At 33.3% G+C, this 121896-nt stretch overlaps 2 protein-coding genes and 1 long non-coding RNA gene across 10 annotated transcripts; 1 reads left to right on the forward strand and 2 right to left on the reverse strand.

Annotated features, from left to right (window-relative positions):
* The first annotated feature begins 11855 nt into the window (after positions 1 to 11855).
* Positions 11856 to 45947, forward strand: LOC127705242 (uncharacterized). Its single transcript, XM_052209581.1, has 2 exons — positions 11856 to 12024; positions 44612 to 45947. Exons 1-2 carry the CDS (start codon positions 11913 to 11915, stop codon positions 45706 to 45708), a joined length of 1209 nt encoding a protein of 402 aa, XP_052065541.1. The 5' UTR covers positions 11856 to 11912; the 3' UTR covers positions 45709 to 45947.
* A 21521-nt stretch (positions 45948 to 67468) lies between these two features.
* Positions 67469 to 94353, reverse strand: LOC127705253 (uncharacterized). 7 transcript variants are annotated; one of them, XR_007983770.1, is made up of 9 exons: positions 93914 to 94117; positions 92173 to 92344; positions 89821 to 90033; positions 84913 to 85022; positions 75736 to 78394; positions 75227 to 75342; positions 70923 to 71029; positions 69397 to 69522; positions 67469 to 68142 (listed from the first exon to the last, which is right to left on the reverse strand). It is a non-coding gene; the product is annotated as an uncharacterized LOC127705253 (long non-coding RNA). The 7 variants fall into 7 exon arrangements; XR_007983766.1 differs by having other exon boundaries at positions 75227 to 75388; XR_007983767.1 differs by lacking the exon at positions 93914 to 94117 and adding an exon at positions 94189 to 94353 and having other exon boundaries at positions 75227 to 78394.
* Positions 94354 to 98942: 4589 nt separating this feature from the next.
* LOC127705247 (low-density lipoprotein receptor-related protein 5-like) lies at positions 98943 to 121387 on the reverse strand. Of its 2 annotated transcripts, XR_007983758.1 has the most exons (7): positions 121322 to 121387; positions 117603 to 117771; positions 112296 to 112511; positions 108739 to 108848; positions 105345 to 105605; positions 102105 to 102267; positions 98943 to 99307 (listed from the first exon to the last, which is right to left on the reverse strand). XR_007983758.1 is itself a non-coding variant. In XM_052209591.1 (6 exons), the coding sequence occupies exons 1-6, from the start codon at positions 121380 to 121382 to the stop codon at positions 102254 to 102256; spliced, it is 831 nt and encodes a 276-aa protein (XP_052065551.1). In that variant the 5' UTR covers positions 121383 to 121387; the 3' UTR covers positions 99929 to 102253. The 2 variants fall into 2 exon arrangements, 1 of the variants encoding a protein (XP_052065551.1); XM_052209591.1 differs by lacking the exon at positions 98943 to 99307 and having other exon boundaries at positions 99929 to 102267.
* Between the last annotated feature and the right edge of the window lie 509 nt (positions 121388 to 121896).

A 121896-nucleotide genomic window follows, 5' to 3' on the forward strand; every position in this document is an offset into this window, starting at 1 on the left:
ATTTGCACCGACGTTGCTCTATGACAAAATCACCTTTTTTGTAAAATTACAAGAACTCATATCTTTATTTTAGTTTGTGTTTGTTTGTTTGTTTTTTTTTGCGAAAATCTAACGACAAAGTTTTCAAAGTCAGTAAATGAGAAGGCTCACTAACAATAATATTCACACGCACGAACAAATCTTTGCAAAAATCCTAAAACAATAGATAATATTTTATTTGTCAAAATCTGTCCTATTTTTTGTAAGTTGTATCAATGTAGTTTCCTTTGAACTATACAGTGAGATACCTGGTGAGTCGAGAACAAAAGAAAATTAACTCTTCTCGCCAACTAGAAAACAATAGATAATATCGAATTATATTTAATGAGCTGAAGGACTTAACGCTACATCGAGGATGTGGATATCCACAGTATATGATTGTACTGAATACGGGTTGTCTGGATCATTTTTCCAATTCGAATGTTATTTTGAATATATTTTAACAGTTTTTTGTATAAAGTTTGTTCGGAAAGGGAATATCAAGTAATAAGAAATAAAAGTACACTATATGCAATCTCTAAATTTAACCTTGCGCCTGGTAGCCATCTTATCTGTCAAACTTGCTCGATTTTAAGTCTACGAAGCTAAAATTGCTAGAAAGAACACGCTGTTTACGTATGAATCAAGTTTTGTATAGAAGGAATATGAAAAAGACGCCCATTTGTCAAATGTGTTCATGTTAACTTCAGGAGTCCGTGGAACACTTCGTTTACGAATGTTCTGAATATACCTCAATACGGAACGCATAATTTGCAAACATCAATGAGTACTTTTAGTATTAACTTTCCCGACCTTTGCTTTACCGAGTTTTCGTCTTACAAAAAATGAACATTTTGCTAGGTGATTAATTGTATAATGTTGATCCACATATTAGCAAACATGGACAGTCTAATAGTTAAACGCTGTTGAGTAAAATGTACTCTTACAGGTCTTCGATCTTAGAAATTAAGCTTATATTATGCGATTTGCGTGTGCATGCAATAAGATTTATGTAAACTTTTATTCTTTAGTTTTTATCTTATGTCATGCTGTTATGTATTTCATGAAAGATGACTTATTTTAAATAGTAACAACTTTTAACTCTGATATTGTTTAAATATGTATTTAACTTGTTTGTATGTACATTATTCCTTGGCTGTATACTAGTATGCTATAAGACTTTTTTGTGGGTAACCTGGATAAACCTGCCTGCATGTGAAGCTTGCTACACGGATATTGTTAAGGGTGCGCATGTGAAGCTTGTCACACGGATATTGTAAAGGGTGGGCATGTGAAGCTTGTTACACGAATATTGTAAAGGGTGAGCATGTGAAGCTTGTTACACGGATATTGTAAAGGGTGGGCATGTGAAGCTTGTCACACGGATATTGTAAAGGGTGGGCATGTGAAGCTTGTTACACGATATTGTAAAAGGTGCGCATGTGAAGCTTGTTACACAGATATTGTTAAGGGTGCGCATGTGAAGCTTGTTACACAGATATTGTAAAGGGTGGGCATGTGAAGCTTGTCACACTGATATTGTAAAGGGTGGGCATGTGAAGCTTGTTACCCGGATATTGTAAAGGGTGGGCATGTGAAGCTTGTTACCCAGATATTGTAAAGGGTGGGCATGTGAAACTTATTACACAGATATTGTAAACGGTGGGCATGTGAAGCTTGTTACACAGATATTGTAAAGGGTGTGCATTTGAAGCTTGTTACACGGATATTGTAAAGGGTGGGCATGTGAAGCTTGTTACACGGACATTGTAAAGGGTGTGCGTGTGAAGCTTGTTACACAGATATTGTAAAGGGTGTGCATGTGAAGCTTGTTACACAGATATTGTAAAGGGTGGGCATGTGAAGCTTGTTACACAGATATTGTAAATGGTGGGCATGTGAAGCTTGTTACACAGATATTGTAAAGGGTGGGCATGTGAAGCTTGTTACACGGATATTGTAAAGGGTGGGCATGTGAAGCTTGTTACAAAATTATTGTAAAGGGTGGGCATGTGAAGCTTGTTACACAGATATTGTAAAGGGTAGGCATGTGAAGCTTGTTACACGGATATTGTAAAGGGTGGGCATGTGAAGCTTGTTACACGGATATTGTAGAGGGTGGGCATGTGAAGTTTGTTACACGGATATTGTATAGGGTGGGCATGTGAAGCTTGTTACACAGATATTGTAAACGGTGGGCATGTGAAGCTTGTTACACAGATATTGTAAAGGGTGGGCATGTGAAGCTTGTTACACGGATATTGTAAAGGGTGGGCATGTGAAGCTTGTTACACGGATATTGTAAAGGGTGGGCATGTGAAGCTTGTTACACAGATATTGTAAAGGGTGGGCATGTGAAGCTTGTTACACAGATATTGTAAAAAATTTTGTAAAGGGTGCGCATGTGAAGCTTGTTACACGGATATTGTAAAGGGTGGGCATGTGAAGCTTGTTACACGGATATTGTAAAGGGTGTGCATGTGAAGCTTGTTACACAGATATTGTAAAGGGTGGGCATGTGAAGCTTGTTACACGGATATTGTAAAGGGTGCGCATGTGAAGCTTGTTACACGGATATTGTAAAGGGTGTGCATGTGAAGCTTGTTACACGGATTTTGTAAAGGGTGGGCATGTGAAGCTTGTTACACGGACATTGTAAAGGGTGCGCATGTGAAGCTTGTTACACGGATATTGTAAAGGGTGTGCATGTGAAGCTTGTTACACGGATATTGCAAAGGGTGGGCATGTGAAGCTTGTTACACGGATATTGTAAACGGTGGGCATGTGAAGCTTGTTACACGGATATTGTAAAGGGTGTGCATGTGAAACTTGTCACACGGATATTGTAAAGGGTGCGCATGTGAAGCTTGTCACACGGACATTGTAAAGGGTGTGCGTGTGAAGCTTGTTACACAGATATTGTAAAGGGTGTGCATGCAGATATTGTAAACGGTGGGCATGTGAAGCTTGTTACACAGATATTGTAAAGGGTGGGCATGTGAAGCTTGTTACACGGATATTGTAAAGGGTGGGCATGTGAAGCTTGTTACACGGATATTGTAAAGGGTGGGCATGTGAAGCTTGTTACACGGATATTGTAAAGGGTGTGCATGTGAAGCTTGTTACACAGATATTGTAAAGGGTGGGCATGTGAAGCTTGTTACACAGATATTGTAAATGGTGGGCATGTGAAGCTTGTTACACAGATATTGTAAAGGGTGGGCATGTGAAGCTTGTTACACGGATATTGTAAAGGGTGGGCATGTGAAGCTTGTTACAAAATTATTGTAAAGGGTGGGCATGTGAAGCTTGTTACACAGATATTGTAAAGGGTAGGCATGTGAAGCTTGTTACACGGATATTGTAAAGGGTGGGCATGTGAAGCTTGTTACACGGATATTGTAGAGGGTGGGCATGTGAAGTTTGTTACACGGATATTGTATAGGGTGGGCATGTGAAGCTTGTTACACAGATATTGTAAACGGTGGGCATGTGAAGCTTGTTACACAGATATTGTAAAGGGTGGGCATGTGAAGCTTGTTACACGGATATTGTAAAGGGTGGGCATGTGAAGCTTGTTACACGGATATTGTAAAGGGTGGGCATGTGAAGCTTGTTACACAGATATTGTAAAGGGTGGGCATGTGAAGCTTGTTACACAGATATTGTAAAAAATTTTGTAAAGGGTGCGCATGTGAAGCTTGTTACACGGATATTGTAAAGGGTGGGCATGTGAAGCTTGTTACACGGATATTGTAAAGGGTGTGCATGTGAAGCTTGTTACACAGATATTGTAAAGGGTGGGCATGTGAAGCTTGTTACACGGATATTGTAAAGGGTGCGCATGTGAAGCTTGTTACACGGATATTGTAAAGGGTGTGCATGTGAAGCTTGTTACACGGATTTTGTAAAGGGTGGGCATGTGAAGCTTGTTACACGGACATTGTAAAGGGTGCGCATGTGAAGCTTGTTACACGGATATTGTAAAGGGTGTGCATGTGAAGCTTGTTACACGGATATTGCAAAGGGTGGGCATGTGAAGCTTGTTACACGGATATTGTAAACGGTGGGCATGTGAAGCTTGTTACACGGATATTGTAAAGGGTGTGCATGTGAAACTTGTCACACGGATATTGTAAAGGGTGCGCATGTGAAGCTTGTCACACGGACATTGTAAAGGGTGTGCGTGTGAAGCTTGTTACACAGATATTGTAAAGGGTGTGCATGCAGATATTGTAAACGGTGGGCATGTGAAGCTTGTTACACAGATATTGTAAAGGGTGGGCATGTGAAGCTTGTTACACGGATATTGTAAAGGGTGGGCATGTGAAGCTTGTTACACGGATATTGTAAAGGGTGGGCATGTGAAGCTTGTTACACGGATATTGTAAAGGGTGTGCATGTGAAGCTTGTTACACAGATATTGTAAAGGGTGGGCATGTGAAGCTCGTTACACGGATATTGTAAAGGGTGCTAATGTGAAGCTTGTTACACGAATATTGTAAAGGGTGCATGCGCATGCATGACAATACCACATTTCTTTACGACGATTTTTAGATTGTTCACAAAATACACAATAACGATACATTTTCAAGGCCGGCAATTTCTTCCAATATTCTCTAAAGAAGTTTTAAATATAAGAATAAGGAGATGTAATATGATTTTTCATCATATGACTATCCTTCATAGTTCTATGATTGTTCCTCAGATGACTATCCTTCATAGTTCTATGATTGTTCATCAGATGACTATCCTCTATAGTTCTATGATTGTTTATCAGATGACTATCCTCCATAGTTCTATGATTGTTCATCAGATGACTATCCTTCATAGTTCTATGATTGTTCATCAGATGACTATCCTTCATAGTTCTATAGTTCTATGATTGTTCATCAGATGACTATTCTTCATAGTTCTATGATTGTTCATCAGATGACTATCCTTCATAGTTCTATGATTGTTCATCAGATGACTATCCTTCATAGTTCTATGATTGTTCATCAGATGACTATCCTTCATAGTTCTATGATTGTTCATCAGATGACTATCCTTCATAGTTCTATGATTGTTCATCAGATGACTATCCTCCATAGTTCTATGATTGTTCATCAGATGACTATCCTCCATAGTTCTATGATTGTTCTTCAGATGACTATCCTTCAAAGTTCTTACATGTGTAACATGGATGTAAGCTATAAAAGTCCTGACATGACAACAAGTGAATCAATTCAAACGAGCAAACCAATATTTAGGACAAAACAATAAGCAATAATCACTTTTTATATAACATAATAATTTAATTTTGGATGTAACACGTCTTCTGACTGGCTGAAAGTGTTTTGTCTATCAGCTCATAGACATAATTTTGTCATGTGACCGTGACGTCATCGACGTTTTTATCATGATTTACTCCTTTTTTAGAAATAAATTATAAAGAATGACTGTAATATTTGTTCTGTCTATTCGAAATAACATAAAAAATGTGGTGCACACTTTTAAATAACCCACTACGCGGGTTATTAGGTGTGCACCACATTTTTGATGTTATTTCTTCATAGACAGAAAAAACATTACAGTCATTCCTTTATTAATTATTGTCTGTAAACATAACGATTATTTTTTTATTCTAGTTAAAAATGAAATAAGAATATATGTGTATTTAAAAAAACGTTTATACGCTGAGAACGTAAGAACGCTGAAGAGTTCTAATTGCCAGTGAGATAATTTTTCGTCACCAGTTTTCCCACTGCATTACATTAAATATTTTTTAAGAGTCGTGTGTATCTTTTGAAACACATAAAACGTTTGTCAAATAAATCTTCATTTGTGCCATATTGAGACAGAAGACCCAGCTTACACAGTAAATTCATCATAGTACCAGGATTAAAATTTTACACGCCAGACGCTCGTTACGTCTACAAAAGACTCATCAGTGACGCTCGAATCAAAAAATTTAATAGGCCAAGTAAAGTACGAAGTTATAATAGATTTGTATAGCATGTGTAATTTGAACTAATTTCACTAAATGTACTGTTACTGGCTCGTCTGATATGGATCTCTGTTCATTGATGAATACTAGGCGTTGGTTAATTGGTATTAAATATTTAAGCAATACGTGTTTTTTTTATGGGAAGCATTAACCATTAACTATTACCAGGTATCGATTGAAAACAAATTAATAAGAGAGCATCACACAAACATAGACGTTTTGTCAAACAATATTAACAGACTGAGGTAAAGCCAATTTGCATTCAATGTATTCATATCAGAGCCATTTTTAAAAAATCTTTCAATTTTTACTAAATTTATACTATCCGAATTATTATTAAGGCTTCTGTTCAAACATAGGACAGACTTATAAATGCCTAATATATATACAGAGGTTAAAACTGGAGTTTTGATATGTTGTACATTGGCAAATTTTAAATGTTTATGAAAAAATGTATAAGAAGGACCCTCGTAATTAAAAACCTAAATTAAATTGACATTTTAGCTTTAAATGTCTTTCAAATACACATTGTTTAGTTTTGGTTAAAGATGTCCATCTATTCTACAAAAAAAAAAAATCCCAACCATATGGAATGAGCAATATTGTATCAAAATAGTCCTCGTAAAGATGAATAATATTTTGATTTATTGGAAATATATAAAATTGATGAAATATACTTAAATTATATCATAAAGACTCTATTATATTCAAATTTAAGTCGTTTTGAATAACCTTATGATTTTTACTTAGTGAGTGAACACACATAGAAATATTGGCCTTCCTTTTAAAACTATTTTGTTATTAGATATATCTTTAAATCATCGTTCACCGTCTTTCCTAATCATACTACAAAAATATTTTACATCGTTAAATTATAACCATTTACGGTGAAACTCGTACCAACCAATTTGCTTATTGGAAAGATATTTTTAAAGACTAATCGTGGTTACATGTACGTTTAAGATATTAATAATAACAAGGCTTTTAAACGATCCTCTAAAAACTGTTGAAAGAAACAACAATTTCCGCTTCCGCTATTATGGTTAATTTGAGCGATAACGCTAAGCGTTAATTAAAGGGTAATTACAACAATTTTAAAGTCGCATGTTTTGTTTGAAATGAGGTAACTAAATAATAACACTTAATAATAACAACCTTGTTCAGGATAATTAAAACTTTTAAAACTTTTGAAGGGTTCTAAAGGAGGAAGTTTAGCTTATTTGTCTTTACGTATAAAAACTCATTAGCGTGAACAAAATGACGAAACAAATCGTTATTATTACATTAAAGACATTTTCTTGAGTAATCATTGGATATTTTAATCAACCCACCATTTTATGTGAATATCATAATCAAAATAGAATTAGACGTGGGTTATATATTAGTGTTACAGCAATCACACAACATCTAGCTGTCAACATGCGGGATTAAATGATATTCAAATGCCAATCCCATACGTCATGCTGTACGGCACCATTTGTGTTAACAAGTTATGCGTCATGCTGTACGTCATCCCGTGTTAACAAGTTATACGTCATACTGTACGTCCCCCTTGTGTTAACAAGTTATACGTCATGTTGTACGTCACCCCATGTGTTAACAAGTTATACGTCATATTCTACGTCCCCCTTGTGTTTACGAGCAATACGTCATGCTGTACGTCCCCCCTTGTGTTAACAAGTTATACGTCATGCTGTAAGTCACCCAGTGTTAACAAGTTATACGTCATGTTGTACGTTACCCCTAGTGATAACAAGTTATACGTCATGTTGTACGTCATCCCGTGTGTTAACAAGTTATACGTCATGCTGTACGTCACCCCGTGTGTTAACAAGTTATAAATCATGCTCTACGTCCCTCTTGTGTTAACAAGTTATACGTCATGCTGTACGTCCCCCTTGTGTTAACAAGATATACGTCATGTTGTACGTCATCTCGTGTGTTAACAAGTTATACGTCATGCTGTACGTCCCACTTGTGTTAACAAGTGATACGTCATGCTGAACGTCCCCCACGTGTTAACAAGTTATACGTCATGTTGTACGTCACCCCATGTGTTAACAAGTTATACGTCATGCTGTACGTCACCCCTTGTGTTAACAAGTAATACGTCATGATGTACGTCCCCCTTGTGTTAACAAGTTATACGGCATGCTGTACGTCCCACTTGTGTTAACAAGTGATACGTCATGCTGTACGTCCCCCGTGTTAACAAGTTATACGTCATGTTGTACGTCACCCCATGTGTTAACAAGTTATACGTCATGCTGTACGTCACCCTATGTGTTAACAAGTTATACGTCATGTTGTATGTCACCCCGTGTGTTAAGAAGTTATATGTCATGCTGTACGTCATCCCGTGTGTTAACAAGTTATACGTCATGCTGTACGTCACCCCGTGTGTTAACAAGTTAAGAATTAATCTTTAAGAATACTACAAAAGATCTTTCATCAACGGCTATACGATGATAGGAAATTAATGAAATACAGAAAATCTTTCAAAATGATAAGTAATCCAATCATTTTAGTCCGATCTTTATGCCCCTCCTCCGAATACAAAAACAGTATACTAGTATTCGAAACAGTAAGGTTTTTCAACTCCGTGCATGGATTGCCTTGGACAGATCTTGCAAAAACTTTTTGGATTATTTTATTTTAAATGTTCTTCAACTTCCTAATGGAGTTGGCAAACCAACGGGTTTGATTAGAGCTCCACTGATGAATCTTGTGAAGAAAAAACGTGCGTCTTGCATACACAATTAAACGCCTGGTATTTGATATGAGTTTTACAAGACACACTGATATATAACATATAAGTATTGTTGTTATGCTTTGATACAACGTATGAATACAGTGTACAGTATGAAATTCTCTAACATATGTTGTGTGGTTAAACTCAGTCTGATACACCGTATAAATACAGTGTACAGTATGAAATTCTCTAACATATGTTGTGTGGTTAAACTCAGTCTGATACACCGTATAAATACAGTGTACAGGATAAAATGCTCTAACATATGTTGTGTGGTTAAACTCAGTCTGATACACCGTATAAATACAGTGTACAGGATAAAATGCTCTAACATATGTTGTGTGGATAATAAACTCAGTCTAATACACCGTATAAATACAGCTTATAAGATAAAATGCTCTAACATATGTTCTGTTGTTATACTTTGTAACATCGTATAAATACAGCGTACAGGACACAATGCTCTAACACATGTTACACATGATACACCGTACAAATACACTGTATAAGATAAAATGCTATAACATCTGTGCTGTGGTTATACTCTGATATACCGTAGAAATACAGTGTACAGGACCCAATGATCTTACATATGTAGTGAAGTAATATTTTGATACACCATGCAAATATAGTTTACAACTGCATTTGTTTGCACCTGTCCTAAGTCAGGAATCTGATGTTCAGTAGTTGACGATTGTTGATGTGGTTCTTAAGTGTTTCTCGTTTCTCGTTTTTTATATAGATTAGACCGTTGGTTTTCCCGTTTGAATGGTTTTACACTAGTAATTTTTTGGGGCCCTTTATAGCTTACTGTTCGGTGTGAGCCAAGGCTCCGTGTTGAAGACCGTACTGTGACCTATAATGGTTTACTTTTATAAATTTTGACTTGGATGGAGAGTTGTCTCATTGGCACTCATACCACATCTTCTTATGTCTATATAAGACACAATTCTGTAACATAACAAGTATAGTATAATCAGACATACTGTATACATAAAGCGTAAACACTCAATTGTCTTGATATATAGTGTAGTTATAATCTTGTTAGAACAAGACACAAGACGTCAATATTAGAAGTGTAATTATAACCTTGTAAGTAAAAGACACAATACGCTAATATTTGATGTGACAGTGTAGTTATAATCTTGTAAGTACAAGACACAATACGCTAATATTTGATGTGACAGTGTAGTTATAATCTTGTAAGTACAAGACACAATACGCTTATATTTGATGTGTAGTTATAATCTTGTAAGAATAAAACATAATATGTTAACATTTGAAGAGTAGATATAAATCGATACACTCCATACATGAAGTGTAAAACACTTAATGAGCTAACATATACATGTAGTGGAGTTGTAACCGTTTACGTACAAACACTGTGTATACACAAGACACACTCATCTAACATTTGCAGTGCAGGTATATGCATAAGAGTACAAATACAGTGAACAAAACACAATCTTATACTATATGTAATGTTGCTAAAATCTGATACACCATAAAAGTAATAGTGTCGAGCCACAATCATCTAATAAGTGTTGTGTTGCTATAATTTGATACACTGCTTCATACAATGAACAAGGCACAATGATCGTACATATATAGTGTTCTTATAATCTGATACACCGTATAAATACAGTGTAAGAGACACAATGATATTACATATGTAATGTAGTTGTACTCTGATATATCGTATAAATACAGTGTATAAGGCACAATAATCGATCTAAGATATCAAGTATAGTTTCAGTTTGATAAACATTAGACATAATACTACTGAGTCAATGAGAAAAGTGTTAAACACCAAGAACGCTTATAACAATAAATGTGGTATGATTGCCAATGAAAAAACTTTCCACTGGAGACCAACATTTGATATATAATATGAGACATGTACTACCCGGTGAAATCTCAAAGGAAAAGCATTGTTGTCGCGCTTTTGCGTTATACATAATATCTCAGAGTAAAAAGGAATTATCTTTTATTTTGCCTTATACATAATATCTCAGAGTAAAAAGGAATTATCTTTTATTTTGCCTTATACATAATATCTCAGAGTAAAAAGGAATTATCTTTTATTTTTTCCCCGAAAAGAACATAGATGGTAGAAGAGTCGATTCGGAAGCATACCGCTACGATACTGATCAAACTTCGGAAGCATACCGCTACGATACTGATCAAACTTCTGACATTCAATTTATAACCTTCAACAATGGATTGAATTGCTTTTTGTTTTGTTGAATTGAATTTTTATATGATGTATCGTTATTTTTTTTTTGGTGAAAGTGGGATCAAAACATATGCAATAGTACGGTATGTGACGTTAACGTTGTCTAAGATGGGTTCGACGTTTTCATCCACATCTATGTATACGACCATTCCTTATGTACAATGCATTATTCTAGAAAACAGATAAACAACTGTGGCTGGTTATTCAACTTGTTAAGTCTACCGCTGTCGTTAAAATATGATAACGCATCGTAAAAAAATAACGCACGGTTAAACCTGTTGCTCATCTCACAATTTTTGCCTTTTGAATTATTGCTAAATATTTTTGTTCCTTAAAGGAACATAAAAAAATCAATATCCAAGTTATAGATCAGTATATACGGTATATTTGCAATGGAAATATATTCATTTGAATACTTTTATTCTAGTTAACAGGCATTCATCAAAGTTTTCAAACAACTATAAAGCCAACAAAGAGTCAATATAATTGATAAATACATATTAAAAATCGTATACAATGTTTATAATTAAGTAATATGAGTATGTGGCATATTGGGAAAATATCTAAAGGTTCGTGTTAATGTTATTATAGCTTCTAAGAATTGGTGGCGTTCAAAAGGTTGATATTAGTTTGTATAAATGTTTGAAAGTTGAGACTTTACATAAACACTCGTTAAGACTCATTATTGTATCAATCCCACAAGGTCTGTGATATTAATTAAACGTTTTTCTAACCCTGAGTTAGATCGGTTTCATGCTGTCTTCCAATTAAATCAATCAATACAGAACTACATATTCCCAATAACGTTAATTCTGATTGGTTAATTCTGCAATCCTAGATGACTGGTCCTCCTACTTTCAGTGATAAAATGTTAGAGAGGTATTTTAACTTTAGAAACAACACCGGACTGACCAAGCATGCATTTCTTTCTTTTACGTGACAAATTTGATCTAATATCATGGACACTTCTTATTTGGTTTTTTAATTTAGGACTTTCTAACAGTGTGGACTTAAACGACAAGTCACAAGGTAAGTACATACAGAGACATTTACAGCTAGTCTCCTTCGGTGTTTACTCAGTAAATAACATTTAAGTTAGCTTAATATAGGTATATGCAATACGTTTTATAAGATTTTTGGTACCACTTCAACATGTCAGACCAACTTAACATTTGTCAAAAGTTATAAACAGGTCTCATCATTGCCAAATTTTAGCTTTGAAAGTATACATATGACTGGACTATTTTAATAGTTTATAATTGTATTTAAAGGACACATTTTGGAAAAATAATAACACAAAGCATCATGCAAATGTGTAACTAAAGCTGAACAAGACAGACATAAGGAAATAAATAAAGTATCGAGATGTTTTAAAACGAACTTACCTGTAACAATTACATCCGGGCATCACTAGTATAGCAAGAACGCTTGTCCTTTGTTTTACACCCGGTTCTGGTAAGGTTCGTAATGCTCAATCATCAGTTTTACACCCGGTTCTGGTAAGGTTCATTATGCTCAATCGTCAGTTTTACACCCGGTTCTGGTAAGGTTCGTTATGCTCAATCGTCAGTTTTACACCCGGTTCTGGTAAGGTTCGTTATGTTCAATCGTCAGTTTTCTCTGCACTTTTTGAGAACTCATTTTGAAGTTCAGTTTCTATTTTCTGTCTGTATTATGGAAATTGTTTTGAATGATCTGTTACATCTAATAATTTGACTGAATATAGTTTCATTCACTTTTTGTAGATTACAATTTCGTTTATGTCAATGTTTCAATGTTTTACAATACACTGTATTTCATCATTAATCCAAATCATGTTTTTATTTGACTTTTAAGAGCATTTTGTATAGTAAAAATTATTGGATGTAAAAAATAACTTACGAAGTTTGTAAGAAAAAAAACTAATTAAATGTCAAACTTAAATGCAAATTTCTTGTGTATAGTATTTATTTATTTATATAAAAAAATCTTGATCATGCATGTCACTAGGTAACTTTTACAAGAACAATATGTATATAGTATGATCATAATCAGAAAATTATCCGTAAGGATTTGGTATTTATTTTCAATTGAACTAACGACTAAAGAAAGTTTCATCATTGACTTTTATACTGGAATACATTTTGTGACTAAATTAATACATTCATAACTATTTTTATGGTTTTAATTTGTTTCATCAAGGAGGTTGTACATCAAATATTCAAGCTAGACTGTGAAAAAATTAAAAGCGGTTAGCTTTGCATAATCAGGAATATATATCTTTTGGTGTCCGATTTTCTAGGATGTTTCGTGCAAAAAGTTTGCATATAAACGTGATATAAAATTGAGAATGGAAATGGGGAATATGTCAAAGAGACAACAACCCGACCAAAGACCAGACAACAGCCGAAGGCCACCAATGGGTCTACAACGCAGAGAGAAAATCCCGCACCCGGAGGTGGTCCTCAGCTGGCCCCTAAGTAAAATTGTGTACTAGTTCAGTGAAAATGGACGTCACACTAAACTCCAAAACATATAAATGAACTAAAATCTATATCTATTACTATGACGCACAGGAATTAGTTCCAGTAACTCATAATGCTACCTTACGTAAAATACAACCAGTTAACTTTATCTATTAACATATGTTTTTAAAAGTGCTTAACAAACTTTCTTTATTTCCTTTTTTGAAAATTTTGTCGCTAGATTTCTAGTACGAAGTTGGGAAATTGGCTTCGAGATTTGCAGTGAACATTTGCACGATCATTAATGCAAGAAATACCCGGATGTTATTTATTTTACAACTACCATTTTGGTTACTGTAAACCAACTAATTTTCGCGAACGATTTATTTTCGCGACTTTCGCGAGTAGAAAAATAACGCGAATATAAATCGTAGCGAATATGAAAAACTTGGATCTTCCCTGATTAAAATACATCAAGTTATTTTGAAAATAGCGAAATTAAATCGCCGCGAAGTGGTCTAGAAAGGGGTAAACGCGAAAATAAGTTGGTTTACAGTATCTGAGCTTAACCCTGACAAATCAAACGGCTTAAATAATCTGCCTAGGGCTTTAACTTTAAATGCACTAAATCCTTTTCTAGATTGAAAATTTCTTGTATATATTTCTTTTCTGGGTTGATCTCGTTGAATTTCTTTCACATTTTCTTAAACGTTTACATGACATTTAATTTGATCAATATTGCAAATATTCCAATCTTAACTTGAAAGTAAGATCTGGAAATGGAATTAGAAACTCTGGGTGGGCACAGAGATGTACAGAGATGTCTTTTTCCCGTATTCGTTTGAAGCTGTTTACGGTATTCCCTATTTCAAAGCATTTATTAAGGGTATTCAAATTCTGTTAACCTTTTCTTATGGACAAACAGTTTGACCTGATGGTCTTTTTCAATGAACGCCGAAAAAAAGCTCAGATCGCATATTGACTAAGGGACTTTTGGCTGAGGGTACTTAGTTTAAACAATATTTTATTTTTCAAAAGTGCAAAAATTACTATTATACAATAAAAATACAGGGGTTTGATTGGAAACAAGTAGAACTTATATAAATCCACCCCCCGCTGAGGTACTTGTAGTTAATACGTTTCATTCTGTATGTGGAAGGTTATTTGAAATCTCCATCAGTCATCCTTACAATTAAGGCCAAGAACTAAATGATGTTTGTTTACAGATCTCCATCACCCAACATTACAACTAAGGCCAAGAACTAAATTATGTTTGTTTACAGAACTCCATCACCCAACATTACAACTAAGGCCAAGAACTAAATTATGTTTGTTTACAGATCTCCATCACCCAACATTACAACTAAGGCCAAGAACTAAATTATTTTTGTTTACAGAACTCCATCACCCAACATTACAACTAAGGCCAAGAACTAAATTATGTTTGTTTACAGAACTCCATCACCCAACATTACAACTAAGGCCAAGAACTAAATTATGTTTGTTTACAGAACTCCATCACCCAACATTTCAACTAAGGCCAAGAACTAAATTATGTTTGTTTACAGAACTCCATCACCCAACATTACAACTAAGGCCAAGAACTAAATTATGTTTGTTTACAGATCTCCATCACCCAACATTACAACTAAGGCCAAGAACTAAATTATGTTTGTTTACAGAACTCCATCACCCAACATTACAACTAAGGCCAAGAACTAAATTATGTTTGTTTACAGAACTCCATCACCCAACATTACAACTAAGGCCAAGAACTAAATTATGTTTGTTTACAGATCTCCATCACCCAACATTACAACTAAGGCCAAGAACTAAATTATGTTTGTTTACAGATCTCCATCACCCAACATTACAACTAAGGCCAAGAACTAAATTATGTTTGTTTACAGAACTCCATCACCCAACATTACAACTAAGGCCAAGAACTAAATTATGTTTGTTTACAGAACTCCATCACCCAACATTACAACTAAGGCCAAGAACTAAATTATGTTTGTTTACAGAACTCCATCACCCAACATTACAACTAAGGCCAAGAACTAAATTATGTTTGTTTACAGAACTCCATCACCCAACATTACAACTAAGGCCAAGAACTAAATTATGTTTGTTTACAGATCTCCATCACCCAACATTACAACTAAGGCCAAGAACTAAATTATGTTTGTTTACAGTTTACCTACCTACCTATATAAATATCGATGTTTTGGAACAAAAAATGTTAATGTCTATTTTGTTTTTAATCTAACCCGTTATTTTATTTCATTTGTTTTGTTTATGAATTTCTATCGAATGAAATTGAATTCCTACATACTAAATGAAAGGTTGTTAATAATACAGTTACACATTTAACCCCGCCCCATTCTATATACACATTTAACCCCGCCTCATTCTATAGACACATTTAACCCCGCCCCATTCTATATACACATTTAACCCCGCCCCATTCTATATACACATTTAACCCCGCCTCATTCTATATATGCCTGTGCCAAGTTAGAAACATGTAATTCAGTACTAGTACTTGTCTGTCATAGTTGTGTTCCGTTTGTTGTTTTTATCATGCTGTTGGTTTTCCCCGTTCGAATTATTTAACATTTTGGCATGTCAGGGCCTTTTATACTTTTCTATACAATATGAGTTTTGTTTGTTGAAGGCCATACATTGACCTGTAGTCGCTTACTTCCACTTCATTAGTTGTTTCATTGAGAAACCAAAGCATATAACAAGTATTTAATAGTGAATAGGTACAATTTTTTGAAGCTCATGATAACTTTCATGAATCGAAAGCCTTTTACACTTATATCATTATTTATCTTAAAACCATTTAAGTAATTCACACTTTATTACCTCTTTCAACTGTCACTGTAATATTTTTTGCAAAGTGATGCTCAATTCAATTTTAATAATAATTCAAAAGTTGCTATTCATAACATAACTTACAAAATAATTCAAATTATCGAAATCGATGCCGTATCAATTGTAGCACGCTAAATGTCACCGGATTCAAGGCAATCTTTACCATTGAAACGTTATATAGCTAATCAAATCATTGTTTAAATATCAAAGTTTGGGTGTATCTTCATATTTATGGCTGACATAGGAAGGGCCAAAGAAAGACGGTAATGTGTTTTTCAAGTATCTATTAGCACGTAATTTTGTCATTCCATTAATAAGCCAAAGAATGAGAGAATTAGGAAATGGAACACTATCCCAGATATGTAATTAGATATGCAATGGCTAACTTGATGAGGAAAAAGCCACGAGCAAGATCATCATTTAATACCGACAGCTAAGTTTGTCATTTAACATGTTTTGTTTCATTAATTGTGGTGTTTTTTATACTTTACTTAAGAGATTAACTCTAAACTTTCTATGATTTGCTTGTTAAACGACATTTTATCTGTTATTGTATTTTAACGGTCTACTAGGTATTTTCTGCCTTTATAAAGATTTGAAGTGGTCTAAGATAAGGAAAATGAAAATGTTAATCGAGAAAATAGTAAATAGATATAAGAAGATGTGGCATGATTGCCAAAGAGACAACTCTCCATCCAAGTCAAAATTTATAAAAGTAAACCATTATAGGTCAAAGTACGGTCTTCAACACGGAGCCTTGGCTCACACCGAACAGCAAGCTATAAAGGGCCCCAAAAATTACTAATGTAAAACCATTCAAACGGGAAAACCAACGGTCTAATCTATATAAAAAACGAGAAACGAGAAACGAGAAACACTTATGAACCACATCAACAAACAACTACTGAACATCAGATTCCTGACTTAGGACAGGTGCAAACATTGCAGCGGATTTACACGTTTTAATGGTACCAAACCTTCACCCTTTTTCTGAAACAATAGTGTAAAATCAAAACATAGAAAGACACACTATAAAATATCAACTGAAATGGCTTAACTCAATCAAAGGACATATTAACACCAGTGAACATACACTGAACAGATAAATTTGATCTATGATACAATGTAAATACAAGATAAATAAACTAAGGGAAGAATAATAAAAGTAACATGTTATACCGCTATGAAATGTTAAATAATTTAAGAAAAACATGAGTGTCTTTTTTAATAAATTACTACTGATATAGTATACACCAATCAACCGTTTTACTACTGATATAAAAAAACACCAATCAACCGTTTTACTACTGCTGTATAAAACATCAACCAACCTTTTTACTACTGCTATATTAAACACCAATCAACCGTTCTACTACGGCCGTTTAAAACACCAATAAACCGTTTTACTACTGTTATATAAAACACCAATCAACCGTTTTACTACTGTTATAGAAAAATACCAATCAACCGTTTTACTACTGCTGTATAAAACACCAATCAACCATTTTACTACTGCTATATAAAACATCAATCAACCGTTTTACTACTGTTATAGAAAAACACCAATCAACCGTTTTACTACTGCCGTTTAAAACACCAATCAACCGTTTACTTCTGCTATATAAAACACCAACCATCCGTTTTACTACTGTTATATAAAACACCAATAAACAGTTTTATTACTGATATAGAAAACACCATGCATCAACCGTTTTGCTACTGCTGTATAAAACACCAATCAACCGTTTAATTCCTTTTATATAAAACTTCAATCAATCGTTTTACTACTGTTATAGGAAACACCATTTTTCGATTAACACATTGGCAACTGTTAACATCATTACTAACATCAACCACCAAATGTCATTTGTCAACATTTTGTTTCTCGTTCTTGTTAATTTAAGATCATGACAAAGCAGATTTAATGACAAGTAATGGTGTACACTGTTACCTTGTCGGGGCGTTAATAATCCATCAAAGTGTTTTAGTCTAGTGCTGAGCAGTGTGTTAACATTCTATTTATCAAACATTTATTTCTTCTTTTTCAAATGTATATCAATATCTAACAGCTATCTTGGAACATTGTTATACTGAATCTGACCAGAGAACTTCCCTAACCTTACATTTCGTTTTGTCCCATTACACTTTTATAAGCAGCATTTATTCTTTTTCTTCTATGATTCTGTATGGACTGTTCATTAACACCTAAATGACTTATCCTATATGACTGCTCAAGTTGGAATCCCATTGGAACTATTCACTATTGTATTTGGTGTTGATAGATAGTGAAGACATGTCTGTTACATCTCAATACCTATTGCAATGATATTCATTTAATGTATTATTTATCTAGCACAAAAATATACAAAATGTGTGATATATGGTTGGAAAGCCTAAAATCAATTTTATTGAATAGTTTTTTTTTCTACAGTGCACACAATGAATTCGGCTTTAATTTGCACTCATGGGTATTGATATATTTAAAAAAAAATAATGTGCTGTGCACATTCCGTAAAGGGAGTTTACTCCATGATCTGCAGTGCATTTCTTTATAAGTGTCGATCAAGTAGTATCAGAAGAACCATTACCATTTGATGATGTGCTCTCAACAGTCTAATAAATCATAATTAGATATTTGTAGGCTTCATTCATGTGAATAGACATTTGATTCGACAATGATATTAAGACTGATATTTAAATATGAAATCAAGAAAAAAAAAAACTCAATTAATTCCTTTATTGATGCAATTTTTACACCAGCTAGGAATAAATTAGGATAATGTTAGGACCGACTTACGACATGTCTCAGCATGCACATCGAAGCTATCTTAGGACTGTCTTATAGCTAGGATGTCGTAACCGCTGTCCTAAGTGTTAGAGTAAAGAAAAATAGGAATTCAAAAATTTTAATTAATGTTTAAGAATGCATTTAATTTTAGCAGTAGTAAATAATTACAAGATTAAAAATTAGATATATTATTATTATTATCATAAAGAAAAAAAATATTTATCTAATGATGGTACATTCAAACTTTATGAAACAAAAACAAAAACACAAAAATGCACGGGGGGTTTCAACATGGGATTTTGGGTACAGTTGTGCAGCTGGGATTTAAAAAACACCCCCCATTCATATATTGAATAATTGTGAAATCCCTACCTATACATATATTTCACCGCGAAATCATAACCCATTCATATATTTATCAGCTCAAATAGTACGTAAATATATCACAATTGGTCAATTACTACCTATTGATATATTTCCTCGGTAAAATTGCACCCCATTGATATATTTGACGTATCAAAAAAGGGACCCATTCCAGCGGCACATATGTGTATACCTTCATATAGGAAGAGACCCCCCCCCCCCCCCCCCCCCCCCCCCCCCATGTGCAAAAATGTAACAACGTTTTATATATATAATTGATAAAACTATTTGTAAACAATAGTGAAGACAATCGGTAACAATCATTATATATTTTTGAGTGATTTTAATTCGAAGTGTCACGATTTTATACGTTACAGAGTTCAAATGCAAATCTCGTGCATCTTTCATAAAAATACGGAATGCATAAATTATTTCATTACGGATCACATGCGCTGGGGTAATGAACCCCATTTTTCTTAACTTTTTTAAAATAAATATTCTTTAATATTTTAACATATAGAATATGTGGTATGAGTCCCATGTCCATTTATTTTATACGATGCCCCTCTATTATCATTTTCCACGTTGAAAATATGAATAGAGGGGTGTCATATATATATATACTACTGTTTTTGTAATATCTTTTGGATGAGAGAACAAATTAAATAAATAAAAATAGAAAAATATTTAGAAAAAAGAGGATCCATATATAGATGGCTGTGGTATTTGTTTACAAATAAACCATCATAAAATATATCCTAAAGTTAGGACCATCCTAAGACCATCTTAACTTGAGACACCTACTTAAGTGTCCTAAAGTTAGGACGATTCCTGTGACTTTTTCCAAATTACGACATGTTTGAATAACGCACTTATGTTGTATACATAATTTTCGTTATTAAATAAGGGTTGCTAGTTCACAGTCTGGTATCAGTATCATTCCGGAATCGGAATGGGTTATTCCGTATCCGGCATGATATTAACGCTCTCTCTCTCTTTTCTTGTCAATGCGGGTAGCAGACCTTATTTTTATTGAGTGCAAAATATTAGAACAAAAACTATCTTATTCGTTATTATATGTGTCCTTAACATACAAAAGTCCCCCAAGGATACAGAACTTAGGACAAAGATACGTCCTATAAAGATGATCTTAGGACACGTCCTAGTCCTAAGAGCGCTTCGATGAACAGGCCCCAGGTGCTGATTGGTCAGTGTTGCTGAGTATCAAAATGTTTAGGTGAAATTTGCCGTATTTAACAAAAGGAATTTTCCGGATTAACAAAAATGAAAGACGGAATAAGCATCATCTCCAATAGTATTACATACTTCACACAATCTTTGATTTCGATGTATTGAGGGAATGGTCATTATTTATCAGCTGAGGGGGTCGGTTCAAATTTTTCACATTAAAAGGTTTCATATCCAACTAAGTCAGACATCACGTGACTTTTGTGACGTATACTAGCCGCCATTTTGTATTATATTGCCCCATATAAAATGCATAGGTGCTTCAATAAAGTTTAGTTTTCTCATGAACCTGACCCGTTTTCTAACTTTTGCAAATCAATCCTTGATATTCAAACATATTTCTATCAAACAATGTTGGTCCTAACAGTTTAATTTTTGATTAAATTCTGTCACTGGAGAATCGTAAAAACATGTACTTTTTCTCGTTATTTCTCCGTTGACTCAATGCTAAATGTACCGATACCCATGTCTACTTGTATAACAAATAAAGAAATTCCGTTAATAAAAATTAAACTTTGCAAATCGATTAAGTATATTCAAACATATATCTGGCGAAAAATACTATTTAAAACAGTTTAATTTCTGGGCAATTTCGGTCAAAAATCGATTTAAAAAAGTGAATATTTCGGGATTTTTCAAAATGGCGGATGATGTATATGGAAATGTTGCATCAAATCGAGGATTTGTATAGTAAGACTTTCCTTGATTTAATTTAATTTTCATGTTGAATCTCTGATGTTTCTGTTATTTTCTTTGGTGATATTTCGATATGATTGATTTCAAAATTTATTGATTAAAAAAATATTATTTTAAGTGTGACACGGGAACATTTTATTTTGACAGATATCCAGGATATACTGTTACCAGAAAATAGTTAACAATAAAATTTATAATAAAATTTTTTCTCTTCTTTTTTTAAAAGGTTTTTTTGCTGTTTTCTGTATAATTTATCTTTCTTTAGAAATATATTTATACATTCCTTTTAGAACAAAAAAATATTTACGTCCTAAGAGAGAAAAAAATCCCAACAATTATTATAGATAAATATTCCATACCTTCAAAATCCCATCACTTGACGAACAGGTGAACTCTGACTTTGGATGTAATGTTACATAACAATATATTGTCAGGTAGACGTGCAAACCAAAAGCAACCAGGTGACATTAAACATCCTGTGTATACATGTATTACCAGTGTTTAAATTTTGTGATATACAAAAGTTTTCATAACTGTACAAATAAATATCTTCTCTTCCCCGTGTCAAACCAGAAGAAGTATGTATCATAATAAACTTTAAGAAAATATGAATATTATAAAAAAAAATCTTTAAAAAAAAAATTTTTGCTTTAAAAGATAATCAAACTAATATTTATGTTTCTATAATTATTTTAAAGAAATTTTTTGATTCAAATTTAAATTTAAATGGATTTTGTATTATTTCGTAAAAAATTAAACGAGATTTCATTGAATATGATTTTATTATTTATTTTTTTAATTCAATATTTTAAGCAAAATCCAGGCATTCAATAAATCGATATAAAGTTTAACTTGTGTAAAAAAATTTGTTATTGTATACATTTCAACAGAGACATATAATACAATTGCTCTGATTTCAACAACATTGTATACCCGACAATATTTATCGACAGAGTTATCGGTCCTGAATAGGACTGATATAGTTGGGTATGTTGTTGGCACCCCCCCCCCCATGATTCTTATGAACCACATAATGACCCCCCTGAGAACATAGTTTCAAAAGTTTGACCCCCCCCCCCCCACAGCAAACAAAAATCTCTATTGATTAACAGTTGGGAGAAGATGATGACTGCAAGCTACAATGTAAAAAGTTGCAGGCATTGACTTGAAAAATAGCTATGAGAAGTATGTGGACATTAACACTATCCATAACAGAATATGGCATAAAGGGGTTTTCCTTGATTGCAGTACTCATTTTCTTTGATTTTGAACGGGTCTCTAAAAACACCGCAAAGGACCTCCTTTGTGCACAAAGGGGCACAAAGGAGCACAAAGGACCACAAAGGAGTTTCATAAGAGCACAAAGGACCTGAAATTCATTTCAAAACATAAAAATATTATAATTCATGAAGAAAAATGTAAAAAAAACCAAACAATTTCAATAAAAATTGCGATTTTAATAATGTACGATTTGTAGTTTTCACCGGTATCGGTTTGGAACCGACTTTATATCCGGGTTAAGTGATAGTTCATGTATTTGAGTTTTTAAATAGTTAAAATGTAACATAACTGATAATAACGTCAATTATTATTCTTGGTATCTTATTGTTGTAATTTTTCAAGGGTAAAGCATTCCCAAAACTTCGAAAATTATATAGGATAGCAATGTGTTGTTGTTTTTTTTTTTGTCTCATATATCATCACTTTGTTTTCTTTATACGTATGATAATATTTTTAAGTGAAGTAAGAATACTTGCATTATAACAAAAAAGTCAAAACTTTATATTTCCAATTATGATTTAATAAGATTAAATAAACATGATAAATAAATACATATGATTTAACAATAGCATTTAAAATTTCGGTTTTGTCCTCACTGCAGCTGTCCTTGGCCGGTGACGTTGACCAGGCTTCTTGGCGAGACGTTTAACTTTTGGTATTGCAAAACCATTTGCTGCTCTTAACATATTGTCACTAAACTTTTTGTCACTGGCAAGCTTTCGGTAAAGCACTTCTTTTTCAATTTGGGTAAGACTGTGCCATTTGGAATGTTGTATTCTGTGTTTTTTGAAATTTCCGAAAAGTTCATAATTGCCGTTTCCAACTATACTGCGTCTTAAATCTGTGTGATGAAGTTGTATCACATTGTATATTTTGTCTAAAAGTTCTGGTAATTGATGTGGTTTCCAGTTCAGTGCTACCTTAAACCGGTGGTTCATGGACTCACAGTTATTGTTTGTCCAGAGTCTGTTAGAGTCATATTTGCGATAGGGTTGATTAACATAATTGAACAAGCGGTTTTTAAGTCTTATCTCATAAAAGAAATAAATACCGTATAAAGAATCATCTACGCTAAGTAGCTTGTTAATTAGATTCATCATATATTGAGATGATTGATAAAAAAAAGAAGGAGTTCAGTTTCCTTAAAGCAATGCTGATGAAAATAAAATATTTAATTTAAAAATTATAAATTGCTTTCAAATTAAACATAATTTTAAACAAACTTGAAAAAAGTATACCTGTTGAAGTCTAGATAGACTTGACACGTAGTTGTATTGAGAGTGATTCATGTTGAATTTGTATAGCTTTGAATGTTTCAGTGAAGAACTCTCTTATTTATATTATTTTATTTCTGATAAGATTTTGAGTAAAATGGTTTATATTTCTCATTTTTTTAACTTCAACAGACGACGTCTTTGATCGCCGCTTGTAAGATCTATATTTAGAAAACTTGTATATTTTGCATATGTCTGAAGTCTTTTTTGTGTGTTTTTTTTAATAAATTAATACATATAAATGTTTTTTCAACAATGTTATTGTTTTTAAAGACGGTCTTTGAACACTGATAATTAACTGTAAGAATATATAACGCTTTGTTCATCCCAAGCGCAATCAAGTACTCGTTATACATAACTTATTAATTGTGTGAAATTGAAATCTTTACAAACAGTGTTAGCTTAATTTTTTCTCTCCGGTTTAATGTCCAGTCTTTTTTATATGTTCATGTTTTCTCAATACTTTTCAATATATAATTATAGGTGTACTAACATCTTATCGAAAATGGCCGTACTCTTATACATATCCGTACCGGTTACGGAACACGGTTTCGTAAATCTTCAACTTTATACCGATTTAACTCACGTATTTTAATAAAAAACAATATTTTTTTTCGTGAGAAATGCCTTTTCCCCCATTTAATAAACAATTTCAGGTCTTTTGTGCACTTATCATACTCCTTTGTGGTCCTTTGTGCTCCTTTGTGCTCCTTTGTGCACAAAGGAGGTCCTTTGCGGTGTTTTTAGAGACCGATTTTGAACTGATATTTCATAATACATTCTACACTATAGTTCTGTTATTTTATATAAAATGTATAAGTAGCTTGAACTAATTAATTTGATAAAGATAATTTACTTTGTCTGGTTAGCAGTCATTAGTAAGTGATATTCTGTAAATATTATATTGCCTTGATGTTTCATCATGACCTTCCATATTCTTTATTTTGAAGCTGATGCAACCGATCTTAGAAAACATTTTTCAGTTGTATTCTTCTTTGAGAAAACCCTGAGTATACAATAGAGTTTTTCTTCTTGTTTTTTTCTTTCTTTCGAATATGAATAGCTGACATATGCAAGAAGAAAAATGGACAAAATAAGCATTTAAATGAAAACAAATATATATTGCTTTTTTACTTGAACCTCTATGAACAGAATGAAGTCATACCTTAATACAGATTGTCCCTGATTTTGAAACTGCTAATTCTTAAAAAGTTAAGCTTTTAAAGGCACAATTAGCCAAATTTGTTTATATACATGAGCATGTGCTATTATAAATGAATGGAATGACGTAAAAAGATAAAAACCAGAAAATTCTTTGTTCCAGTTTATTTGAATGCAACCTATAATTCTACAATATTATATATATAACCTTTCAATAATGAATTTCCCTCTGTTATGAATAAATGTTAATTTACTTTCTGACACAGAATTATTTGTGAATGAAAAACCATTAAAAAAAAAAGAGAAAACATGGCTCAATTCTTTTAATGTTTTTATTAAAATTTTGAAGTTTTGTAAATGTTTTTTGGATTTTAATTTTCTCATCATATAGTAATTTTTTTATTTCAATCCCAATGCAACTGAAAATAACACATTACAAATATTACTAATTGTATGGTTCTAGTCCTTCCTGGATCAAATATGTACAAAAATGTACATGATTTATTTGAGATAAAGAAATATATATGTAGGTTAATAACTATATGAACATTCAATATTTTATTTCAATGTGAAAATGTTTTACGAAATCCGATGTGTATTGTTTTGTGTGTGTGTGTGAATGCCATGCTGCCCAACAAGGGCCCTATATTTGAACATTAAAAATTCTTTTTATTATTCGATATCTTTGAAATAATTTCATAAAATAATTATACATATTTACAAATGATTTTAGAACGTACACACCTTTTACAGTCCTACATATATATCTATCCTAAGAAATCGCATCAAAATGATTTGAACACTTCAGAAAGTTGTAATACACATGTTCAGAAACATTTAAAACTCATTGTTTCCTGTGGTCAAAACTAGAGACAAATGTTTTATACAGTTGCTAATCTTGAGATAAGTCGGATTGTAAACTTTCACATCCTACTTGTCCTATGGATAATCATGGAACTATAGTTCCATGGGACAATGAACCATAACAGATGACTGTGATAAGGAGTGATCGGATTCACTATCCTTGAGAAATTAGGCATCCTTCTAGTGCTCACTGTACATGACCAAAGATTTAATAATGACAGAAATTATTTAAAAGATTGAACACTCACTTCAATATCGTCAACAATTTATATGCTTGTCAGACATAAAAACTTTCATTGTGTGACCCCCCCAGTCAAATAAAATTTTTGGTGGCAACCCCCCCAGCTGTATGATATTTTGGGTAGTGACCCCCCCTAAAATGAACCGACCCCCTCAGCTGATAAATAATGACTGTTCCCTGAAAGGTATTTTCGGTTTCAATAATCTTATAGTTACTTAAGCGATTGTACTTTTACATTGAGTTGATAACTGTTTCAAATAACAACACTTCTCAGTTTTCATTTACACGATTGCACTACAAATAGATTAACACGCGGAGAGTAAACATATCACACCATTAATATTGTATAAATAGTTCACACGCGGAGAGTAAACACATCACACCATTAATATTGTATACATCGTTTTGACAAATTACTTAAATCTGTAAATCAGGTTTACTCGTGTTAAGTTTACTGGAATAAACAAATAAAATAACCGATCGCTGTAGTGTTTAGCGCTATTTTTTGTTCAATGAAAGACTTAAAATAAAAATTAAAGTGTATTTCAAACTATATTTCTATAAAAACATAATAATTTCTAAAGTAGTTTGTAATAGCCCAAGTGATGAAATATATCAGAATTTGCAATTATGTTTTTAATACATTTAGTTAGTGAGTTTAACACCCTCGTCGAACGAAACATAATTATTACAGCTAACGGAGAAGATTTGCCGTACAATTGAACGAAACATAATTATTACAGCTAACGGAGAAGATTTGCCGTACAATTGAACGATTCAATTAAATGCTGTAGTAAGATTTTTGTCACAAATTAAATTAGCTTTCTGGAGCAAAAAGGTCTAGTCAGTTATTCGAGCCGTTTGAGTTTTAAGATTATCAATAAAATTACGATACAAAATTTAGGCTATTCCTTTTATACTTCACTTGATAGTGACAAATCTTTGTGGAAGTTTCTTATATATTTTCTTTTAAATTTTTAATCAAGAGTTGCATCTGAGGGTATGGATGGGGTTTAAAGAAAAGAGAATAATAAGGGAAATAGAGAATAAAGGTTAAAAATAAAGAAAGGCAAACAAATCTAGAAAAGAGAATAAGCCCCCCCCCCTAAACAAACAAAAAAACAAACAAACAAAAAACAAATACAAACACAACAAAAAAAAAAACCAAAAAAAAAAAAAATAAAATGTCATACAGAATTAATGAGTTTAGAAACGAAGACCCAACCCTATTCCACACCCTTATATTTTCCATTTCAGGATTATTCGCGACAATGCAGATTTGAGATATTTGAATTAACTGTATAATTTGAAATATTAAATCATTTCGATATCCACTCACACCATTGTAGGTTAATAACGTCACAAATATACCAAGCTGGAAGTTAATTACTTTATTGACATTTTCTGAAATAAATTTTGGATGGATGTAATATTTCGACATACTTTCACGAAAATGTCAAACTAAAGTTATGGACATAGACAACTTTATTTGAATTCGGCATAATATAAAACATCGATGAGCTTTTTGTTAGCTTTTCCGAAGATAAAAAAAGTATACAAAACAAACGAACAAAGCTTCATGTCCATATAAAACATACAGCAATGCAACAACCAAAATAAACAGATTGCTAACAAGCTTATACAAAAATTAAGATGAAACTGTCTGACTATTATAAACAACAACCCTTGTGGCAAGCGCCTCTCTGAGAAGCTGCCTAGGACATCCGACAGCAGAGGTAAAAATCGAAATAGTTTTGAATAAGCGCTAGATAGCAAAGCAGTTGTATGCATAGATTAAAATAATACTACCACTTATGGAGTTAATGTCTTAAAGTTATCTATGATACAGATAATCAAAATTCTTGTATTTTTCTTGTGTAAAAAAGCTAATAGAAGAAATTTCTAAAACGTAATTGTATTAAAAAGAAAAAAACAAAAAGCACTTGCATTATCAAATCATATCTTTCTTAATTTACCATATATGGTTATATTTTTACAATAATTATGCATATGTTTTTATTTTTGGTTGGTGGATTAATATTGCTGTTTTATTGATGTTTATCAATATGATCCAACTCCTTTATTTGTTACAAATTACAATAAGATTGGTGTCACATGTGAAGCAGTAACTGTTGCTTACCCTTCTATAGCATCGGAGTTCAATCCATGTTTTGATGGGGTCTGTGTTTCTCACTCTGTTTGGTTTCTATGTAACATGTGTAATTTTTGTTTTTGTTTTTGTTTTTATTTTTTCATTTTTTTTCTTAATTTAAAAGATGATTCTATGACGTCGTCATGTATTTTTTATAATATGAAATACAGCTTTTCATTCCGTTTTAATGAATATTCTTTCCTTTTTTTGTGATAGATCTGTTTAATAAGGGATAGTTTTGTAATAGATGTGTTTAATAAGGGATAGTTTTGTAAAAGATCTGTTTAATAAGGGATAGTTTTTAATTATTGTATTCGTACTTTTCGATCACCTTTTACTCTTTATTGCATACTGAAAGATTTTACATTGTGTCAGATTTTTGTTCGTACTTTATTGGACCATGCAAATCTTTGAAGGTCGTATATTATCTACATATAGAAGTAAGGAGATGTGGTACTGTTTTCTGATGATGTTTTCGTGTATAATAAAACTTATAGCATTTAATTTTCCCTCAAATTGTACCGATTGGAATCTTGATTATACTTTATTAAGTTGCTCTTACTTGACCGAGTACCATGATGTCCTACTGTTGAGTTGGTAACCTGTCGAAAAAATTAAATATAAACTCCGGAGTCAAAAGTCGGTAATATGAAAATAGTCTATTGTAATGCAAATTCATGGACATGCATTTTGGACTCAAAATGGTCCAAATGTATTTCTCATTTATTAAAAGTTTCATTTATTTAAATGCTTTTGTTTGTTGATTGGTTAAACAGGGCTACGTCTACACACGTTCTTGATGTTGATTGGTTGAACAAGGCTACTATAACATACGTTCTCGAAATTGATTGGTTAAATTGGGTGTCTATAGCAGGAGACGCTCATCCTATCGACGCATCCGGTCTAGCTGCTTTTGGAGTCAATGATATTGTAACAGCTTGTTCTTTCTTTTGGTCTGGGTATTCAAGACGGGTTGACGAGCTTTTAACATCGATTAACTACTTTAACATCTTATTTTCTCAGTATCAAACTATCACTGGCTTGTAAGTCAACAGAATAGAAATGCGGTTTTGCAGTTTTGCCGTTTGTTCTATGTTCCCTTCATATTTAAAACTGACATTGTATTGTTTTATCTGCAGTTTTCCAGAAATATATATATGATTGCAGATTAAATTCGTTTTTTTGTCGTATTTCCGTATTTTTGCAATTCCTTCATAATACAGGAACATACTTGATTAACCCGAAAGTAATAAATCTGAACAAGTCATTTTTTCATTTAATTATTAACTGTCATGTTACTAATTGTAACAAATTAAAGAGATTATCCGCATAATAACATATGAAACCCCTCATTATTCATATCAGAATATTATATTTGAAATGGATATACAGCCACGGGAGCACATAAACACAATCCGTCAAATATTCAACAGATTAGTAATCATTTAAGAACAGGATTAACATGCTGTTATCTCTGATGACCTATAATCCGTAATAAATTTGATAATATTTACTTAAATAATACATTGAATTGCATGACAAATATGATAGTATTGAGATTAATCCATTTGAGAACTTCCAACTTCCTCTATTCATTAAACCTAGCTTAAGAACGAGATTACAAAATACTAAATCGACAGTCAATACACTGAAACTATCGTGAATGGTTCTAATATGATTTTATTTTTGAGTAGCTATTTTTTTTATCTTGTTGTATAAGTGTCATATAACACTTAAACTAGTTTAACGTTAGCATACGTATTTAATGAGATCATTGAGTAGACATCAATAAGACAGCAACTAAAAGACAATATTAACCATAAATGTTCTGTAGTTACACGTCCCCACTAGTGACGGAGATAGCACTAATTTGGAAGGGGTCTTTTTTTTGTATTAAAAAGAGTTAAAAGGAAGTGGGTTCTTTTTTAATTGATTTTTCACACAACATTCTAAGTCCTCCTCATACCCCTGAAACACAAGGTCAATTGGTTTTCTCCAGAATTAATTAAGTAGAACTGTTTAACTAGTTAGAATATGTTGCAGTTTAAAATTTCACCTCCGACAAGCAGCTTCACCCTATCTCTGGTTTAGAAACGAATCTTGACTTGCAACTTCAAATCATTTGTGGAATATATACATATATATTTTGTATAAATAGATAGATATAAGAAGATGTGGTATGAGTGCCAATGAGACAACTCTCCATCCAAGTCACAATTTGTAAAGTAAACCATTATAGGTCAAAGTACGGCCTTCAACACGGAGCATTGGCTCACACCGAACAGCAAGCTAGAAAGGGCCCCAAAAAATACAAGTGTAAAACCATTCAAACAGGAAAACCAACGGTCTAATCTATATAGAAAACGAGAAACGAGAAACACTTATGAACCACATCAACAAACAACAACCACTGAACATCAGGTTCCTGAATAAGGACAGGTGCAAACAAATGCAGCGGGTTTGAACGTTTTATATGTATATTTAAATTTTTTTTTATGTATATTCGGTATATACACATGTATATTTTTGTATATAAACATGGGTTTTTGGGTATAAACACATGCATAGTTGGTATATACACATGGGTTTTTGGGTATAAACACATGTATAGTTGGTATATACACATGGGATTTTAGGCATAAACACATGCATAGTTGGTATATACACATGGGATTTTAGGTAAAACAGAGGTATTTGGTAAATTAGTATGTCTAGTTGGCATATATATATATAAAACAAACTGCCTTAATCATCAAATCTGATAATAACAATACACATAATATTAGCCCACTTGTCCTTCTAAATTCCGGGAACACGCAAATTCAAACAACAATGATTTACAAATATAAATACTTTGGTATGTTGTTTGATGTCAAACAGGAAATCTTTGTCAATATTGGCGACACGCCTCGGTCACATGTAACATTTATAGCGCTTTGTGTGATGTTTAAGTTAGATATAATTCTACAATTCCTCAAAATTACAGCCATTTACTAACGCTTTCATTAATATAAAAACAATAAAAATCATAACTCTTGGTCTTTTATTATGCTATTTGCATAAATGGCTAATTTGATATAGATTTGCTTAACTTATTATTCTTAAAAGTGCTTTCATGTTTGATTTTATGGTATTTAAGCTAACGGATATTAATGGCGGTTTGGCGACCATTCCCAAATCCAATAAACCTTCAAAACTAATATTTGTCACATTTCTTTTTGCGTTTCTATTCTCATGCTTAAACAAATATGAAATTTCATTCACAAATCTTTGTTTGTAGTAATGTCATAGCATGAGGAGATACGGTCTAATTGTCATTGAGAAACCCATCAAATCATAAATCTCTGCAATATCTGAAAACCATGATATTTTCTAGGTTAATGTTTTTGTGGTATGCATATTAACCCTGTTTTGTACTATATCGAAATGTAAGGTAACTATCTACAGGAAGACATGTTACCCTACACCGGACACATTATTCTGACTCCGAGCCGACAAGTCTGAGTTACTCGTAGCAAGGTAACTATCTACAGGAAGACATGTTACCCTACACCGGACACATTATTCTGACTCCGAGCCGACCAGTCTGAGTTACTCGTAGCAAGGTAACTATCTACAGGAAGACATGTTACCCTACACCGGACACATTATTCTGACTCCGAGCCGACCAGTCTGAGTTACTCGTAGCAAGGTAACTATCTACAGGAAGATATATTACCCTACACCGGACACATTATTCTGACTCCGAGCCGACAAGTCAAAGTTACTCGTAGCAAGGTAACTATCTACAGGAAGACATGTTACCCTACACCGGACACATTATTCTGACTCCGAGCCGACCAGTCTGAGTTACTCGTAGCAAGGTAACTATCTACAGGATGTTACCCTACAGCGGACACATTATTCTGACTCCGAGCCGACCAGTCAAAGTTACTCGTAGCAAGGTAACTATCTACAGGAAGACATGTTACCCTACACCGGACACATTATTCTGACTCCGAGCCGACAAGTCTGAGTTACTCGTAGCAAGGTAACTATCTACAGGAAGACATGTTACCCTACACCGGACACATTATTCTGACTCCGAGCCGACCAGTCTGAGTAACTCGTAGCAAGGTAACTATCTACAGGAAGACATGTTACCCTACACCGGACACATTATTCTGACTCCGAGCCGACCAGTCTGAGTTACTCGTAGTAAGGTAATTATCTACAGGAAGACATGTTACCCTACACCGGACACATTATTCTGACTCCGAGGCGACCAGTCTGAGTTACTCGTAGTAAGGTAACTATCTACAGGAAAACATATTACCCTACACCGGACACATTATTCTGACTCCGAGCCGACCAGTCTGAGTTACTCGTAGCAAGGTAATTATCTACAGGAAGACATGTTACCCTACACCGGACACATTATTCTGACTCCGAGCCGACCAGTCTGAGGTACTCGTAGTAAGGTAACTATCTACAGGAAAACATATTACCCTACACCGGACACATTATTCTGACTCCGAGCCGACCAGTCTGAGGTACTCGTAGTAAGGTAACTATCTACAGGAAGACATATTACCCTACACCGGACACATTATTCTGACTCCGAGCCGACCAGTCAAAGTTACTCGTAGTAAGGTAACTATCTACAGGAAGACATATTACCCTACACCGGACACATTATTCTGACTCCGAGCCGACCAGTCTGAGTTACTCGTAGCAAGGTAACTATCTACAGGAAGACATGTTACCCTACACCGGACACATTATTCTGACTCCGAGCCGACCAGTCTGAGTTACTCGTAGCAAGGTAATTATCTACAGGAAGACATATTACCTTACACCGGACACATTATTTTGACTCCGAGCCGACAAGTCAAAGTTACTCGTAGTAAGGTAACTATCTACAGGAAAACATATTACCCTACACCGGACACATTATTCTGACTCCGAGCCGACCAGTCAAAGTTACTCGTAGTAAGGTAACTATCTACAGGAAGACATGTTACCCTACACCGGACACATTATTCTGACTCCGAGCCGACCAGTCTGAGGTACTCGTAGTAAGGTAACTATCTACAGGAAAACATATTACCCTACACCGGACACATTATTCTGACTCCGAGCCGACCAGTCTGAGGTACTCGTAGTAAGGTAACTATCTACAGGAAGACATATTACCCTACACCGGACACATTATTCTGACTCCGAGCCGACCAGTCTGAGTAACTCGTAGTAAGGTAACTATCTACAGGAAGACATATTACCCTACACCGGACACATTATTATGACTTCGAGCCGACCAGTCTGAGTTACTCGTAATCTTAAGTTCTTCGTGCATAGCGGGGAAGCAGCAACACCAAATGTTCAAGTCTTTGTTTTGACCCAGCTGTTGTTCGAAACCACGACCTCCCGCACTCGAGGAGAGCGCTACCACAACAGCAATGTTGTACGACCAAACTAATGTATGTTGTCTATAATTGAATATAGATGTTCTCGTGATAAGGAACTAGCTTGAACATCTGTTTAACAAAAAACAAAAACATGCTCAAAGTCGGACCAAAGCGGCAAACAACTGCCGTTTGATATAATAAGCTAATGTTCTTTCTGTGGATTTTTTAAAATCGTTGCAATAGTTAAGAACAAATATATAAAACTGAATTATTTTGTTTCTACAAATAATCAATAGAAGATCATATTGTACATATTCATGACTTTGCTGTGAAATCTGTCAACAATCATACACTATGACTTGTGTATTCCTATGCAGTTATGAACATTTACGGTCCTATCTCATGTGGATACTTTGGCATTGCACAAGGTAATTTTTTCTATAACTGTTTATGATGTCTTTTTATTTAATCCATTGGATGTTTATTGATTGATATTTTTTAGTCTTGGAAACAATCTTTATTTATTAGTTGTAACAGGCTTTGTACTAGCTTTCAGTAATCGTGAGTACCCTTAGATTATTGGTCTTTTTGCTAGATTTTTTTGTTGCTTTTTGTCGATCTGATGAATCAAGCTGTCCCAGATTACGAGGATGGTTGAACCCTCACAAACATCCCCCAGAAGTTAGGAGCCTGTAATTCAGAGGTTTTCGTTGTCTACATCCCCCAGTACCGAAGTTAGGAGCCTGTATTTCAGAGGTTGTCGTTGTCTACATCCCCCCGTACCGAAGTTAGGAGCCTGTAATTCAGAGGTTGTCGTTGTCTACATCCCCCAGTAACGAAGTTAGGAGTCTGTAATTCAGAGGTTGTCGTTGTCTACATCCCCCAGTACCGAAGTTAGGAGCCTGTAATTGAGAGGTTGTCGTTGTCTACATTCCCCAGTACAGAAGTTAGGAGCCTGTAATTCAGAGGTTGTCATTGTCTACATCCCCCAGTACCGAAGTTAGGAGCCTGTAATTCAGAGGTTGTCGTTGTCTACATCCCCCAGTACCGAAGTTAGGAGCCTGTAATTCAGAGGTTGTCGTTGTCTACATCCCCCAGTACCGAAATTAGGAGCCTGTAATTCAGAGGTTGTCGTTGTCTACATCCCTCAGTACCGAAGTTAGGAGCCTGTAATTCAGAGGTTGTCGTTGTCTACATCTCCCAGTACCGAATTTAGGAGCCTGTAATTCAGAGGTTGTCGTTGTCTACATCCCCCCGAACCGAAGTTAGGAGCCTGTAATTCAGAGGTTGTCGTTGTCTACATCCCCCAGTACCGAAGTTAGTAGCCTGTAATTCAGAGGTTGTCGTTGTCTACACCCCCCAGTACCGAAGTTTTAGTAAAGCTTACCTTCTTTGCTAATGTATAATTTCATGCTATGTTAAACTCTGTTTTAAACTGATACCGGTATTAATAAAGTCAGTGTTGTCTTTCATTCGATAATCATCGACGATGTTGAATTGTAATATTCCACTGATTGAAGGGAGGTTTAACACTTACCTAGGTACTTGACCATGTAAGTATCCACTGATTGAAGGGAGGTTTAACACTTACTTTGGTGTAAGTATCCACAATGTAGGTGCTTGTATGGCCTCGGGTAGATTTATAGAGATCCACATCTAGAGTATAACAACGAATAGTTTTTTGTAGTTATCTAATTGTAACGAATCTAAATTGATGGATTGCTGTCTTGTCAAAGATTTTCCAAGATTTCCTTTTTTCCTTCAAAAAGTCTTAATTACAGGAAACGAAATATGCCGCATTCTTTTCACCCATCCTGAAAATTCACAGCTTACAATAAAATTCAATACATGTGCAGCTTTCATTGAGGTCACGCAATGCTAAGATTATTTCTATATTTCTAAGAAAAATTCAATGTTTATGTTTATAATAACTGTAATTTAGAAAATTCAACCTTAATGAAATGGGAAAGTTTTCCCTAACAGGCATTTTTTCTTTCATTCTTTAGAAATTCCATGAAACATACAAACATTTATTTATGTAATTGTTAAATGAAAATCTGTCCTAATTAAGAGGAAAAGTTATCATACAGAATGATGTCAATGAACATCTCCTCTAACTGTTCTGGCTCTACAAGCCTTACAGCTAATAATGTTTGAATCTTCTCTTAGCTAAACAAAATAATGATTTCTATAATCTTTAGCACGACCAATGATTATTAAATTAATAAAAGGAGATTGTGGATATATACATCATTGATGCAACGTTAACACGACAATAATAACAAGAATTGTACAAGTCACGTTTAATCCTCAACAATTAAAACACGTATTATTTTTGAGTTTTTCCATGCCCAGATTTTTGTATATTTTTTATCATGTCGCCCTATCATAGTTTGTTCCAACTTTTTTTTTCAATTTAATTATCAACAGCGCAATGAGGCAAAAACAAGATTTATAAAATATTTAAATGTTAAAAAGATCAAACAATGACAGTAAGAATTCGACTACAAAAGTAAACGTACATCACACGTGTTAATCAGTTGGCGTACCCTATAGGGTTATTGTACTAGTAAACGTACATCACACGTGTTAATCAGTTGGCGTACCCTATAGGGTTATTGTACTAGTAAACGTACATCACACGTGTTAATCAGTTGGCGTACCCTATAGGGTTATTGTACTAGTAAACGTACATCACACGTGTTAATCAGTTGGCGTACCCTATAGGGTTATTGTACTAGTAAACGTACATCACACGTGTTAATCAGTTGGCGTACCCTATAGGGTTATTGTACTAGTAAACGTACATCACACGTGTTAATCAGTTGGCGTACCCTATAGGGTTATTGTACTAGTAAACGTACATCACACGTGTTAATCAGTTGGCGTACCCTATAGGGTTATTGTACTAGTAAACGTACATCACACGTGTTAATCAGTTGGCGTACCCTATAGGGTTATTGTACTAGTAAACGTACATCACACGTGTTAATCAGTTGGCGTACCCTATAGGGTTATTGTACTAGTAAACGTACATCACACGTGTTAATCAGTTGGCGTACCCTATAGGGTTATTGTACTAGTAAACGTACATCACACGTGTTAATCAGTTGGCGTACCCTATAGGGTTATTGTACTAGTAAACGTACATCACACGTGTTAATCAGTTGGCGTACCCTATAGGGTTATTGTACTAATATTGAGGAATATATCGTACGTATATCGCAAGATACATTATTCCTCTAACTTTAAATATAATAGAAACATATGCAATATCGGTCAAGACGCAATTGTCTTTTTTATTCATCGGAAAAGCTCTACTTTTAAAGTCTATTTATCAAGGAAAAACAGTAAAAATATTGGCAAATATTACAGTCAATTTTTTTTATATAAATCTGCATGAAATATTTGCTACTCTGTTATAAAAAATATCCACGAAAGAAGAAATTAAAGAAAGACTCACATCCTGTTTTGTATGCTTTCGCGAATAGCTACATAAATATGAAATAGCTACATAAATATGGAATAGCTACATAAATATGGAATAGCTACATAAATATGGAATTCCAGGTTTAACAGAAATTTCTTTTTACATGAATCTATTTGTATTAGTCAAAGAGACAATAGAGGTTCTGACACGCGCTTTAACAAATTATGATCTCTTCTCTTTGTATCATATAACAAATATACAACTGCTGTAACCGTATTTCATCGGTTTTGCATCGCAGAATTATGTAAAAAATCGAGGAAAAGAATTTAAAAACACCATCGTCATGAAAACCGGAAGATCATCAATGAATAATTATAATGTTGCAAATTAAAAACAAAGTTTTGAAACAACAACTTGCATTTATTTAAGGAATGACTGTAATATTTTTTCTGTCTATGAAGAAATAACATCAAAAATGTGGTGCACACTGAATAACCCGCGTAGCAGGTTATTCTAAAGTGTGCACCACATTTTTTATGTTATTTCGAATAGACAGAAAAAATATTACAGTCATTTCTTATAATTTAATACTAAATTCCATTTTAAACCGTAGTAAACCATGAAAAAACGTTGATGACGTCACGGTCACATGACAAAATTATGTCTATGAGCTGATAAACAAAACAACGTTAGCCAATCAGAAGACGCGTTATATCCAAAATTAAATTATAAACGAATAAGACTTCACTGAATGCATTTACAAAACTTGTACCGAAGATCTGAGCTACTGGACAATAGATATATTCTCGGGACTAACAGTCCACCAGCAGAGTTATTGACAGTTACATCTAACGTACAAATTTAACTGCAGTAGTTGCGGATTTCGACAAAACAAGTTTCTTCGCTAATGCTGGAAGCCAAACTATTTGTAAATCAAAGTAATACAGATTTTGAGGATCTGCTATAACTGAATAGTATCAAATGAGTATTCAAAGCTAAACTGTTTGACAGGAGTTGAAATGACTTTAGTTTCTCTGGAAGGGTTAGCAGTCCTTGTTAACGTCCATGCACTCAAATTAGTAAAAAGAAAGAATTTTAAGTCTCGCTGAGAAATCGTGGGCGGTTTGTGATATTGGAAATCAAAAACTTAATCTTAATCATTTTCAATATGTGTTTCATGCAACAAATCAATTTATAATATTTACCAATTAAGCATTAAATATAACATTCGTTAACGATTAATTGTTGACCACAGAATAAAGATATTTGAATGGTTGTTAATGACAGCGTAAACTATGGATAAGATATTCTAGAAGGAACGGACGAGCGAAAGTAGTTGTGTTTTTAGTATGCTTAAAGTTCTGGTCGCATACGACAAAACATTTTTTCTTTAATTGTTACTAAAATAAAGACATTTTTTGTTTGAAAGTGGTCATAAATGCAACGCCCCACACAAAAAACATTTTTTTCATTAAAGTGCCAACCATGAATTTTAAGATTGCTAGGAACGCAAAAATGCCACAAATTGAACACCTCAACTCAACAAAAATGAATTCTTCTGAAATTTTTGCAAATCATTAAGGCATAAATCTATCCGATAAAGCAACAATCACTTAAAGAGACTCACAATATTTTTCTATGTCATGTTCACTTCACTTACATGACCGTGCATCCATATTCAAATATGTCATGCCCATAGGGACAGAGTAAACGACCAGTTACTGGTAGAAGAAAAACTTTTTTGGTGTAATTGGAATTTGAACCTTGAAACTTACGGTACTTGGCATTGATGCGTATGCCAGTCTGAACGAGCTATATTATAATAGAATGATCTGAATAATAGAAAAATACCAGATCAGCCAGACAAATGTTTTACTCTGTTTAGCAAGCCAAAGCTCATACTCTTAATTTCTGCATGTTTAACGGAGTAACAGCGAATGCTCCTACTCTGAATTTCTGCATGTTTAACGGAGTATCAGCCATAGCTCATTAAGATTTTTTGGTTTCATATACGTTATTTTATAAAAGACCAGTTAGCAAACCAAATGTTCCAAGTTTAGGCAATCACACTGATTAAACAGCAAAGATCCGCAATCCCATCAATTTCCTGGTTTACTATTTTTCTGACTTCTTGTTGTTATTGCGATTGCTTTTGCGCTTGCTTGTCTTATTTTAAATGGACCTGTAACAATTTTTAAGTGGCATCTGTATACTACATTGGCTTACTGTCGCATTGAAGTATACCTGTCCCAAATATATATTTCCTTTTATGAGGTTATACATATAGTGGGTTTACATAAAAGAGAATAAGTTAAATAGACAAAACGAATAGAGAAAAATGGACAAAAAAGAGAAAATGAAAGGGTGCTAAAATATGAAGAAGAGAAAATGATGTACAGAAAATATAGAATAGAGTTAAATGGCCTAAACCATTATATGATACAAAAATGAAGACCTGTCATCCTCTTTTATTCATATAAAAGTTTAATTGAATATATTTCAATCTTAGGTAATAATTTTATCACGTGTACAAAATAAATCATACCTTGTGTTATATATGTTTAACAATGTAAATTTACCCTAAACAAATACATTAATTTATAACAAAATTTCGATTAGAAAAGGAATTAATGGAAACAAATTATCAATTTCAACTATATAATTTAGAAAATAAATCACCTAGTTCCCATTGGATATGGAATACAAAATATCGTCTGCTACGAGATTTCAGTTCGAAATGTCAAAATTTTGATTGTCGTTGACTTTTTATTCGGCTATAGTTTGGAGGTCATTGATTAAAACACAACTTGATCAATCACAGTCTGTGAAATTACTGTCATGTTCTGCTATAACTTGCTAAATAATCGCTATATCTGCATACACAATTATTAATTTACTTCTTTTAGAAAATATTTCATTCTCGGGAGGTGAGTAGGTTGTATCAATAAAAACAACTTTGAATGTTAAGGCTGATAAAGATTTATTTTTGAAACAAACGTTTATATTAGTCCGATGAAAGTTGCTTTAGACAATTTTTATACGTCCACAAGGTTCATTTTTCAAAATTTGACCCTGACCGAGTAAAAACAAATCTGTGCTTACAACACGTGGTTATTGAAAAACTTTCGCCATGCACGCTCGTAACCAAACGTTTTCTGTGCACACAACACGTTTTACTGAAATAACCTCCGCCATGTACGCTCGTGACCAAATGTTTTCTGTGCGCACGACATGTCTTACTGGAATAACCTCCGTCATGTACGCTCGTGACCAAATGTTTTCTGTGCACACGACACGTCTTACTGGAATAACCTCCGTCAAGTACGCTCATGACCAAACGTTTTCTGTGCACACGACACGTTTTACTGGAATAACCTCCCTCATGTACGCTCGTAACCAAAAGTTCGAAAAGTCAAAAATATAAAACGTCAATTATATATGTAAACCGTATGATGACCTCTAGATGACCTCTTGATGTCGTTTGGTATTGTGTTTCTACGGGATTTTGTCTCACTGAAGAATGCTCCACATATCTTTTTATTCATATGAAAAGATAAGCTATAACACTTCAATTCTCGATGACGACGGTATAAATATCTCAATCAATGGTACGCTCTCATACTTTGAAGACTAAATGTTTAAGTTAAGAATATATCTTTGTAAGTAAAAGCGTCAAAATATAACCATGCTCTCGCACATCAACTACACATGTATACTTTATAAATCATCAACAAAAAAATAGGTGACGACTATTGGGATTTTGTCAACACGTTTATAACTAATTCAAGGAAAATGAAATTTATTGAGACCACTTTATATATTAAATCTTTTAGAATAGTTTAATTTGATTAAGGAGTTGCATTTCAACTAATTTACTAACTTAAATCAATATCACATTTATAGAAAAAATATCCCATCAATGCATTTTGAAATAAATCTAATTAGAAAAACTATAAACTCCGCAAGGAATTCAGTACCGTTAATTTTCACAAATGTAATGAAATAAATATGAAATAGAAATAAAATTTTACATAATGATATAATAGTGATATGTTTCGATTAGACTGAAAAATTGAGTTTATAAACTACGCATATATTATTTTTTTAGGACATATATTGCCATCCCTAAGGTATAATAAAACATCTATAGTACAAATGACATTTTGTTTCATTCATATATTTTCAATATCTTATTAATCATGCAAATGAGCAATTGTGCCTCAGATTTCAAAAGTCAATTTAAGAAATTTTATTGGTACATACATACAATCTCAGAATGTCAATGCCTTTGTTGTTTTGAAAAATTAATAAATAGAATATCTTCTTGTACTTAATTTCTACATTTGACATTAATAAATATTACAATAGATAAATTTGATATTTAAGTTTTATGTGTAATGTAACCGCTAACATAATAGAAACAAACAGAATATTCAAAGCCAAGAGCGTCAAAAATAAAGATTCGGAAAAATACGAGAGGCATGACTCAAAACAATACCAAGTGTACGCACCAACAACAAAACAATACCAATTGTAGGCACCAACAACCAAAAGTGTACGCACCAACAACCAAAAGTGTATACACAAACAAGCTACAGCATTTACAGCCAGGCTCCATTTTAAATTAAATACTTTGAAAACAAGTTGAGGATTTCAGGATAGGATATTCCTGGTATTCAAATATTTTCCATGTGCAATTAAAGGCGTATTCCAGCACACATTTTAGATAAAAAAAAAGTTTTTTTTAAGTTGAGTCTGTTGTCTCGCTGGTTCCAACCTTTGGACCCTGATCAGATGACCTAAAACTATCGATAATATTTCAATACTGGAAAATTTAAGCAAAAACATAATCAGTTTAGTTTAAGGAGTATATATTCAAGCACATATTTAAAACAAGAAATGTGTATGTCAGTTTAATACAGGAAAAACATGTACTATATATGTTTACTCCATATTGATAAAACTTTAGTACGTTTTTTTCTATATGAAGTGGATTTTGAATAAACCAGCATATTCATCCGAGGAAAAAGTATATTCACCGCACAAAACGTCGCGTGCTTTCACGTGTATAATTATGGTTAACTCGTTTGATTATTGATATTGGTAAATTACTGTCATCAGATACATGTTCTCTCCCGGAATATCGAATAAAACAATTACTGTCTTTTGTCTCGGTAAATATGTTGTTTAATCGAGTTTTGACAAACAAAACTGATATTCACTTGAAGTGGCTATAAAAAGCTGCAAATATGTGTTAAAAGAAGATATATAGGAACCGACGAGAAAAAGAAATTTATTTTTGCACTTTGTTCGTTTTTTTTGTGTTTATCATATGTATAAAGTGCCTGCAATTACAGAATTTAAAAATAATAATTATGTTTCAATTACGAAATTCGATTCTGTCTTGATGATACCCGTTTACAGATTGTTACAATGAACTTGAACGATCCAATCAGATAACTGTGATGTATTCACCTCGCCTGTAAACCGGTCGATATCCGTTCTGCACAGGAAGTGATTAAATGGCGTGATAAGTAGCCGTTTTAATCTTATTCTTACAACACATAATCTTAAGTGGTTATTTGGATAATTTTTATTGTTGCTAGGCTGGTGATTTTTTGTTTTAGCTTTACATTCTTTAAATCCAAAAACTTGAAAAAAAGAAGAATGGACTTTCCATTTAAAAGAAATATTTCAAAGATTTATTTCAAGACCTTGAGTGGGAGGGAAACTTGAACTCTTATTCTCTTGTTTATAACTTTACAGCAAAATGTCACATTTTAATGACATTTTGTTTTGTATCAAATTTTGCTATTATAGTGTGTATCAAATGAGAATAAGGTTAGTGTTTTACTTTCTATATTTAACGAGCTGGTATGTAGTTCTCATGTTGCAAAACCTATTTTACTATGACATGTTCAGCACAGTTGTTATTGGAACAGGGCAAGTTTAATGTTACCGTTCATTGTGAATAGTTAAAGATACCTCCATGGTAAAAGTATTCACAAAAAGAGTAATACCATAATTTTTTTTTCTGTACGTCCTGCGACAATGAGGTAAACACATAACGTATACTAAACTATAAAAGGTGCACAGCCAACAAACAGGGAAACAATTCAAAAATGAAAAACTACTACTTATTCGTTTCATCTTTTGCTATTTATGGGCCTTTTATCATATTTGGGAATTAGCTCAAAATTGAATCCCGCATTGTGGTCTGTAGTTGTTGATATCGTCGTTCTTAATTTTAGGGTGGATAGTATTTCTTCAATGGCTAAAATACTAGAGTTTACCATTTCTATATCAGTCCTATGGACTTTCTGTGTGATGTAAAACTGATTTCATCAGATCTCAATACAATCCTTTGTAGGAAAACCTAGTAAAAAAATTAATTCTAGGTCAAGAAGACTGCTCAATAACTGTTAAAGGAAGTGTGTTGATTGATAAAAAAAGATAAATATTATGTGTTGTAAACGACTAGTAATAAGTTGACCTAGGGTAATTAAGAGACATAACTCAGGAGTTGACCTAGGGTAATTAAGGGACACAACTCTCTTGAAAATCACTCATATATTTGAGTCTTTCGAATATATATTTTCCAAGATTTTAAATTTTTCAGATTTGTTTTGTTTTGATTCACATTAATGCTTTAAAAACTGACTGCTTCAAACGCACGTGATTTACAGTGTCTTCCCTATTAATAGGAATCAGGTTCTTTAAATTGTGAACTAGTTGATATCAAAAATCCCTACATGATTTGCTAAAATAAAACAATTTAAAATGTCAAAGAGAATTATTTTGTTTCAAGTTGATCTGATTTATTCCATTGCTGTGCTATATGATATAAATTGATGAATAGCTCTTCTCGTATTCTCACGAAATATACAATTTACGATAATTTGCATTTAAACTGCAATGATATTCATATTATACTTTAAATTATCAATTTTAATAGCGTAAAAGATCAAATAGTTAAAACTTAAAACAAAACCGTTATTAAAATCTCTATTTGTTATAAATACAAAACAGTTCGAAAGAAAAAAAAAGATTTTCACGAGTGAGTAAATTTGAGTTTTAAATGTCTCCTTGTTACCTTTTTTCTTCTTAATAAAATAAAATAAGCATAGTTCAAAGAATAGTAAATGATACTGAGATGATCTTTTAGAAATGTTCTCCCTTTTAGCTTTGAAAATTAATCAACTTATCACTCAATCTTCAATCAAATCAATCAACCATTTAATAAGGCTTCGATTAATCAATCAATCAATCAATCAATCAATCAGAAATCCAAACTTTTACATACATTATAACGTTATGAAACATATGGTTGAAAGATATGAAATATATAAACGATTAATTTAGTTAAAATTATAAGATGTATAAATGACTACATTTTCTTAATTTCAGGAGAGCCAGACTTGGATGAATGGAAAAAAGATTTACATTTGAACGACAAACTTATAAGCCAACTATATGAGAAAGTTAATGACTTTTTAATACGTAAAGACTTAGAAAAAGATACCAAACAGAGGGATGACACGTTCGAAGTAAATATTCCTCACACAAACTTTCCCGTTAGTCCTGATGCTGATCTTCCTGACATTTCCGGCGAAGACACGATTGAGCCAATGACCGACGACCCCGGCAATGCGAAGCATAAACGATCACCATGTATTGGATTCAGAGACAGTCTAAGTTGTTTCAGATCTTATTTAGCGCTATGGATGTTACAAAGACAAGGCCTTAAAGATCCAATTACACTCAGGAATATCGGAAAACGTGCGTACTCTTTTAGAAATGTAGGAAAAAGAGGTGGTGTTTACAGTTTCAGAAATATTGGTAAGCGCGGTAGCTCATTCTCTCGGAATATTGACAAAAGATATGCTTTCAATCCCCTTTCTGATGACAACGATGAATATGATGTTACCAAACGTGACTTCCGGTTTCCGCGATCATATTTCCGCAATGTAGGGAAAAGAAAAGTTCAATTTGAAGGAAACAAAAGAATGGCTTTCAGAAACATCGGTAAAAGATTTTCATTCCGAAATGTTGGGAAGAGAGATGATTTATTTGACCGAATTAATAGAATGGCTTTCAGGAATATTGGAAAAAAGGATTCATATTTTGGTCGGGACGATCGAATGGCATTTCGCAATATTGGAAAGAAAGATTCATCATTTGGGAGGGATGAGCGCATGTCTTTCCGTAATATCGGGAAAAAAGATTCAATTTTTGAGCGAGACGAAAGAATGGCCTTCAGAAATATTGGGAAAAGAGACCCGTTATTCGAACGAAATAATAGAATGAGCTTTCGTAATATAGGCAAACGAGATTCTTTATTTGCAAGAGATGATAGATTGGCTTTTAGAAATATTGGTAAAAAGAGAAGTAGTTTGGAGTTAAGTGAAAATGACGAAAAGAGGTCAAGATTTGCTGGATCATCCTTTCGCAGCATTGGAAAAAGAAACAGTGACATCGTAAAGGATATGTCCGATGTGTTATGAAACACCCTGAACTATTGTTTGCTCAAACTCACAAATAAAAAATATATAAGACATATATGAAAAATTATAGCACACAAATCATTGAATGTTTTGCCAATGATACGTTTTATGTTTTGAATGATAAAGTACCCGATGATATTTGACCCATATATGTTACAGTATACTGCTGCCTCGGTTTGTCATGTTAGAAGGGGATATTTCTTGTTTTGTTATATGACTATTATATCCAATTTCATACATTTCGTTTGTTTCCTTATGTTAGTCGTACTATTTCGTAATTCCATCTCTTTAGTATATAAAACATGTGAATATGAGTTTAACAATGTAGAGCTGAGAGTAACATGACACTAAGCTTTGTCCACAATTGAAGGCAATATGTTAAGCTGTTCATGGAAGCTTGACTAGGAACAGCAACACAGGGCAATTGAGTTTAATCAGATTCCCCTTTACATATCTAATCAGATCACCCTTTACCTATCTAATCAGATTCCCCTTTTCCTATCTAATCAGATCCCCCTTTACCTATCTAATCAGATTCCCCTTTTCCTATCTAATCAGATCCCCCTTTACCTATCTAATCAGATTCCCCTTTTCCTATCTAATCAGATCCCCCTTTACCTATCTAATCAGATTCCCCTTTACCTATCTAATCAGACCCCCCTTTACCTATCTAATCAGATCCCCCTTTATCTATCTAATCAGATCCCCCTTTATCTATCTAATCAGATTCCCCTTTTCCTATCTAATCAGATCCCCCTTTACCTATCTAATCAGATTCCCCTTTACCTATCTAATCAGATCCCCCTTTTCTATCTAATCAGATCCCCCTTTACCTTTCTAATCAGATTCCCCTTTACCTATCTAATCATATTCCCCTTTACCTATCTAATCAGATTCCCCTTTTTCTATCTAATCAGACCCCCCTTTACCTATCTAATCAGATTCCCCTTACCTATCTAATCAGATCCCCCTTTACCTATCTAATCAGACCCCCTTTACCTTTCTAATCAGATTCCCCTGTTCCTCACTTATCAGATCCCCCTTTACCTATCTAATCAGACCCCCCTTTACCTATCTAATCAGATCCCCTTTACCTATCTAATCAGACCCCCCTTTACCTATCTAATCCATATATCGTACGAAGTAAAACAGTCAATAAAAAACCTTGCACAGCGCAGCTACTAACATGATGACCAATAACATAAACACTTCTAAAAGGATGACCAATAACTTAAACACTACCTACAGGATGACCAATAGCTTAAACACTAATAACAGGCTTACAAGATGACCAATAATTTAAACACTACTAACAGGATGACCAATAACATAAACACTTCTAACAGGACGACCAATAACTTAAACACTACTAACAGGATGACCAATAACTTAAACACTTATAACAGGCTAACAGGACGACCAATAACTTAAACACTACCTACAGGATGACCAATAACATAAACACTTCTAACAGGATGACCAACAACTTAAACACTACTAACAGGATGACCAATAGCTTAAACACTAATAGCAGGCTAACAGGACGACCAATAACTTAAACTGCTAACAGGATGACCAATAACTTAAACACTACTAACAGGACGACCAATAACTTTAACACTACTAACAGGACGACCAATAACTTAAACACTACTAACATAATGACCAATAACTTTAACACTACTAACAGGATGACCAACAACTTAAACAAAGAAATAAAAGACTGCACACAATATGAAAAGAATGGAATGTGGGAAACTAGCTTAGGTCACAACAGCTGTATCAAAATGACGTTAATGTAAAATAAGATGTAGGTTGATTGCCACCAAAATGTAAATGACGTACGTTTAAGCAATATTAGGTCACAGTACGACCTTCAGCAATAAGCAAAACCCATAATGTAAAATCATCTAAATAAAAAGCCTGACATGAAAAAAAGTAGAACAATTAAAACATAGTTACCAACAACTTAATGCATGACAAAACATTAAATGGAAAACAAATATGACAGTCAGCAACCAACGATAACAACTGACATTATGCCACGTTGTAATCACGCTGGTGACACGTAATAACCACGTTGTAACCACGTTGTAATCACACTGCTGATTTGTTGTTATCACGTTGTAATCACGCTTTTCCACGTTTTCCAATACTGACAGGTTATGAAAGTTCTTCAAGGGATCAATACATTATTTACCTTACGGTTAGGGAAATTAAATTTCGTCGAGTCACCAGCGATTTCTTTTAAATTATTGCAAATCTGTTTAAATATGATTGTAGTGGATTCTCATGTATGTTTTCATTGAAATCAAAGAACTATCAAAATGTGTGCTAATGATGACGTCATAAAAAGAAAGCTGATACGTAAAATCTCAAATAAAAAAATATCTACTTCCTATCTGGCTATTGAAAAAAATTTGATACATTGTAATAATGACAAACAGTAACCAACGAAAATGACTGATTTGTGATAGGAACATAAAGACTATATATGATGGGATTAAACATTTCCGTGAGCGATCAGCTCTCCACGTAACCTAGGGTAGTGTTGTAACTACACAATACAAGAACAAATTATAAATATCAGCAAAAAAGGCTTAACTAATGTGTCTTTCTTTGTTGTAATGTTACACTACTTTTTCAGGTTACGGTGAAGGTTGGCGCCTGATAAAACGTTTAAACCCGTTGCATTTGTTTTCACCTGTCCTAAGTCAGGAAGCCGTTTTTTCTTTGGTTGTCGTTTGTTGATGTGGTTCTTTAGTGTTTCTCGTTTCTCGTTTTTGATATAGATTAGACCGTTGGTTTTCCTGTTTGAATTGTTTAACACTAGTCATTTTGGGGTCCTTTATAGCTTGCTGTTCGGTGTGAGCCAAGGCTCCGTGCTGAAGGCCGTACTTTGACCTATAACTGTTTACTTTTTACACATTGTGACTGGGATGGAGAGTTGTCTCATTGGCACTCGTACCACATCTTCTTATTTCTATTAACTCATCAGAAATTGATAGAATTCTTTGACATAGTTTTAGTTATTATTGTTTTGTCTGTTCTTAAATTGCCTATCAAACCGGTGTTGTTAAATTGCCTATCAAACTTGTGTTGTTAAATTGCTTATCAAACCGGTGTTGTTAAATTGCTTATCAAACCGGTGTTGTTAAATTGCTTATCAAACCGGTGTTGTTAAATTGCCTATCAAACCGGTGTTGTTAAATTGCCTATCAAACCGGTGTTGTTAAATTGCTTATCAAACCGGTGTTGTTGAATTGCCTATCAAACCGGTGTTGTTGAATTGCCTATCAAACCGGTGTTGTTAAATTGCCTATCAAACCGGTGTTGTTAAATTGTCTATCAAACCGGTGTTGTTAAATTGCCTATCAAACCGGTGTTGTTAAATTAAGGGCTTTTCTAACACATTGGTATCATACTTTATAATTATTTTATTTCTTAATATTCCGCTGATAAATAAAAAAAAAAACCAAGTTTAACACAACAGAATGTTCATGTGCCTTTCCCAAATTAAGACTCTCGCCAGACAGTAGTATTTTTTAGTTATATTTCATATATTTTTCGTCCCTCGGGGAATTTGATATTGACGGAAAAGCTTCGCTTTTTTATCAATAGAAAATGAAAGGATATGGAGTAAATGTACATGGGACAAAATCGCACACAATACACAGAAACCATTATCAATGAACAGGGCTTTTATTCCTGTTCTTCATCTTGACAGTTGATGTAGGGTCTTCAACAATGAACGAATCATTCAAACCCTATAACAAGGTCAAGACGGCCCCTAGCGTCGAATTAAGCGGTACTATTGATAAAAATAAACCACAGTTCACCTTCTTGCTCCCCACCTGCCTCGGAGTGCGATGCTTGTGTACGACGGTTCTCCAGTCGAAAGCACCAGGGATACAAGAAAAGTGCAGTGATTTTGTAAATTTATTTACATCAAGTCTACGTTTATTATCATCTTTTTCTGTAAATCTATTTGGAGATAAAACTGCGGGTTACATAATAGAGTCAGAAGTTCTGGCTTCATTAGTAACACAGACACAACAATGTTATAGTCAACACATATCTCGGATGCTTTGGAACGATCAACAGTACCGATGCTGACCTTATAGTCAACACATATCTCAGGAACTTTGTATCGATCAACAGTACCGAGGGTGACCTTTATAGTCAACACATACCTTAGGTGCTTTGTAACGATCAACAGTACCGAGGGTGACCTTTATAGTCAACACATATCTCAGGTGCTTTGTAACGATCAACAGTACCGAGGGTGACCTTTATAGTCAACACATATGTCAGGTGCCTTGGAACAATCAACAGTACCGAGGGTGACCTTTATAGTCAACACATATCTCAGGTGCTTTGGAACAATCAACAGTACGGAGGGTGACCTTATAGTCAACACATATCTCAGGTGCTTTGTAACGATCAACAGTACCGAAGGTGACCTTTATAGTCAACACATATATCAGTTGCTTTGTAACGATCAACAGTACCGATGGTGACCTTAATAGTCAACACATATCTCAGGTGCTATAGAGGATCAACAGTACCGAGGGTGACCTTATAGTCAACACATATCTCTCGTGCCTTGGAACAATCAACAGTACCGAGGGTGACCTTTATAGTCAACACATATCTCAGGTGCCTTGGAACGATCAACAGAACCAAGGGTGACCTTATAGTCAACACATATATCAGGTGCCTTGTAACAATCAACAGTACCGAGGGTGACCTTATAGTCAACACATATCTCAGGTGCTTTGTAACGATCAACAGTACCGAGGGTGACCTTTATAGTCAACACATATCTCAGGTGCCTTGGAACAATCAACAGTACCGAGGGTGACCTTATAGTCAACACATATCTCAGGTGCTATGGAACGATCAACAGTACCGAGGGTGACCTTTATAGTCAACACATATCTCAGGTGCCTTGGAACAATCAACAGTACCGAGGTGACCTTATTGTCAACACATATCTCAGGTGTCTTGGAACGATCAACAGTACCGAGGGTGACTTTATAGTCAACACATATCTCAGGTGCTTTGGAACAATCAACAGTACCGAGGGTGACCTTATAGTCAACACTTATCTCAGGTGCTTTGTAACGATCAACAGTACCGAGGGTGACCTTTATAGTCAACACATATCTCAGGTGCTATGGAGGATCAACAGAACCGAAGGTGACCTTATAGTCAACACTAATCTCATGTGCCTTTGAACAATCAACAGTACCGAGGGTGACCTTATAGTCTACACATACCTCAGGTGCTATGGAGGATCAACAGAACCGAAGGTGTCCTTATAGTCAACATATATCTCAGGTGCCTTGGAACAATCAACAGTACCGAGGGTGACCTTATAGCCAACACATATCTCAGGTGCCATGGAACAATCAACAGCACCGAGGGTGACTTTATAGTCAACACATATCTCAGATGCCTTGGAACAATCAACAGTACCGAGGATGACCTTATAGTCAACACATATATCAGGTGCTTTGGAACGATCAACAGTACCGAGGGTGACCTTATAGTCAACACATATCTCAGGTGCCTTGGAACGATCAACAGTACCGAGGGTGACCTTATAGTCAACTTATATCTCAGGTGCCTTGGAACAATCAACAGAACCGAAGGTGACCTTATAGTCTACACATATCGCAGGTGCCTTGGAACGATCAACAGTACCGAGGGTGACCTTATAGTCAACACATACCTCAGGTGCTATGGAGGATCAACAGAACCGAAGGTGACCTTATAGTCAACACATATCTCAGGTGCCTTGGAACAATCAACAGTACCGAGGGTGACCTTATAGCCAACACATATCTCAGGTGCCATGGAACAATCAACAGTACCGAGGGTGACTTTATAGTCAACACATATCTCAGATGCCTTGGAACAATCAACAGTACCGAGGGTGACCGTATAGTCAACATATATATCAGGTGCTTTGGAACGATCAACAGTACCGAGGGTGACCTTATAGTCAACACATATCTCAGGTGCCTTGGAACGATCAACAGTACCGAGGGTGACCTTATAGTCAACACATATCTCAGGTGCCTTGGAACGATCAACCGTACCGAGGGTGACCTTATAGTCAACATATATCTCAGGTGCCTTGGAACAATCAACAGAACCGAAGGTGACCTTATAGTCAACACATATCGCAGGTGCCTTGGAACGATCAACAGTACCGAGGGTGACCTTATAGTCAACATATACCTCAGGTGCTATGGAGGATTAACAGAACCGAAGGTGACCTTATAGTCAACACATATCTCAGGTGCCTTGGAACAATCAACAGTACCGAGGGTGACCTTATAGTCAACACATATCTCAGATGCCTTGGAACAATCAACAGTACCGAGGGTGACCTTTATAGTCAACACATATCTCAGGTACTTTGTAACGATCAACAGTACCGAGGGTGACCTTATAGTCAACACATATATCAGGTGCTTTGTAACAATCAACAGTACCGAGGGTGACCTTATAGTCAACACATATTTCAGATGCCTTGGAACAATCAACAGTACCGAGGGTGACCTTTATAGTCAACACATATCTCAGGTGCTTTGTAACGATCAACAGTACCGAGGGTGACCTTATAGTCAACACATATATCAGGTGCTTTGTAACAATCAACAGTACCGAGGGTGACCTTATAGTCAACACATATTTCAGATGCCTTGGAACAATCAACAGTATCGAGGGTGACCTTATAGTCAACACATATATCAGGTGCTTTGGAACGATCAACAGTACCGAGGGTGACCTTATAGTCAACATATATCTCAGGTGCCTTGGAACAATCAACAGAACCGAAGGTGACCTTATAGTCAACACATATCTCAGGTGCTTTGGAACAATCAACAGTACCGAGGGTGACCTTATAGTCAACATATATCTCAGGTGCCTTGGAACGATCGACAGTACCGAGGGTGACCTTATAGTCAACACATATCTCAGGTGCTTTGGAGGATCAACAGTATCGAGGGTGACCTTATAGTCAACACATATCTCAGGTGCCTTGGAACGATCAACAATACCGAGGGAGACCTTATAGTCATTACATATCTCAGGTGCCTTGGAACGATCAATAGTACCGAGGTTGACCTTAAAGTCAACACATATCTCAGGTTCTTTGGAGGATCAACAGTACCGAGGGTGACCTTATAGTCAACACATATCTCAGGTGCCTTGAAACGATCAACAGTACCGAGGGTGACCTTATAATTAACACATATCTCAAGTGCTTTGGAGGATCAACAGTTCCGAGGGTGACCTTATAGTCAACACATATCTCAGGTGCCTTGGAACGATCAATAGTACCGAGGTTGACCTTTATATTGGTCTGTTGGTCTTTTTTCTTTTTTAGCCATGGCGTTGTCAGCTTATTTTCGACTTATGAGTTTGAATGTCCCTCTGGTATCTTTCGCCTCTCTTTTATATGCATCTTTTCCAGTAAAAAGGAAATATGGGGTATGTGTCAAATAGACTACAACCTAAAGACGAAAACATACATATGTATACATGGGAATACATAGTCTTCAACAATTAACATTTGTCTAAACAATATGTTAAGTTCTTAATCGTCTCGAGTCTATATAAGTTGTGATACGATCAAGGATAGGCTTTTCAACCCAATTCTCAAAATAAAAATGAGATGAAGAACAGCAATAAAAGCACTGTTCCTTTGTTTTTTGTGTGGTTTTTTTTTGCTGTGCAGATACTGATTTTGTGTCATGGATGGATACCCCATATCCTTTGTTTTTTTTATTATACCACAGTTACAGAAAAAAAAGCTAAAACTCTTATCATGCTTATATGAATGTTTTCAACAATTTCGATCACTGATTGTGCTTTGTCTTTAACCTTTTGGTTTATTTTGCTGTTTTGTGAGTTAACTATAATTTTTTTGTCGTCTTAGAAATTTGGCGTTGACGGAATATTGTGCTGTAATCTCAATGCGTTTTCGTGGAAATTAAGGGCTTGGCAATATGATGTTATCAGCTTTATCATTAGTTTGAATTATTCATTGAATGAACATCATTTGTATTGTGCAATTGGAGTAAAATAATAAAACATATGTAAACTAATGCTGCCTCTTACTTGATTAAGACGAAAAGGCGATGTTGGGTATCATTCAACTAGACAGCAACCCTAGGACAGTAATAACCGACAAATAAAGACTAGACAGCAACCCTAGGCCAGAAATAACCGACAATTAAAGACTAGACAGTAACCCTAGGACAGAAATAACCGACAAATAAAGACTAGACAGCAACCCTAGGACAGAAATTACAGACAAACAAAGACTAGACAGCAACCCTAGGACAGAAATTACCGACAAATAAAGACTAGACAGCAACCCTAGGACAGAAAAAGCCGACAAATAAAGACTAGACAGCAACCCTAGGACAGTATTAACCGATAAATAAAGACTAGACAGCAACCCTAGGACAGTAATAACCGACAAATAAAGACTAGACAGCAACCCTAGGACAGAAAAAGCCGATAAATAAAGACTAGACAGCAACCCTAGGACAGTAATAACCGACAAAAAAAAGACTAGACAGCCACCCTAGTACAGTAATAACCGACAAATAAAGACTAGACAGCAACCCTAGGACAGAAATAGCCGACAAATAAAGACTAGACAGCAACCCTAGGACAGTAATAACCGACAAATAAAGACTAGACAGCAACCCTAGGACAGTAATAACCGACAAATAAAGACTAGACAGCAACCCTAGGCCAGAAATAACCGACAATTAAAGACTAGACAGTAACCCTAGAACAGAAATAACCGACAAATAAAGACTAGACAGCAACCCTAGGACAGAAATAACCGACAAATAAAGACTAGACAGCAACCCTAGGACAGAAATTACCGACAAATAAAGACTAGACAGCAACCCTAGGACAGAAAAAGCCGACAAATAAAGACTAGACAGCAACCCTAGGACAGTAATAACCGATAAATAAAGACTAGACAGCAACCCTAGGACAGTAATAACTGACAAAAAAAAGACTAGACAGCCACCCTAGTACAGTAATAACCGACAAATAAAGACTAGACAGCAACCCTAGGACAGAAATAGCCGACAAATAAAGAATAGACAGCAACCCTAGGACAGTAATAACCGACAAATAAAGACTAGACAGCAACCCTAGGACAGTAATAACCGACAAATAAAGACTAGACAGCAACCCTAGGACAGTAATAACCGATAAATAAAGACTAGACAGCAACCCTAGGACAGTAATAACCGACAAATAAAGACTAGACAGCAACCCTAGGACAGTAATAACCGACAAAAAAAAAGACTAGACAGCCACCCTAGTACAGTAATAACCGACAAAAAAAAAAGACTAGACAGCCACCCTAGTACAGTAATAACCGACAAATAAAGACTAGACAGCAACCCTAGGACAGAAATAGCCGACAAATAAAGACTAGACAGCAACCCTAGGACAGTAATAACCGACAAATAAAGACTAGACAGCAACCCTAGGACAGTAATAACCGACAAATAAAGACTAGACAGCAACCCTAGGCCAGAAATAACCGACAATTAAAGACTAGACAGTAACCCTAGGACAGAAATAACCGACAAATAAAGACTAGACAGCAACCCTAGGACAGTAATAACCGACAAATAAAGACTAGACAGCAACCATAGGACAGAAATTACCGACAAATAAAGACTAGACAGCAACCCTAGGACAGAAAAAGCCGACAAATAAAGACTAGACAGCAACCCTAGGATAGAAATAACAGACAGATAAAGACTAGACAGCAACCCTGGGACAGAAATATCCGACACATAAAGACTAGACAGCAACCCTAGGATAGAAATAACAGACAGATAAAGACTAGACAGCAACCATAGGACAGAAATAACCGACAAATAAAGACTAGACAGCAACCCTAGGACAGAAATAACAGACAAATAACGGATCTAACATACAATCTTCAACAACAGACAGGTTTCGTTACAGTATGTCATGGCATATAGAGTCCTCAGTCTATAAAAGTTGTAAATAAATAAATAAAAGATCTGCTATTAAAACCAAATTCTCCAAACAACTAAAAACCTTACGAATATGCAATCATATAATCCAGTTCTCCAACCAGGAAACAACAAAACGATATGACAATTATATAATCCAATTGTCCAACCAGGAAACAACAAAACGATATGACAATTATATAATCCAATTGTCCAACCAGGAAACAACAAAACGACATGGCAATTATAAAATCCAATTCTCCAACCAGGAAACAACAAAACGATATGGCAATTATAAAATTCAATTCTCCAACCAGGAAACAACAAAACGATATGACAATTATATAATCCAATTCCTCCAACCAGGAAACAACAAAACGATATGACAATTATATAATCCAATATTCCTCCAACCAGGAAACAACAAAACGATATGACAATTATATAATCCAATTCTCCAACCAGGAAACAACAAAACGATATGACAATTATATAATCCAATTCTCCAACCAGGAAACAACAAAACGATATGACAATTATAAAATCCAATTCTCCAACCAGGAAACAACAAAACGATATGACAATTATATAATCCAATTCTCCAACCAGGAAACAACAAATCGATGTGACAATTATATAATCCAATTCTCCAAACAGGAAACAACAAAACGATATGACAATTATATAATCCAATTCTCCAAACGACGAAAAACCTTACGATATTTTAATTATAAAATCAAATTCTCCGAACAACGAAAATCATTCCCATATGACAGTTAATAAATCAGTAATGATAATAGTATCTAGAAAAGGTCAACATGATGGTTTAAACTTACAATCGTGATGAAATGGTATATAAATCAGCATATCAAATGTCAGAAATCAGTAAAATAAGTCAGTTTTAGTATTGAATATTAAGCATATGGTCACGTTTTTTACTCTCCTAATTTAGTTGAGCATGTTTATAACTGTTATAGTTTTTCCAAATGATATATCTAATATATTCGTAAGAAGAAAAATTTTAGTTGGCCAGATGATATCGTGAATAATCGTGAAGATTTTGATAATATACATACAATATTGATTTTCTTCCATAAGAGCAACCAAAAAAAGTAAAATCAAACATATAATCGAAGCAATTTTTGGGAAAGTTTACTGTTTTCTGATGATTTTGTCGTGTATAGAAAACATATAACAGTTAATTTTCTCCTTAAATATTACCGATTGTAAGCTTGATTTTACTTTTTTAAGTTGCTCTTACATGACCGAGTACCAGGATGTCCTACCGCAGAGTAGGTAACCTGTCGAAAAATATAAACTCCGGAGACAAAAGTCGGTGATATGAAAATAGTCTATTGTTCGGAAAAAGTAGTCGTTTACGTTTGACCACGGAAAGTATTTCCCGAGGCAGCCAAATTCTTACATATAACTACATAATGGTTAATAATGGATCAAGGATTTGAAATGGTCTTGCAGAATATCTTATTATTTCGTCTGATGGTTAATGATCTACAATATAATTCTCAAAATACGATATAAAAACTGGAATGTTAAACGATTGATCATAAAAACACGTTGGTAGAAAAGCAAAACAAATTACATGTGATATATAACTATTCCTTTTGATATAATGCATCATTTTAATTAGGTCTTTACTTTAGACCAGGATATAATTGTCATGGAGATAGATGTTTGTATTTCCTTCTCTCTAATTATCAGATTTCTTACATCTTCAACTTGAAACATTCTACAAATTGATGACATTGTTATCTTACACTTTTAAATAGTCAAGTTAAGCTACATCAACCAATCGAATATATTATCATACTGTTGACTAAATAACTGTTGAAAATTCTGATACTTGCAGGTTTTAGCAGATAAATCAGGAAGAACAAACTCAATACAAAGAATGATTGACGGTACGAGAAGAATTTAAATCCGATCTTGGAAGAAATATTTCAGCCCGGAACATGGTCAAACCAGGACATGAAATCATGAAAGAGAAATTAAACGGTACTGCAATATTTGTGTTTGTGCTTTTTAAAAGAAGCTTCTACTGAATGATTTCTGATTCTGATAAATAAAATGATGAAATTTTCTTTAATTTTTTTTTTTTTTTATCTTACTAAGAAATATTTTTGTAAGAGTTGGATTACAATATGCTCTGTTAATTCCTATCTTTTTAACAAGGCATTTAAAACAGGATTTGTTTTGTAAATTAAGCCCATTTGTTGGAGTTTTTGTCTAAAGAACTAACCCCATACATATCGCATAATATCTTTATAGTTTACATAACCTCTGTATCACAAATTTGTTTTTCGAATTAATTATCGAACTATTTTGAATCTTTGAGACATAGTCGAACTACGCTCGTTTTCAAAACCTGTACAAAACAATGATATGTGGTTTTTAAACTCCTAATGTGTGATTTTATAGAAATTAGCACGGGTGATGATACAATTAGCAGAAATACAATATGTGTACTTTTTCATCAAGCTATTTTTATATGCTTATTCGGGGTAAATCGAGACTTTGCATGTTATCAACAGGATATAGAAAAAGAAATTATTAGCGTCTTTAGTCATTCCGACCAAACCTTGTCTAGAAGAAAACAATTCAATAAAGCGTTATGACAAAAGAGGAATGTGGCACCTAAATAATTGATAACAATAGCCAGAGTTTCAGTTGTGAAGTCGTTCTATATATTTTACAGTTGATAAATCAAAATGTAATTATTCCGGGGTTCACCGATTGAAAATTGATAAAGACAGCTACACTATATCCTACACCTAATTGAACACGGAAAACGTTTCATTTAATATAGAAATATCATGTTGATATCAATCTTGATTTATCGATAGAAACACGTTTTGTCCTCCAAATATCTTAAAACTTACTAGGTGTCTTAACTTCATCAATACGACTTTCATATATGTATAATTGCATTATTATTATCATTATCATTTTATAAAATAAATGAATAAAACAGTAATACCAATATATAAATAAGTTTGTAAATAAATAAATAAATGAATGAATGAACGATAAATAAATGGGTAACGATATTTGTAGAAGTGATGACGTTTGATGTCTAATAGGACATCCGGGCCGTTTTAAATGATCACATGGTTATTGATGGGGAGTGTACATTAAAACAAGTCTGATCGTGATGACTATAATATTTACTTTGTGCACGCACCTTGTATCAATCTGTGTCACTCCGTATGCCTCCGCATCACTTTTTATAGAGATCATGTAACAGTCGCTTTTTTAAATACCAAAGTGAAGGTGACAAAAAAACCAAACAAATTGTTGGGTATTGAAATGTTTCAACTACGTGTAATCTTTAAAACAAGCAAACGTCAGTGGTTGTTGTTTGTTGGTGTGGTTCATAGGTGTTTCCCGTTTCTCGTTTTTTTATTATATAGATTAGACCGTTAGTTTTCCTGTTTGAATTATTTTACACTAGTCATTTTGGGGCACTTTATAGCTTGCTGTTCGGTGTGAGCCAAGGCTCCGTGCTGAAGGCCGTACTTTGACCTATAATCGTTAACTTTTATGCATTGTGACTTGGATGGAGAGTTGTCTCATTGGCACTCATACCACATCATCTTATTATATATACTATATGAAGCAATGTCATTTTTTATATGTTAAAACAAGTTAGATATCAGTAATATCAAGATACACAATGCATCTGGCGTACAAAAGAAAGAGCATGGCATCTTTGATGAGTGTCATATGATTTCAGTTCGCAAGACAATTAAGTTTGCAATAAAAATTGAAAACAACATTTTTTAAATTTCAAGCGCGTCCGAACCACTTTTCAAAATTTACCTACATCGGGAATACTAAAAGCCCCAAAACAATGAAAGCCAAGGGGGTATAGGAACCAAAACAATGAAAGCCAAGGGGGTATAGGAACCAAAACAATGAAAGCCAAGGGGGTATAGGAACCAAAACAATGAAAGCCAAGGGGGTATAGGATCCAAAACAATGAAAGCCAAGGGGGTATAGGAACCAAAACAATGAACGCCAAGGGGTATAGGAACCAAAACAGCAGAAGCCAAGGGGGTATAGGAACCAAAACAATGAAAGCCAAGGGGGTATAGGAACCAAAACGATGAAAGCCAAGGGGGTATAGGAACCAAAACAATGAAAGCCAAGGGGGTATAGGAACCAAAACAGTGGAAGCCAAGGGGGTATAGGAACCAAAACAATGGAAGCCAAGGGGGTATAGGAACCAAAACAATTAAAAACCAATTGTTCAGAGAACAATTGAATGTCTTTCTACAAAAAAACATGTATTTTAATAAGAAAATGGTAATAGTAATAGATAATTTGTTACTTCCGGTTTGAAAAATGTTACTTCCGGTATTATCCAAACGTTTAATTGACATTGATACCAAAAATATTTGGTTCTATAAACTTTTACATTTATTAAGTACAAAAAAAATCTACTTCCGGTTTACACAAGGTCACTTCCGGTTGTTTTTTTTAAGGTTAAATGGCTTGAAACCTAATGCAAAAAGTCCCATGGATTTATCATGTATACATATGAGGTAAAAGCAAAGGTCAAAATCTAGAACGTCAATTTAACCTTTGACCTTGAGCTCAATTTCAAGGTCATCAACCAAGGACCTAAAATCAAAAGACCCTAGGACTTAATTATATTTGGTTCATGAGTTATATCACCATATGCATATTTTTAAATAAAAGAGGGGAGAACACTCTAATTTGATGTAAGCGTACCCTTTAAACTGATATGTATGTGTTACGACATGTCGCAACTAACAATTAAGTAAAAATATGTTGTCGATATCTTATATCGTGTTTGAAAAGAGGTGAAAATAAGCCAAAATCCAAATTTAAAAATGACCTTGACCTTTGACCTTGACCTTTTTTCTTTTTTTTTGGACCAAGGACTTCAAATCAAAAGACCCTAGGTCCCTTTCACTTATGGCTTACCAATTACAATTACATTTTACTTATTTTAAATACAGAAGGGGAAATAACTCTCATATGGAGTTTCCGGACCGCTTCGGTCAAAATTATTCTTAAAATTCTGAGGAGACATAAATTTGTCATAATCTTTTACGGTTGCGAAGGAGATGCGTACACAAGAAAAATAGTGTTTGGGGAGATAACTCTTACAATAAAAAGTGTTCGGTTAAACAGGGTCAGTTTCAAAGTCGCAATAACTGTTCGATATCATATGCAAAAAATCTAAGCGACATTTTGCGAAACAAAAAAGCACCGTCAGAAAAAAAGTGGCGGAAGAAGAAAAAAATAATAATAATCAGAAGAAAACCAATAGGTCTTTCCACAGAAAAGTGGAAAGACCTAATGAAAGCCAAGGGGGTATAGAAACCAAAAACAATGAAAGCCAAGGGGGTATAGGAACCAAAACAATGAAAGCCAAGGGGGTATAGGAACCAAAACAGTGGAAGAGCTATCTGACCTTCACAAAATAGATCGAAGGTCAATCTTGCCTGAGGCAGTGGAAACCTTACTTTCTTTAAAATTTCTGAATTTAAAAACGGACAGTTTAAGAAAGGTTTGTTATAAATCATGTCATGACAGAAGTATTGACAACTGAGCTGATGATACCTTCGGAGACTGATCGTTCACTAGCAGCGGTATTGGCCAAGTGATTTAAAAAATTAAAACAACTTTTAATAAATTTCATGTGTTCGAAGCGCTTTCCTGAATTTACCTTCATCAGGAACGCTTAAAATAATCTTCATCATTGATTATAAAGCTCCCCAACGCACTGATAACACGAATAAGGTTCCCATCAGGGATTAATAGACTTACAGCAGAGGTCCTGATCTAGTAGAATTAATAACATATAAAATGATGAGCTTGTGCACAACTGTTTCTGCAAAAATGTTCGTGACCAAAATTGCAAAATATGAAATGTTTGACAACATACAAACAATAAGACCCTAAATGAACTCTGAAAACCCGTCTGTGAGAGAGTGGTAATTTCATAACCATTTCACAATTTTATGAACTTAAACTCATGGACAAACTGTATCATTTAGACAGTGCCAAACAGACACACTGGCTACTCTCAATATAGTCAACTAGCAGCGATAGCAAACACGTATTATATGATTGTCATGCCTTTCCGTTCGTTTTTATATTATGAACATAGTGGTGTCTTTTCTTGTCATTCGTGTCTATCTTCATATTATGAACATAGTGGTGCCTTTTCTTGTCATTCGTGTCTGTTAATCTTTATATTATGAATATAGTGGTGTCTAGCTTTTCTTGTCAAGCGTGTCTGTTCATCTTTTTGTTATAAACTAAAAGGTGTCTATCTTATCATGCATGTCTGTTCATCTTTTTATTATGAACAAAAAGGTTTCTTTCTTGTCATGTGTGTCTATTCATCTTTTTTATTATGAACAAAAATGTGTCTATCTTGTCATGCATGTCTGTTTATCTTTTTATTATGAATATAGTGGTGTCTAGCTTTTCTTGTCATTCGTGTCTGTTAATCTTTATATTATGAATATAGTGGTGTCTAGCTTTTCTTGTCATTCGTGTCTGTTAATCTTTATATTATGAATATAGTGGTGTCTAGCTTTTCTTGTCAAGCGTGTCTGTTCATCTTTTTATTATGAACAAAATGGTGTCTATCTTTTCATGCATGTCTCTTAATTTTTTTATTATGAACAAAAAGGTGTCTATCCTGTCATGCATGTCTGTTCATCTTTTTATTATGAACAAAAAGGTGTCTTATCTTGTCACGCGTGTCTGTTCATCTTTTTATTATGAACATACTAGTGTTTTATCTTGCCATGCATGTCTGTTCATCTTTTTATTATGAACAAAAAGGTGTTTATCTTGTCATGCGTGTCTGTTTACCTTTTTATTTATTGAACAAAATGATGTCTATCTTGGCTTTCCAACTGCCTCTGATGTAGACGCGCGTCTGGCGTAGCAAATGATAAGCCTTTTTAATACGTATATTTGATGAATTTTAACAACTACAAGGTCGATGCCACTACTGGTTGAAGAAGATTGTCATTACAATGAACAAAAAACGATAGAAATAGAAAACAAACAAAAATCTACAAAACAATACACACGAATGTAGAAAGTGATTCACACGAACCCTCCAATAATTTAAATGTGAAGTGCTTACAACAACGGATTTGACCTTGATGATATTTCACAAAAAATCATGATAACATGAAAACCAGAACGTCATTTTTTTCTTATTTCTCTAAACTGAATGCAAAATTATAAAACAGTTGCATTTTACTTTTTAGTATTTTTCTGATTTTTATATTCATTTTCTAATTACAAATACATCGATCTGAGACCATAATATCGATCCCCTACCCATATTCATCCGGATTTATTTTAGCCTTACCAAGCTAAGCAAGAGTTGTGTCCCTTGGTCTGTCTAACTTCCGGTTTTCGTTTGAGTCGAACTACGGGTATCTCGAAATATTTTTCAGGTCCGGCTGACTTCGAGATAACGAGAGTCGACTGTATAACCATATTTTTTTCAAATAAAAGATTTTTTTCCTGAATCTAGGGCTTTGCCCTCTTCTACCAGGTACGCCGTTAAGGTATAGTGTACTGTCGAATCTGATAATAACACAGACGACAACCGACTGTTAATAAAATACATTTTTATAATAAATACTAATTGCATCAGTTGTATAATAATAACAATCATTAAAAATATACACATATGGCAAAGAAATAACAATCATTATACAATAAACACATATGGCAAAGAATAACAATTATTATACAATATACACATATGGCAAAGAATAACAATCATTATACAATATACACATATGGCAAAGAATAACAAACATTATATAATAAACACATATGGCAAAGAATAACAATCATTATACAATATATACATATGGCAAAAAATAACAATTATCATATGATAAATAAGCAGAAAACTACATATTACGAATCTTTTCAAACAATTTCCTAAATAACTTAGTTATTTCACATTTTGAACTGAAAACAACAATATAAGTTAAAAAGATGATGTTTTTTGCCAATCATATTTTTTGATATATTGATTTCTAACATCATTAAAAAAAACCAATATATATGCATATATCCACTAATTAATCAAGACAAAAAAGGTGTCAGGTAGTATTTAGATTGTAAGAATTCTGGCAAATGAAAACGCATTGATAACATGTACTTTATCCTCATCAAAACCTTACACAATTTCCAGACAAATCCTATGCAAATGAACAGTTTCATATTACAATGTTTATCATATATGCTTACAAAAGAGAGGTGGAAATAAACATTCAAACTTATAATCAATGGAATAAGTGAAAAAACAACTTCCTAAATTTCTGACTATGTACAGGCATTTTCCGAAAAAAAATTGTGGGTCAAACCTGGTTTTATAGCTAGCTAAACTTCCAACTTGTATGACAGTTGTTTATATTCGAGCGTTTGATTTTGCTAGGTTTTATGGACTTATCCTTTTTTGAATTTACCTGGGAGTTCGGTATTTTTGTTTTTAATTTTTTGACGGTACATGCAGCCACGGTTGTCCGGAATGTGGATGTTTAATCTGATTATACGGGTAGGGTAAGTGACGTCAATACTCCTGAATATGCATGCAACGATTGCCTTTGGAGTTAATTAATCGACTATTAATCAAGCAATCTTATTATTCATATCTGAAATCAATTTTTACATTATAACATTTAATATATTGTCAATGAAGGAAATAAATTAAGTGTTCAAAGGGAGATAACTGTTATATTTCTAATAAAATGTTTTTAAAATGTGCTTATTTTAAATTTGCCATCATTTGCTGAAAGATGATGATGGTATTTCAGTTCAATGGATAAAAAAAAAATGAAAATTAGGGTAGCCGTTTCGAGAAAAACCCTTGATATTTGAGTTGCGTCGTATAGAAATTGACCTTATGCAAATGAATATCAATATCTCTTATAACTTATTTCGGGTTAAAAATATCACAACGGAAAATTTGTAACTTTTGGAAAATTGAGTTGGTATAAGAACCCTACAAAACAGACCAAAATTAATCTTTTATTTTTTATTTTAACGTTATTAAATCAATCAAAGTCCTATACAAATAACAGATCATGTTAACGTGTACTTGCATAAAGTTGACGCAGATAATTTATTAAATGGAATATTAAGTCCATTTCCCAAAATTCAAATTGGAATTTTAAAAATAGATAAGACTAATAATTCTAGAGACACGTTTTCTGTACACTTTTAAGAATACAAGTAAATACAACCCAATTGTTTTCATTGAAATTGTAGTCAGAATAAACGTCAAGTTCAGTGAGGACGGAAGTTTTTTCCGGTAAAATGAACGTCTCAAGGACACACTATAATAGCTTTTCTCAAATGTAATTGTTAAGTATCTTGTTACCCATTTGATGATATTATCTTTTACCTAGTAGTCGATTACCTATTGCGTGACTGAAATTCAGTTTAAGCAAATATTAACAATGATTATCTTAAAAGAATGTTTTTGTATTCAAATTATGAACTTTATTACTATGATGAAGGTTTTTTGCTGGTTAAATTGTAAGTAACTTCTATACGAGAAGAAAATAGTAACAAAACTGTATTCATATTTTAAAGAGACAATCTGTGTTTGCTAGAAGATATTCTTTACAAGTGCGATGCGTTATAATGAATTTAAATTATACAATCAAGATACGTGAATAATAATCGAACCTGTAACATTTTATGACTTCTGAAGAATTGATTCATTTATGTAAAATGAAAGAATCAATTTTACAGATTTTCACTCGTTCCCTTGGTTGATAACGTTTGATTTTGTCAGTTTTTATGGACATTTCCTTTTTATACGCCCTTTTACTGGACGTATGATGGTAAACCGTTGTCCGCCTGTCCGTTTGTCCGTCCGTCTGTCCGTCCATTGTCAACACTTCGGACAATAACTCAAAAACGCTTTCACCAATTTGGATGAAACTTAGGTGATATGTTTATATTTATTGGCGTAAGCTCGCTCCTTTTCAATTTTTTTTTAAATTTTGGATTTTACGTATCTGAGTTATAGGACTTTTCTTTATAACAAAATGGGGGATTTTCAAGTTTTCTGACTACAACTCAAAAATGCTATAAGCAATTTTCATGAAACTTGGGTGAATTGTTTATATATATATGACATAAGTTTCCTTTCAATTTTTAAAAAATCTGATTTTACGCTTTGAAGTATTGGGACTTTATTCATAAAAAGGGGGTGATTTTTCCAGTTTTCGGACAATGACTCAAAAACGCTTTGAGCAGTTATCATGGAACTTTGTTGACTTGTTTATATCTATTGAAATAAGCCCCCTTTTTATTTTTTTTTATAAATTTCTAATATGACATTGCAGAGTTATGAAACTTTATTGGTTGAAAAATTGTTAAAAACTGTCAATTTTTCACACTTTCGACGGTTACAGAATTATATTCTTTCACAAATCAGGGCCTCAAACCTAGTTAAACTTGATGTAGTCTTAATAGTGCCAAATTATTCATGTTTTGTGTCAATTGGTACCACTGTGTGTGTATGTTTTTTTTTCTTCGAAATTTAGATAAAGGAAACGACAGATACAGTTACGTCTGTCTCATATCATTTCTATGTAGCAACATTCCAGTAGCGCCTGCATACGGAGTATATCTCTAGTTTATACGATAATCGAGGTCTCACATGGAAGCTATAAACCAAGAGTTCCAATTGGTGAAGTTGATATCATCCCCATCGTAAATTTTACGGTCGCCATCACGTATGAAATATCTGTTTCACAGATGACAACGGGTATGTTCCAATTATCGTAACTTCAATCCTGGCCCCTTTTTCTCGAATGTTACCTACCTAATTAGACTTCTCACTGGGTTTGTACTTACATGAGCTACACGACGGATGACACATGTGGAGCAGGATCTACTTAGCCTTCCGGGGTACCTGAGATCACCCCAAGTTTTTGGTGGGGTTCGTGTTGCTCAGTCTTAAGTTTCTATGTTGTGTTTTGTGTACCATTGTTTGTCTTTTTGGTCTTTTTCATTTTTAGTTTATAGTAGCGTTGTCAGTTAATTTTCGACTTATGAGTATGAACGTCCCTTTGAAATCTTTCGTCTCTCTTTTACTGGTTTTACCTTTAATAGGAACGATCAAATCAAAGCAACTGAAAGCCGTGTACAATATATTCATATAAACTCATACTCTGGTCTCTCAGAATACTGGATTAAAGATATTAAACAAGGCTTTTGTAGAAGATTATTGTTATTATACGTTTAAATTCAAAATGTATTTGATATTTTTCAAGAAAATACCACAACATTTTGCGGATCTCTTTAATTTTGACAATAAAGTCAATGGTGCTTCGAGAATACCAGTTTTATCTCGCTTTGCACAAGCACAGGATCCTGTTGTTTATTCTTTGTCTTCTGCGCTTAAAATTTATGCATTTTATTTGGTCACATTATTTTTCCTCTTTCAACGTATGATTTCATTCTTAGTTGGTATTCATAATTGTAGTGCTGGTTGTACAGCATGCAATGTGCGAATCAAAATAACTGTTTATAAATTTGGTTCATCCGACACACTTTTGTGTAATTTTAACTTCTTCCTCGTGGACGTTCCAAATCCGAAAAATTAAATGCTAAAATAACTAAGACGCTACATGATTGGTAGGAAATAAAATGAAATAGCAAGATGGTTCTTTAGAGTTTTTAATCATCTCAAAAATAATCCATTGAGTACTTAACAGAATCATATATGTGTCGAAGCACTGATAACTAAGCTGTTGCTATCATTTCGCACTAGCGGTCAACCAGCAGCGGTATCAGTCCATTGCTAGACAAGGAAAACAAGACGTTGTTAACTCGATGCGTTGGAAGCGCTTTTCATGATTAACGTTCACTATGTGAACGCTTGTACCCAAAATTCGAAAGCCAAGGATGTCTAATAAAGGCAACAGTAGTATACCGCTGTTCAATAGTCATAAATCGAGTAAGCGAAAACAAATCCGGGTCACAAACCAAAACCGAGGGAAACACATCAACTATAAGAGGAAAACTAAGGATTAATAGAAACACTGAACTGCAACAAAAACAAACGCCAACATACATAGAAACGGACTATTTGATAACAACTGCCATATTCTAAAGTCTATAGTCTAAAGACTTAAGCTTGTGGAACTTAATCCTGTATTTGCACAATAGAGACTAAAACATCTTTTGTTTTATATTTTCTAATTTTATCAACGGAGGTATGTCACGAATCGTGGAAATGCTCCAACGACTAATGGGAAGGTGACGGAATACTGAGTTTCTCGTTTGTCAGACATCCTTTGAACTTTACTGATATTAATCAAATCTTAGTCATCAACTGTAAAAAAAAAGAGAAAGAAACCAATTGGAAAATCAAATTAAAAAAATCGAAGAGAAACCATGGCAACAACAAAAAAAAATTACAGTTTACAAAATAATTCACCAAAAGCTATAAACTGAGCAACATGAAACCCATAAAGATTGGGGATGTACTCTTTTCAAAAATAATAATGGAAATTGATTTTGTTTGATGAACACACATACATTTTTTGCAAGGCGATTGTTACAGCGTTGATATAATAAATTCTCAATTAATTTAATGCCTTTGAGATGAACGTCACATTATATGTAATAAGATACGCTTTGAATGTGTTATATTCAAATGTAATAAGATAACTCATGATTTAATTTCTATAGTGTACGTAAAGTTTTTAATTTATACCAGGTGAAAGTTTAGTTGTCCACTAAAAGCTACACTATATTTTCGCAGAACTATGAAAACCATTATTTGCAACTGAAAATTGATAGTTTGTATCCTTTGTTAAAAATAATGATTTCCTCCAAAATATCAACTGATTTCTATATTGACAGTTAACACTTACGCATTGGTAAAACTTAATCGTTGTTTTTATGAATAAAAGGAAAGTGTTTGCCGAAAAGGAAGTTATTCAAATTATCGTTAGAAATGCTTCTCTACTTGTACCTGCATGTGTATTAATCAAATGAGATTTCGGCAATAAATGTTAAATACAAGTTCTTTTTCTGTTCCTACGATGATGATGATGGATGGCTGCCTAACGTCCAGCGGCAAATTGATATGCATCTTCAGGACGATAACATGTTAATGTAATATGAATATCAACCCTGTTTTGTACTAGACCGACACGCTGAACCGGATGTTTAACGTGCTAGTTCACAAGATAACAGTTCGCAGGAAGACATGTCACCTTACCCGGACACATTATTCTGACTCCGAGCCGACCAGTCTTTGCTCTTACATCTTAAAGGCGCGTGCCAAGCGGAGAAGCAGCAAATACCAATTTTAAAGTCTTTGGTTTGACCCGGTCGAGGTTCGAACCCACGACCTCTCGCACTCGAGGCGAACGCGCTACCACGAGACCACCCTACGAAGCTCATTCGTTAATAAATAACTGCAACGTAAGCATCATGTGTATTGCTTGTTCACTAATGTTTCCTATGAAAGTAATAACTTAAACATTGTTTTTCAATGCATCGGACCATCCATTCATATGACTGTCATATAATTTCAAATATGAGGCAAGATTCATGCTGAGGGTGTTTAAAAATATACCTATCAAATGTGTCCATTCAACACAGTTGACTTTATAGTCCGTTGCTGTTCGTCAATAGAGTCAAACTCCCAAGTATATATGTAAGAGTAACGTTCCAACTCAGCACTTTATCATGCTACTGTTTCCTGAAAAAAATGAAAACAACACTTTATAAATTTCATGCGTCCGAAGCGCTTTTCTGGATTTACCTTCATCAGGAACGCTCAAAGCCGAATATTTGAAAGCCAAAGATGTATAAGGACCGAGAATGTTGAAGAGCAATAAACCAAATAGGACCTAAAAATAGTCAAATCCATCTAGGCCAACTTTGCCTGAGGGAGTTGCCTGAGGGAGCTGGAGTCTTTCTATCTATTGCCTCATGTTTATAACCACCGTTATTACATACCATGAATATTGACAAATGGAATGAACTTTTTCCCGTTGCTATGTAATTTGTGTGTTGATTGACAAACTGTCATGTACACAATTAAAATGAAAGAAGATTAGTAGTATACATAAGTTACACAGTTATCTATCCATTGGCACACAAAAAAAAATAACAATAACATCTACAGATCGGCACAGAGTCAGTAATAATAGACAAGTGTCAACCAATAAATAGAACCGTGTCTAAAACAGAACAAAAAAAAAACCAAAACAATTGGCAAGACAATCAAAGATGTGCTGTCAACACCAAGTTCAACAAATAACAAAATGTTAAGCAATACATTGAGACAATTATTTTCGTCCCACCTGTTAATCCCAAATGACTCACAAAACTATTAACATCAATTTTATCATCAATAAAGCAGTCTTTGGAGATACTGTTAAACTACCCACTCTAACGGCAGTGTTAATGAGATGTGAATACTGATAAATTGGAAATATCATTATTTCTCATTAGTTGCTCACTAAATTTTGTCAATAAAGTAGAACTATAAACAACTGTCATACAAGTGGAAGGTTATGCTAGCTGTAAAACCAGGTTTAACCTACCATTTACTTTGGAAAATGCCAAATTAGTAATATGGCAATTGCTTTCCATTCGTTCCGTTGGTTGATAAAGTATGATTTTGTAATTTTTGATGGACTTATCCATTTAATTGAGTTTGATATTTTTTTATTTTTTTAGAGTGCATGCAATCTGAATCTCTATCCTCTTGCAATAATAATAAACACGTTTGACTTTTCCACCTTTTACACTCGTATACCCATTCTAAACTTAAAGACAGATTGAAACGACTAGTCCGAAAGAAATGACAACGTAGTTACAAATATTCTATTTTTTAAAAGGACCAATCATACTTTGTTACATATATATATGTTTTAATTAAGCCATTGTCAAAAAGTAGGAGTCACACTATAGATACGTTCGTTTCGCTGTTAACACAGATATATAAATCAGTTCTGTGAAGGATGTCAAGGTTTCATGCATTACACTAGTCCTGACCAACTGATTTCACACAAAGCCATTTGAGTATGGATGATAATAGATGATATGCAGATTTAAGTTTTCAGTACAACATATATCTTCATATTTCGTTACCTTTAGATATCTTCAGAAATCATAAGGTTATGTTTTGACATAAACTTTGGCATGTTGAATATTCTCTTTATTCCCCATCTTTATTGTACTTTTCTTTGCTCATGTTTCTGTAATAATAGAAAAAAAAAAAACAAATAACAAATAACTCAACGTACAACGCTAGGCCGAGTATTCCTGTGAAAAGTCACTGGATAACCAAGGAAACTACCCAGTTAATGCATAAGTATACGTAGTTAGTTTACCAAATCATTAATACAATATATAAAGAAAACATGATTACGGAAATTGTACTGTTTGTCCGCCTTTGTTTATTAGTAATAGTTACTATCATTGACCCCGGCCATTCAGTTACACACCACATCCAGCCGTTGTTTTCTTCATACACTAATATATATTTCTGATGTATATGGTCATAATATGTCCATGAACAACGAAACCTTTTTTTACCACTCTGCATTGTTTTAAATTTATTCGTTCACAAGTGTATCATGTTCCTACTACTCACAGCTTGATTGGACCATTATAACATTCATGATTTATATATACAGTGAAACTTCTCAAAACCGGCCGCCCGTCGGACCACGGAATACGACCGGTTTTCAGGGGTGGTCGGTTTGTTGAAATATATTATATAAAAAAAATCAAAACAATAATCATGAAATTTGTACAATTTAGAGAACATCAATAAATATGTTAAACTTTTACTCCAACTTTGTGTAGTTTAAGCTACACAAATATTTTTTTTTTATAGAACATCAATTAATATGTTATACTTTTACTCCAGCTTTGTGTAGGTTAAGCTACAAAAATATTTGTTTGTCATGCATCCGATTTCACCTTGATAGATGCACACGCCTGATGAAGCTAGTTTGTCTAGCGAAATATTGCGGATTTCTATTTAAAATCTAATAGAACTTTTTAATGTATCAATTAGAGTGTTTAAGTTATATTCTTAGACATTTATATAATTTTAATTCAGTAACTGTATCAGTTTATTTTCACAAGCTGATCCACGCCTAAATAGATTGGATGTTGATTGTTGCTATTTTTTGACATTATATATATTATATATATATATATATATGCGTAATAGAATTTGAAAAGATGATATAACTGTAATTGTTGGTTTTTTAAACTTTTAACACTTTTTGTTTAAACATCTGTAAGTGACACTTTTTGTTTAAACATCTGTAAGTGACACTTTTTGTTTAAACATCTGTAAGTGACACTTTTTGTTTAAACATCTGTAAGTGACACTTTTTGTTTAAACATCTGTAAGTGACACTTTTTGTTTAAACATCTGTAAGTGACACTTTTTGTTTAAACATCTGTAAGTAACACTTTTTGTTTAAACATCTGTAAGTAACACTTTTTGTTTTAACATCTGTAAGTGACACTTTTTGTTTTAACATCTGTAAGTGACACTTTTTGTTTTAACATCTGTAAGTGACACTTTTTGTTTAAACATCTGTAAGTGACACTTTTAAAATGTAGTGTACTTAGTCAATGATAATTTGACAGCTCAACTTTCCTATTGTAACTATTCGGTGAACGAATCAAAAATAGCAGGAAATCATTTGCACGTTTCGTCTGCATAAGACTCATCAGTGGCGCTCCAATCACAACAGTTGAAAGGCCAAAAATAAAAGGTATTTTGGGAATATTGTCTCTTGTGCAGCCTTCCCTCTTTAAATTTCCAAAAAATGGAATCAATAAAATGCTTTTATCAATTCTAAGCTCCGAGACACTGCAATTGTTAGAAGGTGATATTTTATGTCCTGTAACCATTAAATGTCACAAACCTTACATTACAATTGAGTCAATATTGGTTATTATTCTAGCCCTTTTTTAGACACCTTTTTACACTATAAAATTGAGAATGGAAATGGGGAATGTGTCAAAGAGACAACAACCCGACCACAGAACAGACAACAGCAGAAGGCCACCAACAGGTCTTCAATGCAGCGAGAAATTCCTGCACCCGGAGGCGTCCTTCAGCTGGCCCCTAAACAAATGTATATACTAGTTCAGTGATAATGAACGCCATACTAAACTCCAAATTGTACACAAGAAACTAAAATTAAAAATAATACAAGACTAACAAAGGCTAGAGGCTCCTGACTTGGGACAGGCGCAAAAATGCGGCGGGGTTAAACATGTTTATGAGATCTCAACCCTCCCCCTATACCTCTAGCCAATGTAGAAAAGTAAACGCATTGTCTAGATCTGTGACATCCATCTGTATTCCTGCTGATTAAATAAACGAATAACTGTCAATGCACCTTTAACACGCTGTTTATATATCTTAAATTTGAATAAACATTGATAGATACTTACAACAACTATAGTACCCATTTAACAGCATCAGATATGCATTTAGACAATAAATGTCTCCTTTGGAATTTCAACCAAAGATGAAGAACTGGATCTTCCATCATTGTATTGGATACCTAAACTACATATTAAGTGTCCTTACAGACAACGTTACATTGCTGGCTCTTCCAAGTGCTCCACGAAACCTCTTTGTAAATTAGTAATATCAATTTTTATCAGCAATCAAAGCCGGGCTTCAAAGTTATTGTGAAACTACCTAGTCTAGAGGTGGCGTGAATCAGATGTGGATACTAAAAAATTCCAAAGATCTTTAGAGTACATAAAATCTAAGGCTCCTTCATCTTGCGATATTATTAAAACATTTGTATTTTCTAGACTTTACACAGGCATTCCCCATTCCAAACTAGTTGGTCCTACTTTGTTTCATCAAAATAATGGCAAACGTAGATACATGTATCTTGTCTTAGGGAGGGATAAATCCTACATTGTAAACAAATCACTCTGATTCAAATAAAAAATCCTTTGAAACGGACATTATCAAGATGATTGATTTATTGATTGACAACATATTTGTTACGTTTGGAGGACGTGTTTTCAGCAAACAATCGGCATCCCCATGGGAACCAACTGTGCCCCTCTTCTTGCCGACTTGTTCCTTTATTCATATGAGGCTGACTTCATAATGGAACTTCTTAGGAAGAAAGAAAAGAGGTTAGCAGTATCCTTTAACTTCATTTCCACTGTATGGATGATGTTCTCTCACTAAATAATCCATAATTTGGTGACTATGTTGAACGCATCTATCCCATCGAACTTGAGATTAAGGATACAACAGATACAGTTAAGTCTGCCTCATATCTTGACTTACATCTAGAAATTGACAATGAGGATCGGTTGAAACCAAAACTTTACGACAAAAGAGATGATTTCAGCTTCCCAATTGTGAATTTTCCATTTCTATGTAGCAATATTCCAGCGGCGCCTGCATACGGAATATATATCTCCCAGTTGATACGATATTACAGGGCTTGTATTTCCTATCATGATTTCCTTGATAGAGGGTTGCTGCTCACAAGGAATTATAAAACCAAGAGCTCCAAGTAGTAAAGTTGAAATCATCCCTTCGTAAACTTTACGGACGCCATCACAAGTTGGTTGACCGTTATGGAATATCCGCTTCACAGATGATAGCAGATATGTTCCAAATATCGTAATTACAATCCCGCCCCTTTTTCCCCGATTGTGACCTACCGAATTAGACTTATTACCGGGTTTGAACTAACATGGGCAACACGACTGGTGCCACATGTGGAGCAGGATCTGCTTACCATTCCTGAGCACCTGAGATCACCCCAGTTTTTGGTGGGAATCGTGTTGCTCAGTCTTTTAGTTTTCTATGTTGTGTTTTGTGTACTGGTGTGTCTGTTTGTCTTTTTCTTTATAGCTATGGCGTTGTCAGTTTATTTTCGACTTATGAGTTTGAATATCCCTTTGGTATCTTTCGCCTCTCTCTTAGGTGATTATCGAGCCCAAAATATTCTAAAATCCAAAACTTATTTAAAAATGTTTTGATAAAACCAAAAAGGACGAAAAGTATGGACGGACAATAAGAGGTTTGCATAAGGGAGATATATTCCGTAATATAAGATAATTTCAAAACAGCAAATTTCAGGAAAACAATATCCCTATTTTAATTTCAGTACTGAAGTACTGGCTACGGGGTTGAAACTCCCCATTTCTGCACCAATTCTGATTACATGAGTAATTCTCTGTTTTTATGAGTTCCTGTAGCATGGTAAAAAAAATAAAGCATTTCACGACTGAACTGTACACGGTTCCAGGCTGAGAAGGACTAAAGCTATCGCATTTCATCAAAGTTACCCTTTATTTTTATGGTTTGCACTTAAACACATAGTGCTACTTGTATGCCTGCCGATACATGTTTATTCTGAAAGTCATAATTCCTTTACCTTTACAGATGTCTTGATTTTGTGTTTTCCTAAACGCATCTGAGATAAAATCCGGATTTTCCGTTTAGACCATGCTGTTCCGAAATTTTCCTCTAGTTTAGTAATGTCACGTGATTCTGGAATAAATTCAGACTTTTTGACACTGCTTCCGTTCAAGTTTTTCTAAGAAAAAAACCAGTAAAAGTGAAAAAATAAATGACAACAGTAGGATTTCGATGTTCAACACTCGAATACCAATTTTGAACATAACCAACCAATGAAATACACGAGGACTTCATATGAAATCAAATAGAACGTGAATGGATAACGACTGGGTAATGATACTCCTGCAGGCATGCATCACACGCGACGCAAATTAAGATCTGTTTATTACAGTTTAGAATTAAAAACAGATATGCTTTTGCTCTAAATTTCTATTAGTGTATCTTCGGGAAACTATGATTTAATTACTGTCAATTCAGAAAGTAATGCGTTATTGTTCAGAGGGAAATCTAGTGACAAAATATTACCTCCTCCACAAAAATCTTGATCTGTTCAATGTTTGGCTCGTTTTAAAAAGAATCATAAGAAACATTCTGGTAAATAGTAACAATAAAATTAGATTGAAATAAAAACAAATTTTCATATATTGTTATCATTTCCTTAATAAAACAACAAACGACGAGTACATCAGGTTATATGCGCTTTCGTAAATTTGAATTAAAATGTTGCTATGCGAATAAATTCCTTGAGTACCTACTTCAATTTATTTTCTACTGGCTGTATATCTCTCCGGATCACGCGAATTATCCGTATATATGTACAGTTAGATCAGTAAAGTTCATGGACAAAAATTTCAATGAAATCAATTCATATGCAGCAAAGATTAACACTTTTGAAATTAAGTTACTAAGCAAATTCAAACATACCTTATCCCGATGTAAACATTGAATGTAAATAGATCGAGATGACCTCATATACATGTACAGAAATCAACGACCTTTAAAAAGTGTATAATTTTTTTTTGTAAAATTCTTTTAACGGATAACCTACTTTATAAGAATATTTATCTTTAATTTTCTAACCTGTACAGGAATTACTTTTTAATTGTTATATTCACGAAAAGACAACATTTCTATATTGAAAGTTGACTTGACAAAAACAGACCGGTGTACTCGTAAAATTAAGATGTGAAAAATAGGTATATTTTGGAAAATTGTAACAGGCTAAGGACTATTTTTTTTAAACAATATGCATCAAAGATTAACATTTTTTTGAATTTCAGTTTCACAAGCTTCTAATGCAAATGAATAATGAATAATGTAAATAATGAACATAAAACATCTTGTCTGTGCTTGTCTATTTTCTCAGTTTAACAAATAATTTATTCAAAATGTACGCTAGTTGTTTAGAAATAACTTTCAATCAGTATCGTCACCGGCATTGTTTACTATTGATTTTCTCGACTTTTTCATCAGAAGAGTGAATTTCCTATTGTTCTCGATCATCCGTTTAGCCACTGTATTGCGAATCCTTGATACTGACGTAATAGTCGCATTAAATAAAACGTAATCATTAATTTCTGTATTTACAACTTCTTATCTATTAACAAATTTGTTTGTAAAAATGATCGCTGACATACGAATAGAATAGTCTTGTGTGATTGAAATACATTCAGAGTTAGGTCTTCATGTTTAGACACTTAAATGCATAATGTTTTGAATATAATAATTTGTTGTAAATACTAAATGTTACTTACCTCTTAGAAATTGAAAATGAAAAACTTAAGTGTATAATAAATTTACATATCATTTGCATATCATCAACATGAGACAACGTATTCATTGTAATAAATTGGCTATTTTAAAGGTATATATTTATGATACAAATCTGTCAAATAAAAAGCACATTAGTTATATATTTTCAGTCCAAATCAAATCTGTCAAATTAAAAGCACATGAGCTATATATATTCAGTCCAAATCAATTAGCAATATTTCACATTGATTAATAAAGTGTTTCTAATCTTTAAAGAAGTTTCCCTCATAAAATTAAAAAGGAAACAACATATATTATCTACATAAAGTTGAAAACAAGAGCAATAATTGAAGTATCATATTAGATATGTTAAAAATGGGAATTGCGTTAAATAAGCGTAAGCAATATGTTAAGTAGCTTGAATATGTACGGACAAGCTATCACATATAAACTTTAAATGCTCAAATAAGCATTGATACAATATAACAAAAACAATGCGAAAAAAATCATTGTTTGATTATAACGAAAACAAATCTACAAGGAACAATTTTCAGAGATAAATTGTCTTTCACAATTATAAAAGTTTGCACAAAATAACAGTCAGAGCTGCAATATAATACCATCTATTTTGATTATATCGCCACTAACTAAACTTATATATACGAAGCCTCACTCTGGTGTACCAAATTACCAGTATGGTATCATTGATGAGTTTTTGTTTTACATACAATCGCTATTCAAAAATGCAATTTTGTCATTAATGAAATCGAACCGAGCCACGACATTTTTCGTAACAAATGATCATAGTTTGCTTCTATTTTTTTAATATCTTTGTTGTTGCTCAATCATTTACCTGATATTTTGTATATAACGTGGTAAAATAAAATAAAAATCAATTATCTAATATTATGTATATATCGTGGTAAAATAAAATACAAAAGTATTACATGATTATTTGGAAATGGCTAGCACAATTTTATAAAATAACGGTACAAATAATCAAATTAACTAAATGAATTATTATAATAAATAAAAACAAAATAAATTGAGAAAAAAAGCAATGTATTATAGACATGTAAATAATTACGAGAATTTTGCTTTCGTATTTGGGTAACTGAAGATGCAAATTAATGAAAAACACAGAGTAATGATCTAAACAATGTATTACCTGTTTGATGATACACATATATACTGTATATGGTGTTACTGTCGGTATACACATTAGTTGGTGAATGTCCTTGTGTTTTATTCAGCATTAATAGCTTTTGGTTATTGGTATAGAATATGGCACTACCATAGACACCAATAGGACAGAATTGATCTGTATGCCCTGTTGTATAAAGTGTTTTAACATCACATCCTCTAACACTTGCTGATTTTAAGTTACCAGGATGATGGAAAGTTGTCCAATAGACTTTGTCTTCATTCATATCTAACATATTTGTGAACATATTAATTCATGTTAATATCACCGAACATTCTCTTTCTGACTTCTAGCTTGACATAAAAAATATAATCAATAACACTGACTGAGATGTCGCCTAGTAAAACGACGTTTAGACTATACGTCAAATACCTTTATAAAAGAACTACATTTGTTAATAACAATCAGAAGTAAAATACTCAAAAATTCTAACTGTAAAAGAGGCAAAAGATACAAAGAGACATTCAACTTAAGAGTCAAAAGTCAACTGACAACGCCATAGCAAAAAAGTCAAAAACCTAAACACAAACATTGAAATCTAAATATCGAGCAACACGAACCCCATCAAAACCGGGGTGATCTCCGGTTCTCCGAAAGGGAGAATATCCTGCTCTTCATGTTACTCATATAAGTGCAAGTCCGGTGATAAATCTAATTCGTTAGGTCACCGTCGGTAAGATGAAAACTGGATTGCTGCAACGACGATTGGGACATATCCGTTGTCATCTGTGAAACAGGTAGTCCATAATGGTCAACCAACTCTTGATGGCGTCCATAAAATTATCGAAGGGATAATTTCAACTTCACCATTTGGAACATCTGGTTTAATAATAACCCACATTTCAGCCAATACTTACATCTCATATATCCCAGTGAACTTGAAATTAAAGATACTACTTATACTAGAAGGACTGCTTCATACCTTGATCTTTTCCTCAATATTGACACAGATGGACGACTTCACACTAAAATCTATGACAAACAGGACGATTATAACTTTCCAATTATCAATTTCCTATTTCTCAGCAGTAACATACCCTCTGTCCCTTCGTATGGTGTTTAAATATCTCAGTTGATACGTTTTGCTCGTGCATGTTCACACTATACAGACTTCATATACAGGGGTGTGCTCCTTACGCAGAAACTGCTCCAACAAAGTTATGAGGAGGAAAGATTAAAAATGTAACTCCGCAAATTCTATGGGCACCATCACAAATTGGTTGATCCATACGATGTGTCTTTGTCCAAACTAACAAAGGAAAATTGTACCACGTCTTAGATTGTGGTTTGCCATATCGTGGTCTGATCGTTTAAGTACCGAACGTGACCTATTCCCGATTGTGACTGTTTTGCCGAGTGTGAATTCGCATTGAATTCGCATTTGTTATTAGACGTGTCACGGTATTTTTCTATCCAAAATTCATGTATTTAGTTTCGATGTTATATTTGTTATTGTCTTATCGTTTGTATTTGTAATTCTTACTTTTTTTCTGTTCTATTCGTGTGTGAGGGTAATGATAATTTATCGCCCAGTTCATTTATAGATTTCAGTTTATGTCCACTAAACGTACACTATGTATTTGGTTTTCAGTTTGATTTAGAAGAAATACCGACATAGCTAGATAATACAATTAATTATCTTATTACTTACACAATTTTATATTAATAAGTATTGTTATTTTCATTGTTATTAAATACTTTTTTTTTTTTTTAACAATTAAATCATCTTTATTGCACTAAATGCTGTTTAACAATTTACTTAGCTTACAGCATTGGGCTAAGTTTCCCTGTGTATTTAAAATTATTATATATCCAGGGAGAATATATAATAAAATATATATAAATGTTAGTATTATACAATTAAACATAATACATAATATAAATAAACGTCAATATAAACTGATTCATTGATTTTTTGTCTGCTTACAAATCGGAAAAAATAACGGATCTTCACCGTTACATTTTGTGATTATTATGTGTATTTACTTTCTCACAGGATACCTGTGTAATTGGAATTTACTTATTCTTTTATAATTTGAAGGATTTATTTTTCAAACTTACATGCTTGACCATGTTAATGGAAATACATATATAGGTAGGTGCATATAGTTATGTTAAATACAAATCAATAGGTTATTTGCGATGCATTTTTTTTTTGGCTCCTCGTGGTATATTATTTATAGACTGGAAGTAGCATGTGTTGATTTGTCAAACATACTCATTACCTACAGATATCACTTACAAGTTACAATATGTCGATGTCTTTAATAACATTTTTCCGGTTTCGATATTTCTTATCGCATTTAATTTTATAATGTCGTATATTTCCGTTTTGAAAATTTTGAAGATATCTATCTTTGTTTCTCTTTTTGTTTGAAATAAAATGTGCTTTATATATAGAGAAAAATATAACTGTTATAAGGGTGTTTATATCAAAATATTTTATATCTGATATTTTATAGCCAGTTATTAAATTTTCTAGCCTTAGAATGTGTCTGTTTATTTGAAGATAAAGTAGTAGTTTATATATTTCATGCCAGTATTTAGTATTATAAGGGCATGTTATGAAAACATGTTTATAGTTTTCAATTTCTTTGCAGAAATTGCATGAACTGTTTTCTAATACTTTCCACTGAACTAATAATTCATTGCATGGAAGGATGAAATGGAGTAATTTCCATTTAAACATTTTAAATTTGTTGTTATCTAGGTATTTAAATATAAAATTAAGAGTGCTTTTTAATTTTATGTTAAAATTTTCTTTGAAAATTCTTTCTTACTTAAGATAACCTACAGGTTTTTCTTGTTTATGAGGGGCAAATAATATTGAATATATTTCTTTATTACTCATTTCTGGATAGATATTATGATTGAGTAGTATTTGCAGATTTTTGGTATTCTTTATATGTACTTTTGTTTTAAATGAGCTTTCTTGCTTTAAAATATTCTGCCAATGTTTTGGAATAGCTTTCTTTATTAAGGATAATTCTCTAATCCAATCTCGTTTATCTTTTAGTTTAAGTAATATTTTATTTTCTGATATATAACCTCTTTCATCTAGTATGTCATTTACATACAGAATATTATGTTCAATCCATTTAGTAAACAATAAGTGTTTTCCTTTTGTTTGTATATTATAATTGCCCCATAAGATCTGCTTTCTTATATCTAGAAAAGTTTGTGGGATCTTTGTCTGTCCACCCTTTACATTAATCCAAGTTTTAATCAATTGCTGATAGAACTCAGGGATGGATTTAAATGATTTTTTGTCTAACATATTAACATTTTTAATGTTCATTTGGAATATCAAAAGGTTTTTACCAAATTTGTTTAGATAAACTTGGGGTATGATTGACCAATTATCGCCAGAGTTTTGTTTAAGTTTTAAAATCCACCGTAATTGAAGTGCTTTGAGATACAAGTCTATGTCGATCATTTTTAACCCACCTTCCAAATAGTCTTTACAAAGGGTTGCACGTTTAACTTTATCTTTTTTCCCATTCCATATGAAATTATAGACTAGAGTTTTAAACTTTTGTATAATTTCCTTTGGTATGTACATGTTTGATGCAATATAAGTTAAATTTGGAAGAATTAATGATTTTACTACTATTATTTTGCCTATTAATGTTAAGTTTCTTTTCATCCAATTTGATAGTATCTTTTCACATTCTTTTAGCTGTTTATCAGTGTTTAGTTTTTGACAGTCTTGATTGTTATAACCAAAGTAAAAGCCAAGACTTTTAATGTTATCTGTTTTCCAATTTATGTTTTCAAATTTGTCTCTACTATGTTTGAGTTTTCCTAACCAAAATCCCTCTGTTTTATTTCTGTTTAACTGTAATCCTGAGAAGCTTCCAAAAGTTTCATTTATATTCATTGCTAAACTAACATCTTTTGGTGATTTGAGAAATAGGGTTGTATCATCTGCGAGTTGACATATTTTCAGTGAGCAGTTTTTACCATCTAATTTCACCTCTAAACCATTGAGGCTATTATTTTGTCTTAGTTTAATTGCCATAATTTCAACTACCAATACGAAAGCTAACGAAGAAATTCGACATCCTTGTGGAATTCCGCGAAAAATATTAAAACTGCTGGACACCCAACCATTGTTGAGTATACAGCCTTTTATGTCTGTGTACATTGTTTGAATCCATCTTATAAAACTACTTTTGAAGCCAAATTTTTCCAAGGTTTCTGACATAAAGTTCCATTCAAGGGAGTCAAATGCCTTTGAAAAATCAACAAAAAGTATAGCTCCATCTACTTTAAAGTTCTCTGAGTAAGCAATAATATCTTGTATTTGCCTCATATTGAAGCCTATGTATCTGTTTTTTATGTAACCTTTTTGGTCAGTATGAATTATTTTTGGTAATACTAGTTTTAATATTTGAGCAAGTGCATAAGCTAACAATTTTACATCATAATTTAACAGAGTTATTGGACGATAATTATTTAAAGAAAGTGGATCTTCTTTCTTATATATTAATGATATTGCCCCAACTTTTTGTGAATTTGACAATTCTCCTTTTTCATGGCAAAAATTGAATACAGATACAATTAATTCTTTTATTTTTTCCCAAAATCTTCTGTAAAATTCAACATTAAGTCCATCTAAACCTGGAGCTTTATTTAGTTTCATTTTAAATATAGCATCTGTACATTCCTGCACTGTGATTTTTCCTTCACATAAATTACTTTCACTATCACTTAATTTTGGACATTTTTTAATATCGTTTAAGTACTTTTTGGTATCTTCAACATCTGGATTAGTAGAGGAATATAAATTTTTATAATAGTTAACTTCAAGGTCAAGTATTTTTTCTTGATCAGTAATTATATTATTGTTTACATCATATAATCTAGTAATGGTTTTTTTGCACTGCCTGGCTTTTTCAAGACCTAAGAAGTATGAGGTATTTTTTTCTCCCTCTTCAATCCATTTCACCCTTGATCTTATTTGATTGCCTTTTATTTTTTCATTGTACAGATTTCCTAATTCTTGTTCTACTTTCTCTATTTTTTCAATCAGGTAGGTATTTGTTTCATTAACTCTGATTGTTATTAAATACATGTAATATCAGTATTACAAACCTAATCTTGAATCTATCCTATTTTTTGGAATTGTTTAGAAATTTATCAGTGACGTCACTTTTGTGCGTCGGTCAATTTGGCTAACATACAATGCATTGTTCGGCTTTACTGATTTTAGGTGCTGATCTAGGTTGTTTTACGAATTCGTTTTTATTTAGTTAGTCACCACTTCGGTGTTAACATGTATATCTATTATATGGTAATTTTTATAAATTTACTGTTTGCAAAAATATGAATTATTCTAAATACTAAGGATTTTCTTATCCCAGGCAGATAGTTTTAGCCATATTCGGCACAACTTTTTTTAATTTTGGTTCATCAATGCTCTTCCTCTTTGTTTGGCTTTCTTTGCTATTTTGACCTGAGCGTCACTGGTGAGTCTTGTGTAGACGAAACACGCGTCTGGCGTATTAAATATTAAGCCTGGTACCTTTAACAATTAGCTTGTCGTAATGTTCTATCCTATTCTTTATTTGTGTGTTTCTCTGGCCTGTATGTTCTTCCATTTATTTGTATTGTAGTCCTGTCATGTAATGTTGCCATTTTAGTGTTATACTTAACATTGCCATTAAAGCGGGAGGTTTGGCTAGCACAAAAACAGGTTCAACCCACCATTTTTTCTTAAAATATCCTGTACCAAGTTAGGAAAATGGCTATTGTTATCTTATAGCTCGTTTCTGTGTGTGTTGCATTTTAGTGTTTCTGTTGTGTCGTTGTTCTCCTTGTATAGTTGATGTGTTTCCCTCAGTTTTAGTTTGTAACCCGGATTTGTTTTTTCTCAATCGATTTATGAATTTCGAACAGCGGTATACTACTGTTGCCTTTGTCTAATAGCTTCCTTGTGAGCAGCAACGTTCTATCAAAGAAAACATGATAGGAAACGGAAGACCTGGAATATCGTATCAGCTGGGAGATATGTACTCCATTTGCAGGCGCTTCTGGAATGTTGCAGCATAAAAATGAAAAGTTCACAATTTGATATATTAATAAGTTTTAAAGGATTGTCTTTTAGTTATATGAAGTTGGCTTTAAATTGGATAACACGTTTACCTTACCCGAATTTGGTTATTCGTGGAGGTCTTGTTCATCGTATTTAGACATCCTTGACTTTCAAATGTTCGGGTTTGAGCGTATTTAATGATAACGTTTTTTTTCATTTACACGTATATTGTAATTACATTCAGTCCACCAGCCGCAATATAAACCATGTCGGGTCCAACGAAGAATGATATGTTTACAATTTCAAAGCACCTGACATAATCCCAGTTTTTGATAGGATTCTTGTTGCACAGTCTTTAGTTAAAAGGATATTGTTTTGTAGACTTTCGTCGTTGTTTTATATCTTTGTCATGATAGAGACTTATTTATAGCAGGAGTCGCATATCAGGTCGATGCACCCGGTCTCGATTCTTCGGAGTTCATGCGATTCCCTCAGTTTTTTGCTTGTGACTCTGATGTGCCTCGATTAATGTGGTATATATATATATAAATATAAGATGAGTTATGAGTGCCAATGAGACAACTCTCCATCCAAGTCACAATGTATAAAGTGTTAACAATTATAGGCCAAAGTACGGCCTATAACACGGAGCCTTGGCTCACACATCATATGTTAGCTTCTGTTGCCTACATTGATAAAGAAAACATACCTAAATCCATATAGTCAACACGTGTTTTTAAGTCTACAATGCCATGAGCTTCGCTATAATTAAATCTTGCTTTTATTATTCGTATAAAGCGTTCAGCGACGTACATCCACCTGTAAAAACGGTTTATACTTATATTTATCCACCGTTTTAGATTTCTGTGACAACCGTCGGATCTTTTTTCTTAGCCCTAAATGTAATAATTTAATAATGTAGAATGTAAATATTGACTGATACAGAATGTTCTGCTGTGGCAGACCTGTGTCAAATTTACATGTCATGAGTCCAAAAGCTATGACAAGAGGTCCCCATTCCATCATAAATTAACTGTTTACACAACTTATCGAATATTTCTTACCCAGGAAAAGACAATCTTAGCTTTTGGCAAAACCTTGGTAATAATTTCAACTCAATACTATTTTAGCTACACATAATTTGTACTCACAAGGAAGCTATTAATCCAAGAGTTCCAAATGGTGAAGTTGAAATCATCCCTTCGTTAATTTTACGGACGCCATCACGAGTTGGTTGACCGTTATGGAATAACCGTTTCACAGATGATATCGGATATGTTCCTTATGTCGTAACTAAAATACCCTTCCCTTTTCACGAATGTGACCTACCGAATTAGACTATTTACCGGATTTGTAATAACATAAGCAACACGACGGGTGCCACATGTGGTGTAGGATCTGCTTACCCTTCCGGAGCACCGGATATCACCCCCAGTTTTTGGTGGGGTTCGTGTTGCTTAGTCTTTAGTTTTCTATGTTGTGTCATCTGTACTATTATTTGTCTGTTTGTCTTTTTATTTTTGGCCATGACGTTGTCAGTTTGTTTTCGATCTATGAGTTTGACTGTCCCTCTGGTATCTTTCGTCCCTCTTCTAAGGTAAATTCGTGTTCAAAAGCAAATACATATTTAGACCAACCACAGATTTTGCTTTAAAGTGGATTCATGTCCTTTGTTTATTATAAACAAGCTGCATTCTTTCCAGAAAAAAGGCGTAGGATACCATGGAAACATTACAAACTCATAAGTCGAGGGGATTTTGACAACTCCATTGCAAAACGTGCGGGATTTTTCTCGCTGTGTTGAAGACCCATTGGTGGCCTTCGGCTGTTTTCTGCTCTTTGGTCGGGTTGTTGTCTCTTTGACACATTCCCCATTTCCATTCTCAATTTTATGAAAGACGATGAAAAGAAAAACAATTTCACAAAACGATACATAAAAACCAAAGACTGAGCAACGCAAACTCAAAACAATATCCGGTAATTCTATGAGAGCCGGAAGGTAAGCATATCCTTCCTTACTAGTGCCACCCGTGATGTGACGTCATTTAAATACAGACTCGATGATAAGTCTCATTCGGTGATGTCACAATCAAGGAAGAGAAAACAGGATGGTGGTAACGACAATTCGAACATATCCCTGGTCGTTGAAAAGTTTAACAAAAAAGCCGAACTCAAAGGTAAATTCAAAAAGGGGAAGTCCATTAAAACTGACAAAATCGTACGTTATGAATCAGCGGAACAAGTGAAAACAACTGCCATATTCCTGACTTGGTACAGGCATTGTCCTAAACCTCCCACTTGTATGATAGTTATTTGTAGTTCCGTTATATTGAAAAAAATGGGTGAACAACCCAAACAGACACAATAGGCCAATGTGACAACAACCGGGACACAGCAGTCAAAACTGTGCAAATATTCATCACAGACTGAATATCTATCTATTAGGTCATGGTACATTCATCACAGACTTAATATCTATCTATTAGGTCATGGTACATTCATCACAGACCGAATATCTATCTATTAGGTCATGCTACATTCATCACAGACTGAATATCTATCTATTAGGTCAGGGTACATTCATCACAGACTGAATATCTATCTATTAGGTCATGCTACATTCATCACAGACTGAATATCTATCTATTAGGTCAGGGTACATTCATCACAGACTTAATATCTATCTATTAGGTCATGGTACATTCATCACAGACCGAATATCTATCTATTAGGTCATGCTACATTCATCACAGACTGAATATCTATCTATTAGGTCAGGGTACATTCATCACAGACTGAATATCTATCTATTAGGTCAGGTTACATTCGATTAACTTTTTGACACAGATATTCTATGACGATCAAATACCTAGTGGTGACATCTGTAACATTCCTATTGAGGACTTTCAACTTTAAACCATTGAAACATATTGACTGCTAAAGTATATATACATTGAAATTTACCGTTTAAGATATAAACAAACTTTTTTTTCATCTTTTCGTTAATATTAAGGCTAATTATCAAGGTTTTACTGTTTCTTGTTATTCTTAAATCAATGTAACAGTCAAAGAGTATAACAAAATCACGGAACTCCAAGGCAAAGTCCATATAACTGACAAAATCACGGAACTCCAAGGCAAAGTCCATATAACTGACAAAATCAAACGTTTTCAACGGAACGAGTGATAGGCATCTGTCATATTCCTCATAGTTAAAGGAGACACAATAAATATGTTTTCTCTTAATTTATTGACACATTAATCATAAACGCTTTGATGAGGTTCGTTAAAAAAGAAACATAGCCATGGAGGCCAAACGGAAAAATAGAATGTAAATAATTTGCAGATCAATGATTAGTGTCTTTGTCTTTTTGTCTCTTTAAATGTTGATGACATATATGAGTCAAGCCTTCTTCAACTGAGTTCATAGTGTTTTTTGTATGTTATATTGCTACACCGCTGTCCCTGTTTATGTGGAGAATTGGTTGTTTTAACCCTGCCAATTTTTATACTTGCTTTCCCAAAATTAAGTCAAATAACTTAAAGTGTCTATCTAATAGTTTACTATGTTGTGTTTTGTGGACTTGTTCTTCTTTTTTTCATGGTGATGTCAGTTTTTCTTCGACTTATGAGTTTTGCTTGATCTTCCGATATCTTCTACTTTAAAACAAAATATAACATGGACCTAGATAAACAAGGAGCCACATGTTTGTTTGTCATGACGTATCTCCACACAGATCTGTGACGTCACGTAACACAAATCTGAGGAAATTACACAGATTTGAAACTTGATAAAAGGCCATGGATTTGAGTTTCATGACGACACGGGACACAGAGATGAGGAAAGGACACAGATTTGAAGCTTGGCCATAGTTTCACATTTTTTAACCTGTCGTTTCGAAATCATGTTGTCAAAATATTTTAAGATATTTTTTAAAACTTTTATCATGGATAATACTAGTAATAAGTTTATAAATATATATATCAGAACATGACGAAAATAGGTGACTAAGAGTGCTGTTGAAGATGCAGTTAGTCGATTAAGACATAGAGACATAGAGGGAGTGGTAACATCAGGACGACTTGGTTTTGGCAACATTCAGCAACCATTATGGCAGTCCGCAGATGTAAGACATAGAAGGGAACTTGTTCAGCAAAAAGTTCGTCGTGGAGAAGAAGAAGATCGCCCTTGAAACAACAAGGGTAATATATGAAATGGGAGATGGTAAGACCAAGAAAGATCAGTTGGCATGAGATGTAGAGAATGGACGGGCAGAAGATAAGCTTCCTACTTAGATCAGTATACGACGTACTACCAACACCCACAAACCTTACGAACCAAGTCAGGAATATGACAGTTGTTTTACATTTGTTTTTTTTTTGTTTGAGCTTTTGATTTTGTCATTTCATAAAAGAATTTCCGTTTTGACTTTTCCTTGGAGTTCGGTATTTTTGTAATTTTACTTTCGACCAGTGAAGTGAGTATTGTCTTCAAATATTTTTATGATAAAATATTCAGTCCCTTTTTCCATTCAATAAAATCACTTGTATAAAACTTATTATTTTTGTAATACCAAAAAGAAATACTAGTTAATAATTTTGAATACGAAAAAAATAGGAAATGGAAGATTTTCTTAATGAATGTATATTATTCTTTGGAATATAATTTTAGAAAATACTATATATCAAGAATATTTCACCGAATGTACATGTATTTGGAAGATAGAACCAAATTTCCAAGTTTACTTATTGCATGAAACAATGTTTGGCAATATATTCAATAATCTGCATTAAATTTCAGGATATAAGCTTAATGCATGAAAATTTTAGGCTATTACTTAATGCTTAGAGGATAGCTTATTGCCTAGGTTTTAAGCTTCAAGTCTAATTTCATTTATTGCCGCTAACATACACATACGACTACGGAATACTTGAGTAAACGAGTCGCATATAGACTCGAGAAATATTAAACTAGATTATTACTGGAGCGACCCCCAATGGAAAATGTGAAACATTATATTACATACGATCAAGACGGACATGTCATAATGTCTGTTTTAGTCACAACACAAGTGCCAACATACGTATATTTGGCACTCTTGAAATCGTTTTGTTTCAGAGTGGTGTAAGATGAAAACTTGAACCGACATTTTAACTACCAGTCAATAGTGCATCAAAAACATACAGACAAACAATAGTTTCTGAGCACAAACGTACACTTACAAGGTTAACGAAATATATCTGTTTATTGCATCGACTTGTACACTCAAAATGTTAACGAAATATACCTATTCATTACATCGATTCGTACACTAAAAAGGCTAACGAAATATACCTGTTTATTACATCGATTCGTACACTCAAAAGGTTAACGAAATATACCTGTTTATTACATCGATTTGCACACTCAAAGGGTTAATGAAATATACCTGTTTATTACATCGATTCTTACACTCAAAAGGTTAACGAAATATACCTGTTTATTACATCGATTCGTACACTCAAAGGGTTAATGAGATATACCTGTTTATTACATCGATTTGTACACTTAAAGGGTTAACGAAATATACATGTTTATTACATCAATTCGTACACTAAAAGGGTTAACGAAATATACCTGTTTAATCCATCGATTCGTACACTAAAGGGGCTTGTCAGAGTTGTTATATGGACCTCATTTGATCTAGTTACACTACACCGCATAAGCCTGTTACTTTGATATTCAGTCCAATAAACATGTCCATTTTCGGAATCGATAGCAATACCTGCTGGACCACTGCCTGTGTCGACAAATTTCTGTATAACTGCATTCTGTGCTGGATAAGGAAATCTATATTGAAATTAACAATATGTTAAGTTTCAATGTGGAATACGGTAATATGATATGGTGGACAATGAGACACAAACGAATGAGGATGTAAACAGCTATCAGTCATCAAAGGTTATTTTATCGTCATGCCTTTTATGCATTTATGTCAATTCAAAGCAAAAACAAAAAATATTTATTTGCATTACTGCACAAGCTTTGAGAATAAATGGCCTTTTCAGAACTTTCTTAAATTTCAATTTAAAATGTATACTAAAAATGTATTTGAGAGTTTATTTATGATTTTAATATAAATTGCAACTCTCCAGGGCAAAACTGACATAAGACGATTATAACTCTCGCATTAGACTCTTTTATGAATCAAGATTTTGGAGCAGATTCTCTGATCTGATTTATATCTCTGGTAGAATATACACAATATTTCTGAAGGCCATCTTTTACTGTGGAATATATGGTGGTCACAACTAAAGAAAAGATGTTAAGTAGAACATCATGAAGACCCGGATATATATTGTTCTTCATAAGAATTTTGTTCAAGATTATTTATCCAGTATGGAGAGCGGAGATTTTCATCAACATATTTATGTAATTCACAACATGAATCAATAAATATTTGTTTTTGATTTTCGAAAAACGTCTCCTTCGTGAAAGATTTTGGATTAAAGTTGGATTCCAAATATTGCTGTGTATTGCAATTCCTCAGTTAGACCTTTCAAATAATGAGATTTGTACATATAAACTAAATTCTTTTTATGCTTTGTCATCTGGAACAACACGAGCAAATAACTGATTGAGCAACACGAACACATTAAATGAAAATATTGGACCGGTAAAACAAATGAAAAACCGAAGCAAAAGGTACCAATGAGACAATCAAGGGTATTGAACAGATGAAAAACAGACAAAACCAAACCCGGGAATAATAATTCTTTACTTGAAAATTTTACACAATTTAATTAGTGTACAGAATCTTAAGGCTCCACCCGTTTATAATTTCGATCCGAATGAAAAGGTATTAACGGAACTGCTCCAAGGTGGACTCTGATGAAAGTAAAGGTTAGACTTTATCAACCAACGGAATTGATGAAAAACAACTGTAATAATCTTTACCTTAAACAGGCATTTTCCGAGGCAAATGGTGGGTTAAACCCGGTTTTATAGCTAACCAAACCTTACACAGTAAAACATACACAAGAGTAGAACATACAATAACAATTAGTACATCACAGCACTCTAACATAACAGTAAAATAGAAAACAAGAACAAAACTATAATCAGCAATTATACCGTGATAAGAATACTCCAATTACAATAAAACAAACTCAAAGACTTTAACTGTTGATATGAAATAATGCGGTCGAACGCTTAACCATCGATTATCATACGTATTCACGTTCTTTCCCTTCCGGTCTATGAGATGTAACAAACAGTGTAAGATATGCTTATTTATTCCGTTGTATATAAATTGTATATGTGATTGGTGTAACTGGTCTATACACATACACATGACTAAGTGATAAGTTTTTTGCTATCATTTGAAGACTGTCCTGTATTTTTGTGTAATGCATTTCCAAGTGCGTTAGTAGATCCGTTTGTTTTATAAAACGAGTTTAACTATTTCTATTTCCATTTCTTTATGCAATGAGAAATAAAGCTACTACTATTCCATTTACAAAACAGTTAATTGTATTGGTAAATCTTAAGTATCAATTTCAGTTGTTTGAATCTAAAAAATATTGAGTAAAAAGTTAAATAACAAAAATACCGAACTCCGAGGAAAATTCAAAACGGAAAGTCCCTAATCAAATGACAAAATCAAACGCTCAAACACATCAAACGAATGGAAAACAACTGTCATATTCCTGACTTGGTACAAACATTTTCTTATGTAGAAAATGGTGGATTAAAGCTGGTTTTGTAGCTAGCTAAACCTCTCACTTGTATGAAAGTCGCATAAAATTCCATCATATTGACAACAACAACCTTTAACCTTTCTACTTCATATTATATACATACCGTGATATAGTACGATGAACAAATTGTTTAAAGTATCTTTATCTATATCACACTGTATAAAACAGCGATATGGTACGTTGCTCAATTGTGTATAGTAAACATATATATAGAAGACGTTATACATACCGCATTATTGTACGATGATCATATTGTGTAAAATAAATATATTTGTTCTTATTATCGAAATCCATGGCAAACATTAACCCTGGATTCTCAACAAGTAGCTTTACACTGCCAGTATCCACATTAAACTCCTTAATATGGAATTTAGTTCCAAACAAAACTTTGATTTTGGTACCTTAAAGAAAATAAACATCGAAATTTATGTTAGTATATAATGTCTTGAATACAAATTTCTTTTTAGGCCGTTTGTAAAAAACATTTCGTTCAATACATCAAGAAAAGGCGTCTCGCTAAGTTCTTTAATTTCACTTTCAATATGTGATAAATATTGAAAGTAGTCAGACATGATCATGACCCTGGGAACAAGCAGATCACCAGCAGATATGTCGACCCAGTGATTTTTATTTTATTCACTCAAAGCATTTTAAAATGTGTTATTGAACAATATGTATGTCGTACAAAGACGACATATTTTTATTTCAAGAATTTATTATTGAGCGATATTTTTTTTTAGTCTTTAGTAGATGCATGATTTTTTGGTTTTATTTTCTTATTGGCCTCGAACTAGCTATTTGTAACTGCGAGTACTCTCATATCTGTACTTGGTATCTTTTTTGTTGTGGGGTTGTATAAGTACCTGCAATGTCCGGTCTGTGCTTTTGTTAGATGTGTTTCTACTTTGTATCGATCTGAAGAATTAAGCCCTTTTCAAGTGATTTTTATAGTTTGTTCTTATGTTGTACTGTGATACCATTGACCCAGGTTAGAGGAAGGGTTAACGCCTTCAAACTAGTTAAACCCCGCCACATTCTAAACTTGCCTGTCCCAAGTCAGGGGCCTGTAATTCAGTGGTAATCGTTTGTTGCTGTATATTATATTTTTTTTTCGTTCGAGCTGTTTGTTTTCTCGTTTGAATTGTTTTACATTTGTCATTTCGGGGCCTATTATAGCTGACTATACGGTATGGGATTTGCTTATAGTTGAAGACCGTACGGTGACCTATGGCTGTTAAATTCTATGTCATTTGGTCTCTGGTGGAGGGTTTCCACATATGTAATTATACCACATCTTCCTATCTTATATCGAATGCTCGTTTGTAATCATAATATAAGAACAAGGAGATTTGGTATGATTGCCAATGATACAACTCTCCACCACAGTTCAAATGAAGTAGATGTAAGCAATTAAAGGCAACTGTACGGCTTTAATGTTATAAAATGACATAATTTATAACATTTTAACATTAAATACCGAATTAAATTCAAATATGCTTGTGAGCGCTCAACCTCCACGTAACCCGGGACAGTGGTGTAACAACACAACATAAAAACAAACTGTAAAACTTATTACCGATTGGCTTAACTCAAAAGATCGATACGAGGCACAAAAACAACTTGATATATAAAAACTATAGACACAAAGCCCCGACATAAGAGTACTCGCAATTACTGAGCGCTAGTTCAAAATCAATTAAAACTAATCGATAAATTATGTTCTCCCAGACCACAGAATGTATAGATCTGTACACATCCAACGGATCTAGTGTTAATGTACATATAACATTTTTAAAATTGTGCCCACTAAAAATGAATTTCCATCTGCATTATCTAAAAACATTTCCTGAACTTTCTATTATATAAACCAACACAATATTTGTATCAAAGTTTAAATGAAATCAAACTGATGAAAAAAAAGTATGCTTTATGTAAATATATATATATATATATATATATTCTATACTTACATAGAATCATGGACAGAAAATGAAATCCAAAGGATATGAAAATCCAAATTTGTACATCCATTTCAACATTAATCAAAAATGGGTATACATGTGTTGTCTTTTAACAGGTAAATTAAACATAAAGCTTTAACTTAAATATGAATATAAAACAGTTACATATTGAAACACGACGAATTAAAAGAAATGCGAAACCTGAATTCATCCGTAACGTCAAAATTTATTTACTGTAAACCAAATTTTTTTTGCGGCAACTTTTTTCTACTGTAGTCCCTTACCGATTTCGTAGCTGTAAAATGTTAACGATTTTTCAACTTTGATGGTGTATATCAATGAAAACATTCCACTTTTGCATATTTGCAACAAATGCATTTGTGTTGTTCCAATTGCTCAAATTAACGTCGTCCACTAAAATTAGTTTATTTGAAATCGTATGAATACAATGAGACATATAATCAAACAGGAAGGACATAAAAAAATCGTTTTCCTGTAAGATATTTAAAAAAAATGTTGCAATGTATGAGATAATTAATGGTCACCAATGAATATTCAAACCCATTTAAATTTAGTCACAAAATATTTATCACAGTTTAATACGGGTAAAAATTGTTAAATAGCAAAAGCGCTACACATTGTTATTCTTTTTTGAAGGGAGTTCGTCTATTACATCAAGTTAACAAAATTTAAAGTATCAGCACGAAACCCAAATTCAAATTTTTTACTGTTTTTCTTAATATTTATGTTACCACATGTTACGAATCCTTATGTCCTCTGGATACTCAATATACTTTCACCAATAAACACTGACCGCCACGATATACCCAATAGCACCGAGAGTGGGGTTAAACACCACCAATCAATCAATCATTAATAAATCATGGACATGTCAGACTTCCGGACCACATCAATTATTGTCTCAATCTATGTGTTTCTCTCGTAGTGAACATGATTATTATGGCAAATCATTTGTAGTAACTCTTTTGAAATAGAGCCTAAAGATACAAAAGTGACATTCAAACTCAAAGTCTAAAACACACTGATGATGCATTGGCAGAAATCGAAAAACGATCAAAGGAAAAATATCAGTTTACAAAACAAAAAATAGAAGAAGAAACTGGGCAAAAAGAATTCTAGCAAAAAATGGGATTGATCTCAGGTGCTTCAGAAGGATAAGCAGATCCTGCTTCACATGTGGCACTCGTCGTGTTGCTCATGTAAGTACAAACCCAGTGATAAGTCTAATTCGGTAGGTCACATGTGAGGAGTAGAGGACGGGATTGTAATTACGACAATTGGAACAAATTGTGTTGTCATCTGTGGAACAGATATTCCAAAATGGTGAATTTACTCGTTTAGTTAATTCCCCATTTTTCTGTTTGCATTACGTCCTTTAGGACTTGTGATGTCACTCCGGTTTTTTTATTATTTGTTTGTTTTCTACTGACGTATACCTTATGTCAGTTCTATTAATATACAAACGTAGAAATGTGTAGTTATGTTAATCCAATTTGTGAGAGATAAATATGAACCCTTTACAAGATAATATTGAAACGAAGAAAATTCGGTATTGATGCTTTTTTCATCAATTAAATCATACTAATATTATATTCTGTTTCTATACTATCTTAATACCTTCCTGAAATGTAATGTTAGATGTAAAATATGTAAAACGAAACGCGCGTCTGGCGTACAAGATTTTAATCCTGGTATCTATGATAATTTTTCTACATATACCGTGAGATCTAGGTGTACTCTGGTGTTATGTACGCAATATGTTAAAGGTAATGTTCCGTTCCGATTACGAAACAAGCGGGCAGGTTCAATTTTTAAAAGCTTGATTTGGCCTTCAAAAAATGTCTATTTGTACATTTAGCAGGAAATATTTTTTTTCAAATAAAAACTAATAATACCTTTTCATGTTTCATTTTAACTAGCAACAATCACAATACATTACGTGGCAGGTATTCAAGATATTTCATTACAATTTATCTTGAAAGGTTTACGTCAGTCATACATGTATCATAATTTATAAAACTAAATTGTTAAAGTAAATCTCTAAACATTATTGTTTATGTGTTCTTTCCTTCTTCCAAATAATTATGATGGTTTACTACCAACCCCCCCCCCCCTTTCCCCTTTTATCTTAATGGGTATACATGGTATAAGAATAAATTCAAATGTTGTATGGTTATATGAATAAACTTAGACTTGACATTGAGATGAAATATGAATAAATTTTAACGTATGCACAAATATGAAAACAGCCCAACGAATACTAGTAAAGAGAAGGACGGATGATTGATATTCATATTTGTATCACTTTGAACATAAGTTATAAAAGAGAGGCGAAAGATACCAAAGGGACATTCAAACTCATGAGTCGAAAAAAAAACTAACAACGACATGGCTAAAAAAGAAAAAGACAAACAGACAAACAATAGTACACAAAACACAACATAGAAAACTAAAGACTGAGCAACACGAACCCCACCAAAAACTGGTGGTGATCTCAGGTGCTCAGAACAGAACAGCAGTTATAATATATTGATAATGTAATTATAATATTTGTAGAAATAAATCTCCAATAATAAGTTATACCTGTAACACTATTTGATTCTTAAATATGCAATCAAAAATGAAATAAACTTCATCGTATAGTCTTCTCAAATTGTGACTAGGTGTGTCGAAAAGTTATATCAGTCATTCTTTCTTGAAACCTTAATTTGAGAACATTTCTGGTTAAAAGTGGTATTTTGTGTTCAGGTTACAAAAGCGCAATCATTTAGTTTCTATGTTATCTACAACTTTTTTTATTTCAAGATTGTACTTAGGATAAAATTTTGTGTGACTTCTGACTGAATGATACATGGTTGGAATTACTTTTAATCCAAAGGTTATCACTTTAAGTTTAAAAAATCCATAAAATGAAATTCACATTTTACAAAGTGCAGGAAATATTTTAATTTATGTATGAAGGAGCCCTAAAAAATGCCTTTTCCGTAAAGCGAAAGCAATAGACGTTCTTTTTCAACTGCCTTGTAGGTCAACATTTCCCGCATGACCATATATATATTTGGTCTCTTATACAATGCTGACATTTTCTAGTAACAGGAACAGCCACCCATTTTTTTCTGAGTATGTGCATCCTTCAAGAAATAAAATATGGAATACCATTGGTTCCCTATGGAAAATGAATTACGAATAATTGCGCTCTTGTAACTATAAGATACTTTTTTTGCTATTCACGTAAGCATTGTTTTTTCTTAGTCGCCAACTTGGAAGTCAATATGCACTAACTTTTTGAATGCATTTAGTAATATAATGTTATAATGTAGTAATGTTACGCCCTAATTTTCCTTTCCGGCCTTATTCACCAACATGTCACTAGTAGGAGTTCGTACCTTAACATTTCATACTTTTACAAATTATACATTTTTCGTGGAAAACCTACCTTATTATTTGTAAGTCTAAATATTCAGTAGCACCCATGTATAATATATTCATGTTTTTAATATAGTATCAAATATTTCATGTAGATTTCTTTGTAAATAGAAATGTAAAAAAAAAACGACGAAAAGTGGTCGACAATCAACAGTTCATAAAACACTAGATACAAAAATAAAGACTGAGAAGCAATAACTCAACCATAAACAAGGTGTGTAATCTTTTGATAAAGATAAATGGAAGATAAATTCTGAAAAACAACACACGTATAAATTACTTTCCGACATAACCCGAAACGGTGATTGTATCGCGTTAAATACATACGATTTCTTTCATGACTTTGCATGATGTGACACCAACGTCACACAATAGGTAATAGAATGCGAACTTGAAACTTGATCTATGAATTTGTTTAATAAAATTGTACTAAAAAACTATACGATTCAATATTTAATAGGTAGCTTTTATGTTGTAAATGTAAATTTTTAGATTTAACTAGTAAAAGTTAATTTTCTCACTAATATCTTCACTAAATTTTCCCAGTTCTATCATACTTAGTATTATTTAAGGTTCGTATACTTTGTCATCCATAATTGTTTGTTTACGAATTCAAAAAATGTATACTGAATATAAATCAACATGCAGACATCTTATACGTTCAGGTATATCACATCAAATCTTTTATGGTAATATTTTATACAAAGCACAAAAATGTCGGCACTCACCTCAATAGCTGAACAAACCTTTAAACAGACTTATTCAGAATGGATATAGTTACGATACAGTTGTCAGGTCATTAAACATGGCATATTTTGGTATTAATATTGATTCACTCATTGAGTCTTTGCATCAGAAATAAACACATTTTTTCTAAAACCATATTTGTCATGATACGGGTTATGTTCTTCTCATATATTTTATGATGGTATGATACTAAACCCCTAACGGAAGGGATTGTGCCTGATTTTCATATGATGAAGACATAATCTTTCAATCAGTTTAATTGAGGTCTGGAGCAGGCATATCAGTAACTGCTAGTAGTCTTTTGTTAATTTATGTATCATTGTCATTTTGCTTAGTTTCTTTTGTTACCTATTCGGACATCGGACTCGGACTTCTTTTAAACTGAGTTTTACTGTGCGTGTTGTTTTGTGTTTGTTTACTAGTATTCTACATTGGCTAGAGGTATAGGGTAAAAGTTGAGATCTCACGAAACATAATTTACCCCGCCGCATTTTTGCGCCTGTCCCAAGTCAGGAGTCTCTGGCCTTTGTTAGTCTTGTATGTTTTTAAAATTTAGTTCATTTATATGTTTTGGAGTTTAGTGTGACGTCCATTTTTTTCGCTGTGTTGAAGACCCATTGGTGGCCTTCGGTTGTTTTCTGCTCTTTGGTCGGGTTGTTTTCTCTTTGACACATTCCCCATTTCCATTCTCATTTTGATGAATTTTATATTGGCAGTTAACATTTATGCATTGGTAATATTTAATGTTTATATAAACAAAAAGCCGTGTTGATTGTTTCTAAATCGAAATTTACATTGTTTTTTGAAAATCGTCACAGATGATTTTCTACTCACATGAGTGATATATAACACAAACCCCACAAAAAACCGGAGGGATCTCAGGTGCTTCAGAAGGGAAGCAGATTCTGCTCCACATAAAGTGATAAAAATTTGCATTTAAAAAGATTATTGTTATAGTATTGTTGGTTGATAGTCAATAAAAATGTCATAGTTGATGTTTAAGATAGTATCCTTTCGGTTAAAACATTCTTAGGAAAACTCATCAATTATACGCGGCTTATAGTTTATTACACCAGACGGTCCTTATTGGTTTAGTTTTGAATTTTTTTGTTATTATACTCTATGTATCACATTCAGTTGTTGAAACGATTATCTTTGTTTTTCTTCACCCTGGAACAAAGCATAATCCTTTAACTCCAATGCAAAATACTGTGAAAAAAAAAATGATGCATTGAATGAGTAACTATAACTTTCGATCATAAGCATATGAATGTATAAATTATTCATTCCGAAGACATGTATGATCACTTGTTTATTTCGTTTACAGCTGATGATTGTTAAGCCAAACAATATCTCTTAGTTCTTATTTTTAATGACATGTATATTAATAATTATTCATACTGAAGCATGATAACTAGGCGAAGATTATTTTAAAATTTAAAAACATACCGTATTGTAGAACTTTTAAAAGCTCCTCACGTATGAATTCAAGACACATTTAGCTTTTTAAAAATATGGTATAAGTGTTCTTGATGAAAGTTAATTCAGAAGAGCGCTTTCGGCTGCAACACATTTATAAAATGTTATTTCTATTTTGAAGCTTTTATCATTCAGGAGCTTCTGCGATAGTCCTTTTTGTTTGTTTTGGGTTTGTATTTTTTAGGCTTTAATTTACCGCGTAGTATTTTGAATGTTGTTAATTGTCGTCTTTTTATTTGTGAATGTTTTTGTTTCATTATATACGCAAAATTCAGGTTCACTACACGAATTGCAATACTATCACACTGACACTAATTGGACATATTAGATCTATGTCAGAGAAAGATATGCTAAAGTAAAAACAATTTAATGAATAACTGATAATTTAATAAATGGTTAAAATAGAACTAACGGAGTGATGATATCAGTCATGGTGTCATGATGATTCAGAAAGTTGTTAAACAATATAAACTATATATATCCTTGATAGAACTTTATTGTGCTACAACGCGGGAATTGTTAAACTTACGGCACAAGTATAACACTGTTTGTAGCTTTGCGATTTTCAATTTGTCCTGTCTACTTGATCTGTGTTGGTCTTTACCTGAACATAGCTCATATAGATTTTGCCATTTCCAATCCTCTACTTTTTTTTGGTAAACTTCTATATAGCCCCTCGTGTATATTTAATGGATCAGCTATTTCTTTTCTTTCACCATGGGAATCTAATATACTATACATTGCAAACCACAGTGCGGGTTTTTAATTCAATGTTTTTAATAAGAACTAAGGTAAATTTTAGTAGAAAGAACTTAAATGCCCACATGTGCAGGTGGAAATAACACCAACGTCTTAATATAAGCTACAATTAAGGATACATAAACAAATTTCCAGGGATTACTAGATTATTGACCACAACAATGTTAGTAGTATTAAATAAACTAAACTTAGATACCAGGCTTAAAATTATGTACGCCAGACAAGCGTTTCGTCTACAATGGACGTAACAAAGACGTTCAATTTGAAAAACTAGAGGCTCTAAAGAGCCTGTGTCGATCACCTTGGTCTATGTGCATATTAAACAAAGGACACAGATGGATTCATGACAAAATTGTGTTTTGGTGATGGTGATGTGTTTGTAGATCTTACTCTACTGAACATTCTTGCTCCTTACTATTATCTCTATCTATAATGAACTTGGCCCGGTAGTTACAGTGGAAAATACTTTGTAAAAATTTACAAAAATTTACAAAATTTATGAAAATTGTAAAAAATTGACTATAAAGGGCAATAACTCCTTAAGGGGTCAATTGACAATTTTGGTCATGTTGCCTTATTTGTAGATCTAACTTTGCTGTACATTATTGCTGTTAACAGTTTATCTCTATCTATAACAATATTCAAGATAATAACCAAAAGCTGCAAAATTTTCTTAAAATTACCAATTCAGGGGCAGCAACCCAACAACGGGTTGCCTGATTGGTCTGAAAATTTCAGGGCAGATAGATCTTGACCTAATGAACAATTTTATCCTCATCAGATTTGCTCTAAATGCTTTGGTTTCAGAGATATGAGCCAAAAACTGCATTTTACCCTATGTACTATTTTTTAGCCATGTCGGCCATCTTGGTTCGCGGGCGGGGTCATCGGACACATTTTTTAAACTAGATACCCTAATGATGATTGTGGACAAGTTTGGGTTAATTTGTCTTAGCAGTTTCAGAGGAGAAGATTTTTGTAAAAGATTACAAAAATTTACGAAAAATGGTTAAAAATTGACTATAAAGGGCAATAACTCCTTAAGGGGTCAAATGACCATTTTGGTCAAGTTGACTTATTTGTAGATCTTACTTTGCTGAACATTATTGCTGTTTACAGTTTATCTCTATCTATAACAATGTTCAAGATAATAACCAAAAACGGCAAAATTTCCTTAAAATTACCAATTCAGGGGCAGCAACCCAACAACGGGTTGTCCGATTCATCTGAAAATTTCAGGGCAGATAGATCTTGACCTGATAAACAATTTTATCCCATGTCAGATTTGCTCTTAATGCTTTGGTTTCAGAGATATAAGCCAAAATCTACATTTTACCCCTATGTTCTATTTTTAGCCATGGCGGCCATCTTGGTTGGTTGGCCGGGTCACCGGACACATTTTTTAAACTAGTTACCCCAATGATGATTGTGGCCAAGTTTGGTCAAATTTGGCCCAGTAGTTTCAGAGGAGAAGATTTTTGTAAAAGTTTACGGACGACGGACGACGGACGACGGACGACGGACGCAGGACGACGGACGACGGACGCCAAGTGATGAGAAAAGCTCACTTGACCTTTCAGGTCAGGTGAGCTAAAAAAGGCCAGAATATACTTTCTATTATGTCTGATTTTCATGACTTGATATTGGAAATAATGCATTTGAGGACTTCACATTACGCTCCGGACTCCGGAAATATCGAGCGGTATCCTACATATTCATGCTTTATTTGCCTTTATCAGGTTAATTATAACAGTTTGTATCCTTTTACATTTTAAGGTTGTCTTGAATTCCTGGTTTCCTAACTATATAATGAGATCCTGATTGTATTTGTACCATTAGCGCCTTTGATTTTGTCCTCCAGTTTAGTCTGTAATTGGAGGCAGTTCTGCTTTATTGGCATTTCTTCTGTTCAAGAATTCATAAAAAATAAGCTGAAAAAAAGGTAAATAAATAAGAGATGACAGTAGGTTACGTTCAAGTTTCAAATATAACACAAACGACCAACGAAAGTACCCAGGATAAAGCATCAACTAAAAATGAATCAATACAGAATGCGCTGACAAGTTAAAAAGTAAAATAGCAAAAATACCGAACTCCAAGGAAAATTCAAATCGGAGAGTCCCTTATCAAATGGCAAAATTAAAAGCTCAAACACATCAAACGAATGGCAAACAACTGTCTTATTCCTGACTTGGTACAGGCATTTCCTTATGTAGAAAATGGTGGATTAAACCTGGTTTTATAGCTTTTTGACCGTCTTCTTCTTCAAATACATCATCGATTTTATTCATTTAAAGTATTGCGTCAATTAAGTTTATACTGCCAACAGTTTTGTAAAAAGATCGTAAAATAATATATTGATTTCTTTTCAATGTCTACTAGAAAATTGAAAAGAATTCGAAGGAAATGTAACATGCTTTGGACTAGATAGCAACGTTGAATAAGGATTTCTTCAGTGGTTTCCCACAAGGTAAAAGTCTAACCAAATGAATGAAACCCAATCTCTATCAATCATTCATATGTTCGTCGAAGAAACTATATATACCAATTTTAAGTGTCTTCTGAACAACCCGTGGTTTCAGGTTATGCGCGCATATTAGAATCAAGGGACATGTGCTTAAATGCATAATAATCAAATATAGAAAATATTTTAAAAATAATACATGTTACTTACTTCTTACTCAAGAAATATAAAGAACAAAATGGTACAATAAAATGTACATATCATCAACATGAATTTATCTATCATCAATACGAATTAACATATCGTTACACTAATTTCACTAATTTATCTATCATAAATATGAATACACGTATAATAAAAAAAAATTTACACATCATTAACATGAATTTACATCTCATTAACATGAATTTACATATCATAAACATGTGACCAAACATCTACTATGATTACAACCTAATAAGTTAACTTTATTAATGTATATATGTTTGTTAATTATGAATTTCAATCAATAAAAACCAACCATTATCTAGAATTATATATTTATTTTTTTCGCTTTTTATAAATTTTAATAGAAATAACATATACATGAAGTTTGAACAAGTATAATTATAGTTTTATATCTTACATGTCAAACAAAGCAATTGGCGTTAAAAAACGAACGAAAGCTATATGTATATGAATTTTGAATATATACTAACAAGCTAGACTGTATATGCTTGGAATAATCATATAAGCATTAATAAAAATAGAACAAAAATATTGCTACAATTATGCTCATTATTTGATTATGAAGATTAAATAATAAGGGACATTTTCAGGTATTAAATGTCATTAAGGATATGTTTTCGGCATTAAATAGATGTATACTAGCTGTAATATACAATCCAATTTTTCAATCAATAAAATCGTTCTAAGCCATCAAGAAAAAGTTTTTGCATTAAAAATCAGAGAAATTTCATGCTTATATTTTAGGACTGTTGCAAAAAAATCATTTACCGATCACTGTGTATACATGTATGTAGTGGTAAAAGAAAATGAAAAAAGGCACATGATATAGCACATGATTACTTGGCAATGGTTGACACAATTTGAACAAAAATAGTTCAAACAAGCATCCAAATAACCGAATAAGGTAAAAATAGTAATAAATAAATTGAACAGAAAAACGCAACGCATTTTGATAAAGGAATATTCGAATCAATGAAAGATACAGATTTTGGCGTTTAAGACAAACAAAAAATACAATCTTTCATGCTGATCTTTTTTATACTAATGTATTATCAATAATGCATTTTCATGTGCACATCCATTTCTTATCTTGACCTTTATATAGTGGTAGAGTCTTAGTTATATGTACTATGTTTGCCTCAGATCTGTTGTATAAAGTCACGGAAGTATTGTGGAATACAAATTATCAAATAGTCCAAATAGCTTATTAACCATAGAACACTATATATGCTTGGAACAATATTTTAAATCAGTTTTTCTCTTTTCTGTTGTTGTACAACTGAAAACTATCAAATATATTAGGAGATGTGCTGTACTTGCTAATGAGACAACAACTGTCGGTTAAGAATAAAGGGCAAACATGTGAACAATCAATGGTCAACATGCGGCCTTGAAGAGTAGGAAAATCCTATACCGTATAGTAAGGTATAAAATGTATCGAGATAACCAAATGTCAAGCAAAAGAGCAAACCAATGTATTCATTTGTATTATTAATATTACAAAAAAACAAAAAATAACCAATTATGGGATATGATTCCAACGATCACTAATAGATTGCAGGACCTTAGACCGGCAAATAAAGAATGTCGTAAGGTAATAAATGATTTTAAGAGTGCATCCCTTATAACCTTGAAAAGTTGATAAACAAAGCAGCGTAGGAACAAATAGCTCAATCAGTACGACAGGACACCACTCATTGAATGCTGCATTAAGCATGTCAAATAACAAAAAAACAAGTCACAAAGTACCGCAAAAAGGTACTATAAGTTGCCAAAAATTCATTCGAAGCCTGATTTTAGCTAATGGGCAAACAATGTGCTTCAAAACTAAAATGTCAATCAGAACACCGTTTGCAACTTAAGTGTTAAGTCGGATTTGACAGTTGTCAGTATCAGGATCTGCTTACCCTTCCGGAGCACCTGTGATCACCCCCAGTTTTTGGTGTGGTTCGTGTTGCTCAGTCTTTAGTTTTCTATGTTGCGTTTTGCGTACCATTTTTTCTGTTGTTTTTTTTTTTCTTTTTTAGCCATGGCGTTATTTTCGACTTATGAGTTTGAATGTCCCTTTGGTATCCTTCGCCTCTCTTCTAAAACAAAAATTTGCATCTATGAAAGAATTAAGTTAAGGTTGTAGGTCATGTTTGTCAATGGAAATCCTTTGGTTTGACAGTTTACCCGTTACTAGTGTACATTAGTTACGTTCCTTGAAATCTTAAGTCACTACAGACACGGACAACGACACGGACGCAAACGCATTGGAAAATACACAAGTTGTAATAGGGTATTCACCGTGCAAAACATTAACACTTGTATTACCTGTTTGGTGATGTACATAAATACTAAATATGCTGTATGTGTCTGTATACAATTCAGTCGATGTAGTTCCTTGTGTTGTATTCGACATTAACAGTTTTTGGTTACTGGAATAAAATATGGAACTACCATAGACATCAATAGGCTGGTAATACTTTGCGTTCCCCGTTTGAAAAAGTGTTTTAACATCACAGCCTCTAACACTTGCTGATTTCAAATCACCCTGGTAAAAAGTTGTCCAGTACAACTTGTCTTCATTTATATCTAAAACATTTGTAATATCATCAAACAATCTTACTTCATTTTGGTGTTGACTCTTACAAAAGTAGTATTTCTTTCTGAACCTTCTTGGTGAATTGTTCCTTTATTCATATGAGGTAAATTAAATGTTACACATTTGCAAAAAGAATAATGAAAATAAGCTAGCATTTTTCTTTAACTTCACCTTCCGCTATATAGATGATGTCCTCTCTGGAAATAATAAATTTTGATAACTTTGTTGAACGCATCTATTCCATCGAACTTGAAATAAAGGATACCACAGCTATACAATCTAAGACTCTCTCATCTTGCAATAGTATTAAAACATTTGACTTTTCTACACTTTACACAAGTATTCCCCATTCCAAACTAAAAGACAAATTGAAAGAGTTGGTATTACTTTGTTTCATTAAAAAGAAAGGCGAACATAGATACAAGTATCTTGTCTTGGGGAGGGATAAATCCTACTTTGTAAAGAATCACTCTGATTCAAACAAAAAATTCTCTGAAACTGACATTATCAAGATGCTTGATTTCTTGATTGACAACAAATTTGTTACGTTTGGAGGACGTGTTTTTCAACAGACTGTCGGAATTCCAATGGGAACCAATTGTGCCCCTCTTCTTGCCGACTTGTTTCTTTATTATTATGAGGCTGACTTCAAACAGGAACTTCTTAGGAAGAAAGATAAGAAGTTAGCAATAGCCTTTAACTTTACGTTCCGCTATATAGATGATGTTCTCTCACTAAATAATACAAAATTTGGTGACTGTGTTGAACGAATCTATCCCATCGAACTAGAGATAAAGGATACTACAGATACAGTTAAGTCTGCCTCATATCTTGACTTACATCTAGAAATTGACAATGAGGGTCGGTTGAAAACAAAATTTTACGACAAAAGAGATGATTTCAGCTTCCCAATTGTGAATTTTCCATTTCTATATAGCAACATTCCAGCAGCGCCTGCATACGGAGTATATATCTCCCAATTGATACGATATTCCCGGTCTTGTATTTCCTATCATGATTTCCTTGATAGAGGATTGCTGCTCACAAGGAAGCTATTAAACCAAGAGTTCCAAATGGTGAAGTTGAAATCATCCCTTCGTAAATTTTACAGACGCCATCACGAGTTGGTTGACAGTTATGGAATAACTGTTTCACAGATGATATCGGATATGTTCCTTATTTCGTAACTACAATACCCTTCCCTTTTCACGAATGTGATCTACCGAACTAGTCTTTTTTCCGGATTTGTAATAACATAAGTAACACGACGGGTGCCACATGTGGAGCAGGATCTGCTTACCCTTCCGGAGCACCTGAGATCACCCTAAGTTTTTGGTGGGGTTCGTGTTGCTTAGTCTTTAGTTTTCTATGTTGTGTCATCTGTACTATTATTTGTCTGTTTGTCTTTTTATTTTTGGCCATGGCGTTGTCAGTTTGTTTTCGATCTGTGAGTTTGACTGTCCCTCTGGTATCTTTCGTCCCTCTTCTATAGTTAAGTCTGCCTCATATCTCAAATTAAAATCTAGAAATTGACAAAACAGATGACAGATGATGTTTATATATCAACATTTCAGCAGCGCCTGATTAGGGAGTAGTTTGTACGATATTCCAGAGTTTGCATCCCTATCATGGTTTCCTTGATAGAGGATTGCTGCTTACCAGGAAGCTTTAGCACCACTCTATCATGATTTCCTTGACAGAGAATTACTGCTTACAAGAAAGCTTTAACACATTCCTATCATGGTTTCCTTGACAGAGGGTTGCTGCTTACAAGAAAGCTTTAACACATTCCTATCATGGTTTCCTTGACAGAGGGTTGCTGCTTACAAGGAAGCTTTAACACCATCCTATCATGATTTCCTTGATAGAGGGTTGCTGCTTACAAGGAAGCTTTAACACCACCATATCATGGTTTCCTTGACAGAGGGTGGCTGCTTACAAGGAAGCTTTAACACCATACTATCATGATTTCCTTGATAGAGGGTTGCTGCTTACAAGCTTACAGGTTCGTCTTACCCTTCCGGAGCACCTAAATTATCCAAGGTCTTTGGTGGGGTTTGTGTTGCAGTGTTTAGTGTTCTGCTGTTTGTCTAATGGTCGTGTTTTGCTTTTTGCCATGGCATTGCGAATGAGTTTGAATATCCCTTCGGTATATTTCACTCTCATTTTAGCTTAATAATGTCCTTTCACAGAAAAAGAAATTTATTTCCCACTGCAAACTAAATATAGGAGACCAAACAAATATTACAATGAAGTTTCTTATACATACCGTAGCATATTCCCCAGACAATAATTTTAGGTCAAACGAAAACAAATTTAGGCCAATTTTTTTCTCGTTTTGAAATTTGTAATTTCATAAAGCAACACTACTGACGAACATACATACGGTGCCCATACATTCCATACTGTCATACAAGTGGAGGATTAGCTAGCTATAAAACCACCATTTTCTTTGGAATTTGCTTGTACCAAGTCAGTTTTTATGGACTTCCCATTTTTGAAATTGTCCTGGAGTTAGGTATTTTTGTTATACTTTTTTCAAGATGGCACGACAGTGCAGGACTTGTGTTTTAAAGATTTCCTGATAAGACACGTGTTAATTCGCATTACTAACGCCATTATTACTTGGTTCCTAGTGTACGCGCTTTATTTTTTTGAATTGTATTTTCTGGCATACCCCTGAAAAGTAACAGCTTTCTGTTTTCCATTTCAACCTATCACATTAAATCAAAATTGAAGAATTTATATATGTACTAAATAGTATGGTCATAACTTAATTCGTTGCGATCGTGTGTATTTATTATCATGCAAGTCAGGATTTAAAAAACAAAAATAATATCTGCTTGAAATATACGTGATAATTTGTAAATCAGCACATAAAAATGTATGCAAAAGCTTCATGTGTGATCTTATTATGAACGCTTTAATACATTACTGCAGAACTATGGAAGATAAGTGTTATTTCCTAACATAAAAAGGTCAGTAAAATGTGTACAGAAGATAGTCTATGTATAATAAAATAATCATTTTGACGTTTTTAGACAACTGTCAAGTACTTCTGGAAATTTTTGAATTTTGAATATACAATAATGTACCGAGACTTTATTCATAATGATAACAAACCTAAATCCATGTAGTCAACTCGTGTGTTTAAGTCTACGATTCCATGACTTTCACTGTAATTAAATCTTGCTTTTATAATTCTTTTAAATCGTTCAACGACATACATCCACCTACAAAAAAGTGAATGAAAATATTTGTCTATTAGTTTGATGGATCGAATGGTTAGAACTTTTGAAATTGTCACACACACACGCATATCCTTATAGATATTAAATATCCAAGCTCTTTCTTGTCGATAACAAAAGTTGTTTTATACGAACAGTAAAATCTTAAAATATTTAGAATCAACAAAATATGTTTAATAAAAAGTAAAATCACAAACATACTGAACTCCGAGGAAAATTCAAAAAGGATAGTCCCTAATCAAATGGCAAAATCAAAAGCTCAAACACATCAAACGAGGGATAACAACTGTCATATTCCACGTCCAACGAAATAAAACAATTATAATGTGAAACAAAACTTATTAATCTAAATATCAAAGTTGATCATTGTCCAGTTAAGATGAAATTGTTACTGCAATTGCACAAAGCAAAAAACAAATTGATTGTTACGATATATAAAAAAATAAAAGTAATTTCGTAATTAATTTATCCTGTTTACTTGATTCCAAAACAATTTTGCCGTGGAAAGGTAGATTTTTTAACAATATGAAACGAATTATTAAGAATAACTGTTTTCTCTCTTTTTGCTGAAAACTGTGTTCTTTAAAAATTGATAGCAATGATAGAATATCATAACCCTAACCCATCCATCGAATTTCTTGGCTGTTCACCTATAGAAAAGGAAAATTATTTGGAAAGGGAATAAATCACGACCTTCCACGATCATAGCGCATGATCATACTGTACAAATATACTGGACGTTAAGCAACCAACATTCAATCAATACTGTACAAATAATACGAAAAACGAACATATAGTCATAGTACGTTTTCTAGTACAGTGTGAATCAACAAGATTATATATTTTTTTAATCCTACACACAAATGTGATAAAATTTGGATTGTTCTAAAAGTATCCAATGCATTTCACATAATGCACCATATTTGTAGCAAAAAACTAATAAAACTTTAGATTATTTGTTTCGAAAATTAAACTCTGTGGTAACGACGTTTTTTTGTACACTGTATAGTTAAGTCTAATCAAATGAGGATAGTTTTGTTATTTTTGCCTAAAACACTTTATTCCTGTGAATGATTGAAAATTGTACAGTAATAACCTGAATTGGCAATTATACACGATTTTTATCAAACAAAGGAAATGTTTTGACAAACTGTGTAATGCTTTTTAATCATGGAAAAATGACCTGACACATGTCATTATGTTGATATAAAAATATAAAGATGTGGTATGATTGCCAATGAGGCTTCTGTCTACAAAAGACCATATGACTAGAATTTAAAAACTAAACGTCACCATACGGCCTTCAACAATGACCCATTAAGCTTGTTTCATACTTCATACCAGATTGTTTCGTTTTTAAAAGAGCGACCTATCGTTCAGAAAGAAAATAACTCCATATATATCTATTATAGGTGTTGAAAACCATCAGTCGCGTTGATGGTGTACAGTTTCACCACTGTCTCATTTTAGGAGGGGGATGGGTGCTAACAAACATGATTAACTTAGTTACAGTCTTAATGTGACTATCCCAAGTCAGCAGAATAAAACCAAGTGATTTTCGATGGTTGCATATTTTGGGTCATTTTGTTTTTCTTTAATTGTTTTGTGATAAAATAGGTCGTTGTTGATCTCATTTAATCCTCCATTTTCTACATAAGAAAATGCCTATACCAAGTCAGGAATATGACAGTTGTTATCCATTCGTTTGATGTGTTTGAGCTTTTGATTTTGCCATTTCATTACGTACTTTCCGCTTTGAATTTTCCTGTGAGTTCGGTAGTTGTTATTTTACTTTTTATACAATTGTTTTACATTGTCTCGTCGGGAATGTGTTTTTTATAGCGGACTTACGGTGTGTGTTTTGAGTAAATCATTGTTAAAAGTCGGACAATGATTGATAGTTATTTACATTCACTTCAGTTGGGTTCTGGTAGATGTTTCATTTTGGAAATTGAACCACATCTTCTTATTGTTGTTATATTCAAACTTTTTATAAGGGGGTTAATGCATACATTTGTATATCTGTTTTAATTATAATCATTATCAATGAAAATTTAAGAACGAAACAAAGTTAGAATGAAGACTTTAGCAGTGATTCGCTGAAGACATCAGTAGTGATTGTCTTTGCCAATGACATGATTTATAATGTTGCATCTCAAGAATGGGGAAATAACAATAAATTTTCCGTTGATAATTTCAAAACTAAGATTACAACAACTTGTTGATACTAGATGAATTAGACAATTCTCAAGATGACTTTTGGTCAAAAAGATCTTCATGTATTCATGTATACATGCAATTTTGGCTTTCAAACGATATTGTTTGAGCATTTCTGTTGGTCAATGCAGGAAAGCGCTTCAGACGCATGACCTTTTATAAAGTCTTATTTTCATTTGCAGCTTAGTAGAAAATATTGTAGATGATGGACTGTTAGTTCCCGGCTGTATGATCAGCTCATAATCAGAAGTCACTGTTTCTGTACTGATATGATTTTTAACATAATGTTTTAATATTCCCCGTTGATGAATTATATATGCTTAAAAAACGAAACTTCCGATTACCTAAGGCACAGTTGGCCTTGGAGATATTTGACTATTCGTGGTATGCGACTTTTCACCATAGAACTGCTTACGTATGCATGTTTCCATCAAGTTCATATACCTTTTTTCTCAAATGTTTAGATGTGAGCGTTCCACATAAAGACGAGTGAAACCACTGATTGACTTATTCAGTGAAAAAAGTAAGCTTTTTAAATTAAGTACACGGACCGTAAAAAAAACAAATTCAAAATATACATATCAAATACAAAAAAGCAAAAAACAGATATGAAAAAACGAAGGAAAAAAGAATATATCAGACAATATTAACGTCGGACTCTGATTTGAAGCAATTACATTCCAATGGTTTATTTTGGAATAGATGGATGGTTAACCGAAAACATGTTATCACAATAACTTGCGAAATTGTTTGAATTATTTACCTTGAAGAAATAGTGATTCGTGTATCTTATAAATTTAGCCATTAACTGGTATCCATCATTACAATAAAATATGGTTTTTATAAATTAACGGTTTGTTTTACCTACAAACGTATTTGTGTGTTTGTGAAGTGTTGCTTTAATATTGTCTATTTTCGTCCGGAGAACTTTTTCAGGACACTCAAACTAAAACTTGAAAGTCAGGTATGTAAAAACACGTAGCAACATTAGAAACTACATGACCAAAAAAGATACTGCTACTTGTGGACTGTTAGTCTCCGGAAAATTATTTGCCTCAGTGAGTTGGTACCTTAGTTTCTGAATCATTTCTTAATTCATGAATATATATTTGTTGAAATGCATGTTATTGAAATTGTCAGTACCGAAACACTGATACTTAACTTATGATATCTTCGTGAACAAACAAGATTTTTGAAGATAAAAATGCAAAATACCTGTTTACTAAACTAAGTCGTATAGAAAAAGGGTATTTTAGATTGGACGCTATAATAACTGCATTTGATCCGTTAACATTACACCGCCTTAGTCTGTGAGTGTTATACTCAGTCCAGTAAACATGTCCATATTCGGAATCGATAGCTAAACCTGTTGGACCACTGCCTGTGTCGATAAATTTTTCCAATACTGGATTCTCAGTTGGATAAGGAAATCTATATGGAAAAAATATATAATAGTTTGAATTAGAATTAAATGTCTCAATACAAATTAAGGAGGTATGGTATTAATGGTATTGAGAACACTATCTACCAGAGACCAAGGAAATATGGTATGATTGGTATTGACAACAGTATCCGCCATGTGTGTTATGATTGGTATTGAGACCATTATCCACCTAGTATGGTATGATTGATATTGAAACCAGTATCCACCAGGTATGGTATGATTGGTATTAACACCAGTATCCACCAGAGCCAAAGATCAATAAGGAGGTATGGTATGATTGGTATTGAGACCAGTATCCACGAGAGATCATCAAAAGTAAAATCACAAAAAAACTGAACTCCGAGGAAAATTCAAAACGGAAAGTCCCTAATCAAATGGCAAAATCAAAAGCTCAAACACATCAAACGAATAGACAACAACTGTCATATTCCTGATATGGTACAGGCATTTTCTTTTGTAGAAAATGGTGGAATAAACCTGGTTTTATAGCGCTAAACCTCTCACTTGTACGACAGTCGCATCAAATTCCATGATATTGACAACGATGCATGAACAAAACAAACAGACATAATGGGTTAAAAAGTCAAAATTAGGGGTACAGCAGTCAACATTGTGTTATAATCTTAATCACAATAAAAACAAACAAATATTTAACAAAGAAGCACAAAAAAGCACATATCAAATTTAACAACCTCATTCATTGCTTTCTTATTTATGTATTTTATTTATGTATGTTAAATCCACCCATAAAGGATTGAAACATTTTAAGTACTTGGACCGAATGTTTAGATTAACATTAACTCTGACGTAGAATCGCGCGTTTGACGTCAGAATGTAAACGTCACACAGGTATAGATATAAAATAATTTTGTCGTTCAAAGTATGAAAAGAATATAGTCTATAGTTCTTTTAGGTACAATGTATATCCTCTGCAGGTTTACTTTGTTTACCTCTTGTCCATATGCTTATTGTGTAGTTCTTCTAAAAAAGAGCCACGTCATTATGTATCAAAGAAACACAAAATGGCATATAGACAAAGCATACAACTAGCAAATATGAGAGACAAGAATACAAAAATTATAATAGAACAATAACACAATGGCGGGATGTTTAAGTACAGAGCCACGTCATATGTATCAATGAAACACAAAAAGTCACACGGACAAAGCACATAAGCAAACATGAAAGATAATTCAAACAACACAATGAAGGGATGCATAAGTACAGAGCCACGTCAAATAGATATCACCAAAAACAGACCAAACAGGAAAAGTAATTTTAGTAAAGACAAATAAAAGAACACTATAACACGTTACTAAGATAATAAACAACGTCAGTACGCAGAATCTATACGTCAAGACCATCGTGTATTATATATTTGTGAAGTTGATACGGAATATTTATCATAAAGGTCTTGGAACCTTCCGATAACTTTTTTAGAAAACGTTTTACAAAGTCTGAGTAGGAGCTGCAAGCTCTTGAATACCGAATAAGTTGGGAAGAGGGACGAAAGATACCAGAGGGACTGTCAAACTAATAGATCGTAAACAAACTGACAACGCCATGGCCAAAAATAAAAAGACAAACAGACAAATAATAGTACAGATGACACACCATAGAAAAATAAAGACTAAGCAACACGAACCCCACCAAAAACTGGGAGTGATCTCAGGTGCTCTGGAAGGGTAAGCAGATCCTGCTCCACATGTGGCACCCGTCGTATTACTTATGTTATTACAAATCCGGTAAATAGTCTAATTCGGTAGGTCACATTCGTGAAAAGGGAAGGGTATTGTAGTTACGACATAAGGAACATATCCGATATCATCTTTGAAACGGTTATTCCATAACGGTCAACCAACTCGTGATGGCGTTCGGAAAATTTACGAAGGGATAATTTCAACTTCACCATTTGGAACTCTTGGTTTAATAGCTTCCTTGTGAGCAGCAAACCTCTATCAAGGAAATCATGATAGGAAAAACAAGTCCGGGAATATCGTATCAATTGGGCGATATATACTCCGTATGCAGGCGCTGCTGGAATTTTGCTACATAGAACTGAAAAGTTCATAATTGGGAAGCTGAAATCATCTCTTTTGTCGTAAAGTTTTGTTTTCAACCGACCCTCATTGTCAATTTCTAGATGTAAGTCAAGATATGAGGCAGACTTAACTGTATCTGTAGAATCCTTTATCTCTAGTTCGATGGGATAGATTCGTTCAACATAGTCACTAAATTTTGTATTATTTAGTGAGAGAACATCATCTATATAGCGGAACGTAAAGTTAAAGGATATTGCTAACTTCTTATCTTTCTTCCTAAGAAGTTCCTGTATGAAGTCAGCCTCATAATAATAAAGAAACAAGTCGGCAAGAAGAGGGGCACAATTGGTTACCATTGGAATTCCGACAGTCTGTTGAAATACACGTCCTCCAAACGAAACAAATATGTTTCAATCATGAAATCAAGCATCTTGATAATGTCAGTTTCAGAAAATGTTTTGTTTGAAATAGAGTGATTTTTTACAAATTAGGATTTATCCCTCCCCAAGACAAGATACTTGTATCTATGTTCGCCATTCTTTTTAATGAAACAAAGTAATACCAACTCTTTCAATTTGTCTTTTAGTTTGAAATTGGGAATACTTGTGTAAAGTGTAGAAAAGTCAAATGTTTTAATACTATTACAAGATGAGATAGTCTTAGATTGTATGTACTCTAAAAGATCTTTAGAATTTTTTTAGTAATAGATGACGACGGATATTTTCCAATTTTCGTAACCACAATCACGTCCTGTTTTCCACGAATGTGACATACTTAATTAGACACTATCATCAGATTGATACTAACATCAGCAACACGACACGACGGGTGCCACATGTGGAGAAGGATATGCTTACCCTTCCGGAACACTTGGGATCATCCATGTTTTTGGCTGGGTTCTTGTTGTTCAGTCTTAAGTTTTCTATGTTGTGTTTTATACAGCTGTTTGTCTTTTTGTCTTTTTATCTTTTTCTTTTTTTGCAATGGCGTTGTCAGTTTATTTTCGACTTATGAGTTTGAATGTCCCTTTAATATCTTTCGCCTCTCTATTTAATACTGCACTTATACCACCTATCATGTTACACATTGTAAGTTCAGATTCTGCGACAACTAATAATCTGTAATATTGCAATCGAGGAAACGAGAATAGGATTGTGTTCTATTCCAATATCGTAACGAGTCTGAATTGCCAGAAAACTTCTACCCTGTTGGAAAATCCTGTTTTGATCTGTTTTCCACTAATGTGATTTCCGCAGGTAATTCTGTTTTTATAGTAACCTTATCTGAATAGTTTTTGTTCTCTGCGTGATTCAAGGAATATATCATCTTAAAAGTAAAATAAAAACTCCAAGGGAAATGCAAAACGGAAAGTCCTTTATAAAATGGCAAAATCAAAAGCTCAAACACATATAAGAATGGAAAAAACTGTCATATTTCTTACCTGGTACAGTCATTTCCTTATGTGGAAAATATTGGATTAAACCTTGTTTTATAAGCTTGCTAAACCTCTCACTTGTATGACAGTCGCATTGAATTCCGTTATATTGACAACAACGTGTGAGCAAAACAAACAGACAAATAGGTAAACACTTCACAAATTGGGTACAGCAGTCAACATCTTAATATAATCTTAAACTGTTTCAACAAAGAAACACACAATGTCATATAGACAAAGTACACAAGCAAAAATCAAAGACAAGAATTCAAAATTGACCATAGCACAATAACACAATGGCGAGAGATGTCAAATCATAATACATTATAGGAACATATGGGTTACTTTTATCCAAAGTTATTTAGCAAAGCAAAATTTCCGTTGTTTATTGAAAATGTTCGATCGGTATTCATGGTATTGAAGATATAAAAGAAGCAGAATATACCGAAGGATCATTGAAAAGTCATCAGGCGAAGAAAAACACAACACGGCAAAAAAACCGAATAAACAGTGCGTAAAACAATATACAAAAACCTCGCCAATAAACTGAGGATTTGGGATAGACACATGAATATGTGGCAGAATAAAAGTAGTTTTTTGAGATCTTAAGCCCCCTCATTTAATTTCGATCAGTTCAAAATATCCATATAAGAACATATAATACAAATCTGTACAGGAAAAACCACTTAATCTTAAGATAAAGTATATTAGATAACAACAAACATAAATAACTAGCAATGATGTCGTAATATAGAAGGCTCGTATTTACGAAAAGTAAGCTCAAGTACCTAATCTGTTAGATAACAAACATAAATAACCAGCAACGATGTCGTAATATAGAATACTCGTAATTACGAAAAGTAAGCTCAAGTACCTAATCTGTTAGATAACAAACATAAATAACCAGCAATGATGTCGTAATATAGAATACTCGTAATCACGAAAAGTAAGCTCAAGTACCTAATCTGTTAGATAACAAACATAAATAACCAGCAATGATGTCCTAATATAGAATACTCGTAATTACGAAAAGTAAGCTCAAGTACCTAATCTGTTAGATAAAAAACATAAATAACCAGCAATGATGTCGTAATATAGAATACTCGTAGTTACGAAAAGTAAGCTCAAGTACCTAATCTGTTAGATAACAACAAACATAAATAACTAGCAATGATGTCGGAATATAGAATACTCGTAATTACGAAAAGTAAGCTCAAGTATCTAATCTGTTAGATAACAACAAACATAAATAACCAGCAATGATGTCGTAATAAAGAATACTCGTAATTACGAAAAGTAAGTTCAAGTATCTAATCTGTTAGATAACAACAAACATAAATAACCAGCAATGATGGCGTAATATAGAATGCTCGTAATTACGATAAGCAAGCTCAAGTACATAGGAAATTTTGCCGTCATACTCTTTATAGATATTCGGAAATGAATTGAAAAATTTCGAATTCTTTAGTAAGATATTTAGCTACTGTTATTGCATAAACTTAACAATTCATTGTATTATAAAACTAAATGTATCAATTGTAACTGAATCTCAACATTTATCTTCTGTTAAGGCTTATGTCTATATCAAACAATATACATACCGCATTATGGAACGATGATGATATCTTGTAAAATACATATATTTGAATTTGTAATCGTAATCCATGCCATACATTTCTCCACGGGCATCGTTAACAAGTATCTTGACATTGCCTGTATCGACATCAATCTCCTTAATTTGGACTTTGGTTCCAATTAAAACTTTGGTACCTTTTAATAAATATTGCTAATTTTTATTCTAAACATAATATGCAAATTTTAATTTTAAAACTATTTTGCCTCACCTTAGCAGCAATATTCCAACTTCACCAGCGTTATGGTATATATATATCTTAACTCAAACGATATTCAAGAGCTCGCATCTGCTTCTCAGACTGTAAAACGTCATCGGTGTCTGAGGAAAACATTAATGATCTCGGGTTTTGTCAAAAAACGTCTCGTCCTGTTTCTCAAAAAGTTCATCGGAAAATACCAAAGCCTAAATAATACAAAATTGGTTCTGAGTTATAGATTCTAGGTGCTGATCTTGTGTAACTTTTTATTTTTATCTAGTTTCCGTGCTATTTGTCTTCATGCTATTAAGTCTCTTTTGGACGTATGGCTTTAGACATGACTAGGTATTTAAACATCCCACCATCGTTTGGTTTCTACTTTTTAACTTGGAACTTCCTAGTGACAAATCAGACATAAAGGTTTTTACACATGTAACAGTGTTGTTTTTATTTTGTTTACCCTTGCATTTATTTGAAGTAAATTAATTCTTATATAATCGAGAAAGTGTTTATACTATAAACGCTATGTACTATCAACGACAAAAACTATTTTGTGGACCTATTTGTTTACTTTAAACGATCGAAGCGCTTTCCTTGATAGACCTTCATTAGAAACGATCAAAGGTAAACAATTTAAGCCAGGAATGCGTCAATGCACTGCAACGTTAGAAGCTATTTGATTGAAACGGAAAGCCAAATTCAAATAACTGGCATGTTCACTTTAAATGAACTTCAATTACAAATGAAAGTTTGTAGCAAAAAACATTTAGTCTAGTAACGGTAACACCGATACATCATAACAACATTAACGGTACCAATAGATGAAAATAAATGTCTCATCAGTTGTAGCTGACTGATAAGACATATCTGTTTCTCTTTAGAAATGTTTAAGACATTACAGATCATTTATTAGAAAACTGTTTGTTAGATCTGCACTTACCGATAATCTTAATAAAATTTTGAAAATGTCCGTACTAAGTCAGAAATATGACTGTTACTATTCGATTTGTTGGTTGATCTAGTCGAGCGTGTGACTTTGTCCGGTGTTATGGGCTTTCTCCTTTTTTTAAATTACCTGGGTGTTTGGTATTTTTGTAAAATCTTTTTTGTTTTCTTTGGATACGTATACACGATGAAATACTCTGTGCAAAGAGAAGGTAACTATGATATTGGTTATAAAAAGTGAAATCACAAATATACCGAACTCCAAGGAAAAATTCAAAACGGAGAGTCCCTTATCAAATGAAAAAATTAAAAGCTCAAGCATATAAAGACGAATGGATAACAACTGTCATATTCCTGACTTGGTACAGGCATTTTCTTATGTAGATAATAGTGGATTAAACCTGACACAAAAATATACTGTATTGTAGGTTAAACAAAACCGACATAACTAAGATACTATTCAGTACACTACAACAGTTGACTACTTCATTGTACTTATCGGATTTATTGTGTTATCTCGCCAAAATAATACGCAGTAGGATTACTATGAATTGTTCCAAATACTAAGGATTTTCTTATCCCAGGCATAGATTACCTTTTCCGTATTTGGCACAACTTTTTGGAATTTTGGGTCCTCAATGCTTTCAATTTTGTACTTGTTTAAAACTATTTTGATCTGAGCGTCACTGATGAGTCTTATGTAGACGAAACGCGTGTCTGGCGTATAAAATTATAAGCCTGGTACCTTTGATAACTAATTATAAATGACCACCTTTCAAACATGATTATAAAAGTTAATCAAAAGTATAAACCAAATACAAAATTAATGCCACTAGTACCCTTATAACAGACACCTTGACAAAACAGGAGGGAAAGGAAAAATATCAAACATAACACAGAAACCTTGATTGAGCAAAATGAGCACATTACACTCCGGAGTTCACTCATGTCCTCTCAATACAAATCAGTACAAGTCTGAAATGGCCTGTTCTCAATTGTACTCATTTTACTCGATCAGTCTGAATTGGTCTGAAATTTACTTGATAATACTCCACTGTAGTCTGAACCATACTTAACAGTCTGAACTTGTACTCGACCAGTACGTAACCATTTATACGCGTCTGAACCATGCTCGCCATAGTCTGAACCATGCTCGACCTAGTCTGAACCATACTCGACCTAGTCTGCACCATACTCGACCTAGTTTTAACCATACTCGACCTAGTCTGAACCATACTCGACCTAGTCTGAACCATACTCGACCTAGTCTTAACCATACTCGACCTAGTCTTAACCAACCTAGACCTATTTTTTGTATCTATCTATTGTATTTCATCAATTTAAGAACTGTTTTTAACAACAGCTATTTCCCCTGGCTAGAAACTTGTACAACAATTTGAAATTAAAAATGTATTCAATATAGTATTGAAACCAAAATTTAACAATAAACATAATATAGCTTCAACACCATATTTATCAACACTTACATATATCTATATATCACCTTTAAAATAGAAATGACACAAGCTGATCAAATAATCTCAAAACTGAATTGTGACTCATATTTTCAATGTTATTCAAACTTTTTGAATGTTTCAGATATATTTCATGGTTACTGGACAATTTTCACCATTAACTTAAGCCTAGTATAGGTTTATGGTGTCAGTTGAGTTTAGTTTATAATGCAGTGAACATTTTTTTTTTTATCAAAATATGTTTAAAATAGTATATAAAGCAACTTAAAATCACAAAAATACTGAACTCCGGGGAAAATTCAAAAACGGAAAGTCGCTAATCAAATGGAAAAATCAAAAGCTCAAACACATCAAACGAATGGATAAGAACTGTCATATTCCTGACTTGGTACAGGCATTTTCTTATGTAGAAAACGGTGGATTAAACCTGGTTTTATAGCGCTAAATCTCTCACTTGTATGACAGTTGCATAAAATTACATTATATTGACAACGATGTGGGAACAAAACAAGCAGACATAATAGGTAAAAATGTCAAAAATAGGGTACAGCAGTCAACATTGTGTTATCATCCTAATCCCTATAAAAACAAAAAACATATATTAACAAACATTTACAATGGCACAATAATGCAATGACGGGATGTATAAGTAGAGAGCCACGTCATATGTAAGAAAGAAACAAAAAAAAAGAGCATATAGACAAAGCCTATTAGCAAACATTAAAGACAAGCATACAGAAATTTTTATAGAACAATAACACAATGACGGGATGAATAAGTACAAAACCACGTCATAAGTAACAAAGAAACACAAAATGGCATATATACAAAGCATATTGGCAAAACTTATCATAGAACAATAACATGTATAAGTACAGAGCCACATCAAAGGGATACTAAGAGTATTGGAGTTCCCACAATAAATCAACCCTTACCTGGGATTTACAGATATCACCTTTAAATTTTATCTTACCTCAGTCAAACTATATTAGCATCAATTTGAAATGTTTAGAATTAGACTGATAAAAAAAGCATCTGTTTCTATGTAATTATATATTTTATACTTACATCGAATCATAGGCAGAAAATAAAACTCCAAGGGTATGACAAGCCAAATTTGTACATCCATCCTCATGTAAGATAACGAAATAAATGCGTTTGATAACGTTTGACAGGTAAAATCAACATACAGTTTTAATTTACATATCAAAATTTTCCGGTTTCAAATTTAGATACGACAATTTGAAAAAATCTGTAATCTTATACATATCTTGTAACAGGTAAGATTATCTTAAATTTTGATTGTCATCTTAATATTAACAAATAATAAATTAAAACATGACAAATTTAAAGTAGTTTGAAACCTTGCACTGAGCCGGAACGTCCAGGTCAATGAACTGTAAGCATCAATTTTACGCTGATACCTTACTCGCCTCAAGCTCTCTACAAATATTTGTAATTTTCCTATTTACAGTTTCCTCTGATTTTTTTTACAAGAAAACAATATAAATCAATTGAAGAAGTTAATTTCAAATTATCTTTTATTTTTTAAGAGAAATTTCAAGTCACAAATCATTTCAAAGAAAACTTAAGTTAGAGCAACATGAATTTCACGAAAACAGGGCAAACAATTTAAACTGTTA

This window comes from Mytilus californianus, unplaced genomic scaffold, assembly GCF_021869535.1.
Source record: "Mytilus californianus isolate M0D057914Y unplaced genomic scaffold, xbMytCali1.0.p SCAF_6, whole genome shotgun sequence".
Taxonomy (NCBI): Eukaryota; Metazoa; Mollusca; class Bivalvia; order Mytilida; family Mytilidae; genus Mytilus; species Mytilus californianus.

Coding starts and splice junctions, on each gene's coding strand:
- LOC127705242 (XM_052209581.1), top strand. CDS start 11,913: ATGCATTTCTTTCTTTTACGTGACAAATTTGATCTAATATCATGGACA. Junction 12,025..44,611: donor CTTAAACGACAAGTCACAAG/GTAAGTACATAC, acceptor TCTTAATTTCAG/GAGAGCCAGACTTGGATGAA.
- LOC127705247 (XM_052209591.1), bottom strand. CDS start 121,382: ATGGATGTACAAATTTGGCTTGTCATACCCTTGGAGTTTTATTTTCTG. Junction 108,849..112,295: donor CGACTTAGTTTAGTAAACAG/GTATTTTGCATT, acceptor ACTTTTTTGTAG/GTGGATGTATGTCGTTGAAC. Junction 105,606..108,738: donor AGTTGACTACATGGATTTAG/GTTTGTTATCAT, acceptor CAAATGTTTTAG/ATATAAATGAAGACAAGTTG.